At 42.3% G+C, this 139,000-nt stretch overlaps 5 protein-coding genes across 5 annotated transcripts in view; 1 reads left to right on the top strand and 4 right to left on the bottom strand.

Annotated features, from left to right (window-relative positions):
• LOC139220260 (ubiquitin carboxyl-terminal hydrolase 22) overlaps window positions 1–14,314 on the bottom strand; it is a 20,399-nt gene extending 6,085 nt beyond the window's left edge. Inside the window, exons 1-7 of the mRNA XM_070852332.1 lie at window positions 13,898–14,314; window positions 8,345–8,477; window positions 5,314–5,427; window positions 4,485–4,586; window positions 1,421–1,587; window positions 1,179–1,326; window positions 820–922 (exon numbers count right to left, since the gene is read on the bottom strand). Coding sequence (XP_070708433.1) covers window positions 820–922; window positions 1,179–1,326; window positions 1,421–1,587; window positions 4,485–4,586; window positions 5,314–5,427; window positions 8,345–8,477; window positions 13,898–14,017 — 887 coding nt within the window. The 5' untranslated portion in view covers window positions 14,018–14,314. The remainder of the gene's footprint in view (window positions 1–819; window positions 923–1,178; window positions 1,327–1,420; window positions 1,588–4,484; window positions 4,587–5,313; window positions 5,428–8,344; window positions 8,478–13,897) is intronic.
• Window positions 14,315–14,689: 375 nt separating this feature from the next.
• On the bottom strand, window positions 14,690–25,037 carry cops3 (COP9 signalosome subunit 3). Its single transcript, XM_070851527.1, has 12 exons — window positions 24,879–25,037; window positions 23,790–23,919; window positions 22,747–22,859; window positions 22,115–22,164; window positions 20,842–20,934; window positions 20,390–20,569; window positions 20,103–20,243; window positions 17,845–18,018; window positions 16,543–16,629; window positions 16,305–16,418; window positions 16,104–16,184; window positions 14,690–15,549 (listed from the first exon to the last, which is right to left on the bottom strand). Exons 1-12 carry the CDS (start codon window positions 24,931–24,933, stop codon window positions 15,496–15,498), a joined length of 1,272 nt encoding a protein of 423 aa, XP_070707628.1. The 5' UTR covers window positions 24,934–25,037; the 3' UTR covers window positions 14,690–15,495.
• Window positions 25,038–26,566: 1,529 nt separating this feature from the next.
• Window positions 26,567–31,532, top strand: LOC139219937 (5'(3')-deoxyribonucleotidase, mitochondrial-like). The gene is made up of 5 exons (XM_070851950.1): window positions 26,567–27,237; window positions 28,171–28,271; window positions 29,075–29,135; window positions 29,237–29,351; window positions 30,677–31,532. The coding sequence occupies exons 1-5, from the start codon at window positions 26,962–26,964 to the stop codon at window positions 30,808–30,810; spliced, it is 687 nt and encodes a 228-aa protein (XP_070708051.1). The 5' UTR covers window positions 26,567–26,961; the 3' UTR covers window positions 30,811–31,532.
• A 34,911-nt stretch (window positions 31,533–66,443) lies between these two features.
• rasd1 (RAS, dexamethasone-induced 1) lies at window positions 66,444–68,251 on the bottom strand. Its single transcript, XM_070851842.1, has 2 exons — window positions 67,737–68,251; window positions 66,444–67,509 (listed from the first exon to the last, which is right to left on the bottom strand). The coding sequence occupies exons 1-2, from the start codon at window positions 68,005–68,007 to the stop codon at window positions 66,980–66,982; spliced, it is 801 nt and encodes a 266-aa protein (XP_070707943.1). The 5' UTR covers window positions 68,008–68,251; the 3' UTR covers window positions 66,444–66,979.
• A 7,638-nt stretch (window positions 68,252–75,889) lies between these two features.
• Window positions 75,890–127,391, bottom strand: pemt (phosphatidylethanolamine N-methyltransferase). The gene is made up of 7 exons (XM_070851919.1): window positions 127,017–127,391; window positions 124,055–124,162; window positions 99,624–99,739; window positions 92,570–92,715; window positions 89,091–89,202; window positions 81,123–81,197; window positions 75,890–77,246 (listed from the first exon to the last, which is right to left on the bottom strand). The coding sequence occupies exons 1-7, from the start codon at window positions 127,113–127,115 to the stop codon at window positions 77,192–77,194; spliced, it is 711 nt and encodes a 236-aa protein (XP_070708020.1). The 5' UTR covers window positions 127,116–127,391; the 3' UTR covers window positions 75,890–77,191.
• Between the last annotated feature and the right edge of the window lie 11,609 nt (window positions 127,392–139,000).

Genomic DNA, 139,000 nt, shown 5'->3' with positions numbered 1-139,000 from the left:
TCAACAGCTCACAAGCCAATTTATATTTAAGAATGGCTTAATGCAACTAATGTGTTTGGAATCTGCCAGTGCGGCAAGGTCTTCAAGGAAGTCACCTCTCAAGAATGTTTCAACTTTATTTTCTTTTTGTTTCAACAAATAACAACGTTATTAAGCGAACTAGACTGTGCAGAGGTCATGATTTCGAGGAGAAAAGAAGCTTATGACTCAATAACTAATCAAGTTGTAAGATAGAGCTTTTTTGCAGTGCAAAATATGATAGTATCATCTCGTACTGTAGCTAAGAAGATCCTAAATAATATATTGTATCACATTAAAACATAATTCAGGGGGGCATTCTTCATAATGAGTAGTTTAAATACCGCAAATTCCCAAATGTCTGAAATGAAAAATGCAGCTCAGAGCATAAAGATCCAGCACTTTCTTTGACCACCAGGTGGAACTAGAGATCAACTTTACGGGCTGAATGTTTCCTGTTGCTGCAGTGTAGCAGTTCTGTGTGTGCCTGTGTGTGTGATTGATTGATGGTGCACTATGTGAATGATGAAGGAGAGGGGAGGCAGGAGGGGAGGGAGGGAGGAGGGTCACCTCAGGGCAGGGAATCAGAGAGTTCTGAGACAGTGAAGTGTGTCATGTTTGGGAGGCCGTTTGGTCAAGACAGCAGAAGTCAAACATACTGTAGCGTACTGGATCTGTACTGTTAAGACAGCAGCATAGCAGAGTTTTGTTCTGTTAGGCTTTACTCTCTTTATACAGCCTCTAGTGAGGCCTGAAAGAGGTTTTATGATGCCTTTTCCTTTGGAAGAACCTCACACTTACTGGCAGACTTGACAGGTGACGTCAGACTGCAGGCCCCCTGTGAAGATTTGGTCGATGATGCAGTTACAGTGGTTGGGGTTGTTGGCTTTCTTGCCGTTGTCGTCTGCGTGGATAGAAATGCGCACGCGCACACACACACACACACACACACACATACACACATACACACAGAGTCACCAAGAGCAACCCTCTCTGCTTCATAACTGCAGAGAGAGACACAGAGATCCAAGAGAGATCAGGCCCGTCTCTCCTCGTCTGTCAGTCAGTGCATCTCTCTCTCTTGGGTTTTTCTTTTTTTTTTTTTTTTGAGACATGTTTACATATTAATTTTATCCTGCCTGTATGCATGTGCGTCAAACCTTTGCAGTGTCTGTGCAGGACGTCCAGCGCTGCGATGAGGAACTCGTGGGCGTCCTGCTGCTCGTAGCCAGCCAGGTGACGGGCGTGGGTCCACACCAGGTGAAGTAGACGGAAGGGGATGTGTGGCGACCGGTGGCCTGAGTAGAACTGGAGAGGGAAGGTGGGTGTGCATGAGAGAGAAAATGTCCCCTGTTCGACACGTCTTCCTCGCCCCATCTGAACAAACGTCTTTAACAGTTACCTCCTGGAAGAGCTGCGACATCTCACACACCAAACACGAGTTGCTCTGCATCTCGCATTTGTGCCGGTCGGACAGGAAGAAGTCTCGCAGCAGCGGGGTGTGCGTCAGCGCCTGCACGATGCAGTTCATGAAACAGGTGTTGCCCAAATTTATCAGACCTCGCAGGCCTGGGTGTTAAACGGAGAGAAAAAAAGAAATTAAAAAGACATTAAGAAGCGGGCAACAGAAAAGAGACAAAGACAAAGAAATGGGTGGAGGGGAGAGGGGGGGAATAAAGAAAAAGGGAGGACTGAGAGAAAGAGCTGAAGAGAGGCAGATAATTTTTCTTGGCTGCTGCAGTGGGGCAGTAGTCAACACACACACACACACACAGTAACAACGTGATGTCCCTGAGGCAAAGTTGGACTGCATGCAGGGAAACCCATGTCGGATTACAGCAGACTAAACCACACACACAGACAGAGATGAAGGGAGGGGGAGGAGAGGGGCAGCAGGGGGCAGGGCGGAAGGACAGAAAGAGAAGGAGAGAGGACAGAGGAGGAGGGCGAGGGAGGAAGGACGGAGGTAGTGTTGTGTTGTCACATGTGAAGAGCCAGGCCTGTAATTTCCCTCACCTAAGACAGTGCCAGGGATGTTAATGATGCGAGAGCAGATCCCTGCAGGCTGCTACAAGGTGTTAAACGTATGCCAGCTCTCTTCACTCCCACACACTGCCAAACCCCAACGCTCACTCTAATATTCCCTGTTGCTTACTGTGTTCTGCAGTTTTTCTCTGAAGGCAAAAGACCAGCCCATTTATATTTGCCAGACCGACCAGTGATCAGAGGCATATTCAGTGGCAGGACTATTACTTCAGTTGAAGCAGGGCTGCAGCTAATGCTTCTTTGCTTTGCCAATTAATCCTTGATGCAATCTTATCATGTTTGTCAGAAAATAGTTCCCAGAGCCAAACATCTGTTTATGCCTGACCAACAGCCCAGAACCTAAAGATCCTTAACCCTTTATCGGGCAAGGGACCATATTTGGTAACTTTAGTGGGAGTTCAAAATGCCCGCCCCTTGCCTCACCATCAGCGACAATCAGGCTACATGACAGACCGGCAAGAAACCATATATGGTAACTTCATTGACCTTGATTTTCACCATAACATTTACATTTTTTGGAAAAATTCACAAAAGTAAAAAACAGTCTTGTAATGTCCACCAGTAATGGTCTAGGGTTGAAATTTTGAATTTCTAAGTATTTCAATGAGTGCCCTATAAAGGGTTAATGTGCAATGATATGAAAGCAGTGAAGACCAAAAAAGTATTCATGTTGAAGCTTAATAAATGGCACAAGTTATTTTTCACTCACCAAAACTGCCCTCAGCTAATTTTTTGTCAAGATGAACTGTTTCACAGGAGTTTGAAGGTGCACATTTTCCCAATAAGCCCAGTTTTGCTTGAGAAAATGCACCTTCTCAGTTCGTGGTGAAGTTTAGACTGTTTTCAACCAGGAATGGGCCATGATTTTCCAATATTTTAATATTCGTTAAATTGTAAAGAATCGAATAGTTTACATGACTATCAACTTGTTTTAAAAAGTATATTTTCCTCCATTTTAATGGAGCCGAGTCTGTGTGAAGATGATGGTTAACTTCCTGAATAATCATCGAATAGTTCACAGTGACTAAACAGTATTTTTGCTTGAAACGCACCTCCCTTTTTTCAACTAATCCTACAAGAGGCAAAGCAAGTCAAGCTTATTTGTATAGCACCTTTCAACAACAAAGCATTTCAAGGTGCTTTACATAGGACATGAACGGCAGTAAGAAAGAAGAGACTTGAATGGGAAAAATGAATTGGAAGATAGAAATAAGCTAAAAAAGAATACAAGAGGAAAACAAAGGAGAATTAAAAAGTCTGGTGCAGCTGCAGCACACTGACAGATATGACTAAGTAGTCTCAAATTTGATTTAATAATATTTACATTTCTCATTGACATTCCCATTTTAACTGTGCACACCTTAAATGAGAAATCTGAGAGATAATTATATACAGTATATATGGCATGCACTGTTATGTGACAATTAAGTAATGACTATCTTTGGAAAAGCAGAGATGAAGCAATATGTTTCAACAATATAGCAGATGTCTCTACTTCACTGCTCAAAACAAATTAAGGGAACACTTCATCATCACAGTATAACACCAAGTCAGTTAAACTCCAGGGATATTAATCTGTCCAGTTAGGAAGCATAAGTGATTGTGAATCAGTTTCATCTGTTTTGGTGCAAATGAACGTGACAACAGGTGCACTGGAGCAAGACGGTCCCCGAAAACGGAGTAGTCTGGCAGGCGGTGGCCACAGAGAGTTGCTCTCTCCTTATCCTTCCTGACCGACTCTTCTCTAGTTTTGCGTTTTGCTCGTGTCCTTGTCACTGCTGGTAGCATGAAGCTGTACCGGCAAGCCCATTCAGGTTGCACAGGTAGTCCAGCTCCTCCAGGATGGCACATCCATAAGTGCTGTCGCAACAAGGTTCGCTGAGTCTCCCAGCACAGTCTCAAGAGGATGGAGGAGATACCAGGAGACGGGCCGTTACACAAGGAGAGCTGGACAGGTGCCCGGCCTCATTTTTACTTTGCTTTTCGGCGGGATTTTGAATCCAGCCCTCAGTCGGTTGGTGATTCACATCATTTTGTTCTCAACAAATTACACAATGTACAATTGAGATTTTGATCTTGAATATTTAGTTTTCGTCGAGATCCGATGTGCGATTTAAGTGTTCCCTTCATTTTATTGAGCAGTGCAGATGACTTCTGCAGCTGAAATGCGACAAAACACAAATGCAGGCCACCATAGCTCAGCTGGAGTCCCTATCATGACTGTCACCCGGCAGACAGAGGAGCGAGGCAGTGCTGCCTGGAGTAGCCCTTTAATTGTGTAGATTTAAATTTTGCATGTTCGATGCTTCATCTTTCTGCATTTTTTTGTCTCTCTGTGTCCCTCCCTGGAGCTGAGAGATCTGTGCACATTGCCATCCAGCGTGTATCTGTGTGTGCATGACAGCCTAAGAGATACTGACCGATAGTACAATTGGAGGTGATTCTCCTCCTCTTGGGGTTGTGGCGGAGCAGCTCCAGCTCCCTCTTCGTGGGCTCCCATGTTGAGTACTTCTCTCCTATGCCTGGGAATCACACACACAAATTAGTACATCCTTCTCTCTTCTTTCTGACAAAACATTTAAATTTCACGTTCTGGGTGCAATTTGACTTTAGGCCAAGGGCTGTAGCACCTATGGGAGACATGACAGAGGGCTGCATGGGCCACGGGACCCAACACATATCTCGCCAGAGCAGGCTGTTTAAACTTTGATGCAGACAGGAGCAGGTGGATAAAAAATAAGATGCAGTATTTTCCTGGATGAAAAGTGTAAAACAATGTTCCTTTGTGTGCGAGTCAGCGATGGACACTGTCTTGAAATAACTGCTGGTTTATTAAGAATAAACACCACGTGAACCAATAAAGCAATTTTAAGAAAGTCCTCGACTGTAAATGAGATTGAACCTGAGCTCACCGGCGTTGCCATGGAGACACATACAAGGTATGGAGGCTCATAATGACCAAACAGGACAATCATTTAGCCAAATGATCAACAAAATCAAATGAAAGTGTTTTGTATAAATGCAGAGGGGAAAAAAGTAATTTCACACTAATTTCACAACAGGTATACATCTCTTTAATAATACCACTCGATAATATCTTTTCCCTGCGGGATGGTCTATCATGCAGGAGGGAATGGTCAGAATGGATGCAGGAGCAGGATTTAAAAAAAAACAAAAAAAAAACACAGTCCCACGCAGCGCTCAGAGACAGTAAAACTTTACGGCTATGTATGTGTCATGCTGTCAGACCTTGCATTTTCCAGGCTTTCCTCTGTTCCTCTTTGGCGATCTGTTCCATGTCTTTGTCGTAAATGTAGTCTTGGCACATAAAACAGTAAATTCCTCCATACAGCAGGTCAATAGCTGGAGAGACAGACAAGGACGAGACAGAGAGAGAGAGAGAGAGAGAGAGAGAGATAATGGGAAAAAAATGCGTGAGTAAGCGGTTTTATTTAAATGCAGTTTATCTGTTCGTCAGAGGGTGAAAAGGGTCGGTGCATCACTACAAGCTGCGTGAACTGATAACTGCTTCATCGCTCTTTTTCCATTCGGGCCACGTTGCCATGGTGCTGCGATGCCAGGTAGCGGGGCTTATCTGCTGACATATCAGCTATCTGTTAACACCATCCAGGGAAGACGCAGAGACACCCTGAGAGGTGGAGAGCAATGAGAAGTCAAAAGGTGAGGAGGAGGAGGAGGAAGGAGGGAGGCGCCAATCAAACCGTGCAATCTTTCACCGTCACACACTCACTTAAACGGTCAAACACAGACCAGAACCGTCACTCTCCTTTCTCCTCACCTGCTCTGCACCCTGCCGCTACCTGTTTGCTGTTGCCATGACAACCTGCCTGTCGGCTTCTCCTGCAGGTATGTAGGGGGAAAAAAGGAGGCCGATTGAGGAAGGTAAGGAGGGAGGGGAAGTGCTTCTCTCTGAAATGATAGGAGAGGAAAGAGGAAAAAAGGAAAGAGAGCAAGAAAGATGGGGCTGATGGTACAGGTGTAATTAGTTAAAAATCCTTTTGAAATATCGAAAGGGTCATCAGGTAACCATGGGAACAAGAGGAGGGCAAAAAAGAGGAAGATAGAGAGACATGGATGAGCCAAATACAAGGCTGCAAATGGCACTGACCAAATAGCTGCGAGTGAAAATGCATAAAGCGGTTAGATGAAAGAGATGGAACGGCAAAAAAGAAAGGAGGAGGAGAAGCAGGAAGGAGGAGGAGGAGCCGAGGTTTAACAGAGGCTAATTCCACAGGGTTTGTTAAAGACAACTTAATTACCTCCCCACCACTCTGCTGAGATCTGCCCCCCCCATCATCATCTTTTCTCTCCCTCTCTATCAGATTGTTTCTCACTGTTTTTTCTCCAGCATTTGATTCAGCAGCTAACCTCATTAAACTCACAATTACACTCTGTGGGAAATAAACACACTGGCACACACACACTCACCAGAGGGGGTCTTCCTGAGCTGAGCGATAACGCAGAGCAAAGGAAGCTTCATTAAAAGAAGTTGGCAGACTCTCAACATCTGCCAAACCCAGCCTTTGTCACGGACACCCTGAGTGTCTGTGCTGCAGCATCGCTCTCCTCCAAACGCCGCAGTGTAACATACTAGCTCTAAACAGCCTAATTCTATTGTAAGGAGAATATAAGGAGAACAAAAAAAGGAAAACCACTGGGTATAAAGCTGGTATCGCAGTTTTTATTCTGATGGGATTGCCTCGTGTTGAAGACAGTATGCTGTTGACGGTATCTTTTGAACGTTGCGGGTCCTCACCAAGCGACTGTGCACTAGATCTACAAGCAACTTCGATCTTAAAAACAGTTCCTGTGCGACAAAGCTGTGACCTGCGCTGTGCCATTTCATCTGCTGATACATCGACCCACTTGATTCATCGGTCCAGCTCCGCTTAGATGTTGCAGTGCATCAACTAGTTAGGTGGAGATGCTCACACACATGTCGCCATACGAAATTATGTTTCAACCGACACTTGCAAAATCATGACATAAAGAAGGATGACGAATTAAAACGGAATACAACTGAATAAATGAGTAAGGAACCATAACAACTGCTCACACAGGGAGTTCAGCGGTTGTTAATACGCAGCAGTTTTTCTCTACGATAACTCAGTGATTTTTGTGTTTTGGTTATTACAGGCCATGTGTCCCTGTGGGAGTAGCATGGGTGGGGAAAACAGCCAAGTGCTCATGGTGTTCAGCAAACACCCACGTCTTTGTTCAAATCTGGAGCCATCCAGATTGTGTCCATTTGATGCAAATATCTAACTCAGTGAAGAGAGATTCGACTTTCCCATTTGTCACTGTGTGAGCGCTCGCTAACAAGGTGTCCTCAATGCGAGCTGTGGTGAGAAGCGCGGCGTGGCTGCTGCAAAAAACCCAAAGCTTTCTCATTCATTTTCCACGGGAGAGTATTGCAACAAATCCATTGCAGTTTGTCACTGATCCCCGATGTGTAATGATTTACGTTACCTTCTCTGACCTGGAAAAATAATCCTGTCAGTACAAGGCAGAGGTAAATCTCATGTTTTTGTTCCACCCCGTGCGCGCACACACCTCTGAATGCTTTCATGGCTTTAGGGGGAAGCTGATTGTTGGAAAAAAAAAAGAAGGTGTACCCAATCAAGTAGATTTTTTTGGTTAATTCTTCAGTGCTTACTTTTAATCAGCCACTAAGACAGACAGGCACTTCATTAGCAAGTTGACTGATACAAATATTCCCTCTAATAGGCTACATGAGGCCAAGTACACAGGTGACATTCAAATCCCCCGTGAGGCCAAGCCTTTTAGACTGTTGCAATTATGTTGCACTGGGTTGCGTAACAGCTCTCACTGTTGCTCTCGATTACTTTGCTTGATTAATGTATCAAAAAACAAACAAACACAACTGTGTCACAGTCAGGTTAAAAAGTCCAACATATAACTAATTAATTATAGACACATAAACATGAACGCACGCTCTGATGTTTATGAACCATCAGCACTTTATGCAGTCACACCAGGCTGCATCTTCATTAGCCACTCAGCTGTATAATTAGCCATTTTAGCAGCCTTTGTTTTGAGAGAAGCAGCATTACTGATGGCACCATGTGAGGGTGTGTGTTTTCTGTGTCTCTTGTATGCAAAGGGGGGTAATTGCAGGTCTGGAAGCATGGTGTTGCACCATGTGGAGATTAGAACCCTACAAAACACACGTGCTCCAGCTGCACCTGCAGACACAGTGGATGCTTTGTGTATGAAAGTGTGTGTGTGTGCGCCATACCTAGGTTATGCCTTTTGCTCTTGGCATGTTCGTGGATGTGTTTTTTGGCGAAGCAGGCGAAGAAGACGCAGTAGAGGCAGGAGTGGAGTCTGTTCAGGTGGGCGCCGCACATGTGGCAGATACATGACTTGGCCTGAGACAGAGGGGGAGGGGGAGAGGAAACAGAGAGGGAGAGGCATAAACAGAGAGATGAGGGAAATAGTTAACACAACTGTTGTACCAACAGACACATATTTACAACATCAGCAGCTCTGGCACCATCAAGCAAGGAGGTACATGTACTTAAAAATGGACTACTGACACAAAGACCCAGCATTAAAACCTGGAAAATGTAGTTTTCATTTCACTGAGTCTTCACTGTCTTGATTCTACCTGTCTATCACCAAGAGACATTTAGCGACTAGCTGGTGAACATTTAGCAGCTACAGAGCCACATATTTGACCCAGCAGACCAAAACCAGAGACGAAAAAGGCACAAGGTTCATTTATTCATCATTCTACAACACAGGAAATTGTTTTTTTAAAGTAATCCAATGCAGCAGGTGGCCGCACAACCGCAGCAGGGAGACCTACAGCACAAGGGTGAGACAGCAGGTCTGTGTAAAACGTTGTGGTGGACACACATTTCTGACATTTCGAAATGTCAAATGTCCTTCTTGAACCTCTGTGTAGTGAAATACAACCGTGTTCTCAGGCCACACCTAACATGGCTCTATCATTTTTGACTTCAATTGCTATTTAAAGAATTAACCTATGAAGTGAAGTCCTACGAAGGTTTTCTTCATCCTCTTATGCGTGTGCATGTGTAAATGGGAGAACCTAAATTGCAGTGTGTGATTGTTAATGATTAATATATCCCTGCATATTCTGTTTGATAGTCATGTTGGAAGGATGAGGGAGGGGGGCATGACTGTGGATGGACGGCAGATAGCAACAGTTCAAAAGCATGCAGATGAGAAGCTGGCATGCCAATGAGCCGACATGAATATGAGAGGTGAGAAGAAAGGAGCAGCGCCTGGAAGAGGAGAGCAGTGAAAATGAGAAAAGACAGGAGGGAGAAAGAGGAAGATGGTAGAAGGTATGAGGGAAGGGAGATGAAGACAAAAGGGGAAGATGAGATTTGAAAGTTAGATGCTGATTTGATGCCACAGCAAAAGGTTGGTTTTCAATGTTAAATTTGATATTTGATAAATTGTATTCGATCAGCTAAAATTTTGCTTACACCTCCACAGAACATAAACACGGAGAGTGGAATAGTTCACACACAGAGGATGAAAATGGTGTCATTTCAAATAGTGTCACTCCGCCATGTTTTGAGGCGAATCCAAGTCCACTTGTACTGGCTGGCAAACTCAGGCCAACATAAAAACCCTTTATAGCATGACTGACACCCAAATAAATGACATCAAAGCCTCTGTGAAATAGTGCTACAAAGAGCATAGAGAACATTTTAAAAAAAAAAAAAAAAAAAAAAGAACTGAGCAAAGCCTTTCAGGGACTGCTGTTCTGCTACATTGCCTGGTGCCTGGGCCAACATGTTTTGCATATTGTAAGCTAATGCTGCATGAGAATAAACATCCAACATCCTGGCTTGAAAGTGAAAGGACAGTGCTACAGCCGCATCTGACGCATACCAGAGCCCACTGTGACATGTTATGTACGACAAACAATCCAATACCCGAAGATGGTAAATGATACAGAATAGAGAAGCGGGAAAAAACTATTCATCAATAACTATAATAGCTGCTAATGCATTTCCTGTCAATTAACACACCGATTAAACAACATTTCAGTTCTAATCTCAAAGATTTTAAAAAAAAAAAGTTACATAAACATGAATACTAAAATACATTTCACCTAAAGAAACAGTCCAAGATTTGGCTTATTTGCTTTCCTCTGAGAACTTGATCCCACTCATGTTCTGTTAAATATGAGGCAACAGGGGGCTTAGCTTACTATAGGGACTTGAAACAGGTGGAAGCAGCTAGCTTGGCCCAGTCCAAAGGTAACAGAATCCACCTACTGGCGCCTCTAAAGCTCACTACATAACACACTGCATCTTGTTTGGTTTGGGTAGGGATTAAACAAAGGATAAATACTGCAATCCATGCTAGCAGTTTCCCTGTCTCCAATCTTCGTGCTAAGCTAAGCTACTCAGCAAAAAAAAAAAAAAGTCACCTTGAAGATCCTCTGATCTTACCGTGTTTATACAAAACCAACCTCTGTTGCTAATATTTTAGTGGAATGAATATGGACATGGATCCAAACAGTGGTTGTTATTCCACTCACACACACCCTCCATGCATAAGTGCTTAGACAGCACATGAATTATGAAAGGGCATCAATATGCAACACTCTCTCCTCACTCATTCTTCCAGCTGTCAGCATTACAGTACGCATGTGGATTTTACTAGTCCCCGAGTGCACTGTATTCATGTAAGAGTTAGTGTATGCCCGTCCCATCTGTCAACACATCTTTACATCCTCCACTGTCACGCCAGGAGGACTCTGAGAGTACACACGGCGCAGTTATGTTGTTCTATGTTCTAACTGGGCGGCCACGCGCACACTGAGGCCTTGTGATCTTCCTAACGACCAGAGAACACCCCGAGCTCTGTCCATGTCATATTTCTACTAGCGCTGGCGTGTCGGTGACGAGCCATCTGCTGGCAGGATGTTATGTGAGAAGCGCAGGAGAGGGTAATGGGCTGGAAAGATCCTGGTTAGACGTGTAAGTGAGGACATTATCACACTGTGAGCCAAATGCAACAACATCTGTCTCGTCTGTTGACAGGGAGAGGCCTGCATCCACAGTAGATGTTGATATGGGTAAATTAAAAAAAGGGCCAATTCCATCAAAAACACTGTAAATCTCTAACAAAATAAATCCTTACTTATCCTGCGCGATAAGTTGGACGCAACACACATCATCAAAATAATACAACGCTAAATCAGGGTAATTAATATTAAAACCCTGCAAGCTTGCCTCCCTGCCATCATCTGAAGCATCAGATGGACAAGTGCTTTCACACCATAACAACACATCACAGGCGAACAGTGCTGTAATCTACACAGATATAGAGAGCTGGCTGTCTGTATTGGATAATTAAAAAAAGTACACCGGTTTTTCTGATAGTGATAAAAATATTTTTCAAAACCTGATAGCAACATGTCAGACAAACACTCTATTAGCATGAAAACATACAACACACAGTCCTGATGCCCAACATCTACTTTTTAAAGAAATTGTGACCAACATACAGAATTAGCTTTTACATTTTACAGTTGAAAAGTTAAGCGTTAAACTATTTAATGGTGACATTGTTTCTAAATGATCTGATACCTTCTTAGACATTTCTGTACTGCAATTTCTTGTAAAGTGTGGGCCAACATATACACCGACACCCATATATCTGCAATAGGCTTCTGTAATATTTGTAGTTCTGGTTCTTCTATTACATATTTGAATACTTTTATAGCTATTAAATCATAAGTCAGTACTTCCACAAGATCTTCAATGTATTTTCATGTCCTTGCACCTTTTTTTTTTCTTTATATAAACCTAGTGAGGTAAGCACAAGAATAAAGAATGATAAAGAGGGAAAAAACAAAAAAGAAATAAAAATAAACAAGCAGCTCTGATGCATGTCCACATACTTGAATTGTACAGGTACTTGGATGAAGTATAAAATTGCACTTTTTCAGATTTATGATGTGAGAATACACTTCAATTTCTTGTGTCTCGAACACTCCGACCAGCGATTCAAAATAACAGTGATAGTTCATGTACACGGAGGTTTTTCAGAATACCAAACAGATGATTGCAATACGTGAACAATGGTGATTAAATAAATTAAATTTGATGCGACCGCTGGTGGTGCCTGAGGGGCACTGAGCTAATGTGAATTCTCTTATTGGCCTTCTGTCTGTTTACCAGCAGCTTTACAAGCCGCTGGACCTCTTTCACAGTGATTGCATTTTGTGTTGCTGAACTGAGTGGAGGTAGCAGCAGTGGTGCAGGCTAACAATGTACAGCCTTAGCGGAAGGCTGCAGAGAAGTGTTGGTGCTAACTATCCCAGTCTGAAAAGGACTGACTCGTATGATTTAGCTGGTCTTTGGTGACATTTTTGGTGCACACATACACAAATGCGCAGCTCCTGTTGTCTGATTAAGTGTGATTATTTGTAAATAAGCCATGAAAATGGGTAATTATGAATCTACCTGCGGCATAATTTAATGTTATGGGAAATGTGACCACATTATCCTGCACCCCATTTTGGGAAAATGCGTTACGGTGGACTGATAAAACCAGATGTGATTACACTGTGGCCAACCAAAGAGTGGAGCACTTGAATTCTCAAGGTGGACCTTGAGATCGCTTAACATTCACTCTGCGTCAGAAGGTCAGTGAACTGACTGATGCAGACTGAATGTTGATCATCTGAGGCTGACACTCCAGGCAGCGGTTGGCACAGAGTGGACAGTGAGTGATGGAACAGTTGTCTGAAATGTATATGCAACTCAGCTGCAATCAATACAAATGTCACAAGTGACACAGGGAGGCAACACGCAGCAGGGCGGCGAGTGCTTGTCTGCTCTTTGGGGTATAGTGGAGGAAGGGGCAGAAAACCAGGAGGAGACCCTGCAAATATTTACACCATTTCTGTCGGCAAACATGACTCCCGGACTACCAGCTCCCTCTGATCCCAAGCAGATGACAGGGGACAAGGGGGTCGTCCCAGAGCACATCCAAGTGCAGGATGCCTGCTGCCAAGCACAAACACACTCATTGCAGATGCAAAAGCAAAAATATGCTAACATAGTGTGCGTGTGTTCTGTACCTAGATTATGGGAACCTTCACAATATGCATGACTCAGAGAGAGAGGTTTTCTTCTAGCATACATCGAGAAGCTGTACCCATGTGAAAGAGAGGCTGACAGATCCCTCACACACACACACACACACACACACATCCTTCTGCTTAACCAGTGCAGTGCTAAGACAGCAATGATGCATCTCTGCCATTTGGGCTGGGGTTTGAAAGATAATTAGTATAATTGGTTGTGGTGGGGTGATTCATGGCTGCCTCGTTCATTTTAAATCAATAAATGCCCCCCTAAGCGAGGATACACCACCGTGTGCTGCTGGCCTGCGGTGGCTGCTGGAGGGAAGTGGAGCCGCTGCAGGCGCAGCGCCAATGCAAACAGATGCACATCAGCTTTCTGATGTACTATGGGCTCTGTAGCTTTGATGTAAGCTAACGCTCGGCAGTGCGGGGGCTCGCGGGGTGATGTGCGGGTTGTTTGCTCCAGTTTTGCAGCCTGTCTAACGTTGAGACCGTCACTGAGGCTGGTTGGAGCCCGATGCCAAGGAGAAACTAGACTGGTGGAGCGCAGAGTAGTTTGGCTTTTATGGTGTCGGTGTATCGGATGTTTGTGTTGTTTTAGAAGGGCGGGGAGCTGTACGAGCACGCCACACAGCCCCCCCCCCACCACACACACACATACCCATACCGTGTGTCGTACACTCGTGCCCCTCTGTCACTTGTTACCTTGCGTTTTCTGGTCTCTGCCGAACCGCTCCACACGAAACACTGGTAAATAACCCTCAGGTTCTGCTTCCAGTTGTCCACTTTGAAGCCGTTGACATGAGGGCAGCCCGCGGGACTCATGGTAGACACAGCATCCGGCTTTGCTGTCCTCTGGGCGACGAAACCTGTTCAAATCCCTCAACGCAGACCCAGTCCAAACGGGCTGGCTGGCTAGCTCGCCAGGTTCGTTATCCACCGAGTGCAGCGCTCTGGCTAACTGGACATGTCCTGGTTGCAGTAACGGAGACACGCGCAGTAGCAAACATAAAGACAATTTTCCCAATATTTCTGTAAAGCACAAGAAATATTATTTGTCTTCAAAACAACAATAGCGCTGTATATGTAGTTCTTCACTTTCGCTAAATTACATGTTAGCAAGCTGGCTAAAGTTGGTTAGCACTGGAATTTCAACAGTAGCTTACACGGTGAGTGTCGTCAAGACCCACCTCATTCATAACGGCGGACCAATGAGGGCCGAGCGCTGCGCTTGATTGGCGTGTGCCAACTTACTTTTCCCGGTTAAGTCCCGCCTCTATGAAGCGAGCGCTGCGTCGTGATTGGTGCAAATTTCCTGCAAACCACATCCGCCTGCATAAGGACGTTGATTGGCTTAGGCATAAATCAGCTTCGCCGTGTCAAGCAAGAATGTTACAATGTGACAATCAAGAGTGGATGGAAATTCAAATCCGCTTCGCAGGACAGGTGGAACCTAAATGGATGAAAATCTTTTCACAAAGGCATGAAACCCAGCACTATATTCTTAAACAATTTATTATTAACAGATCCACAATCGCAAAGCTCAAGCTCCCAAATGACATGACAGTCTGGTTTCATCTTTTGACTTCACCTCTTGTAATAACAAGCTGTCAAAAAGGTTTTCTGTACAGTGCTCTAGCGACCTCTAGTGGATCCGACCTAAAAAAACCAAAAAGGAAAAGGGGGGAAAAAAAACAAAAAACAAAAAACAAAACAGTGCACCAGATTGTGAACGACTCCACCGTTGTGCCGATTTTGGTCAAGGGCATGTCCTGATACAGATCTGTACAGATTTGCTATTGATGATATCTACATTCTAACCAAAAAGAGTGAGAGGGAAACGATCATTGCAGTCTTTACAAATGTAGAATATATCAGATTTATTCCTCGTCAGCCATAGATGTTTTTACCTCACATGTAATGCCCTCTTTTAACGGCCATCATGCAGCAGAACCAAAACAAACAGTGAGATTATTCACACATATTTTTGGAACAAATAAGTCCAGTTTTTATTATTGTGGTTTCTGTTAATGTAGCAGTGGCGCTCCAACCTGAACATTGATAAATAAAACACTGACAAAATTGTAATCTTTTTTCCTTTTCTGTAAGGATCTTTTGTTATCCTTAAGACACTGTGAAGAAAGAATAACCAAATTTATCATCATTCCACACAATTAGATTTTCCTTGACCAATGTCCTTATGCAATAGAATGTTTGTTTGTTTTCCTCTTTTAAAAAAATCCAACTCATCCTGGGAAGAACGTGTTGGGTGGCTGCAGCGTTCTCTCCCCGTCCAAGGCCCCTCAGGAATAACTTGACGTTTTGCTACCAACATCGTCCTCCTGCGATCCCATACTCTGAGGGAATAAAAAAAACAAAAAAGAAAAGTGTCACATGTTGAGAATGTTACCCGTCAGATGAGTGGGTAAGAAAACAGGTTCCTGCTGCTCTTCAACAATGGCAGAATTTGTTTTGCTATCTCTTTGAACTAATCGAGGGCCTTTTTTTTTTCCCCCAGGAAGCAGGTTTAAGACTCAAGTTTCTGGATGGTTTGGCTGAGGAAACACAAAACTGGTCTTTTTACATTAGTCTGTGTTCCAGATTTTTGAGGGTAATCACTCCGATTCACTCAATAACTCTGCTTCTTGGAACAAAACCCTAAAAGACATAATTGACTTTTTCCAGTTTTGGATTGTGTATGTGCGCTTTGAATCAGTTGTTATTACACTTCTGTTATTCAATTCTTCTTCTTCGCACCAATAATACAATTATGTAAACACAAGGTACATACCATGACATTCACAAAGAAACAATCCCAAACAAAAGCCATCCGTGCAGATGTAAAAACATGTTGAAAATACACCGAACATTAGTAACATGTGTACATGTGATGCTGTTAAACATGGCTCACCTTCTGCACAAACTGGGGGTTTACTGTGATTTCTTGATCCATAGACTTTAGTTTCTCATCCAGCTCTATACATTTCAACATCTGAAAGGAGGATATTGATACAGCTTCAAATTAAAAAAAAACATACTATCCATAAATAACACTGCAACAAGAATATGTGCAAAGCAAGACAACACTGAACACAGAGCTGGACATCCTCACCTCTTGGTCAATTTTGTGGAGCATTGCTGGGTTGTTGTATTTTTCGGGGTTGTCGTGGAAGCAGACCATACCATCCTTTTGGTTAATGCTAGCGTAGATCTCACCATCTTCAATCTGCACAGACGCACAAGGAGGAGATGAAGACGTAACTTTTTCACCTTCTGATTTCTAACAAAAACGTTTGGTGGAAGGCGGACATGCTGGTTTTCGCGCTTTAGCCTTTTTTGGACCAACTCACCATGTGTAAGACGTATTTCTCTGCTTCCTGGGGGCCCGAAAGCTGCACTCGACTCGCCATGTCTTGCAAAGACAGCGTCAGGAAGGTCTGCAGGAGGCACATAAAATAGAAAGTGGCATTAAAAGAGGGTGGGGCGGCTGGGGATGACTATTCAGAGGGTGCTTCAACAAGGGAATATTTTAAGATAGAAAATCCTAATGTGGCAATATGTCAACTTAACAAGTGGACGAGTCATTGAACATCTCATTCAGAACAGCCAAATGGCTCACAATATTACACTAGCTAACTGCAGCAAAGCCTTTAAGAGCTAGAAAGAAAAAAAACGAATGAAGGAATATTACAATATGCTTTGTCACATGCCATCACACAGACATTAAAGCAATATGTTACCCAGCTCTAGCTGAAGACAGCAAGCTCTTGTTTTGCTCAGCTTTCCAAGCAGGAGTAACAGCTGGCTATCAGATGTCTACATGTGTCTCCACTCACCCATGTTTTTAGGATGTTTCCTGTCATTTTGATCACTGTCACTTCTAAGGACTAGGAATGTGCATTTCAAGCCAAAATACTATTCGATAGTCACTGTGGATCAATTGAAGATTCTTTGAATAATTCAGTCCCTCCCTCAGGCCAATTTTTTGCTTTTATTGCTCAAACATGTACTACTTGTGGCAGAATTACATGTTGGACATAAAAGGTTGGATTAAAGCAGATGTTGATTCATCTCTGCCCTGCCAAGAGGAGAGGAGAGGAGAGGAGAGGAGCTAAACCGGCCAGTACCTCTGGCTGCTTCTAGCTAATGTCCAATTGTGAAGATTGGCTGGATGAAATGGGACTTGGGCTGCCTAAGCAACGAAAAAAAATCGGAAACAGTTTGAGCCCACATCTACAGAGACCTGTCTTTACCTCAGCACCCCAGATCAATCTACTGCTCCCGATGGGCGTACTACCAGCTGACAGTAAAAACAAAGGAAAATATACTCTATACTACAAAACGATAGTCATATAAACTATTCAATTTTTTTTTATAATTCAACAGTTTAAGGAAAGCTAATGCTCTCACTTGGCCAAATAAACCAAACTGAATGAGTTTGTGCTTCAGAATTTGTGCAAGGTCCTTCCAAGGAACTGTCTTCAACTGATCTTCAGTCTTTACCCTGAGCCAAAACACCAGTTATACTGTACAGAACAATTCAAACCATAGCCTCCCACACGAAGAAGCGAGGACTGGAGGAATTTAACTTTTAATTTCCTGTGAAAACATCTGTGTCTCATTAATGTAGACAAGCGCGCAGGCTCACCCACCTTTGTTAGCCTCTGGATGTTCTTCTTGTAGAGGGAGGAGAGGCACTGTTTGACCAGGCCTGTGTTGTTGTCTCGTGTGAAGGTCTCGCTGTGTTTGTTGACCAGGCTGCGCAGCTCGGCCGGGTTGTTGGTGGTGTAAACCTGAGCTAACTCGTGGTATGCGTTGCTCAGGGGCTGAGGGAAGCAAGGAGTGAAAAAAAAAAAAAAGACAGTGAAAGGATAGAAAAGAGAAAGAACAGTTACTCAGTGGTGCAACAAATGGTCGACTGCATGAGTAGAGCTGGTGTTCACGCTGCGATTAACCCAATTAAAACACTGGAGCACCCTCATTTCCATCTGGGCTGAATAAAAATTGGCAAACATGGGGAAGCTCTGCGTGGAAACTTACAGCTAAAAAGACAAGGCAGTCGCACTAATCCTTGTGTACTTCCTCACAGATGGAGGTGGGGCTGCACAATGAAACTGAATATCAATCTCCATGATGATTCTGGCTTCCCACAATTAAAGGAGTGTGATCAACTGTGATATTGACCTTTAAAATGCATGCTGTGCAAACAGAAACTCTGCTGCATATCAAATCAAGTGCTTCTAACAGGCTGCCTGGGCAACTGAGATGTTTTAGCGTCACTTTTGGGGGGCTGCCATGCCACTGCATGCACACTTTACAGCACCAGTCCGTGCACAAAAATCCTAGATGCTCCAGCTGCAGTCTACAGTCTACAGCAGATGAGCAAAACCAAAATCGAATGTCTTGAGCAGAGGGCAAAGAGATGGATCATCATCCATTTGTTGGAATATTTGAGAGACTTGTGTCTGCAATGCAAAGCAACACAACATGGACGTGAAAGCAGTCTGCTGTCAATGTGATGTGAAACTGCAATAAAAATATTGTGTCCCTAAAACCAATGAATGACTGGGATGAATAATAATATTCAATATTATATTATATATATTATAATATATCATTGTGGCCATAATTGTGCAGCCCTAGGTGGGTGGTACAGCCTATTTGTGTATATTTACCTCATTAGCAGCGTTATGTATTATTGTACTGCTGCCTGCCGTTGCTAGCCCGTTATGCTTCGTCTTACATTGTTTAACTATATAAATAAAGAGGTAATCCTGAAAATGAGCGCTCGGTTTCAATGATTTTTACCCTCACAAATAAAGATTTCAGTATGAAAAACGACAGCGAGCTGCGACAGAGCAGCCATGTTCCTTACTACCTCAGATGACAGTTTATTAGGTACACCGAGCTAGAACTATTGCAGTCCTGGAATAGTTGTGTTAGTCCTGTTTTTAAAGAGGTGTTGACTCCACCTTATGATCATTTTGGGTCTGCGGTGCTGTTGAATTGCACTGCGTTAAACAGAGAGCGCTCCCTCACTGGTAAACAGGGTGGATAAAATAATCGGGGTCCACACGGGTCAAATTCAAGCACTTTTCAAACGCTAAAGGTACCTAAACAAAAAATGGCCAGACTCTTGAAGCCTTTATCATCACATCTACATTGTTACTTTAAATGCAATTGTGAAAAATAAAGTTTCCTTCATACGTGCAGCGATCGACGTATAGTGTCACTGTTTATCTTACCAGCTGCTCATTAATGTGTTTTAATCACAATTGTTAGATGGCTGCTAGATTCCAAAGGAAGGGATCAACAAAGGACTTATCTAGCTGTGAATGACGAGTGAATAAAGCTGCAGAATGAAAAGAACGGCCCCTTTATATTCCGGCGCCCATGTCAGTCAGTCTAGCTCTGGTACACTCCTGGCGTCTGGTGTGAGACGCCAGGAGACAACAAACGAGGATGATGACGTGATGGTTTCGTTTCAAATATTAAAGCATATTCAAATATTGAAACATTACATTATGTTTATAATCCAGCATCTTTCAAGGTGTATATTTGAATTCAAGCATGTTCCTGACCTTGAAAACCTAACGGTTGGAATTAGGTCTTTTCAAACTGACTTTGTACAAACCCCGAATAATATACGCCTGCCAATATAAATGCAATACAACATACTGCAGCCTTCCAAAATGAGCACACAGTTGAGCCAACGGGGAATGAGACGTTTCCTGTTTAAATGAGCAACACTTCTTGACAAGTTTCATCTGCTTATTCTAACAGAGCTATAATGAGCTCACATGCATCAGCTGAAAATCTGATGACTGATAATAAAATATCTGCATATGTAAATGTGACATCTGTACCAAAAGAATAAAGCCTGAATACTATTCGTTCCATCCATGCTTACCTTGATGAACCTCCCTACTATCTGTGAGGTGTATTTGGGCAGCGGCTGCACTTTGCCGTGGAGAATGAGTGACACCAGGATGTATTTCTTATAGGCTTCCAACATGATGTGGCTCACTGCCATGGCTGGAGTGGTTATTGCCTGGCAAGAAGAGAAATCGAGAAACACAAGGGACAGTCTGTTGGGCATTCGGAGCATACGTGAGCAAATTAATGGTCGTAAAGTTTGCTGCACCATTGCGCGTATGTGTGTCGGTGTGTTTATTTGAATGCTCGTGAAGAGCGTACCTGTTCATAAAAATACAGTGCTCTTTCGAAGTTTTTGAGGCCCGTGTAGATCATGCCACCGTAGTAGTAGTAACATAAAAAGTGCTTTGCGTCGTAGGCTCCATTCTCCTTACAGATGTCCATCATGTCCAGCTCCAAGAAGGGCAGGACGGGCTTGAAGCACTTTGCTAACAAGCACAGCTGCAAGGAGACAGATGTGCAGAGGGGATGACTAAGGCAGTTACACTAGGCTGAAGCACTGGAAAAAGAACTGTGCTGGGACTGAGACAGTGTTTGAATTATTTAACACACACATGGAATTTTATAGTATGCGTTTAGAGAGAGGACACTGAAAACTATTAAGATGCCTGGAATAGCTTGATTACAAATAGTACAGCTCCACAGATAACATTCAGCAGCAAAAATAAATGTTGAGTTACATCATGAGGCCATTCCTGCCACCTGAGACTCACCTGACACAGGTCTGCATGAACTGAGGTAAGTTGGTTTGTGTTCATCTGCATTTTGTCTATTGCCTGTTTTAGGACGACAACACCCCTCAATGGCTGTCAGAGAAAAAAAAAAAACAACAACAAATGAATAAATACTCTGAGTCATTCAGCTTTCCTGAGACATCTAAACACACCGAAAACTGTCTAGACTTGTGCTGCACTTTAAAATGCATTAAAATATTTAGATCATGAAGGAAAAGAAAAACATGCTACTCTTGAATGGTGAAACTCTATGAGCAAAAAAGGGAGGCCCATTTAGGCCCCGTGCTGTCGGACAGCGTTGAAAAATAAGATTAAAATGTACTCATTTCAGCATTGTGCAGGGGAAACTGCTTTTGCAGCAAGGTGAGTGCAAAATTAAACATGAGCCGCGTCAATGTCCTTTAGTACATTATACACACACACACATCATAAGAACTCTCAAAAGGACACTTCACAGAAACAAGAACATCAACTCAAAATAAAAAATGTATCCAACACACAGCACCAACGCTAACACTCATATTCAAGTTTTTTTTCGGTCGGCTCTAGTGGACAAAGTCCTATGATTCTACTGCTAAAGTGCAGAGGAGCAAACGCTTTGTCAAGTGCCGTCGAGAATTTGAAGGTGTGTGAGAGTGTATTTGTGCACGTCAACACGGGCTAATGTCAGCACAGAAATACTGCGCGTGAAATAGGGCTTATTGCAGAGATCGGCTTTATAGCTTTTGGAGCTGGCAGTCTGTCTACATCACTAACACAGCGCTCTGTCAATGAATACACACTGTTCACACTATGATCAACTGTGCACTCGGGGTTAGGGTTAAGGTCTGTGATGGAAGCCGGGGGTGTATGTAAAGAGAGGCAAAAGGCTAAATAGATTAAAAACAAATACACTCCAATCCCACTCTGCATTCTCAGCTGATGCTTGAACTGTTCAGTTTTCATTAGCAACCACAGAACTGTATTCCACCGCAAAGTCTGCAGCGAGTCATAAATTACAGCAAACAAGCATATAAAAATTATAGTAGCCACTGAAGAAAACACATTTCAATGTGTATGTTTTTCTCTCTATTCCGTATTTCATCCATTTTATACGGTCGTAAAAATAAAAAATAAAAAAACGCCTCCCACTTGATTATCAAAATTGCCAATACCTAGAATAGCTGCCAATTCATTTGGAGTTTGAAAGAAAAAAGAATAATAATTCTGAATTAAAGCTCTCTTATGACACTTAAATCAGAATCAGTCTTACCTGTTTCCGCTCTACGAGGGCGTTTGTCAACTGGTGGCAGAGACCAGCAACTGTGAGAGCAAACAGAAGGGAGAGGAAACCTGATGACTGACTCTTCTAATGCAGTGAAGTGTAAAGCACTGCTCACATGGGTGTTCAGGATACAGCTACATTAACTGCAGTTCGTGCGTCTCAAACATATTCCTGGACAAACGTATGCAAACACACAGTGCCATTTTCCCCTCGAAAGTTCAACTGCGCCAAATGACTTTGTGATAAATTAGAACACAAAAACATTTAGCAGATACCGCTGAACACTAAAATACCGGACCTTTACAGATGCTATAACATCGCTGCAGTGCAAAGTGTGTTTATTTTTGGTACTAAAAGAAATTTTAGAGCTTGTCAATGAACACTGGAGAGAGTCGGTATCTGACATATAACTACAACTGAATGAAGCATAAGGAAAGAATGGGCATAATTCAATATATAGATGAAGAAATGTGGCATAGTTTGGCTGACAACAGTACACGCTCTCAACCAAATAAGTAATAAAACAGTGGTCAGTATAGAAATCTGGTCTTGTTCAACTGAAAATCTATACAACATAAAAACAACAAGCGGGATACAAACACGCTTTCTAAACAACTTACAAGTGTCTGTTGCATATCTAATGTGCTCCCCATTGCAGGTACTGATGAAGAGCTGGACTTGGGAGAAGAGCGTCTCAAAGTCAGGGATGTTTGGCATGGAGAACTTCACAAATCTGGAGCGAGGGAGAAGGATGGTTAGCGAACACCCAGCAGCGAAACGAGGAGAGCTTGATACAGGCCATGACGCTTCCGTGGTGATGACAACACTTTGTCACGCGGGGATGAAAGTGAAAAAGCAAAACTGGATGGTTTAGTAGTTAGCTCATTTCCATATGCAGAGGAATGTGCAGTGCCTCCAGAAGAGACTGCACAGGCCAAATGACACCATGGAACGGTGCTCAGCTTGTCTTTTCAAGAGGTTTGTGCTGCTAAAGTGAACACATAGGATTTAATGTTTCAATAAAGAAATGCTTAATATTCAATGCATCATTGGCATATTGTAATTTACTAAATTATAAGAAGGAGCCACTCTCTTTGCTACAGTGTTAGTTCTTGCCTACATTATTAGTTGCACATGCAACAGGTAGCCTTTAGCTGCTTTTTGAGAAAGGCAGATTTGCTGTGCTGCATGCAACAGGCAGCCTGTAATAATAGAAAACATAATAACAGCAGACACCCTTTGGCAACCTTTACATACATGCAACATGCAACATTTTTATCAACCTGGCAACTCATATTTTTGACCTTAAAACCAAGCTGGTGCCACAGTTGTGTGCACTATTCTCTCCCTACAATCTATCTTTCTCCAAGGCTCCACTACTTCCACCCATCTACCCCATTCATCACAATAAGCACTATATGACCTTCAACAGACAACAATGACAGAATCTCCAGGCCCAGTCCAGAAAGGAATGGGAGCAGAAGCGAGGAGCACAATGAAGGCAGGGGTGTAAAGGAACGCAAGACTGGAGAGAAATGAACACAGAGGCAAAAACAAGAACAATGGCAGACTTCTCTTGAGAGCGAGGAAGAGTTCTTGACTGGTGCCAGCTACAGTGGAAGAGGTAAACCTGGAAAGAATTAAGACGAAGCGGGTTGCTTACAGCACGGCCAGCACGCCCAGGGAGTGCTCCTGGATGTCCAAGGCCCCCAGCACCGTGTCCAGGTGGGACAGATTTTTGGCCAGCAGCTCCCCACTCTTGTTGATCAACTCACACAGCTGAGTCATCTGGCCTGGGGGGGGGGGCAAGAAAACAAAAACAAACTAAACCACTTTGGACCTTCTCATATGCCCTTTAGCTCTTTGGAAAGACACATCTCATATCTAAAGAAGTTTACCTGACAATGCTTAGATGCAGATGAGATTTTAAAAACCACTGCTTTTAAATAGGTCTATTTTTTTGTAATTAAATAAGGTGGTAATACTGGGACTTAATGTCACCAAATTTCAACTATCAAAAGTGACACATCCTGTGCTGGTGTAACTGCACTGATTACCCAATCTAGAAATTCTACTATAAATTCCTCCACCATCACAGTAATTGTAAATGATGAGGTTAAATTAAAAAGATCCACAAAAAGAAAAAAGAGGGCAATACTTTTGCCCAGGTATGCTGAGGCTTTGTCTTCATTGTTTAAATTATAAAATGAATTATAAAATTGCAAATTTCTTGTCTACGCCTGCAAAGAAAATACTCTCTGCAAATGTAGAAAACAAACTGGCTTACAAAATCACGCATGATCATCATGCTGAGGCTGAATATTTCAGTGTAAATCGGCCGGTCAAGTGTCCTGTCAAGGCCTTGCAACAGAGGTAATGCAAGTGGGATTGACAGATGACTTTGAACCAATAATACTCGCTAATCCAGTTCGCCAGCCAATCATGTGGGGGCCAGGGCGGGACTACCGGTAGGCAATCCCCAGAAATTATTTTCTAGATCAAAAACAAAAAGTATGATTTTGACATTTTGTTTGATAAGCTACCCAGTTCGCGGCTATCCTTGGCGCCCCCGTGCTCTAACGTATCTTCTGGTGATACTTTACAGAACTCTCGCGGCCGGAGAAAGTCATTTTTAAGGTGTGTTTACATGATAAAGCAAAAAAAGGGCTGCCTAGCTATCGGCAAGGCATTGGATAGCATATGCTAGCTAAGTGGCTAATACTTCCCCCTCGAATGAGTTTAGCAACCCTACCTTGAGCGGAGAGCTGCCGCACATTGTTCACAAACTGCTCCAAGGCTGAAGCCATTATTTCCTGGGTCCAAAGTGGAGGTAATTTGCACTGTTTTTCATTCAAACGTCAGAAACAACTCCGTCCGGACTGATACAGGGGGCCACACAGCCGCCACTGAGGAGAAGCTATCGCGAGATCATAAGAACAGAACAGACTGCAGCGAGAGTTACGAACGACCATTGGATTCTTAAAGGGCCACAGGCACGATTTGCTAAAAAATACTTGTGACATTAATTGTCCGTAATAGTATATTTATTAGAAAAGTGCATCTTATTGTGTTTGCCTTATGTGTTAAGGGAATACAGCTGCCTTTTTCATACTGCAGTGCCAGTACTCACTTTAAGGAAAAATAAATACAGGAACTGACGTACACTTTACCGGATTTTCAACAAAGATGTTCTACAATGTAAGAGTTCCTCTCTAACTGACTTTAAAGCATCCATTGATTATCCACTGACCACAAAGTTTTTTTGTACCTAAAAAATACAACTGCATGAATTTCAGTTTTGCCATCCATACATCCATCCCTTCTCATTCATTCAGGGTTCAACTTAGGCCTTGAATAATAATTTTATAGGAAACTGATGGAAAAATCTAATATACTGAGACATTGATAGTCAAGTCAATTTTATCCATATAGCCCAATATAATAAATTAGATTACGCAGGGCTTTACGGTCTATACAGCATGCACAGCATGATATGTAATTTAAATGAAGTAGATACTAAGCATTAACAGTACACTTGTATTTATTACCATTTTTGGTTCGACAGTTACCAGTGTAATGCCTGTCACCAATGTTTTGTATGAATGTGTTTTATTTCCTTCGCTATAGAAGCTAATTTTACATTGGTGATGTACAATTTGATGTGAAAAATGGTACAATTTTACATTTAATTGGACATCATTTTCACAAACTAGAAGAAAAAAACAATGTGACCATTGAGCATTATCATTGACAATGCTGATATTTTTTATTTCATTGCCCCAAATGTGCCTCTGTTCCACAGGTGTTACTGTAATGTACTCTATTGGCTTGCTTTATCGATAGATTTGATTGAGAATGTTTCTCACAAGTAATAAGACAGTGAGCCGGAGCTTTCTCTTCTCTTGCTTTTGGATATTTTCTCCTTCTCGCCTGTCTGCCGGAAACTGAAGATATGCATGGTCCTTTTAGTCGAGATAAAAACAAATGTTCAATTACTGAAGATAAGCAAAACTTAAAAATAAATATGACAACTCAAACAAACAAAATGAAACATTTATTGTGGCGCATGATTAGAAACATTTTGTATAGCTGATGAATGTTTAATTGTTGCCTCTTGAGATCCAAAAAAACATAAAACAAAATATTCTAAAATTCTAAAAATACTAGTTGATAATTAAAGTTTGTTTTTTTCCTTTCTTTTCAAATGTGCGGTATTAGAAAGCTGCTCCCTGTGACTGTCCATGGTTCTCATACATTGACATCAATAGAGGAGTGAGCCCTCGGCGCACCATTAAACCATCTTTGATGCGGCCGGACTTGTAGTACAGTGTGTCCCCGCTGCTGAGCCCACAGTCCCATGGCGCTGCGGAGCCAGCTGTGCTCCACCGCAGCTAGTGTCAGTCCAGGTTGCACCAACAGCCTCAGTAACAGAAGTGGACGACGGTGTGAAAGGGGACGTGGCCAGCTGCCGCCCAGTTAATACACACCGACCACACAGCATGCAAACAGCTGCCAGAGCACCGCGGCCAAAGGCGCGTTACATCTGACCTGTCCGCTGGCCTGTCAGCTAAAGTTAGCTCGCCACCGTTAGCCCCACTGCAGCTGCGCAGCAGAGCGGCGCACAGTGACAAAGTTAAGCTAGCGGTGAAACTAAACTTGACGAAAAGACTAATAACGATACAACCGATGCTAAGTGCTAAAAGGGACACGGTTTAACTGCCAAACTTTCCTACTCCCATGCGGACTCCAGCCAGGGTTTACACTCGGCGCTTGGAGCGGGTTAACGGCGGCGACAGTTACCGGAACTGCAGCAGCCGCTCGGTCAACAGTCAACAATGCCGCTGCTGTCCGGTACAACCCGCCTACTCGGAAGAGGGAGAACTTTGCTCCGTGATCCGTTTAAGAGGATTTGCGCCAACATGTCGTCCTCCTCTCCCTCGGGCAAGAGACTGCGGGTTCTGGTTGACATGGACGGGGTCCTGGCGGACTTCGAGGGGGGGTTCTTGAAGAAGTACCGGGCCAGATACCCGGACGAGCCCTACATCAGCCTGGGCGACCGGAGGGGGTTCTGGGTGTCATCGCAGTACGGCCAGCTGAGGAGTGACCTGTGTGTAAGTGACATGCACTCATTCACGTGGACAGAAATAGTCACATCCACAGTCCCACACAGAGCCAGAGGCCACCGAGCTGCAACCGAAAGGACTGAATTAACACTAATATATCCTGTTTGCACTTTATATTAACCAACATGAAGTATTGCTGCTTCCCTCCTTAGATGTGAACATTATTGAATGGGCTTTACAGATCAGCAGTTTGCAGCCTTGTAATGCTTGTGATTCACTGAAATAAATAAATGATCACAGTCTACAATCCCATCCAGTACATAAACCACTTAAACCATACTGAACCATTGGACCAGAAGGGTCAGATCCATACAGTATGGCCTGGTGAAGGCACAGTGCATATGTTAGAATGGGACGTGCATGCATGTGGTTTAATCCTGATGCTGGTTAAAGATAGCCGAACACAGGATCTTCTTTTTACGCTAGGTTTTTTTATTTATTTTTAGAGACCCACTAATGTTATTCTCAGAGTCAAGTGTATGAATGCAATGTTAATATTTCAGAATATCAAACTAATTAATCAACAGCAGACTATTTTCTACTCTTATTTTAACAAATAATATGTGGGCCTAGCTGATGTTATGATCCAACACGTTCCTCCCATGTTTAGAATGATATTAAATCTTAAATATATCGAAAAGGTAAACTAGGTCAAAGATACAAGGTGTAATAGAAATAGACCACGAAGATGTGTTTTTTCATCATCATTAAAAACACAGAATATCAGCATTTTTTTTCTCCCCTTGGCCACCCGAGTGTCTAGCTTACCTTGAAAAAGCGGCCTTTTGGACTCTCCTCCTGTAGCACAGATGTACCGTCACATGGACACACACATGTACACACCTTATCAATGTACACTGATACTAAGCTCTGTGTGTGTGTGTGTGTGTGTGTGTGTGTGTGTGTGTGTTTTGACTCCAGGAAAAAGCCATCAGTATCTGGGAGTCCAAGGACTTCTTCATAGAACTGGATCCGCTGCCAGGAGGAGTGGAGGCAGTCAAGGAGATGGCCAAGATGGAAAAGTAGGTCTCAAAGATGAATCTCACCCGTCCATTATATAAACCGACACCTGTAATAGTGGAGAAACGGCGGCCGCTATGAGTGGTCATGTTAAAGAATGCTAAATGTTGGATATGAGCATAAACTGTTTAAAGAAGTTGACACAACTTCCTGGTCTGAAAAAATGAAGCCAATGCTGAAGCAACCTTAAACCTGCATTGTTTCTCGTGGCCAGTGGGGGGCGATAGAAGTTCAAATAGAGGTCAGACTGTATTGAAGTCAATGAGAAAATTAGCCCACTTCTCACTTGATCTACTACCTCAGTCAACAGTTTCTCAGCGAGTTTATGGTCTCAGTCGCTAATTTAAATCTTCACTAGAGCATGATGGTCATTCAGTAAATGATGGTCCCATTTAGAGGACTGTACTGCATGTGCTTTGGTGAAGGCATCCTGTACCTGGCATCTGCACAGGTAATGGCCATCATTCAGATACAGCCAGTGTCAATATGAAGGAGGCTTTTCCAGTAGCATTCTCAGAAGCACACGACACAGCAGAGCAGCGTCTAAAAATAGCCGCCATAGTTATGAAACTGTGTGTTTACTTTTCCTCTGGTGGAAATGAATGGGATCCCTCGGACGCCGGCGCCTGAGCGAGCCTGTTTTGTTATCGGGGAGATCAACCATATGGTGGGATCACTTCTGTTTTTCACCTCTGTGTTTTCCTACCAGAGGAGGTCTGTTCATGTCAGGTAGGAGCAGCTGGAATATCAAGATGCCTTTTAAATTTTTCCACTGTGGTCCTGTTGTTTCCCTCTCTGTCTGCAGCACAGATGTCTTTATTTGCACCAGCCCTATAAAGCATTACAAACACTGCCCGTATGAGAAGGTGAGCCCTCTGTTGATCAACATCTACTCTGCTCCCTTTGAGCGTTATTACTGCGCTTCCTTTTTTCTAATTTGATCTTGTGTGTGTGTGTGTTTGTCCAGTATGCCTGGGTGGAGAATCATTTAGGCCACGACTTTCTGGAGCAGGTCATCCTGACCAGCGACAAGACATTAATCACCGGAGACGTCCTCATTGACGACAAGCCTGACATTTTAGGTGAGGACTGTATGCACACTAACAAAAACGCCTGCTAATGAACATGAACACGGCCTTGAAAGTAACGCTCGGTTCCTGCTGGAGGTGGAACACACTAACAAATGTGTCCTTTACACTTGGCCCTCCAAACGCTTTACAGCTGAGTGGCAGAGTGGCCTTCTCAGGCTTGGGTAGCAATGGATTACACCTAACGGGGGTAATTTGATCAGATTACAATAAATAAGTACCTGTAGTCAGCCCAGGTTAACAGGCAACAAAAAAACTAGATTATAGGCACATTGTCAAGGATTTTTCATTCATTCATTCATTCAACCAGAATGAATGTGCACAAAAAAGTAAGTAAGTAAAGTAAAAAAACAACAAGTTGATAACAGTCACATTGTAGAGTGGTTTGAAATTGACCTCTTATGTTAAGTTTGAACGTGTGTTCTAAAATGTTGCGCAGCGAAAACACTAAAAGCAGTGTTCCTAAATGTAGTGCTTCTGTGAGGTACTTTGGGCATCAGCCAGCCACTTGAACAAGCAGAATGATGACTGCCGGACCAATTTAACGTCCTTGATTACATTTTTACCCTTTAAATATGGCAATTTTTAAATTCTGAAACTTTTTTTCGTGATGATCAGTGTTATTAACTCAGGAAAAGCGTTCCTACGCAAATGCTCCTCTGTTTGTGGCGGGGGAAAAAAAGTACTGCTCAAAATGAACAGTTCAAGCAGCAGCAATTCCCCAACCTTCTGCTCCTGGCAGTGTCGCCAACAGTCACACAAACTTCCACCGAAGAAACAGAACAGTGTGCAGAATGCACACACAGCAGCCATTTCATCTGAGTGACTGTAAATGCTGAAAAGACATTTTTTTGGGGCTGCATCTGTTTTGTAGAATAAGGTACATTATTTCAATGTAATCTGTATTGAGTAACTGACTATATGTTAAAGTAATGTGACCCAACCCAAACCCTGCTTCAGCATGTAGGAAAATCCAAAGGTCTGCAGTTGCTAAACTGTGATTGGACAATCACTGTGTCACAATGTTGCATGTTCTCTGATGTGAGGAAGTGCAGACATGCTGTTTGCGACTCATTAACTGACAAAAAACGAGTGACAAAACATACCCAATATGTAAAACTGTTTCTAAAAATAGCATTAAAATAAAATACAGAGTTCTGCACGTGCGGAGGGAGGATGGAAGGAAGACAAATCTGAAAGGAACATGACTGTATAATCTTATAGACGTAATTCTTTTCATACACCTTCGTCATAGCTTCATTCACACAGCCAAATGTGTGTGTGCTGTCACTCACTTAACGTTTGTGCCTCCCGATCAGGCGTGGAGCCCAAACCGACGTGGGAGCACATCCTGTTCACCGCCTGCCACAACAAGCATCTTTCCACCCCCCAGAGACGACTCCTGTCCTGGTCGGACGACTGGAGGGCGATCCTGGACGGCAAAAGGCAGTGAAAGCGCTCCCCTCATCACACGGGCAGGCGTCGGGGCTCGCCGAGTGAATGCCAGGATTCATTTCTGAAGAGACGGAAGGTAAAATGCTAAGAGGGGAACAATCAGCCACATTAATGTACAGGGTGGATGCTCTGCACAAAGCAGACACCCGTTGCTCTGTGCTGGGAGAGGACACTCACCTGTCGGACCACAAGGGGGCACTCTGAGACCGAGCGTGAAGTGGACTCTGCCGCCACACGTCCACCAATTGCACTTAGATCAACTGTGACAAGGAAACAGTTGCACATGAGGACAAAATGATTTCAAAATGGAGATGTGGTAAGTCTAAAAGTACTGTATGATTTTTGGGTTCTTGTTCAAAGTCAATTTTATTTTTTAAGCCATCGGAGCAGTTTACCTACAGTACCCCTCACGAACGGTTGGCAGTATTGTATTACAATAACGAACCATGATTCACTCACAAGAAAAACGGGGCACTCCACTACACACACACACACACACACGAGTTGTAAGCACTGGCTAGTATGTGCAATGCATAAACAGAAAAGTGAACTGGGCTCACACACACTGTCACTGTTATGTCAGGTCATTATTTTACGTTAGAGCATTGTGGGAGAGTACCACTGTCACACAAATGGAAATCTGTATAAAACTATGTGTCTCTAGAAGGTTTTTAAAGAGCTGACATGGTTATATTGGTGCTTTTTTTTTTTTTTTTTTTACTAGTTTTCTCTGTTTCACAACGATCGACGCACCAATGAGAAAAAAAAAATATATATATAAATATATTACACTCGTACATATGCATGTTGCCAAAACATCACTATGGTTGAATATATTAGAAAAACGGTCACTGACAAACGTGTAGGTACTTAATATGTTTAAATATTAGAAAGAAGAAAAGATGGATATTTAAAAAATGGACAATAGACGAATTTCGAGATGCAAGAATGAGCTGAAATGTACAAAAAGAGGGGTGACTTGTTCTGTTATACACTTGGTTTTTACGTGCTCTCCTTTTTACAAAACAGTTTTGGATACGTTTTATTCATTTCAGGTTCAACCTCTCACAATCTGCCTATTGTAAATACACAAAAATGACCTCAGCATGTCAGAAAGCAATTCACAGCTATATTTTCTCCTTTTTAGCACGTTTACAGAAGCACATTGCATCAGATTCAAACAGAGTTATTGGATTAAAAAGCCCTGCTGACGGGCAAGAATACCTCCACAACACAACACAATACAATATATGTGCGTTTATTTGAACATGTCATTTGGAAATACGTTTTGACTGAAGATTCTCTACCGTGAATCCACATTTTACGCTGTCGTTTGTCTCTGCCAGGATTTTCATCGTTTGTTTGAATCCGTTTTTGGCTGTTTCAGGCAGATCAGTTACAAATTTGCCTGCTGCTGCTGCTGATGTGCTTCTTGGGAACAAAATGGTGGATGCTGAACAAGTGTTAATGGTTAATGTGCTTTGGTGCTGAGTGTTGTTTTATTGTGCCTAGTCGAATGTACAAGTTCAAACATGCATATTTCTGTCCATGGGATGTTTCATTCCACCACTTAAAACTCACAATGAGAGGAATTATAGGAGGGCCCAGAACATTTTAATGACCCTCTTTTTGGTGCAATTAAAGGTGCATTTCATCTACTTTGGTTTGTTTTTCTGCTTTGTATCCATTCAAGTCACATGAACCTCACAGAATCCTTTCAACTAAAGTTGGGAAACTTGGCTTCCCTCCTGGTTTGACATTCTGACAGGGTAACTTTACGTGATGAACTTGGCTCTTTGTGCCTTTTGTTGTAATTTCCTCTCCGCTGATTATATCAGTAAAGAACACATGAAGAAACGGTGGAATATGAACAGCGGTCTAGACTGCAGATTGCCCTCAGTCCATTTTATTATACCAGGATAGACTTTGTGACGCATGGAAAACTGCTGGCTATCAAATGACAACATCTGCCTTCTTTTACCCATAAATCCTTGCAGTTTGGTATGGATTTGTGTCCTTCCTAATGAAACTCGCTGAAACTGTTTCTATCCAACTTCTACGAATTACAAACAATGCTGTTTTGCACAATGCTGTCTATTTAAAAAAACCTTTACATTTACTATGATATGGTATTCTGAAAAGCATATATGATAAAACGTTTTTGAAGGTTATTTTGTTCGATCTTTACCATCACCAGAAACAAAAAAGTTAAGTTAAACAACCTGATACATTTATCATACATTGTGTAAATACATAAACGGGGTGAAATATCAGGAAATGGGCTTTTCTGTTTGTAGATGAGGCAGCCCACATCAAAGAAATCATATCAGGCAATTTAAAAAGGCAATATCAAGATGCATTTGAAGTGCTGTGACATTCTATAAACTGTGGTTGGAGCTAACGGCTCACGAGATTCTGGATCACACACACTGCCTTCGGTGCCATTTTACCATTTCAATACATGCCTCAGAAGGTGTGTGCGTCTGTCTCACAACTCAACAGTTCAGTGGGGGACTCTGGTGTGTTGTGCTTGTGGCTAATGTAGCCTCGAGCAGAGATGAGTAGCGGGAAAACTTGCAGACAAACCGAGATCACAGGAAACCTAGACAGGCAAGACTAAGGTTGCTGTCAAGATGCATAAAAACATCTTTCAGTCAATATGGAGTACAATATTTCACATTCTGCTCTGTCGCTTTTTCTTTCTTTTGGTGTAAAACCCTCTACCTGCGTCCCGCTTGTGACCTGGTGCACTTTTCAGAGTCACGCCTTTTGCTCCCTTTCTAGACTTCCCACCACCACCGACTGCTCTAATAAGGTCAGCTTCTGTTGAAGAATTCATCGGAAGCGCCATCAGTTCCGTCCGAGCGCCCGCCTGGCAGCCATGATGCTGTTAAAATGTAGCTTACATGACGGCAAAAAAACCAGCCATCCGTTGCACAAACACTGCATGTGTGTCAGTTGTATGTCAGCTAGTTTTGTCAATGAATGTCTCGTGCTTGTGTTGCTGCAAATCATTTTTTTTTGCAGCAGCAGCCAGCGCATTAATGAGAGGAAATTAAACCAAGATGCAGAAATAATAGATTGAACACAGATTGCTGAAACTGCGTTAATTCAATACTATCTTTGTCTTGTTTTTGGCACCACTTAAAGATGCAAAAACATGAGTCCTTAGATGAACCGCAGCATAACTGGCAGACTCTACATGTCAGTGGTGCACAGCAGGTGGTGTTGCCGTGTGGTCGACTGCGTGCAATCATTCGTTTATGTAATCTTTGATCCGCCTGGCTCATCATTGGGTTTCCACTGGTCAGTTTATCCGCTTGTTTTCCTTAAATTACGCCCAGGTCCTCACCTCAACACGTACCTCGGGTCTGTTGTGCTGCCCAGCTGAGCCCCGTCTCTTGGGTGGCATTTTACAGTTATGTTTTTACATTGAACAAAACCTCGCCAGCATGTCCTCCATAATTTGTCTATGTAAGCCTTTGCAGGGTTGCGAGGGGCTGGAGCCAAACCCAGCATGCTCTAGCACCGGGCACACAGAGGCTCTGAATGGGTTCTGAACAGGTTAACCGTCCATGCCAGGACAAAGATGAATAAAGGTAGTTTATTTTCAGAATTTGTTTTTTTCCCAGCTTATAAACTTACCTGTTTGGCTCAGATATTGAGCAAATGAACAAAACTGTGTCGACTATCGGCCGACAGTCCTGCACTACATGAGGCGCAAGACATCACAGACCTGCACCATGATCTGTCCCTCACCGACTGTCACCACACTCTAAGTTTATTCGCCATAACCTAGATCTTTCCTGAACGTTAAACATACTATAGTCGCCATGTGCCGATATTGCTGAAAGTGAGAATTTTGAAAATGTTGGCACTGGACAGCGAGGAAAAAAAAACCCACAGGGAGTTCAGTTCCAAAAAACTGTGTGACTTGGACGGTACCCACTTGATATGATTCACATGTACTGCTGAAGCCTGATATTAATTTCAGATAATATTTGTAATATATTTTTGCACAGAATGAGTCTTTTAATGGCCAGTATGAACAGAAACATGCTCAGAGCTGTTTCAATGCACATATGGACATGAAACAGGGAATAATGTCCAAATGATCTTTGCATCAGTGCAGATATTGAGGTAGGAAACTTCATTCAGATGATTTGTATTGTGAGTGTGGGCACAGTGTTAACATAGTGGAGGTTTTTTAGAATGTAAGAGGGTGGAATTGTAGTGAGAGTCTTTATGGAGTGTAGTTGGCCCGTTAGATTTCATCATGCCAGAAATACAACTAAATGTAACCTCTCATATAACTTCACGGTCAATAACCATACAGGAGGCCTTCAAAAGCAACAAAAGTTTACTAAAATAGGAAGGACACCTGGGAAATCTGCCAGGATTGGATTTTCCTGAGGTCTTTTCCTTTTTATTTAACACTTTCCAAGAGGCACTGTAGATTTGAATGGTAGAGTAAAATAAAAAGCGTGCTCCTGTAATGACATTACTTCACTTCAGTCTGCAAAACAAATTGTGTCGTGAAAACAAAACTGAAATCTATATGTTTTCGTTATGGTTTTGTATTTGTATGTAAATTTAAAAAGTTGTCAGTCATCACCCAGACACCCACACAGTGACTCACTTCCACCCATAACACCAGCTCGGTAGAAAAACAATGGGCTGTCTCAGCAGTCAGACCCACAGACAGCCATATTTCTTCTGTAAGTGTCATGTTACCTGGGGGCAAAACAGTGTGTCGTGCCGTGGGATTCGAAAAGGGTGGTGTTTGGTTTTTCTGCATCAAACAGAAGGAAAAAAAATCCCCTCTATCATCATTCCCCTTCAACCCTCATTGCTTTCAGATTTACAGAAATACTGCCTGGCTCTGAACACCTGGACTTGAGTGTCCAGTTCTTTCAGGTAAATTGTATTTTCAAGCCAACATCAACATTTATAGACGTGCAGATATCCAACTTTCTTAAATTCCAAGGATACCTTTTAATTCTTCTTCTTCTTGCATTGACGTCTCCCAGATGAACCCCCCCATCCTCCTGTATCTTGGATATCATTCCCATTAAACTGCTCAAGGAGGGTTTTCCTACTGTCAGCCCTGTTATTTTGCAAATTATCTACAAGTCTCTGACCTCTGGTTCTTTTCCTGACAGTTTTAAGCATGCTATTATTCATCCACTGCTTAAAAAATTTAAAAAAACCCATTTGGAGCCCCGGTCCTTCAGCAATTACAGATCTATCTCTAAATTTACTTTTATCCAAGGTTCTAGAAAAGATCATTTCTTCACAATTAATCTCTTTTATGAGTGTTTTTAACGGTTTCCAGTCTGGTTTTGAACTGAAACGCATCAAATCTTTGGCTTCTTTTAAATTGCATCTTAAAACGTTAGGTTGGTGAATATGAGTAATTAACAGATATAGAGAGAACAATTTAAAACATCAAAGTAATACAATAACGCAAGCACACTAACCAACTGTAGCAACGATAGCTTAGACACTCCAATATTCTTCAAGGTAAAATGGCTGTTTTTGTCAATAAAGTTAGGTGTCTTTGAAGCAAGCAAGGGGAAAGAATAGCTTCAGTTCCAGTTGAAAGGGCTGTCTGCCAGCTATACACTAAAACTCATGTTGATTTTATTTCTTTTAGGTGGCTAAAATAGGTTTTTATGCTGCTCCCATCCACAGTAGTACACTGCTTAGCATCTGTGCTGGGACTCCTGCCTGCTGCTCCAAACGCTGGACATGCTGACTGCAATCCAGTAGCTAACACACTAACTATGGACCAGTGCCTCATACAACTCCACTTCAAATAATCCAAACTATCCTTAATGTCGAGAACAAAGTAAAGGCACAGTTGCTTATCAGGAGTTGCCCTAATCAAAGATCTGTGTACAGCCTTGTATGAACTGCACTACATTGCGGAAAGGTTTGTCCTTATTGGGCAAATGCGTCAGAGTCTTGAGGAAGTCCCAACAGAGCAGTTATACTGGGAATGAGCATATGTTTCCTCTTCAGATTAATACAGAGGCCTTATGGGAGTGCAGTTATATTGAACATACTAAGGAAATACCCTGCACAGCACAGTTTGTAGTGTTTGTGCAGTTGAGATATGATGTACATGATGTCCTCACCAGGACAGAGAGGGCTCGGAATCAGCGTAATGTTTCGATTAGACGTAAGGTTACGGTTAACCACACTCTGCTGATGTTAAAGGTTATTTATCAGGAGCTGACATGTTTCATGGAAGCTTCCGTGATTGTGTTCAGAGGAACATATATAGTACCAGTGTGTTTGTTTGTGCGTGTGCTAATGATTTATCACTATAGAAAGTACATTCCACGGAGTAGAACAGTACAAACACATGACCGGAAAAAACTGGACGTACAATTAAGTGCGACCAAGCACATAAAACGGAGAGAGCAGGTCAGGTGGAGCTTTTCCTGTTTGCTGAGTTGCTTTTGTTCCTTCCGTCACAGGCCCTCAACCACCACCCTCTATCTCTCACACCCTGTTATCCTCTCCGTCTGTCTGGATTGCTCTCCTTCTGTTTGTCTGATTGCTTTACGACAGAGAAGGGAGGATGCATGCTTGGGGTGGGCTGCGAAATCTGTTCAAGACAGGATCATCTGCACATCACAACAATATTGAAGAATTGGTTTTATATCCTGCTAAGTGCTTTTTTTAGTGGAGCTTGTGAATAGCAAAGTTCCCTCCTGATAGTTCATACTTACGTTCCAGTTAATTGCATGGAAAACCTTTATTTTACATTTGGAAACAATCAGGAAACGGTGTAATGTTCTTAATGATAACTAATTTTTCATTTTCGTTCTTGGCATCCCTGTTGCGGGTGATCATGGTGTAATTGTATTGATTGCAATTACATTATAATCAATGGAATTTGTGCTTTCAATAAAACATTGAAGCAAAATAAAGAAAAAATTGTATTTCAAATGATGCCTTTGATAGCACTGACTCCACTAACCAGGGTTTTTAGACTCGAGACTGAAAATGCATCCTCAAAAGTGGATAAAATGTCTGTGTAAAAGCTTTCACAGGCGCCAACATACAACAGTCTTTACACCTGATTCAAAATACCACATGCCCAAGGGTTTGAATGGAGTAGAGCGTGGCTGATAAATCTATTTATATTGCCTTATGTCACCAAGTGGCAGCAAAAAGTCGCAGGTTTAAATTCCTAAAACGAAACTCTGTAATTGTCTGAAAATGTCGATGTGGATGACAGTCCTCAAAGGTTTAATCACTAAAAGCGGCCTCTTTCACATTACACACAGTCATTTCATCAATCATTGATATGAATATATTGATCGGTGCAGCTTTAAGAAGGTTCCAAATGTAACTGTGGTTCCATGAATTCCGAATAACCAACAGAGGCGTTGCTTTAAAAGCTGAAATCCCACCAAGCAGCACATGTCAACAAAGTTACATGTGCTCCTTAGAATAATGCCAATGCATTATTAGAAACTGACACATTGGGCCTATTTGGATGTTATAATAAAAAAATTTGGTACCTTGGTTTTACTCTTGTAAAAAGTCCAGGTCAAAGGATATCTCCACAGATCCTGGTCCCTTCGTGGCTAATCAGGGGTTATTCCTACTGCAAATGCCCCCCAACATCATATGCGATGCAGTTGTTGGTATTTTGAGGTACAAATGGTTGCAGATTACAGATAGGGACCATGATACGCGCTCGCCCTCCCTGTGTTCTGTGTGTGTGTGTACATGACTCTGTGCAGACGTGCACGTGAGGCCTCTTGTGTTTCTGCACGAGAAATAGCCCATGCTGGTATGTAATATGTGAGTCAGGAGTTAGCATGTTTTTGCCAGTGTCAAAGTGAGTGATTCATCCACAGTCGGCATTCTGTCAATCTGTTGGTCTGGCTTATTGTCATCTGTCCGTCCGACTGTCCGTCTCTGTGTGTGTGCATCAGTCATCCGTCCATCCGTCTGCGTGGCTGAAGGAACAGGACGCTGCGTTTTGCTGAGCTGGTGTTATGGGTGGAAGTCAAACACTGCATGTAATTAGAGAAAAACACACATGCTGTACTGTAGTCGAGTGCAGGTGTGTAACACTGATAAGCTTATTTTATGGCATATAGTGCTGTAGCCCTTATGTCCCTCTCTCAGTCCAATATGTTTACTGTTGTGTTTATTGAATATACCTTTTAAAATTGTAGATGCTTAGCAGAAAATCTGAAACAGCTTCTCCTGTGCAGACGGCACAGACGAACAGCAGGAGCGAACAAAGCAGTAAAGCCAACCAAAATAATGAGCTGATAGACACTAAAACGCTCTGTTTGACTTGAGGTGAACACTCTGTTAGCTTGTCACTACAGACACATTTCACACACACACACAGTCATGTTGATATGAAAACACTGACGTAACCTAGTTTGTGCTTCCTTGAGCCTTTGCATCAAGGTTCAGCCGTCATACGAGGGAACCTCCATCAGGAATGAAATATCCCCATCGGTACACTGACAGCAGCCATTGTTCACCAGTCTGTAGCCCAGAATGCAAAGCTGGCCTCTCTCCTAGAATAACCTCTTTAGTTGCTTTTTTAAACCTTCTCCACTTGTTGCTCGAGTAACAAACTATGCCGATCTACTCCGCCGAGAAATGGCCCTGTACATAACAGTCTAAAGGAAATAGCACAATCACTCTTAGCCTGTCTTGTGCGGTGGTTATGTCTGCTCTATGAAAATGTTATTCACGCCGCAGACTTTCTTTTAAAACACATATATTCGCGAATAAAAGCTCAAGGCTTCCTGTGAACTGTCGGCAGCCTCTAAGTGAAGCAGAAGAGGCAGGTTGAAAGGAAGTGGGTCAGGCAAGGAGAAGATGTTCTTTCCTTGAATGCAGATAGATCTAACAACATGGAGTATTGGACTGTGGGTTTTTCACTTAACAGGCAAGGATGAAACAGGTTAACTAACAATATACAGAGCTTTTAAAGTGCGTTCACCCCATTGGAGGGTTTCGCGTTTTATTGAATCGAGGCGAGTAACCTTTATCAACAGAAAAAGATCATGACATGTCAAACTGAAACAAATTTCTACACATTGGTTCAATAAGAAAAAAAATATATATATAATATATATTATATATACATGCTGAAAGCCCTGTATTTCCCCTCCTTGTCTCTCTCACCCTTTGCCGGTTCATAAAGAAGACAAAGAGTTCACAATATTTCTGTGAAAAGCTGCTTTTAAGAAACCACGAAGGCACGTCAAGCTTGTCGTTTTCTTTTCGCACGGAGACAATGACATCGTCGTTAATCTCTCGGCGGAACAGGCTGTTAATTAAGTGCAGACTTTAATGCGAAGCACTTCATTCCAGGGGTTTTCTTTTCTTTTCTGAAGGGAGGAACACTGCCCACTGCCGCACAATTACTGCACATAATCACTTATTGCAAGTCCTGTTCTGCTGACGGCACCGGGTTCCTGGAATTATGATTCATTTCCAAGTAAGGCTGGATGATTTCTGCAGAGGAAAGGAACATGAAGAGTGCTGCAGAGATTAAATTGGAGGGAGAGATTCGGTCGAATATGGTGGAACAGAAGAAGTTAAACACAGGTCGGGGGTAATTTGGATTTACGCAGACTGATGGTTAAAAAGTAAAAAAAAAAACAAGCCGTCTGCATATCAGCGAGGGTTGATAGGCTGTCAGTAGCATCCCAGGTGATCATGATTAATTTCCTTTGTGTTCAGGAAGTAGCGCTGTTTGTTTATGCCTGCCTTCATACGCTGTGTGAGTGTGTGTGAGGTGGAAATGGAGAGGAAAAGCAGGTACATTTCCACAGTGGCGTACCAGACACTCACACCACTCCATCTATGTTCACAGAGGGAGCAGATATGGCTGTTGACGCGCTGATGGCTGCGGAGGTAACGTCCCTTTATAGAACTGCTTCATTTCCAGGCACAGGACTGAGGTGGAACATTTTCACATGAGATTGCTCACGTCACACAAACACACTGTTCATTTCCATTCCCTTCCTATTGTTAATTAGGTTTTGGAATCTGAAGGCCCTCTGTGGGGTGACAGCTTAACCTTATTAGATCTGACAGATAACCCCCAAACATGTGCACGCGCTTAGTGAGCACCGTCTCTGTGTGTTGCCTGATACAAAGACCGCGTTTTCCCATGAAACTCCCAACTTCCCCTCACAGCCACCCACCCAAGCCCATAGCGTCCCTCCATGTGTCTCTTTCAAATGCAAAAGAAAAGGTTTTAGCCTTCAAAAATAGAACACAAGCTTCCGCCTGGAGCAAAACAGCACTCAGCCTCGTGGTGATGACGGCAGGAAATGAGAGAATATCAGCATTAACTGCAACATAATAAACTCTACTGTAGGAGGAGCGAGGTGATGTTACCTGCTGCTTATGTGTCTGTTCGTCTAATGAATTTCAGTCCAATCTTCACAGTCTAGGCCAATGTGGGACACGTGACCCTACAACCTCAGGCCACAAAACCAGAGCTCCCCCACTGATCTCTCTGATTTCTCATCTGGACTGTGGAGAGGCCAGCTCTCCTCCCAGAGCTCTCTTAAAACTTCAGCTCTGGACCCATGAGGGTCTAAACTCTCTCACTTCGGCTTTGCACCCCGACATGCAAACCCCAACATTTATTGGTGCCCCAGAGTACTGAGCACAACACCTGCGGGGCAGGTAACATCCTGTGTACAAGGTTAAATCCCACAGGGTGCGTTCCGGCTGCAACACGGACCAGAAGCACTGCGGCATGTTTCAGAAGCTAAAGTTATGCATCAGGTCTATTTTTGACCAAAGTCGCAGCCACTTGAAGCAGCACAGAGCAGATGAGGCAGGCAGGAATCAGACAAACAAACAGCAAAGAGAATCTGGTCAGTTTTCATAAAACTTTCAATCCTATATTCCACCTCCACAGTAATATTATTTTATCATCAGTGGCACCAGGCCAGACGTCAGCCGGTCAGAGGGATTTTTAACACTGTGGAAAAGGCCCCAAAATCAAAGACGATGGGCTTGAAAGTCACAAAAAATCCTCCTACACCAAAAACATTTACAGCTGAGGGAAACTGCAGGTAATGTTCTGTGTCTGCAGACGACCCCTTCTATAATTCATGTGCACACTAGACACTTGATAATCCAAAGAATATTATATATTACATTATAACATGCTCAAATAGTGAGTCAGTGTGCTGCTATAAATACTTCACATTTCAGGGAATATGTCCTGATGATTGAGCTGTTGTGTGGTGGTATTCCCGTTTCTAGGCTGCACACTGTGTGACTCTACAGGCCGCTGTTGCTGTGCTGTAGTTGATGCATTTTCAGTATCAGTGTTTTGTTTCCATCATGAGTTCATTTCCCAATAGCTGGGTTTTCTAGGCAGTGACAAATAATGCAGCAATCCCGGAGGCGAAGGAGACTCCGACTACATCAGTGCGGGAGCCGTGGAAGCAGTTGATGACGCAAACGTCTGCATCCTTGCGCGCATACGTGTGTGAGGATAAAGAAAGTGGACTCTACGCCAGTGCGCTGCACAGACTGACTCATCAAGTTGCCTGCTAATGTGTGGTGAACGTACAGTTTGTGTTTGTGTGCACGAAAGCAAGCGAAGGAGGAAGAGCTGCCGCCACAAAATCCTGAATCATCTAGTACTGAAGTGAAAAAAAAAGTGCCAAAATTAGGGCAGGGAATGAATAAAAAAAAAAAAAACAGAGGAAATTACAAAAATATCTTTTTCCTATCTAGGAAGATGAGTCATGTTTGGTGTGAAAGTATGAAAGCGTCTCTTTCAAGCTGGTGCCAAAGGGATGGCTTTCACAGGGATGTCCTGTGGATATTATTAACCCTCAGGAGGGCTGCTGTGAGATCAAAATAGCTGCTCGTCCTATTTGCCGCCCCTGAAGGTTTGTGTTGCATCACTGGGATAGTTGCGCCTCATTATGGTCTGCTGCTCTGGTGGTCTAACATCCACTGTGGAATCGTTCAAAGGTTATTTTGTCGCCACCTTTAGCTGTAGTGTTACCTGCTGACCCATTTAACCCCACCCGCACCCCCAGGATCGCGGGTATATTTGGATGTGTTTATTGTGTGTGTGTGTGTGTGTGTGTGTGTGTGCACGAGGGAGAGAGTGATGAGCATCTGACTACATTTTCTGTGCCAGGAAACTTCACACATTGACGTCTTTGCTTAACAGATTGAGGCTGCTACACGGGGGAAGGCTCACAGTGTGATGCCGCACATTGATGCCAAGTTGTCACTCACAAAGGCAATGCGTGCGTGTGTGTGTGTATGTGTGTGTTGGTGCTCCACTCCTCAGAGTCAGTGTGTTAATCCTTACATGGCATTCCATCCATTCCCCTGGCGTTTTGTTTTTAGACAGACTGACGCTGCGTGTCGTCATCAAGCAAGTGATGGAACCTGGTGAAGCCACAACACACGCTGTGTGTGTGTGTGTGTGTGTGTGTGTGTGTGTGTGTATGGATTACATGCTAAATTAAAAAAAAACTGAAACCTGGATAACCCAGATTTCCTCACATTTAGAATGAACCAGCCTCTAAAAACCAACCAATAGTTGTTCCTAAGTTCTTAACATGGCGTTTCCGTTGAAAATATGAAATGTCATGGCCGATCCAAGGGAATTCTGACAGCATTATCATTGAATGATAATTTCCTGTCATGTTTCAGGAAAACGGATGGCGTTGGTCATTAGTTCAAGTGCCTAAAACATCCTTTATGATCCTGTTTATCTGACCCGTGGTGACCTTTGTGAATAATTCATCTTGTCTGTCGAATGGCGGAAGCACAGACATGTCAGCATCACAAAGCATGTGACTTTGACACAGAAGACCACTATTCAGGGAGGCTGGGAAATGCTTAGAAATGTTGTTTTTTCTGTTGTAGTTTTGGCCTTAAGGGTCATTTTAGAAGGTGCTGATCCTATTTTTTCATTTAGGTATGAAGACTTGTTTTCATTTCCAAAAGGAATAACAGTAAATTCTCTCAGCGCTGCCAACCCTCCCACCCAACTGCTGTCTTTGCAGGATATACGAAACACACAGAAGGTAGAGCACTACGGCAGGCTATCATCATCATTCTCACCTGCCCTTCCATCCACAGACCTCCTAAATCCTAGTGGGTGCACACGGTTGTCTAGGAACAAAGATGAGAGAGGCCATTAAGTGATTCATGAGGCTTGTGGGCTACAACCAATCACACGCTCTCACACACGCTAACATCTCTCAGATGTCGACCCACGCCTGAGCGCTGAGGTTAGGCGGGCCAGTCCACTGACTCCTACCTAATGACCGCGGAGTCGCTCGTATGCACACAAGTCTCTGATCAAAGAATTATTGTTAATGTTGGAACATACACAGCGAGCGTTTCATGTCCACAGAAATAGGCTAAAACCTCACCATGGTGCTGCTGTCTGGCTTATATATTGGCCATTAGAGCGGGGCCTTCCAGCAAAGTCATTATCCATAATTGGTTCTTTTTCTAACAAATAAAGCAATTGTTGGATTCACTCAAATTACAAATATACATATTTTCCACTAGTGCAGATGGGACTGGTTTTATTTGGTCAGATTTTCATCTGTCCCTCACATTTGTGCCTCTAACCAAGGTGCATAAGATTTTATTTGTGTTATTGGTGAATTGGACGTAATGACCCATTAAAGCTGCACCAGTGAACACTTCGAAGTGATTCAAATGGCTGTGTATTATGTGAAAAGGGTTGGACATAGCGACAAGCCAGCTCTACGGCCCGTCATAACGTCTTTTAGCTCATTGTTTTGGTTTTCCTGCTCACATTTTTCCAGTCTCTCCACTCTCATTAACCTCGTTTCAGGCAGTGCAAACACTTGCCTGTTAACCATACTCAAATGTTATGGTGCTGTCCAAATTTGACCTTAACCATGAACCTCTGCACCTGCAGCGCCCAATTTCCCACTGATGCAGCTGTGCGTTCCGGCCTTTAAACGCCGAGCTAAACACCCGATTCTCACAAAAAGCCACTCATTATCTAGTGCTGTACTTATCAAAATAAGCATTCCAAACTGCAGCATCAAAAAGCAGCATTAAACAGTAAAAATACAGTCACAAAAATAAAAACAGCTCATCAAGATTTATATAATAACACTTAAAAGACTGATAAACGGTGACCCAATACATTGTGAATGATCACCATCCATGTCGTAAATAGGAAATACTAAAATTAAGTCAAACATACTTGGAGTTTTTTTAAAATCCCATCCACAGTACATAAATAAGATGCATGGGATTTTACGCTTGACTGAATTAGCGCTTATCAAACATTATGTGGTCATTTCATTACGTCCCAACATTCTTGTGAACAGGTTCTTCATTGTTCATTGCTGAACCATCTGACGCATCATCAAAGCATTATTTGTCTCTCCAGCTGGTGGATGCAGTATGAGAATGATGCCGTGATGTCAGAGCGCCTGTGCTGCCGAGGAGGAAACTGTGGTGTCATTCAGTCTGACCTCTCAATTGGTCTTTTCAAACTTTTCAAGCAAGTGCTGTTAAAGTTATTTCAGACAGTTGTCGCGGAGAACTTGATCTTTGTGTCAGTGGCTTTCTGTGTGGCATTGTTTTATGATTAGCTTAGCTTAGCACGACGACTGAAAGCAAGGCAGTGACTGGAAAATTTTACCAGAAGCTACGCAGGAAGCTGTGGGAGAGGGGGGGGGGCAGACAAAAATACATTTTACTAGCGCAGGTCAATGACACCGACTGGAGTTCATATGAACAGAGAGTGAACACACGGCGATGTGCAGAGAACTATGCGTTTCCTGTCTGTCTGTCTCCATCTGTTTCTCTCCCTCTCTCATCTCTACATCTGTCTCATCTTTCTCCCTCGCTTCTTCATCCCTCTCATTCAATCTTCTCGATCTCCCTCTCGTCTTTCTCTTCATTTCCTGATCTCTTCCCTCTGTCGTTCCTGCCTCTCACTCTTCCCCATCTCCCCTCACATCTCTACCGTCTGCATTTTTACTACAATTATTACATGCATTACCGACATGATTCGAGTTAGAATTCATTGGTGTGTGTGAATGTTTTACCCAGTGCTGTACCTACATTTTAGGGTAGCCTCAGTCTGCAAAACTTATCATAGATTCTCTCCATATTGCTTGTCTGTTTCAGTGCACAAGGCCTAGAATGCAATGCAGTGAAAGGTCACGCATGGGAATTCTTTGGTCGGGTAAATGCTTGTCTCCAAGTTTATCTCCTGTCAGATGTTGGCATCAGACAACACTGTAAGCGGGATCATAAGAAGACCATGGGACACTGTTCTTTAAGCAGTATTGAGACTTCAATGTAAGCTGACATAAAGCCTTCTGGCACTTGCTGTACTGTTCTGTAGCTGTTCTGGACTTTAATATCTGCACATTTCATCATTTTCCCCTCTTGTACAGCTTTGGATGAGGAACCGCTTATCTGCTGTGTACTAAAAGATACTCATCTATGAAGAATTAAGCCTGGAGACTAATTACAGAGCCATACATCAGAGCCATAAAAGGTCACTTTGGCAACGCTGCTGCCTGCTCAGGGAGCGATGCTGCAAATTATGTCACACTACAGCTTATCAATGTGACAGTCTGTAGATAGAATAAACCTGAATAAGAAGCAGAAATATGGGAATCTGCAGAAAAGGCATTGATTTCTATGAAAATGCCATAGTTTTCCTGGAAAATGTGTCTATTGGTCATGACATTTAAGGGTTTATCGTCCATTTTGGTTCTTTTTTCTAGCCTTTTTCCTCACTAAAAAGTGAAAAGTATTTATAAAAAGTGGATCTGCTTGTTTTTGCACAATTAATACTTGTGTAGCTCTATAGAATCTCGCATATTCTTTAAAGATATGGTTTGGGCATTTATATGTTTTATTTGTAAGGACAGAGGAGAGAAATGCTTCCCCAGGGTGCCCACATGGGTGGCTGTGGATCAGTGGTAGAGTGGGTTGTCCCTCAATCATACGGTCGGGGGTTCGATCCCCAGTTCCTATGGGTCAACATGACAGTGTTCAGCAATAGCTAATGCCACGGTGGCTTCAGTCAGTTTTTTCCTCATTAATGGCAGCTTGCTTTGGGTGGAACTGTTGTAAGGCTTTGTCTTTTCAGTGTGTTTTTGGGTTGTCGTGTTTTTTTATATCAAAGTTTGGCATAGAAATCAGAGGCACACACACGGTGGATGAGGTGAGGAAGTGACTGAGGAACCTGAGCGGATTGTTGGGGTTCGTTTTTCTGCTTAAAAAAGATGTTTGGAGGAGAAGAAGAAAACTGGAAAACTACCGGAGGAAAACATCACGAAGACACGGAGTTGGCTTTGGTTAATGAGGTCAGTCTGAGGCTGAATGGCCGAACACAAACACATGGTGGTCAGAAGCTAGCTAATTAGCTAGCGTTAGCTAATTAGCTGAAGCTAGCTAATTAGCTACATTTTATGAATAATAATAATCATCATCCTTTATGGAAATTCAGGTGTTGCTACAGCCCAATGTACATCATTAAAGTACAAAATTAAAAAGCGCAATAGAAAAAGTAACACATGTTAAAAAGAGTGTCAATTTATGACAGTGACGTCATATATAATTAGCAGCAGGTGTGATAATATTGTAAATGTGAGTTGTGAGATGTCAGTTGATGATTTTTGTCTCAAACGGCACAGCAGAGCAGACACACCTGAGCTCCAGGTGACACCACAGGGAGCAACGTCACTGCTGCCTGATCTGCTCCTGAGGAACATCCCCTTACAAACAGGCCACATGCTAATGCTACATGCTAACACTAGCCAGCATGCTAGCCACTGATAAGCCACATGGTAAAACTCAGTGATTGACCCTGCAGTCCAGTCATTAGCAGCAAACTTTGATTTAATTAACGTTACACTAAGTCTGAGCTTTAACTCTCCTGCTCTTGTAGAGTGTCTGTGTGATCACCTGTGTCCTTTCTCCTTCTGAAGCAGCAGCAGCTGTTTAACAGGAAACAGCTGAGGATCCATGAGGAACTTCTGGGGGTTCTAGTGCAAACACAGAGAACATTAGAACCACCAGTGTAAAACTGTTGTGCCCTTATTTGCATATATATATATACACATTAGCATATATCAGCCTCAAACAGCAATAAAATGTAGCAGCTGTGCAGGTTAGCTAGCATTAGCTAATTAGCTAACAACTGACCACTGATTTGTTTGTGATTGTTGGGCCATTCAGCCTCAGACTGACCTCATTAACCAAAGAAGAAAGTAGAAGCAAAGCGTCAGACTGTTTGTAGCTGAAGGAGAAGATCCAACTGCTGTCAGGAGCCGCATGTTCAGCCTTTATTGTGATGGGCACACCATGCGGCCAATCACATGGGAGAACAGAGTAGGATCATACCATTATGTGAAAGTAGGAAGGGAGACACTCTGAAGACAGCTAGTAGTGGTACAGTCCAGGTACAGAGCCACAGAGAGACGGGAGCCGGATTTAAATTCAAGCGGGTCAGGAAAGAGTGAGCACTTGACTTTTAGTTCAAGAAATGAGCGAAAACCGTAAAAGAAGCAGCATCTGGCCTTTATTGATTTATTTCATTTGTTTGCTGTGGTTCTGTGTTCAGTTGTTCATTCAAAGGTTTTATTAAAATATTAAACAATAGTAACTGTGTATTTTTTTTGTAACGAAATTGTTCTCATTATTCCAGGAATCATTCCAGCCGTGTCATAAACACTGATTTATTGTATGTTGATGGCTATAAGAATAAATGCACAATGAAAACATACAAGAATTATGACAACTGAGATATTTGGTAGTATTATTTGACCTCTGCTCTCCAGAAACCTCACAAGGATCTTTGCTTCTTACATTGTACCTTTGAGACTGCTTTTACCATAAATATGGTAACATTTACCATTCATTACTATCACCTTTCCTTGTACACATTTCTTACATTGGCTACAATAAATATCCAGAAAATGTGGAGCGGACATATGGACCAGCATAAAGTCCTGCAGCCTGGTCAGATGGCAGTTGCACATGCACAGAGTCTCCTTGTCGTAACGGATGCCTGATCCAGCCCTTTTTGTGTTCATCATATGTGTGCATTACTGGCTCATTGTTCTTCCTCAGGGCCACCCACACATCACCTCCTTTGCAGTGGGCATGGTAAGTAAAATAGTAGATCCCTGGCACGCTACAGGTGAAAATGCCAGTTTGTGGATTGTAGTCCTGGTTGCCGTTGAGGCTTTCCTGGCCAAATTTCAAGTGGATCTGGTCAACTGGCTGGCTGGAGACATCATAAAACAAAGCATTTCCTGTCGCCACCAGGTGGCGCTATGACTGTGAATGAATATTGACATGTAGATGTCTTCAGGGAGGGACTCTTATCAAACATGTCAAGTTTGGTGCTGATTGGATCAATCTAGAGTCAAATTATTAACTTCCTGTTTCACGGCGAGACACTGAAGTTTGACAGCTCGCCACTGCACTGAATTATCTCGTGTCTGTTTGACACGACACAGTCTATTGCACTCATCGGTACCAAAGAACAGTATGTTCACACGTGGGCAAACATGAAAAAGTCCAGAGGGGTTGAAAAAATTCATAGATCAGCCTGATACAAACTATCCTGTTACTTCTTCTGTGTCCTTGCTACGACTCTGCTGCAGCGTCTTCCTGCCAAAATGCTGATATTTAAGGATCTGTCAGTCAGATGTAATGGAAATTTGCCTGCTGCAGAGTCAGGCCTGGCTTAGATGACCGTTTTTCTTGCAAAAACAAATGAATTATCAAAACATTTCACTGCACATTATACTGTGTATAACTGTGTATGTGACAAATAAAGAATCTTGAATCTTGAATCTTAATAGCATTAGAAAAATATGCCCTGAATTAACAGTAACATCTTAGCTAGTGACTACAGTATATAACAAGAGAGAACACAGTGCTTCCCTTCGTGATAAAGCGCACCATTGTTGAATTTAACACTCTCAGCTTTGACACAGCTTTATTCTGCAGTTTAACTAGCTAGTTACAGTCAGTCAGTTTGCTGACTTACTGACTCTCTTTCCACTTGCGCTGCTGTTACTCTGTCTTTTAGCATCTCAGACAATTTTCAAAGGTTTTATAAGAAAAGTGAAACAACTTGCTTTTGAAAATCTTGGAAAATAAATGGAAATTGCAATAAGGTACATCAACAACCGCACTCAGCAGCCAGCGTTTTGACCTTATTGAGTCTCCAGATTATTATATTCCAAATTATTTTACTTTTCAGTTCTGCTCTACTAATAGTATACTAACTAGCTCTTTACTCTGACAACTGACCTTGCTAACACTATCCTGCCTTTGCGTTTGCTATGGCTGAGTAATATTGGGCTACGGCTGTCAATACTAAATTTAGTAAATTTGGTTTGGCTTTTACGCCCCTAAAATAAGCTAGGCTGGTAACAGGATCAAGAAACACAGTGGCCATAACGTGAGCATATAGCATTAGTTTGTAGCTTAGATGGAGGACATGGTGGGGGAACAAATCAGAGGTCAGTGATGTGGGATTTAATCCTGGTGACACCAACTACGCAGCATCTCTTTGGCATTGACACATTGCCGATCTAATCTCTATCAGCTAACAATAATGCACTACACTATAGCGTTGGCTAATGTTTGCTGTACCCGGCATTACAAAGTTAGTTTGCAAATGTATTCTTCTATTGTACAAACATTGTTGACCTCTGAATTTCATTTTTAAACCACAGGGAAAGTTTTACGTCAGACACAAGAGTCCTTGATCCAGGCTGATGAGTTCAGCAGAGTGTCCCTGTTCAGAAAACACTGTGCTTGAGCAGTGACTGCTCTTCTGTTCCAATTAGTCTCCTTAAGAACCTGCAAATTAAAGCTTTCTACGCCAACCTTGCCCTCACAAAAGAGGCTGTACAATAACACCTGTCATGTTTGCTCTTGTTGCCGCCTCTGCGCCCACTTCCCTGCTGCCAAGCGCACAGAGAGAAATGCCAGCCATTCACGCTGCCGTATTTGATAAGGACATCCAAAGCTGCAAATGCAAGTGCACTGGTTTGTTCACTGTCTGCATTCGGATTGCCTTTTTCATCATTCCTGATGACAGGTGCTGTAGCCTGTGTGCCCAACTATGAAGCTGGGAGGGTAAAAGAAGCCTCATTACCTTTCATCTCTGGTTATGAGTTTACATAGTGGCTGTGAATACAAATACAGTGTGTGTGCTTAATGTGATGCGGGCTGTAGTATAATTGATTATTGCCATATGGTATACAGAACAAAAAAAGCTTTCAAAACGTGTGAGTGTGTGAGCAGTGCAGCTGTGGGAAGTCAAGCGCTGGGGAGGTCACGGGGGGAAGAGAGGGTGCAGGGTGGGAGCATTCTGTGCTGGGATGAGCTGGGCTTCACAGATAAAGACTGTGACCATTAATCAGCAATGTAACAACTCAGATGTAAGGATTCACTGTTTGCGTTTATATATTTCTCCTAAATTCACATCTTTAAAGGCTGTTTTTTTCTCAAAATGAGTGGAGTGAGCCATAAAAATCTCAACTTCAGTAGGACAACTTTTCTTCTCAAAAATGTAAAATGTCAGAACACTTATAATACAAAAAAAGAATTGCCTTGACACAAGCTGGGGAGGTTTCATGGTGATATCTGATAATAGGTGAACATTTCTTTATCCTATTCATCTGGAGTGTCTTGCCATGAATCTCGCCAAAAAATAAATAAATAAAGATTGAATGAAATAAAAATCTGGAGATGTAATTAAATATGCACACGGAGAGATCCTTCTTTGTTTTCCCAAAATAATCAGACTTACCTCTCGCCAGCAAAAAGGAAAAAGCACACAACCCGACCTCCCCCCTCATCATTTTCAGACCCTTACCAGGAACAAGAGGTCCCAATTAGATAAAAGTCCACCTACCAATAAATCTGCATTGTGCGAATACTCAGGTAAATGAAACTGAGAACAAATCCAGGCATTTAAACATTTCACCACTGCAGTATGAGGAGGTCCAATGATACTGCTGCCTTCTCTGGGCAGGTATGACATCATGAATGACCCCAGTGAATGCGATTCACATAAACCTACACACACACACACACACACACGGTATATCGCCTAAGCCTGCTTTGGCGTGTATTTTTGTGGAGCAGTGGCTGGATGCGGCGTCAGAACCAGGAGTGGTGGGATTGTGATGTGACGACTTTTCACCACATCTGTCAGTGCCTCTCCACAAAACTCTCACCCAAACACACTCGGTTCAGACAGCCCATCCCCCACAGGAACTGCATAGGAGTTTCTGTTGTATTTGCTGGCAACAGTGGCAGGTCACCACACGTGATGTCAAAGTCGTGTCAATAAAGGTACATATTCTAAGGCAGGCTTACTGAAAGACACTAATACAACAATCCCATTAACAAACACGTGCTCCAGAACTGGCAAATATAATTACCAGCCGGTAACGTTCTGTTCTAGCATAGTTATATTCAGGCGCTCTGTGGAGGTCAGTAGGAGGAGTAGTTGTCTGGAAAATACCCTTCAGAGTCCAAAATTCTCGCCTAATGCGAGTAAAAAAATCTATGAATAAAACAAGGCCAGCCGCCACGGGCAGGTTGCTGAAACTACTACACAGTGTTCCTGTTGCGCTAAGAAAACGTTCCATCATCAGTCATCTGATCCACTTCCTCAGTACATACGTAGTTTTGCTGCGCTTCATGTTTGTTCCAGATCGGCAGCTGTGGTGGAAGACCTCTGGTTTTCTAATTCTATTTCTCTTCTGCTGCGTCGAACACAAAACACGGCCTTTCAGTGACCGTAATGCTGCAGCCTGAGCTCATCCACACACTTTATGGCTGAATTAAGTAGCAATCTCAAACACCTTAGTTTTGTTCTCTTTGGAAGCTACTGTATGGCAATAAGCGGTAACTGAAGGTGTGTTTTTAGATCCACGCTGCTTGTGTTTTTTTCCTTGAATGTCAACTCAACACCCAACAAACCACAAAGCCACCACTGTGTTAACTCACTGTGATAATGACTTAACACACTTATTTCATTGAAAATTGTTGAGTTTGTTGAAAGTGTTAACTACTAATAACATGATAAACTTTTCTGTGGCTGTGGCAAATTGCAGGTACTTGTATTTTAATTAAATACATTTTCACACCAGTATTTTATTTCATTTGAATACTTTTAGAAAGTAAGTGTTTACAATTTGCAATACTTTTTGATGAATTTGTGCCCATCTCTGGCTTTATACTCTCTATGTCTGCAGTGCACACACTACACTGCAAGAATTAGAAGAGCCATACTGTAGTCTGTGTCACCATACGGCCCCAGATGGACGATTAAGTGACAAGGATAAACTAGAGAGATCATTTCTTCCTGAGATGTGACAAAGTCAGGAAAAAGGAGATTTTTGAATTGGCGTCCACCGTGACACTGGGGTTTTTTTTTTCTCCCCACAGTCAAATGACACGTACGAGGCGGCGTAAACATCGTTATTTACGGCATTATGAATAGAAGTTCACACCAAGACATTAACTGTGAAAAGAGGAATGAGGCATGACACTTTTGGCTTTTGTCACAGAAGGACGCAGAGAAAATCATGTGTTTTTCTCCTATGAACACGTGATGGTAACAGCTGCAGTTGTTACACATTTTAAAGCTCATATTACAGATGAAACCGGTAACTTTGTGCGTGCGGCCTCCCTCTGCAGTAGTGACTGAGACTCTGTTTTAACATCAGTAACTTTAAGCTGCTTGTTTGCACACATAAAGTGTCTTTATTATAGTTGAAAAACTGATAAGCCACAATATAAATAGTATGAGCAACACTAAATAAGCATTACACCACTGCGTCATGTTTCTTTCTTACCTTTTTTCTTTGCCTTCGTTTTAAACGTATCATTCTGAACGTGAACTGGTCGTGGACTCGACTCAAGTGGTCTTGCGTACAACCCTCCTTCCCTTAATATGAGTTAAAACACTTATAAAAGCAGAGGCAGGTAGTTTAATTATGTTTTTCATGAACGACCCATAATACACTTAGACACACTTCAGCAAGTGTTTAATTTAGTTCAGTTATAGTTTATTAATATTCAGATTATCTTACTCCAGTTAAGTTTATTATTTAAAATGTACCATGTATGCTGTTTATTTGTTATAAACTACACATATCTTGTTCTCTTGTTCTCTTTAATAAGCAAATGCTTGGAATATTTTTAAACCTTTAATAATGATATGGGCACAGGCCACTAAAGTCAAGTGCCAGTCGGCCTTTAATCATTCAGTCAAGTGAAATTATTTGTAATATGCCATCAAAAGCAATTTACTGATGTCATACTGCTCTTATGTTGTGTCTCTATTACACGGTAAATAGATGACATCAGTTTGGGCCGTAATCCACACAAACAATGCAGTTCATGACTCATGTGTAGGCACTATAACAGAGCACGGCCAGAATGAAGGGAGTTGCGTCAGGTGGTACAGGTCCATACTGTGTATAAAGGGGTTTTAAATAGTAAAAGGATATCTAATGTATGATCACTTTATGACACGTATGCGGTTTAAGAGCAGCAAGACTTGTTTCTGTTGACGTCAGTCTGTTTTGATCACAACATACCATGGTGGATGTCATTATGCAGGTAAGTAGAGCTGAATGGCACCGTGCTCTAAGGTAACCTGGTGATTTCAGCTTTCTGAAGTAACTCCATTTCTTAAATGTTGTGTAAACAAAAAAAAAACAAAAAAAAAAATCATGTGTCTTTGATTCTGGTAAGTGGCTGTGTCCAAAACAAATCCAAAGTCTCACTAAAGAGGAAACGCATGAGAGAAATATGTGAGCGGAAATAAGGTAGTTCCCAGGACCCAACAGTATGTTACACTGACTTAGTGAGAAAAAGCTGTGTGCTCTCACTGCAGAAACTGTCCTTCATCCGTGCTCTCGGTCCAAACGTGTGGACAAATGGACGGCGGTGCCTGCATTCATGGGGACAGCAGCCGGCAACTCCATGAAAGCTTTGCACTATGAACTGTATCGCCAAAACGACCAAATTCAGTTTTGCTCATATCACTGACACAGAAATAATAGTATCGAATGACGGACGCGTGACATTTCCACAAAATTTCTAATTAGCTGTCCTTTCCGTTCAAAGGACAAATATGATATCAGACCAGAGCAGGAGGGGTGATTACACAGTGGTTCAGAGAAAGCCACGATAAATGTTTACAATCTTCAGAATGCAGGACTGCAACCCCTGGCTGATCATTTTCCACTTGGATCACTGGAGAGGGACTCCTGTGAGAATACACAGACATGATTAGAGCAATCCGTTTTTTTTAGTAGGAAATTCTACTGTAGCTGAGGATGATGACTGGAAACTAACTTGTACACACAACAGTGGATGCTGGTGCCATGGGTGGAGGTGACTGTGCTCGATAAAATCATCTCCCACATGGCTCGTGTTTGACTAGTTAATAACAAGCCAACAGATGATGAAGCTATGTCAGGCCAACACAAACAGACCCAAAAGACTCACGTTGCCTGGCGTTGTGCCTGTAGCCACAAAACCTGGAACCAGACGGCTCCTCGAACACACGTGGCTCACATCTGTTTACAACAGCTCCTTCCAGCACTGATGTCTGTGTGGAGTTTTAGAAGGTAACTAAGGCTTAAAATGTTAGTTAGTGCAAATTGCAAAAAAAAAAAACATCCCGGTTAGGGCGCCCAAATATTTTGCTCCCGAGGGTGCCCGAAATGTGAATGTGTGCACACAAAACTGAAACACACAAGCCGACCATCAGCGCACAGCATGCCACAGCACAGTTTCAGTTGAAACCACCACAGACGAAAGCCAAATAAATACCAGAGAATGAGACTGAGACTGAGCAGGCAGCCTGTGGTGACATACAACAAACACACGCGCACACACACACACACACACACACACACACACACACACACACACACACACATATGCCTGCACACATGCTCACACAGTTGATCAAGACACACCTACAGCGACTGCAACCTACCACGGTTGTTGATTTGAACGACCACTTCTTGTTTATCGTTCATTCCCTAGAATCAATATTATGTATCACTGTACAAAAATACTAAGATGCGGGGAACCAATCAGAGGCTGTTGGATAACACTTGGTGGTGTTCAACCCTTTGAATCCTCTCATAATGCTGTATAATGCACTAGCAGCGCTGTGGAGCCATGTTTTTATGAATGGGCCCCTTTTTTTTATTTGTATCATACATGCAAAGATGAGAGATTTACAGTCCTGTCGTCTGTTTCACGCTGTTCCCCTTATTGACAGATGGTGCCTCAGGAGACGCTGCATTGTGTCTGAACAGGCAATGAGGAGGAAGAGCGCAAGCCAGCAAACATGAATGTTCAAAATACAAAATAAACTAAATGAAAAAATCTGGCTTTGTAGATTTTTCATGTGGAATGAATTACAATCAACACAGAAGAATGCACATCATGGATACAAGCATGAATTTGATCCTTTTGTTTCCACGGAAAGTGTCCAAGCCCCCGAACAGTGTGCTCACTTTACACTGGGATTAGTGTTTCATAACAGAAAGCAGCTCCGATGTCAAGAGTTTGATTTTGAGATCTACTTTTCTGTCTCGCTCATATTACACTTACAGGAATGAATTTTGCTTTCTTAAAAGAACTTAAGAACACCCCCGCCATTCCCCCTGCCAAGTTCTTGTCAAGTTTTACAGAGGAGCTCCAGAAAGCATCCCGACTGGAAGTATTGCACCTTACCTTGTGCGGTAGCCCCTGCTATCAGTGAATGGATGTGTGTGTGAATGCAGTGTAAAAGCACTTTGAATGGATGTACCGTTTACCATTCAGAAAAGGATGAGCAGGTGCCCACTACATCACTGGTACCCATCTGCAATAAACGAACCTTGGACACTTTCTGCAGCCCAACAGGTTTGTGTTGTTTTTCTAATCTGATATCAGTATACTTTTATTGAACAGAACCCAATTCTTCAGCCATAAAGATTTGGATGTTATTTTGGCATCATATCCTTGTCCGTGCATCCTGTTCAAGAGCTTTCCAAATAAGGGAGGAGATTTATTTCCCAGTTGTTTGTCACAGGTGATGCCACGTTGGGAGTGACGCATAGAGAATACATTGTGCTGAATTGTATTAGAATTCAAACTACTTTAAAACTTTTCTTTCCGCTAAAGAGAAATTAATAGAAAAGCATGTGGACGTAAAACATTGATTTCCCCTGAACGACAACACTTATTCCCTGCTGTTTTAGTTAGCGTGCTTCCGTTTCTGTTCAGCTCGCCTCACTCAAAAGGTCAGCATGCAGGAGAGCTCCTCATCTCTAGTGACGCAGAATCTCCAGCTCCACGCAGAGCAGTTAAGACCCTCACCACTGATATTTGTTTGCTCTGCACTCAGGAAAAGAGAGACGCTGACTAGACCGATGTGTGTCCGCGGTGCATGCAGGCAAGTCTCTAATGGCAAACACACAGGGACTTGCTTCTCAAGCAGAATAGTGCTGCGACTGAATGATTTGCACAGACGGATAAGTGTGAGACGTTGGCACATTTCGCTATTATCACACTTAATCCTCTGTTCTTTTCTTTTCTGTCACCCACACTCAGCTGTGTAGAAGCATATTTTGAGTTGAGTCACCAAGTGACACAACTTCATACAACTTCAGTACAGCTTACGTGTCCCTTCTCTGCTTTATCTTCTATGAGATGACAGCTGTTACTATAGGAGTTTACTTCACGACCCCAGCGTTTCACCTACCACCTTTTAACCCTGGAGAACCCACGGGGTCAAATTTGGCCGCTGTTAATTGCTGCTACCCAAAATGAACAAACATAAAAAAAATAGTCAAATTTAACTTCAAAAACCCAGAGTGCCACTTCTGACCCCTGCATAGAGACACTTAGTGGATGAATATTGAACTGACATGAGCCAGAGTGGTAGTGACAAGATGACTGACCACATGCTGTTTCATTGAGCTGGAAACCTACCCAAACAAAATCGTCTTCTCAGCAAACCAGTGGTTGGTAAAATTGTGTATTTTTTGTTAATCTATTTAGTATTAGCTTGCAGAATGCCTAGAAGTACGTTTTATATTCTTTTTGGATAAATTAGCAACTCTGAGCTAGTTCAAAAAACGATGGGCCAAAAATGACCCTCTGGGTGTATGGGTTAAAAAATGTCGGGTCAAAAATGACCCTTTGGTTCTTTGAGTGACTTTGTAGATGGAGAATGGTGACAGTCCTGTATTTGGCTAAAGCCTTGAAATAAATTCATTTGTATAATATATTTTACTAAGTTACCTCGGTAGTACAGGGCCAGAGACTAACACTTATAATAACTATAATAATATAATAACTTATTACTTATTTTATATATAAATAGATATAATAAGTAAATTGCCGTCGATGTGCTGTGTGCAAGGACCTCAAAACTGAAATGCACTGTGAAAAAGACCCATGGTGTTAGTTTTTTGGCCTTGTGTTCTTCTTTCCATTGGCCAAAGTGTGTTTGTACATTTGAAATCCAATTCTAACATGCAACAAATAAAGCAAAAAAAACATTGTTAAATGTAGCTGTGTGGTTAACTGATTATTTTCCTAAGTTTAAAATAGTTTGCATTGACAGTGTTTGTTATTGTGATTCTTTGAAATGATACACCTAAAGCCCAATGGGTCAAATTTGGCCCTAATCCTAAATTAGGGAATAAAGGGTTAAAATTGAAAAAGTGGATATGTTGGTGTTCAGTGAATTTATAGCAGTCATTTAATGCATAGTTCATAATTTTCCAAAGAAGAAAAGGGTTCTTGGGTTCTCCAGGGTTAAGACCAGGTTATTTCAGTGGCATCTGGTGAACTGCATCGGTTAAAAGATCGTGTGATTGGCAGTAGTTGCCCACAGATCACAGAGACAGCCTGATTGCACAGGTCAAATCATGAGGCAGAACATCCATGTAAATAAAGCAGCTCCAACACAAATGTAAAAAAAAATGAAAAGGGCTTTAAGCTAGTGAGGATCTTACAATACAACGCTGACTTATGTCCTGTGTCCTTTGCCCCGAGCAGGGGCAGCGGCAAGTGTAGGACTTTATATCACATATGACGTTGACCTCTCATTCAAGGAGAGCAGCTTTTCTACTTAATGTCAGTCAAGTGTGTGCTGCTCGCTGTCTGTAAAAATAGATATAACAAAGGAGCGGAGGCTGAGGAGGCAGATGCTGAGCGTGAAAGCCAAGAGGTTGAAGGAAGACAAAGATGCGACAGGTAGAGGGAAGAGTGCAGAGAGAGTGCAGAGAGAGAGAGAGAGAGACGTGGTGTCAGCGAGAGCGACAGTTAAGTGTTTCAGCTGCCCACACTCATTTCCCACATCTTTCCCAGTCGCTGAATGTCTGTACTGAATGGCGGATAACAGCTCACCAGGTAGAGTCAGTGGTGTATACCATACAAACAAGAATGTGTAGCACCAAAACAATGCGTAGTTAATATCTGCCTGTCTTTGCACAAGTCAACATTAGCACGTGGATTGTAGGATATCCTGTCTCTCCTTGTAAAACCATCCACCTGCACATATTTACTGAGGGAGGAACGAACTCAGAGTTACTGATTAACCACAAATTTAGTCACTGATACACTGGAACATTATAATTGTTTGGCAAACAAAGAGGGACAGAAATTTGAAATGTGCGAAGGCATGTGCTTCTGTATTATTTCATTGTAAGCTTCAGAGCTAGTGACACGTGTTACAGTGTCCTGGGCGTTCGCCACATAATTACATCAAATTACAAACCTTATTTTGCATTTTGAATTCATCTTGGCTCTGAAATTCAAATTTAAGGAGAACAATTTAGATGATGATGACACACGTGGTAAATGATGCAAACTGAACTGAAGGATGAATAATTATGGCCTTAACATGAACCTGTCGTATTGTCGAGTTATCAAGGGCGCGTGTGTTTTTGCATTAAGAAATAGAGACTTAAACAGCATGCAAGCTGCATGGTTTCAGAAATAGCAACGTCCATAGCAACCACCGTAGCGATGATAGAAAACGTCGCAGAATCTTTGTAGCACCTAACAAACGAAAGATTATGACGATTAAAGGCACAGTTCCTCCTATTAAAACGCATTTTAACGCTGAAGCTATGTCAAAATATTACATTTTCCACTGAGAATAAAAGGAATGTCCGTCATTAATAAGGCTAATAATAATGAATGCATATATGTATACATATGAATACAATTGATATATAGATACAGAGGTTTAGATAAAATAGAATTATTAGTTAGACCCCCCCCAAAAAATAGAGCTCGATTATTTTAAATTGTTCCAAATCAAGAGGTGGCTAAAAATGCTGCATCCTACAATCCCCATACTGCAACTCCACCGCTTCTGAGATGACACAGTCTGAAATTTCCCCTCGGGGATTAATAAAGTATTTTGATTGATTGATTGATTGAAATAATGATGCCATCATGGACTACATAGTACAACTGTTTTACAGGCCAAGTAAAACTGATTCTATTGTGCGCCTTTAATAACAAATCACTTCATTTACATTTCACTTTTATTGCTTCTACAAGCTGTATACAATAAAACCCACTGTGGAAAGCATTTTTGTGCGGCCCTGAAGAGAAAGCTGGTTTGTTACCATTGAGCAACGAGGCAAAGATGCTCTCAGCATAGCCCAAACTGAAAAACACACAGTCCAAGAGTTCATTTTTTGCATTGGGAATAACTACCTACCTATAGTTACATCACTCAAAAATGCTCCAGTCTATTCAAGTATAACTAAAGTTAACAAAGAGCTACGTTTATTTATTATCCATTCACACGAGCTGTTTTGATTTCATCACCGTCATTGTTTTGTCAAAGCGCCACTAACAAAGATGGAGGACGCTGTCTTGCTGCGCAGTAAAGCTCTAACATTGACCTGAAGAGCTGCAGAGCAGCAGAGAGCCACAGCACCACAGCAGGGCAATTAAGTCCTTCGAACCTTTGAGTCTTCGCCCACCCATGATACATCAAATCCTTCATCAGGCCTGGCTGCCTTACATTGCCACAAGACGCCTGTTATATTGTTTCTGTTTGAGTGATGTTGTGCGTCAGAGGGTCGCACACACACACACACACACACACACACACACACACGCACTCAAACTCACATCAGAGGGAGCTTTGATGAAAGCACCTTATGTCATCAGTAATTGAATCTTCACTCCTGTGCCTTGTCAGTGCCGATCTAAAGCCTTGGGAGGAGCAGATTATCCTCACACGCAAAGGCCCACAAATCATCTGTTTCTTATGAAAAGCTCCTCGTCACACAGGCCCCTTTTTTCTCAGCCCTGCTGTTCTGCTGCTGTTGATCCAAGAACAAACGAGCAGAGTGCAGGCTTTCTGCAGGGATAAGCACACGAACAAGTTCTGGGGGAAAAAAAAAAAAAAAAGTGGCTGCCTGATAACCACCAGAGTGAAAGAGATTCGGCATGGCACAGAACGGAGCCTGGTGTCAGAAGTGATGTTAATTCACGCTCATTAACAAGTTAAACACAACGGAAGCTGGCGACATGAAGCCACAAACTGACGGCCGACAAATAAAGCTGAGCTGGCCTCAACTTTCTGTCAACCGATCATGTTTTTTGTTTCACGACTGCCGTTCCCTGTTTTAATCAACCCCTCCCTTTTCATTTACAGTACAGTCAAAAGTTTGGACACAACTTCTCATTCAGTGGTCTATCTGTATTTTCATTCATTTCTACATCGTAGATCATATTGAAGACATCAAAACTGTGAGGGAACACGTGGAATGATACGATAAGATAAGATATTCCTTTATTAGTCCCACGACCGGGAAATTTAGGCCAGGCGGAGCTCCTGCTTCAGGACAGCTTCTTTGGTCTCCAGCAGTCTCAGCTCCAGAAAATCTCTAAGTGTGGTGTGCTTTAGACATCTCAGTTCAGTCCTTTTAGACTTGATTCAATTACCTATTGCTTCTCCAGCATATATAGGACATTAATGTAAGGCTACAGGCTGCATTTCCGTCGGTCTGTTCCATCAGAAGTGCTGCGTTTTGACTCTCGGTCTGCTCACATCAAAGCAGCCAAAGCTCCATCTCCACATCAGCAGCAGCAAACTGTTAAATTTAGCTGACAGTCTTTGCATGGAGTCTGGACTAAAACAGACTAAAAAGGCAGTAGTCATCTGGAAACACTGACAGGACAGCTGCAGACGCACCACAATTAGATTTGTGAGCAATTGTCGTGTGTGTGTGTGTGTGTGTGTGAGTACATGTGTTGGTGTGTGCTTTCGTACCATTCTGCATCTTCCTTTTCTTAAAGTTTGTCTCCGTGTGAGGGAGGGAACAGAAGATGGAGGGAAGAACAGCATCATTCAGACTCTGTTTTTGTGCTTCTGCTGTATGGCATTCATCCTAAATAAAAGGACGTGGATGAACAGAGGTCAAGAAATGGGCAAAAATATTAAGTAACACACTGATGTTAACGTTTAACTCCAGATGACTTCCTGTTGGCTCAGTTACGTCCTAACCAGAGGTACCAGGATCACGTGCTGCTGTTGCTGGAAGGCAACCTGTCAATCAGTGACCGTGTTTGGTGTACATGAATCGACACACATACACATATCCAGAACGGAGGCTCTTGTGCATCAAAGTGTAGATTAACCCTGGGTAGGTTGTAATCGGACCACAGACTGTATGCAAGAAGGAGACATGTGCCTGAAACCTGCATTCTTTCTAAAGGCCAGCAGGGGGCGTCTCCACTAGTGAATGAAAGTCTATGAGTAAAAAAAGCCCACTTCTCTCTCCATTTATTACCTTTGTAATACATTTCCCAATGAGCTTATGGTCTCTTTTCTTTGAAATCTTCTCCAATACAGCATGATGCTCATTTAGAGTAAAAAAAGTCACCTTTGCCTCCAAAACCAAAATGCCAAACTGACTGAACAGCAGTCCACAAACCACAGTGGACACTTCAGCTTCTTATAAACAGCCTAAGAACTGGACCTATGCGTAGATAAAGTTAGCACGCATTCAGTTCCTATGCTGTGATACTGAATGTTGGCATCCAACGTAAACTATGTGGTGGGCATCTTTTCAATTCCAATTCCTAGTAATTCCTAGAGTTCCCAGGATACTGTTAAATGGTCAGAAAGCTGGATCAGCCACAGTAGGCGGAACTAATAAGCTCACAAGTGAGTGTACAACATGTTTCTTTGTCACCATGTAATCAAGGCCTGTCCTATCAGTTAGGTCTCAGCATGTCTGAGTCTGTTGCAAAATAGGGTTAATATCACACGGATGACATGATCCAAGAGTTCGTTCCTCACAAAAAGGCCCATGTGGAGTCTAGTCTGCAGAGGAGCAGTTGCTGCATAAGATGGCTTCATAAGACTGAGGGCTCAAAGGTTACGCAACATCCTGGATTAGTTTTCATTTAATTACGGCTCAATGACGAATTAGGTCGTATAGATTTTCCAGTTGAGCAGCCTTTTATTAGAGGATTTGATTTGAGGACGGTGCCAAATAATACAAGAGAGTAAAGTTCCATCTCAAAGGCAAATGGTTGACGAATAGCTGCCGTGGTGCACGCCGAATCTCTGGACTGTTGTTCATTGCGCTGGTAAAGCTCTTTCACTCCTCTTTATAATTGGCCAAATGTGATGACAATCTACAATGTAATGTGAAATTTGTAGTTTCTTGCTATATAGTTAAAGCAAAAGAAATTCTGCCACAAAACCGAACAGCAGAGAACAACCTGTGACTTGACGAGGGTCAATGACAATAAGAGACTGAATCAAACTACAGGACGAATAATGAAAAAGGAAGGAAGTCCACTGGTTGCTTGTTGGAATGAGAGCACAGGTAGAGTAAAGTAATCACAAAATAACGGAGCGTTGCAGATTGCTGATGGCTCTCGGATATGACTCTCCTCAGATTGCCAGGCTGCCGTGAGGCACCTCGTCTCTGCTTCCATCGCTCCCAGAATAACTGCAGCAACACCCCTGTGCGCATGAGGCCATCTCAACTTCCTGATGGTCAGTTAGAAGAGCGCCTGGCATAAGCCGGATCCTTCGCTGTGTCGTCGGTCATCAATGTAGCAGCCGCATCTTTACTATCTCGTCTTGGTGCCTTTAATGATGCACATCGTTCTCATTCCATTAAATGGGAAGAAGGTCGGAATATTTCATGCTTTTGCAGTGAGTTTCTAAGAAGCAGATGTTGCTCGAGTTTGAGCGGTGAAAGTCAGCGTGTCCTTCACCTTCCTGGTGCACACACACACACACATACACACACACACTTCGCACAGGCCTTGTATGTGAAAATTTTTCCTCTATATATATCTATACAAGAGGCAGCAAGTGGAGTTTCCCCCAGACAGCATGCCTTTCTTAAGATTTAATACCAAAATCATCCTCAAGCTATTTCACAATCGTCTCCTATTCATTTTAATGCTTTTCAACTGTGAGAAGCTCCTGCAGTCCGTTATCCACTATACTGTGTCCACAAGTGAACAAACGACAAACTCAAAAATCTCTAAAAGTTATTTAACAAATTGTACATGCCGGCTTTTTTTAGTCAACGTGATTTGATCACTTTTTGCTCTGGAACACACATCATCCTCAAAACCTGAGTGGAACATGGTTCTGGGACACAAATGCACGCAGGCCCATTGGACCTGTGGGGGCAGTAGAGGCTGATGCAACTTGACTTGATGTAAAAACACACACACTTCATCACTGGATCCACAAACATACACCTCACACTGTTAACTCACACTACAGTGGCGGCCCATTGTGATTTCAGCAAGTAATAATAGGGGAGATAGAGTCTGTGTGGATGTCACCGTCTGACCTGCTGAAAACGGTGGATTGAACCAAAACTGTGGCGATGTCACAGGACTTCTGGTGTTTCCCTCTACTAATGACATCAGAGCATTTCCTGTAACGCACGCCTTATGTGGCTGAGAGTTCAGCGAGCCGTCCTTCACCTGCTCCAGACACACTTTCGACTGAAACGCGTTCAGAAACTGTTTGACGAGACAGCCCGAAGAAGAATTCCTGCGCCCAGACCAATCCTCATCCTCTCATTGTTCTGCCGCCAGACTGCTTGGTACACTCTGTGCTTATTTACGCCGGGACTGTGACCCTCCACTCCCACTCTGACGCTGGTGGGAAACGTTGATGCTTATGCCATATGGGATGCTGATGGTGATAATGAAAAATGTTCGTACGCTCTCTGACTGCTTCACAATGATCTGCCGAGTGGAGCCCGAACACTGTGATCTTATTAAACATATTCTTGAGTGTCAGGCCAAGAGCGCTGCTGCTGCTGTCCCTCAGATCAGAGCTCAGCACACAAGTTTCATAAGGAGGAAAACAAGTGTTGCTGTTTGGCTAATAAAGGTGATGATGCGTGTTCAGGAACACAATAATTATGCATTTTCTTAATGACTGCAGCAAGGAGTAGAGCACATAGTGTTGCTGATTAGGAGGGGGGGGCAGTGTTACAGTACACTGCTGTGTGTCCATGACTCCTTACACACTTTGTTCTGTGTGTGTGTGTGTGTGTGTGTGTGTGTGTGTGTGTGAACTGAGGGGATACAGTATACAGAATTCTATGCTGATAGTGAGGAGCCAGCACGTCACAGATAGAGATAGAGAGAGAAAGATAGAGAGAGAAAGTACTGGACACTGTGTTTCTGGCTCATCTAGGGGGGGGTTGAACTTCCAAAAGCAGTTGCAAATAATGTAGAATTAAAACCGTGATGAGAACAAACTGTGTGCTTTGTTTGGAGCTGCAGGGTGTAATAATTCCTCAGCGTCCTGTGTGGGTTTTTCTTTAGAACAGCCTGTTATTAAATGGACTCAAGGATAGAAATGATAATTTGGGTGCTGAAGGGGTATAATCGGCCCATTCAGCGTCGACTGGGCGATGAGATGTTACATGGAAACAGTAAAATGTTGCCTGCTTGAGGCCGCCTCCTCAGTCATTTTGAAGTCCACTTCACGCCTGTGAATTCATTATGGTTGTTTTACTAAATGTGGGGCAAACAGAGCTGATTTCTGTGTATTTCCCACTTTCTTTCCTGTTCTAACAACCATGAGAGTCCTGCTTTCTAAGAAGAATGTATTGCCAGTTCCTCCATGCTATATTTTCTTTATTTGATGAACATAATTTCTGTGCGTGGATGTTTTGTGAACTTAGCAGAATATAAAAGCCTTCAGACTGCGTCGTAGCTGCCGGATTTGCACATGTGCATCTGTTTTACAGCAATGAGTCAAATGTTTCTGGATGTTTGTTCCTGATATTTGACTGAAGACGTTTATAAGTTGATATGCTGAGGGATGTCTCATTATTTGGCCCATGATGCTTATTCTGCAGCATTAAACAGCGCAGGGGGCCTTACGGATTGAAACTTGGCAGCGGCCTCTATGTGTGTGACTGAGGTGAATAAGGGTTGTGTGTGAAAGGAGCATGGAGTGAATTCAGTTAGAGGAAATGAGCAACAAAGCAAAATAAGTCTTAGTTTTTGTTTTTTATTATATCTCAAGAACTTCTTTGCAAAAATTGACATTGACAATAAATATACAGAACATCCACAATAAAAAATATAGTTAGGATTGCAACGAAACATTCAAGTGTACTTAGCCGGTATAAAGTCTATGGTAAGATGTAAACATCATTCCCCCGCCCCCCCCCAGCACTGCACCCACCGACCCAAGAGTCTCTTTTCTCTGTAAAAATGCATGACGTCAACAAAACACATTTTACGCATCAATGCGCGAGTCTCACAAGGTATGAAGCCACGTCTCACACTGGGCTCTGATTGACAGAACAAGCTAACATTCTCACATGTCTCGTGGAGTGGGTTGGGGGGGGGGTTTATTTGGCGGTTTTAGCTGACGCGCGTGTCCAGTCAGTGTCCTTGGAGACGGCGCTGCGCCAAAGCGCGCGGCGGCGGCGGCCCGGCGTCTCCACATCGCCCGAGTCAGTTTGAGCGCAGCCGGCCGCACAGGTCGCCTCTCAAGCTGGCGCACCAGGCTCAGTCTCCTGTCAAAGATTTGTGTTGAGTGCGCGCCGCACGGTGCTTTAGCTGATCACACACCTCTCTTTGTCTTTGCCCTGGCCGCCTCCTATGGCCTTCTCCTTTATGTACATGAGGTCGCTGTGCACGCTGGGTCTCCGCGCGCACGGCGTGACCACACCGTACGCTTCCCCAATGTCCTTCATCTTCTTGTTTTTCAGAGACTTTCTGTGCAGCATGTCGCAGTACTGCACGGAGACCTTCCGGTGAAGGTCGGGGCTCATTTCGTGGGGCAGTTTGGCCAAAGTGAACAGAGTCTGAAACATCTTATCCACGTTCTCGTTGCGCTTGGCGGAGATCTCGAAGTACTCGCACTTCTCGTCTCCGGCCACCAGCTGCTCGATCTCCTCCTGCTGCACCTCCCGGTAAAACTCTCTGTCGCCCTTGTTCCCGCAGATGACCAGAGGCACGTCGATGTTCTCTTTGATCTTGTTCTTCAGGCACGACTTGGTCTCGAAGATCTGCCGCTTGAGCCGCTGCACCTCGTGGAAGGAGTCTCGGTTGTCTAGGCTGAAGACGAGGATGAAGACGTCACCTGGAGGGAGAAGAAGGGTGCGTTGGTTACTTTGGCTGTGTGAAGTGTTGGAAATGCAGCCTGAGTCTCTCCTAACTCTACAGTTTAACATGCAGCGGTGCATCCTGCAGCCGTGCGCTCAAGGCGCGCGGTGCGCACAGCCAACTCTTCCTTTAGTTAGTTAGACTCACTTTTGCACTGCTGATTTTCTAAAACTGAGAACAGAAAAAGCACATGTTGATAGGTACCTGTCAGTATGGATAGTCTCCTCATGGCGGGGAAAGGATGGTTCCCTGATGTATCCAGTATGTCTAGCTGGTAAACGTCTCCCTTGATGCTGTACAGTTTCCTGTGAAAGTCCTCGATGGTCGGCGTGTACTGCTCGTCGAACCTCCCGTTCAGGAACCGGGACACGATGGCGGTTTTCCCAACTTTGGTGGATCCCAGAATCACCATCCTGTAGCAGTTCTTTGCTGGGATGTCGAAATCGCTCTCAGAGGGCGACATTTTCTTAATCATGGTTATACCCGTGTGCGTGGACTGCTTGTCCCTGGATGTGTCTGTGCGCAAAAGGCAGCTGAGCAGCTTCTGTGGTTTTGCTTTGTGATGCTGTGGTTCGCTCTGCTCCGCGCTGCGTTTCTGTCTGACTCAGGGACAGGAGCCTCGTATTTAAGCGCTCGGCGGACCCCTCCTCCCCTCGACGTCACGGCCCAATGAGCACTCGGTGCCCCTGAACGCAGCGCAGCGCAGCGCGGACCAAACTTCTGCTGGTGAGTCAGCCGGTCATTTCTAACGAAGGCGCGATGGGAAACATTGGCAGACAGACCCTCCTCCAAAATACTGTATGATCTCTCACAGTATCAAGGCGGTGGGACAGGACAGGGCGTGACAGCAGATAATAATAATGATGATGATGATGATAACTTCCAGGGAACATCACCAAGTTAATAACTCATCGTTCTTCCGGCGTTTAACCGGTTTGATACACTTTGTTTTGAAAGTCAGGGTGACCCTTGGATGTTTTCTCAAATTATCAAACCTCGGCAGCGGATGTGAAATATGGACTCTGAATCATCACGTGGCGTTTAAAGTGTTGGTGAATCTCACAAGAAGCAGCACCGAACCTTCAATTCAATTTATAACCATCCAAATAATAATAATAATAATAAAAAGCCCAAATGTGCTACAGTAAGCAACAGTTGTTTATCCACTGCTATTGTATGCAAAGTCACAATCATTTAGTCACATTCATTTATTTATTCTCTCATATCCTGAGTCTCAGCTGCAGCTACCTGCTCATGTCAGCAGACTGAAGGGCCTCCAGTTGCTTTTTTCAATAGGCAGAGGTTTGAGAGGCTGCAGTCACCAGACTGACCAAAAGGGGGCGCTCAGGGTACGTTTTACCCAGCGTGAGTGGCACGACTCACATTGGACTGTGTGTGTGTGTGTGTGTGTGTGTGTGTGTGTGTGTGTGTGTGTGTGTGTGTGTGTGTGTGTGTAAGCACTCCCCCTGTCTTTGTTTGATGGACTGCTGTTTTGTCACAGCTGGCAAATGCAAAAGAGGCTTGAAACTGTCAATTACGGTCATTTGGTCATTCATCTGTAATGACCAGCAGTCGTTAAAAGGGAAAAACGTGTGTATGGACGTGGGAACAAAGCAGCAGCTTTTTCCACTTGTGTTTCAGTGGAGCTTCTTCGTAGAATTGAATGGCGCATCTGTAAAGTGAAGGAGGGGGGGGGGTTCATGGGATGAACTGGAGGTTTAGAGCAAGTGATTCCAAAACAAGTGTTTTGCATCATGTTTGCTGAACTCTTACAGAGTTAACTGGAGTTTTTAAAAACAAATTATGTCGGTTCATTTTGCTTTCTTGTTCTGCAGCGGTTTAATGGCACCTGATTGGAGAATCAGTGTCACCAGCTGCTTATGCAGATGAGTCACCTGGGTGAATGTGCATGTAAGACTAGTTGGTGGAAAGGTGCAAACATGTTCAGTGTCTTGTGCCAATTGTCTGAGACAGAAACCTGGCTGCTGACATCTGACAGCCATCAGTTCTATATGTATATATGAGAGCCGGTATGATATCAGCAATGGCATTCACCAATCCACAGCAAACCCCATTTCTTTGTTAATGTCATAAGAATTCATCGTGTCCTGCATCAGTTATATTCACTCAGTCGTAGTGGTCCAAATGCAGCTGACTGAAGCACAGCTGATGCAGTTCCACGTTTCAATGATCATATTGGAGGTATGTAGGCCTCAACACGAACACGAAGCCCAGCAAATAATGTAGTAGTTCAGAACAGACAGGTAACAAATCAACAGGTTTACAGAGAGTCGAGGCCAGGAAGCAAAGGCGTGCGGCACGTGGCAACTTCAACAATCAGGCAGGAAAAGAGCGTCAATGAGCCGGTTAAGTATCTGCAGGGCTGATGAGGGAAAGTGGAAACAGGTGAGAGAGCGTACGGGGCAGGTCAGGTATCTGTGGTGCTGATGAGAGAGGGAGGAGAAGTGGGGACAGGAGGGGCAGCCAAGAGATGGGGAAAGAAATGAAATGAAATGAAATGATTAGATTCTACATCAAGCAGAAGACCTGAGTTGAGGTATTGAAGTGACTGCAGAGGAGAAACTGTTGCATTGATGAATTAACTGCAACAGCAATTGAAACAAGCTGTGGAAACAAGGGAATTTCGTTGTGAGGTAACATGGACTGTACTGTGTAAATAAGTTATAAGCATTAAACAGATGTCTTAACCGCAGTATGCATTTATCCCTGCAAAGATCCCAAACTGAGCTTCAAACAGCTTAAAAACTGTCCTGAAAGCAGCTATTTGCGGTTCCATCTGTGAGTAACTGAGCGGCAGGGATCGCTAAACAGACCGAGCTGCAGCTAGACAACGCTTTCCTCTCCCCTTCCCACCAGGCAGCATCCTCCTGGTAAGTGTGACTGGCCCCCCGAGCCATGAAACTCTGGGATAATCAGTGCGCGTATTGTCAGTGTCAGTGCTGCATCAGGTTAACAAGCTGCGAGTGTGCGTCACACACTCAGTAGAAAACACAGCTCTGACCGCTCAAAGCATCTGGTAACTTTTCTCTTGAGGCGTCCTGCTCAGATAAACAAGTTTGCTGGTTGTTGAAGAAAAACAGCCACACTGACCCTCTGTTTCCCATGACCTGGTCACCTGTGTGAATGTGTTTATCAGTCATGACACAGCAAGTTTGTGTGTGTCTTGGGGCATTGGCAGAGCAAAAGGGATAATGTGCCCCTGTGTGTGTGTGTGTGTGTGCGTGTGTTATCCAGTGTAACCCCACAATAGGGAGACAGAGAAAAGGCGAAATATCTGAGGTGAAGACGAAAAACCACTGATGTCTTGACTGGAGGACCATTCCTCACGGCTGTCAGTCAGCCCTCCCTGCCTCCGTCCTTCCATCTCAGCCGCACCAGAGGCAAAACAAACTATCAAAGCAGGGCTTTATCCTCCTTGTGTGTGCATCAGTAATGAGGAAGAGATGGCGTGTGAAAACAGCTGTCATGTTTGGCACTGCGGTGCAGCAGTGGAACGGGAAACGCAGAGGAGAGTGGAAAATGGTTCCGATACAGAGCAACTATGAAATTCTCCCTGGCAGCTCTTAAAAGACTGAGAGCAGGCATGGGACTGTAGTGGCATCAGGCAGCACCGGCACCAGCCTCAGTTTACTAAAAACGCTTCATATCCACACGCAAATGCATCTGCAGGGTTCACTGAAATGCATCAAAGGTGACGGTTGTCCACCTCCACTGGTGGCCGTGTTCATTTCACCACATGAAAAAGATGATGATGAAAAAGAGCCACATTTCATAGCAATCCATCCACTCGTTGTTTGGATACGTCACTCTGGACTAAAGCGGGGGTCTGGCCGACCAACAGCTGCATCCCCAGAGCTCAAGGGAAGTGTAGCGGGACAAGCATGATTATCATAAGCGGGACGGACATGTGTTAATGTTGACAAAAGATTTTAAAACTGCACGCTAATGTCACGATGATGACAGAAAGACGGCCTCAGAGTTTTTCCCCTTCTCACTGTTATCCAGTGTGGGCAGTGCACCCAAATGCTGCCTCACTCAGAATGTTTGACAGCCGCCAATGGGGATAAAAACACTGTTTACAGAGAGAAATGTACAGACTGTTGCTTCAGCATCTGTCCTACAGTGATACAGCAGATTACTTTACTAATTCTTGCACGTAATCTGCTGAAAACAAAGAGCGACTTAGTCAGTGATTCACTCAGTATAATGTAGCATTTCTACTCTGTCTGCTGCATTCCAAGGTCACAGTTGGTGGCAAAGGGGGATCATCTTTTGCTATTGGAGCCCCTAAACTGAGGAAGTCTCTGCCTCTCACTGAATTAAGACTTGCTGACTTGCTTCAATCTCTTCTGATCAACAATTCTCTTTGAAGAAGCATGGGAGATAGATATTGGAGAGGGTATACTTGAAGAAGACTGGGAAGTGGCATGCATAAAGGCACAGCAAAATACAATTAATACAAGTTTAAAATTGCTCCAATATAAATGGCTAATGCAAACTTATATCACCCCAGTAAAATTGAATAGAATCTGTCCTAATATCCCAGATATTTGTTGTAAGTGTTCAGAGGAAAAAGGAACATTGTTCCATTGTGTTTGGGAACGCTCAAAAATACAATCATTTTGGCAGAATGTGATGCAGACCATTTCTCAGTGGGTAACAATGTTCCCCTGCAAGCCAAACTCTGTATCCTGGGTATATACCCTGAAAATGTAGTTGTCAATTCCAAACATTCAGTATTTGATGTATGATTGATTTGGGGCTTTTACAGGCTAGAAGACAATTGCCCTCTGTAAAGTTATGGTTGAAGGAGGTTGCAACATATCTTGCGTTGGAAAGACTTACATATATTGTTAGAGGAAAAAGAAAACAGTTTAGTGAAGTATGGAAACCTTTTTTGGAATTTCTGGAGGATGAGAATGTCGTTATAACTTGAGGTCTTCAAGTTACCACTGCTGCTGCTTTTTCAGTTGTTTGTTTTTATTTACTTCCGTTACTACTGTTTATTTGTATTATTGTATTATTCTTTTTATCTTTATCTTTAGAATTGTTGTATAGTACACTTATACATTATAACTAGTGCTGTGGTTATTGGTTTTTTGTATGTTCTTATTTGTAAAACTCAAAATATTATTAAAAAAAAAAACAAAACTCTCTTTGCGACAGCTTTTGGTAAGGTTTTCATTAACACTGTTTCTATCTTATTTACTCTTATCTGTATTTTTATAAATAAAAATGTAATCAAATGTCCTTAGCGTTACTCTTGTTTTAACCTCCTTGTCTGGTTTCATTTAGTTTGTAATGTTAAGAAAAGTGCAGTATAAATCAAGTTTATCATTAGTACAATTACTACTATTGTTTGACAGTTACATGAGGGCTCCGGCACAGCACAAAACTCAAAAGTTTTTCAAAGAAACACCTGGTGGCTGGAGCTATTCAGAGAGGACAGCTTCTTTTTTTCCAGGGATAGAAGGAACGAGATGAGCCAAGCCGCTCAGCATCCTTGAGAGTAGCTTCATAGCAGAGAGTGACACTAGACTTTCATCAGGCAGACATAGAAACTTAATAATAAAGGAATGAAAGAAATTCAAGGCAGTTTTTTCACAGTGACTCTGACCTACTTTTGACTATGAAAAACACGTATTCATACGTTTGCTGAGATACAACACAGGTGATATGCAGGATAATGCAGCTAGAACCATGGCGTCTTTCAAAGTGCATCTTCTACTATTATAACCAGGACGACAAAGGCTTGAACATGAGAGGCATGAGGGACAGATGTGTTCGGTTAGTTGATCATAAATGTAAACCTGAAATCACCTCACGGGACTGATCTCAGGGTTCTGAGTGAGTGAAGCTTTGTTTGGGGCTCACAAATCAGAATATGATAACAGTTTATCTACAGTACTTAAGAGTGGTTCAGTGGATTTACAAAGACATACCACTCTTATCTTAGCTTACCGTAAATACCATAGATTGTATAAAAGAAGCCAGTGGAGTCGCCCCCTGCTGGCATGAAGAAAGAATGCAGGTTTAAGGCACTTCGGCTACATCCACTTCTTCTCAACAATCTGCGATAAATAACGGAAACATTAGTATTTCTTCAGTATTTCTCTGCAGCACAGAGGATCACCGGGTCTGATCTACCTGCCGTTAGCCAACTTCAGGACAATTCAGGCCTGCACCACTAGACTGAAAAACTGCTTCTTCCCCACAGGTGTCAAACTGCTGAACGTACTATAGGTCACACCCAGCCTCACCCACACCCCTATTCTCAAGTGCAGCACTACAGTGAAATCTGTTCATCTCCATATACCTGTCTATTTGCACTAATACCAGCAACCCTTGAAATGTGAATATTCGCAGCCAATTGTTGTCTATTTTTATTTATTTATTTGTATTTTGATTTCTTAAAAGATTGTTATAATTCTCCCTGATTGTATAATTCTTCCTTTTGATATTGATATTTATTTTCATATATATTTTAATTTTTAGACTTGATGTCTGGGTGTACCAACGGAATTTCGTTGTAATGCTGTTAACAGTTGCACAATGACAATAAAACCTCTTATGTCTTATGTCTTCTCTCTTTAGATGCATCATTTCCCATAAACTCCCGACTATTGTGGGTTTTATTGTGGCATTTTTAGACAGCAGAGATTAAGGCAGACGAGAGAAACGGTCACTGAGTGATCACACTGAGTTAGAGAAGCTACTGGAACAGAGGCTAGGCCCAGCATCACAGCATCACAGCATCACCTCCCCTGAAAACTGCTAAAAAAACCTCTTTTTTCATATTTCTGTTTGTGTATGATGAACAAATGGGAAAATTTTTGTGGAGCTGGTAGGTGGATCTGTCAAACTTTGGAGCTAGCCTAGTCAAGCTAGCAGTTTCCACCCATTTTCAGTCTTTATGCTAAGCTACGCTAATCACCTGCTGGACCTAGAGCCACACTCGACACACACACACACTACAGTGGCATTAATCTTCCCACCTAATAATTAGCGTATCACCAAAATGTTAAACTGATCCTTTAATGCAGCAAAATCAAAAATATAACCACTCGTGACACCTACCATCCCCAGTGACATGAGATTTATCGGTTGCTCATACAAATGCTGTGGTCCAGCATGCATGCGTGTAGAGGAGCGCTGCAGGCTGCCGGCGCTGCTCGTGTCTAGACGCCAAGTCTGACGCTACGCATCAGAAAGGAAAGAGGATCAACAGTTACACCAAAGCGAAAAGTGTACATTCACTGTCTTCAAATGTGGGGAACTCACAGTCTGTAAAACTTCCTGTATGCTTGTGATGTCACGTCACCTAAGAGTGAAACTCCTCTGCTGGTATTCTGCACTCTGCTGAGAATGTCTTCATAAGATTTGTCCTGCTAGTGTTTGGGAAATGACCTCATTCTGTCACTGCGGTCTGCCTTGAAAATAACAGTATAAACAGAAAGTTCCACTGTATTTATCTCTCATTTCATCAAGCTCCTCTCTCACGGTACGGTCACATTAGCCTCTTGTTAGACAGAAGAGGTCTGGCCGTGTGACATTACACGAAACAAGGTGATGACACACTGCGGGAATAATGACTTCTCCATTGCCACACACGGTGTACAGCCTGGGACTCAAAGTTCATTCTTGACCTTGGAAAAAGTTCAGTAGTTGACAAAAAGCTGGTCGAAAGCACCGGAAAAAGATAACAAATGGACCTTGTGGTGAGATGATTGTGTCAACACTGAATCCCTGTTTCTATTGGCCAGCATTTTTATCCTGATGAACTGGTAACAGTGTACATGTTCCTGGTACGTAAGAAATGTCAAGTGCTGAAATGGCACTTAGTTTAGAAGCGACAGTTCCATTACTCCTTCAGAGAGCACTGACACGTCGGTTTTTCAACTGTTAAATGTGTTTCTGTAACAAAAAGAAGCAACATATACAGTAAAGGACAACTTTACTAAGACAAGCTAGCCAGCTGGCTTACCTACATTACCTGACTGCACGCTAAAACATACATATGAAGTTCAGTAATGAAATGCATTATTAAATTCATATCATGAAATTGCCCAAAGAGCTGAAATTGAATTAAAAAAAATAGTCCAGTTTTCTTTGGATTATGACTTTAAGACCACGGACGGCTTTGCATTAGTGCTGCGGTCGTAAGGAGAACGTTCTGATTAGCACTTTCCTTATTTTCCCCCCACATCTGCCTGTGAGAGGCAGATATGCAAAACTGCTGCCCTAAGTGCATCCATTACTACCCTTGAGACACAAAGAGAGGCCGGTGCTGTGAACTGTGACGCACTCTTTTATCACATTAAAAGTATCCCATCGACACAGAGTACATCAGCAGTCAATGTGCATGTTTGGTCTGGAATGGTTTGCATAGGTACATTACCAAGCAGTTATTGGTACAGCTCCTTTGACAGAAGGATCCATGTTTCATATAACACTAAAAATGGTGCATAACATTACAGAACAGCATATCCGGAGTTACCACAGCAATGGCAGTTCTGAAGCCTAGTTTATATTTGGTTTGGTTTTGGACAATAAAAACACAAACTGTCATTTGTCTGTGAACAGAATTGCAGAATGTAACCTTCAGCTCTTGTTCATTTTACGTACTTTTGAAGGACACATTGAAAATTTCACTCACACCAGGACGACGTTACAGTTACAACCATCAAAATCCAGCGTGGTGTTTTCATTAAATGTAGTCACCATGTAATTGAGGGCTGGCAGCGATGAGCTAGTAGAAAAACACTCACACTGGGAAAATATGTTTGCTGTTTTCCTGCGCTTTCACTCTTTGCTTACTAAATGTCTTACTAATGTCTTGAAGTGGAGCCATTCGCACCGTTTCATGTCGAGAATAACGCTGGGCCTGTATGTCAAAATGCAACTTGTGCTGACGAAGTAATGCATTTGCACAGGAGCAGAAATAACACAAGGAATATGAAATGTACCATTAATGTGATGGGATTTCTTCACAGTTTGACTTTTCAAACACAGGGGTGATGTTGAACAGGAATCTTGGCTCAGTGACTGGTGCATCTAAATGGAACAAAGCCATTGTTAGTGGTATTAGGTGCAGCTGTGCTACACAGGTCCTACATCAGAGCGAGGCCATTTTTCCTCCAAACCTAGTACAGCTTTAAAGGAATAACTTGACATCTTGGAAATGGCATTTTTGCAGAGAGTGAGATGAGATGAGAAGACCGGTGCCGCTCTCATGTCTGTGCGTTCAGTATGGAGCTCTGTAAACCTAGCTTAGCTCTGTGCAGCCACTGGTGTAGTTTCTTGTCAACTCCATGGTGGCTGCATGCTAAGCTAAGCTAATCACCTCCTGGCTGTCACTCCATACTTAACTCACAGACCCGAGAGTGGTGTCCCTCTCATCGTCATATCCATGTGCTCCAAAGTGGCATTAGAAAAATGGCTCCATGTAGCTTCCACATTCACTGGAAGAGCACAAAACAAAATGGAACGCTCCCTGTTGCGGTGTTGAACGCAGCCTTTGAACCCAAAAGCTGTTGGGCTGTTGATAAGTCTGTCTGTTGTTCAGTCTGTCTGTCCTTGTGACAGGATGGGGAGTCCTCAGCCAAACCTGGAGCGGGAAGCGTCTGTGTGGGAGGTGATTATTCATGCTTGCGGCGCTGACTCCTCTCCTGATAGATCTGTTCAGTGAATGGTCTGCAAATACAGCAGAACAAACATATAATGGGACAATAAATCTGAGACTAGAACGCCGTACCACTCCGTGCCAGGACCTCATGTGCGTTGAACCGCGAGGGAGTTCCAGTGTGTGTGTGTGTGTGTGTGTGTGGTTGATAAGAAGACGACTTGTGTCTCCACATGTGCCGCCACTCTGTTACACACACGTTTGCACAAGGGAACCCCAAATCAAACTAACATTTGGAAAATTTGGATTTGGATTTGGAAAATAACAGACCTACCTGGTGAGACAAAACAATTTGAAAGGAGCCCTTAAAGCCGCCAGAGACGAGAACTTAAGGGCCACATGTCTTTGACACTAGTTTACACCAAATATCTGAATCACTAGACAAAAAGTCTGCAGGAGATTGAAGAACACAGGCTAAGCTTTTGTTATTTTTCATGGGTATAGTTCTGCGAAGCCTGTAGTATCCTGATGTGAGTGTGTTCTATCTTTTCAATCCCTTCTCTTGTGAAACACAGGATGTTTGAAGCCGGGACGTTTTGAGTAGTTATTTTCTCTGCATTTGACTGTTTGCTCTCTAACTGTCAGTCCAGCTAATAGTAGCGATCCTACTAAAATGATTTGATCGGAAAAAAACATGAACTGCCTATCTAGCCAGCCCATTTATCGGCACGGTAAATGTCATTATTCTCACCAGAGAGATTCACCTGGCTGCTCACACATCTATCGTTCTTCCTACCACATCCACCAGCGTCAAGGCATCAGGTAGTAAAGCCCGCCTCCTGCTTGGTTTGATTGGCTGCTAAGTGTCACACCGATGAGTGGTGCGACTTTGCGCCTTGTGCCAAAAAGTTGAGGATATTTGAACTTTTATGTGCATCTGAAACCCATTAAAAATGCACAGCCAGAGAGGCGTGCACACCAGATGTGCCGTACCATTTTATAGGGAAAAAGTAATTCTGCTAATGACATGTTTCTAGTGACACAGCTCCGTCTGATTGGCCCCACACAGTGTTTGCAGATTATTTTTTATTGATAACAAGACACAGACTAATAGTGAAGTTGAATTAAGTTAAATGTTTTGGCTGTGACGAGATCAGTTCTCGCAGGCGCACTAGCGGAAATTAGAGCAGGAGGAACGACCCTGTGCGCAGCCTATAAGTTTCTTCCAGGGATTCAATAAAACATGGGAAGGGATTCAAAATAATTATTTGGTGTCAGCGTTCACATCGGGGACTCAGCGGCACTGAACTCACTGGACACCTATTTTCATTCACAGTGTGGTTCGTGCATCCCACTGGTGCCGTTCCCCTTTCCAGTCACAGTGTGAGGTAATATCCAACCGGAAGGTATATTCACAGTGTTTAGCTAAATTAGATCATTCAGAATCCATGCCCGAAGCAATAGATGAAAATAGCATATGTCTCTTTTCCCATTCACAGCACGTGGTAAAATCTGGCACCTGCCTTTCCTTCAATTCACAGGTTGTGGGCTAAACGACTCAATTGTGAATCTGTGTTACCGGAAATTGCCGCAGCGACATGTACACCTGCGGTCTCATTCACAGTGGTGGTTAATGTGTGACATTTTCAGACAAGCATACTTCCGACACTGCCGAGGCCAACCTTGCTTTTCCTTTTCAAGGCTAACATGGCTTTTCATTTCCTCACTAGGCTTTTGAGGCCATTCAAAAAGACTCAGCTAGACAAAGGTGGCTACGCTGAGTGGCTTATGTAGCGGCAGAGATATGGGTGAGAAGATGTGAATAAAACAACTGAAATAAGGGCTCGTCAGATATAATATGGTGATAAGTACTTCTATTAGTAGACACTGATTTTTCACTTCTACTTGTGTGTTTATGGTGACTGTGTGTGTCTTTGCTAAAATATTATGTGTGTGAGAAATGTAGGTCAGTGGGTTGTGCCCTAATCGATCAGCCATTTTCCATAATTTGTTATCCAGGTGCACCTTTTGCTTGAGTTCTTACCATGGGGTCTTCAGTGTGGTAAGTGGTGGCAAAACATGATGTGTTTAGGTACCGTCCGTGCATCTGTGCGCCAAAGTGCCATGCTGTTATGTGAAATATGCTTGATGAGTAAGTGCACGTTTCAGCTGCTTCCATGCCGGGCTCTGCCTCACTTGTGACTGGCTTATGCAGCAAGCAGCATGTTTGTGTATTTCTATGTCCATATGGGTGTGTGTGTTTCTGTAAGCATGTGTCTGTATGGACAGGTGTCCAGAAGTAGGTCACTCATAACTGTCTTCTTTTTTTTTCTTTTTGTAATCGTCATGGACGAGCAGGAGGAGGACGCGAGGGCTGACCAACGAGGCTTTTAATGTGCGAAAAAAAAGGAAAGAGAGATCTGTCCTCCTCTTGTAATCATCCTTTTATGTCCATCTCAACTTTTTACTTTTCACAGAACTAGTGAATGTGTTCTGTGAAACTATTGTCTCAGTCTTAGCCCATCCATTTGTTTGTGTTTTTGAATAGTTCATTGCCAGCTTGCTGTTATTGCCAACTGATAATAGTTGTAAGTAAATGATAGAGTGCACAGGTTTTTCTCGTTCTGGCATTTTTGGCATTTATCAAACACTGTCAAGTGCATTGCCACTACCATCTGGGCTGGACTGAGGCACGTTCTGACTTGCGTGTAATCCAGGAAAACCAAGATGGATTAAATTATTGATTTGTAATATGGCGAATGGGGCATATAAGTGTATCAAATCAGATTTGGGTTTTAAGACATTTGAAAAGACAAGTACAGTAAAACGCAGGACACTGTATATTGAGCCACATACCCAAGACCTGCAGCAGTGAAATGGAGCCCTGACCCAATTAGAACCAAATTATATAATTTGGACCTCCTCCAACTTGTGCCTTGAGTTGAGTACAAGGAACCTAGAGTCCCCATGAGGAACTCTAGTTTGTGGGGATGTGTGGAGATAAAAGAGAGAGCCCTTTATATAGTGTAAAGGTGTGTTTCCACCAACTGCAAAGCAAATTTTTCCCACCAACGAATTCCATATAAAGTCAATGCAAAGACGTGAATATCCACGAAAAAGATGCGAAATCACAGCAGGCGACACAAATGATACAAGCGATGTGGCGCACGTGATGCAAATCAGGTGAATTTGCGTGTCACGCAAGTTGAAAATATTCAACTTGAAAGAAAAACTCGCCTGGCAGAGAGCTCCAGTTTCCCGCAGAGATGGCTTAAGTGAATGTATCCTGTAGGGGAATCTTGGGGCTGACATCCAGTCAGTGAATCAAACATAGAACATCTGTCTGCGGGCACCTGGAGCTCTGTGATACCACTCGCCACGCTACAGAAACAAAGAGAGCTGGAGAAAAGCCAGTGAGAAAGTTGGACTACCTGTTAAATTCTGAAAATGTATGTCCGATACTTGATTCTAGTGTTGGGTTGTACTTTTCTATAAAGTAAGTTAGCATAACCACTAGCCTCAGTTCGCACAAGCATTAGCTCCGGCTTTCTCGTCATTGTGTTTACTCGCGCTAGTAATGCAAATAAACAAAAATGACCTGGCGATCAAACTCGAGTGAGTAACACAAGGCGAATATTCGCTTTGCATGTGGTGGAAACAACTTCAGACAACCTATAAAATCTGGAGTTGCACAGGGAAGGATTTTAGTTCACTTGTCACTTGAATTGCATGTTAATGATTTGGCGCCGCATTGTGCAGAAAATCTAAATGATCTAAACTGACAGATGATAACTACCTTAATATAATGTCATATGCATCCATTGTAGCTTGAGTAAGTAGATTTCACTGTGTCCTCAGTGCATACTGTGGTGCATTACCACCGGCACACAAGTGATTAATCAAATGCACTCTATTGACAACAAGGAATGAGTCAAAAAAAGACTTACCCCTCAAATCTAATAGCCACCTTGTAAGCCACAGCTACTATGGCAGTCAGGATGAGACCAATAGGACTGGCACCACTGAAGACAGAGGGGAGAGAAAAAAAGGTTGAGACAGATCGATTTAGTTATATTTAGTATGTACAACACAGCATGTATTCGATGTCAATTGCTTCTCAGTGGAGTCCCCAATTCAAGCCAGTCACGCTGTCTCGAACAGATGTGATTATCTAAAAGAAATACATAAAGAGAGCAACAGAGCAAAGACAGCATGACTTCAGATTGAATTAAAAATCAGTATCTTTGTGTCCATCCAAAAAACTTTCCAGAAAAGAAGAGATAAAATGTCGATTAGATCAACAGCTGCAAAAAATTAGGTCCCTGAATGCCAGAAAAGAACAAAAAGAAGAGAGTAAACAAAATAGGAAAAAACTAACCATCTTTTAAGAAAACAAATAATTTTAACAAAATAAAACAAATACATAAAAAGACAGTTAACAGAACTTAAAAATATTCACCCTTTAGTTGATCTTTGTGAAGAAAAACAAATAAATTACAGTGGCCTACATACTGTATGCCTGATCAGAGAGTGGCACAGTGACATACTTATTTCATCAAGGAAAAAAAAACCATAATGCAGGCACACTTTCATGCTGAAGCACACACAGACAATACACACACACACACATAATGCAGACAAAGAACCTGTGAGTGCCGGACCAAAACAACTCTCACGTGGAGTAAAACGTATTATTATCTGAATGTTCAACATGCTCAGCATGTTATTCTGGACTGCCAGTTGCGTAGCCTTAAATGATTTAATCTCTCACCACAGTACATATTGAATCTTACTACTGCCTTGTCAACCAAAAAACACAATCACATCAATCAGAAACTCTGTAGTAAACTACTGTAGAGCCAACTAAACTTGGCTAGATGATCAGGTTTATAAAACCGTCCACCCTGACCTACTTAAACAGACAGTAATGGAGGCACAAGGATACAGAGAAAACAAGTCCACTTAAATTAGGTGCTTTTCTTAGAATTTTTTTGAGGCCAATTAGAAAGAGGCAAGTTCATATTGTCCAAGGTTTTTAAGGTTCCAATATCTTTCCATGGTTTGATAACAACAACAACATTTAAATACCATCTTGTATGGTAAATTTCTAATTTATACTTTAGGTTTTAAGGACATTGTGTTTTGGAACAGCAGACATCCAGACATTAGCATGAAATCTCAAAGCACTGTTGCAGAAAAAAAAAAAAGTCTGCATAAAATGTTTAGCCGGTGCAGTGTTTACCTTGTTCATGGCCTTAGTTTAGTGTGTTTGCATGGTAACTTTTGCTAATGACACTAAACACAAAGTTAAACTGGGGCTGATGGGAATGTCATTGGTTTTGCAGGTGTTTCATCCAGAACTGGACAAACTGAGATTTTGTCCTGATAACAGTGCTATAAGAAAAGGTTAGCGAGCATCAAAGTTATTACACTTCATCCTGTCATCAGTGAAAACACTGACCTGCTAGTGGTGTTACATTAAAAGTCAGCATATCATCAATGTCATTAGGATTATCCTGTGGGGAGCATGAATGTCTGTACAGAATTTCATGGCAAGAGACAGAGATAATTCAGTCTGGACCAAAGGGGTAAAACCACACTGCTAGTTGGAATGCATTGCCAATATTTCACTTTCCTCCCCGGAGACCCATAAACCAGGTCAAATCATGTGAAGGAAGGTTTGGCACAACCTGCGGTTTCTGAAAATGACTTCTATTTATTCTTTTAACTGCTTTTGACCTTTTTGAACATCACAGAAACCATAGAAATGGGACTGCAGCAGGGGCTCACACTGGGAGTTTCCTGTCCAGAGACTTAAAATTGGAGGTCAGTGAAGTAACTTCAGCTGGAGAAAGAACTTCTAGCTCTTTGATTCTGACACCACATCTGGCATTTACTATATGTGCTTGTGACCCGTAAAAGATTTTGTCAGGAACGTTGTATCTTTATATTTATTTAGTTTTATTTATTTAATGTCCCCTATCTTACTGTGCTACAAAGTCGCCATTCCAGAGTGTAATTGGTCACTTAAGGGACGCTCCCTCCTACTTAGCTGTCTCTGTAACATTTGGTTCTTTTATTCAGTACACAGGGTTTCAAACCCCTTTTGGTCCATAATGTGTTGTATGTTGATGGCAGGAAGATGACAACAAAATTGTCAAGTCATTGAGCAGCTCTCTCAGACTTCAGGTGTCTGTGTCAGTTCAGTAAAAACTAATTCCTGGCTTTCGATCTAAAATTTGACAAAAAAACAAGCGCTTCACTGACACCCACTGGACCCGTCTGACATGTTGCTGAGCGCCATTCACTGTAGGTTATAAACTGCGTAAGCACCTCACACAACCCCACAAACTAACCCTGCTTTTGTTAATAGGAAACATGTGTTTGCTGTACATCTGACAGGATTTGGTAAGATTTGTTTTAGTCTTGTTTCATTGCTCCAATAGTGATACTGTTTTCTATTCTGTGCATTGGTGTAGCTGGCACTTGTCTGTAAGCCTCAATTTGCATGCTGTTATCTAAATATGTATGGAAATCTGCTATGCAGATCTATGTATCTGTCTATGCACATGGATATACACCATCTGTGCGTTTCCACATGTGCTATCTGGATAAATCAGGATGCAGACACTTACATGCTGGCAGCGTGGAACACTAAGTCCTGAGACAAGGACATTGAGCAGATGGAGAAAAAAAAATCAATATTATTTTTCTCACTGAATATTAATATGTGCTTAAGACAGGGTAACAGTATGTGCCGATGACCCCAGGCCAAACGTTTGCCCTTCTTCATGAAGTATCAATGTAAGTGGACAAAATGTACCTTTAGTACCTTGAAATCAGCGTGTAGTCCCCCCATCACACTTATACATTCCTGACACCTCCAACATAAACCCACACATTTTGTCTTATTGACAAGCCACAGAAAGGTCACGGAAGCCTTGGGTGCAATTAACTGTGACGTGTGCACTTCTTAGTAAGACACATATGATACTTGACTTGCCCTTAAGAAAAAGCAGTCCAATTACTAGAAAACTGTGTTGGATTGGCTTTCAAGGAGTGGGAGAAGGAGAGCTGTCAAACTCACCTCAGTGTCTGACCTAGTTTTGAGAATGGAGAAAAAATAGAGAAGTAAGTCTAACCTAGAACCCATCTGTGTAGGAATTGCCAGCATGATGGAAAACTGCCAAGGATATATCATTATTTCATGATTCTAGTACAAAGCGTACTGAAGTACAGTTTCAAGGTGCTTGTTCTTTACCTGAGCGTACGAGCAGTTTTACATCTTCCAAACAAATGCAACAAAATGAAACAAAATAAAAAAGGTAGGTAAAATAGACTATTTTAAGTTATGAATGACACGGAGAAAAAAAAGAAGAAAGGAAAAGGAGAAGAAAAGCTATATATCTCCCATGGTATCACCTCTAATGTGCAATTAACAGGTTATTAATTAGTCCTCTATCATAGGAAATTCCTTTAAGAAAAGAAAAGAAAAGGGAAATAATAGGTAATAATAAGGTACTATGTTGTCTGTTTCCTGGAGTAAAGGGGATTTCTCATTAACATTTCATTTTTAACAGTACAGCGGATAATTAATCATAAAATGCTGTTTGTTCCAATTTTCTGATGTTATTCTTTCAAATATGTAACAATATGTGGTAATAGTATTTGGGACAACGATAACTCCTTTTAAAAGCATACAAACATTGTGATGGAAAACAACTCCATTTCGTAATTGGAAAATATAGTAATTGGGAGAAACCTCTACAGCTGAAAAGTTGAATCAGTTCTATTATTGTAATAACCACATTTAAAGGTTGAACTTGCATGGTAGCATTCATAAGGCCCATTTGTTTCAATACATAGTGTTCAAACACTATTTGTAAATTTGTAGACAAAAGCATAATGCTGGACATTAATTGCATCATTAGATATGTTTTTTTTAGGTATACTGACGTGACTCTAGGGATGATACCAGTCCATCTATTGGTTGGCCCACCACTTTGGTCTGGACGGAAATAGCTCCAAGACTCTTGGATGGATTGCCATGCAGCTTTCTACGGCCAGTTATAGTCCATAAGTATCCATGTTGGCTCTCCTCTGACTTTTCTATAGTGACAACAGCTTTTCATTCAGGTCGAGTGAAATTATTGTCTGTCTGTCTACCTATGTACCTGCCTATCTGCGTGCATGCTGTAAGTGCACCCATTACGCATTACCGCAGTCTTCCAGAAGGTTAAGCTAGCGAGATAGTCGTGCCATAAGAACGGCAGAGAAAGTGTAGCCAAAATTTGAGTCTTGGTGATTGTTGTTTGGTGTGCTAACTGGACATCCATGGAGCTAACCTGTTAGCACAAAGCACACCCTCTGAGCTATATGAGCAGTACCTATGAGCTAAAGGTCACATTACATCTGTTTTGCTTGTGTTTATATGATTGTGGCATTTAACAGAGACGTTTATTCGCAGATCTTAAAAACTAAGCGCGGTCGTCAGTCGGTGGTAGTGTAACACAGAATGAATGAAATTCTTTACATGTCTATTGTGGACTCATTCTCCAGCAGTAGTCAGGCAGTGTGTGTTCATATGTTTTGGGGGAGTGGCTCTGGAGGACAGTCTGAAGGTTGGGAGTGAAATATTTGCAGTTGGACGTAGTTACTCTTGCTAGGTTTCTCCAATGTTACAGATCCTGCCTTTAAGTATGTGAGAACTCCAATGTGCACAAAAAGGCAAATAACAGCAAAAGTATATATGCACATATAAACAACAGTTATAGAAAATGTAATGCAGTAGATAAAAAGCAATTATAGTAACTTATCAAAAGTGCAGGGAAGAACGTTTACAGCAGCTGGGAACAAAAACAATTTGACAGGCTTGGCAGAAATGTAACGTGCAGATTTGTCAGACTTTGTAGTCAAAAGGTCATTTTATTTTGAATAAATTCTACAATGCACCACAAGCGAAGCCAGAGGTCTCCTGTTGTTATTACCAATTCTTGTTACTCTGAAACAAAACACAAAAGCAAAATCATACCTCTACCACAGGAACCGTGGATCACGGACCACGGTGTAGCAAATACAGCCATGAATATATGCTTTGTCCATGAGGCTATGTCTTGAGATACATTTTACTGTCATATGACAGTATGAAGGTACCAAACATAACGCTCTATCCCACAAGCACAACACATGATAACGGTCCCCAATGTAGCTGAAGGGCATGAGCACTCACCACACCATTTATCACTCTGGTAATAGTATTGTGATGTGACAAACAAACTACCCCACTGTGGAATGAACTGTAGGGTGTTTCTATTCTATTTAGGGTCAGCATTCTGAAAAACATGGGTCAAATTCAGTCCACTGCCTTTGAATTCTGTAATTGTTTCTTTATAAAGTCAGATAGAGTCCAATAATAGTATGGTGTCTAACTTTTATTGGGTCTTCCACCATCTCAGAATGGTGGAGATCACTTTCTTTGGTTGAGGCATACCACTGTCTACTATATACATCTACCATTCCTTATGTTCACACTGAAGCATGCTCAAACAATAAATCTTCCCTCCATTACATGGCTGTATTAATCTCAACATCATGGCCCGAGCTACAGATGAATGAAAATTGTTTATCACAAATGACCCCCTCCACTCAATATAATAATTTCCACTGTTATTTTAAGGTAAACTATAATTATTAAATATTGTAATGTTAAATATGTTTTCTACGCACAAAACATATGTGGATTTTTCCTCTTAGTATCCTGAGCAGCTCATCATAAAATTAAGTTATATTTGTCTGTTAAGGTATTGAGAGCACATATGATATGCACCCAACAAAGCAATAGTCCTCTCTGGAGTGGTGCTCCATGCAACAATGATCATATGAATCATATGAAGCTAAAAAAAGAATAGTACAATTGTGCAGCAATTTTAGCATTATTTATGTAGCAACATGAGTCCAGCTCGTGTTCATGTATTAGTGCATCTGCTAACGTGCGCCAGCTCATCTCCTGAGCAGGTCACACAGAGAGGACTATAAGTGGCCTAATGTGTCGGAGAGGGGCTTGTGGGAGTGCGAGGGGCTTGTGTGTGGACAGTGTAGCTGTTCAAAGTGTGTTCTTCGTGCATCTTTGGTGATTTGCCAGAGGTCCTTGCTGATCACTAAAGCAGGGCAATGTTTTGACGAGCAAATACTTTCATAGTTTGCATCCCGTGTATGCAAGCAAATGTATATGATGCACATTTTAAAAACTTCCAAAAAAGTTTGAATTTATTCGTCACCTGAACACCTGCAACAGACAAAACAATCTCAACTCAAGCTCAACTCAGTGTGCGCTCGGTTGTCGTGGAACTGTAAATGTAAATTATGTTGAGCATTGGCAAACTTGCAAACAGTGGCTTATTTACACGTCCAGCAGGCATGGAGTCATGTTTGTGGTCACCTGGAAAAGTCCACCATTCGGACTAATTTTAGCTCAGTTTTCGGTCCCCACCAACCGCTGAGGGAAATATCTTTAGTAGCCAAGGGCTTTACTGTCTTCCACAGCTAGCTGCTGACCTTGTCTGCTTGCTGTTTGGTGCCGGCAGGCCACCTACAGTGGGTTTAACAGAACTGTTTTGATTTATTTCAATTTTGCCTGCTGTGGCCTAAAACAACGCTGTGGAAAACGAGAACAATGAGCTGAAAGATGCTACAGTACAAAGCTTCACAGAGCAGAGGGCAGCTGCAAAGTCGGGTGGCAACTAAGACCAATCCCTTTCACATCCAAGCAGTCATGTGATCCATTGTTGTATTAAACATACTGATTATAGCTGCTTTAAGTCAGCATGCACGATGACATCCTAAACAGAACTTATGCAAATGTTTCTCTAGCTTGGAAATGCATTCAAAAATGTCATTAAGGCTTTAAGGATGCACATAATTGATAATTGATCTGAAATCATTAGTTTCATTAGTCATTCATTTGATCATTAAGAGTGAATGGACATTATTCAGTCAGTGGACACAGTGAAAAGAGACATTAGCACATTTGTGTGTTCACGTGTGAGGGGTCAAATCACTGGGCTTTTTCCAGAGCTTTTATTTGTCTTATTGTGGATCCTGAGGAAAACAACAACATCAACAGGGACAAGGGAGTGAAGACTGAAGACTGCAGGGCAAGTTGAGGCAGAGGCTTTCAAACGTTATAGAGGGGGAGAAAAATGGAGGTAACTGGAGGGACACAGGTGAGAGAGAGAGACGCACACAGAGAAGAGGAGGTGTTGGTGAAGTCAGGCGATCGTTGGTTCGCAGAAGATGGACTGAAAGTGAATTAAATACAAAGCAGAGAGAAATGGGGCAAAATGAGTCACAACAAAAAAGGACTATAAAGGCGGTGAAATCAGGAATGGAATCCACGTAAGTCTGTGTGAGAAAGAATGGGGGGCTGGTGGCTTTTATTGGAGGCTGGCTCGTCAACCCCTGAACGCTCGCCTAGCAACTATATGCGCCTGGCTTCGAGAAATGTGGTCACTGTTGTCATAGAGACGAGGCGCACGTAAAAGTTTTTACCTCCTCACCTTTCAAGGGAGAAGTGATTTGCAAATTGTAGAAAACAACATTTTCAGTTTGCAGCTTATTATCTATTCCTCGTCTGCATGCCCTTCATATAGTATACCATCTGACGTACATGGGCACTTTGGCAACACAGGCTGTGGATTATTCTCTTTAACTTTATCTCATTCATGTGATAACTCCTCAGTTAATGTTTAATGATGAATCTTGTCAAAATAACTTGTTTCAATTATGTGTTACAGCCAATCTCCTCTGCAGGAACATTAAATTCAATTTACACTCTTGCTGACCACGGATATATTCGTGATTGTGACCTCTCCTCCCTTTCTAGTCACACACACACACACACATTTACACACACTTACATGAGTGCCAGGCCGAGGTAGTTGACAGTGCTGCCCCAGTACATCGGGTTCTCTATGATGTTGAAGGGAAAGCCCGTCACCTTCTCGTTCATCAGGATGCCAAAGTAATCACCTGGAAAACCAAAACAGACACAAACATTCGGTTGGTTAATACAGGCGAGGTGAGAGAAATTTGGTTCTATCAGACACAGACATTGCAATTCATGACTAAAATCTGCCCGTTTCTGCTTTTCTAGTTCAGCGAACGCAGGAGGCTGGAGCCTATCCCAGCATGCACTTGGCAGTTAGCAGGCAACATTTCTGCAGGTGTAATCATTGCAAATGTGTCTCCACATAGCAGTTTAGCAAAAAGTGCAGGTGGACATGCATTCAGCGCCAAACCTGGTGGACAGTTTCACACTGTTGCCATGGTTTCCACAGTGATATCTTGTCAAACTCTGGCCAGACCGATTTTGGTCAGCTTGTCAGGCGTTCCTCATAAACATTCAGACTGAGGGTGCACTGCCAGGGAACATGACTTTGGCACCACACAGCCTTGTTAATGAGACACTGTCTGGCTGCCCCACCGCCACCTGACTGTTACTGATGTCAACAATATGACCGCATGGATATGACCTCATGTGAAAACTCTGGAGTGAAAGTTTGGCCATGGTACTGACACTTCCAAGAAATGTGCTAGAAAATATCTAATTTGTCTCTCTTTTTGTGTAAGGAAATATAAATAATGATGATATTGTGCATATTTTTCCATGTTTCAGGAAGTGGGAAAACTTTTTAGGCTTATGTACAGTATGGGCGTTTAAAGAGAACTTCCTATGAAAGCTGCTCAGTGACCCATGCAGCCAAAAAGGCAAAAAAAAAAACCTACATGAAACCTATTGCGCGCACTCTATGGGACCCAAAGAGTTAGCTGAGAATTTATCATATCATCATTATTCCACCTCCATTATTTAAAGGAGGAGGGTCTAGAGAGCAGATCACAGATCACAGAGTAACGTACAGAGCGCTCAGACACTAAGCAACGGCTAAAGGTCGTCTCCTTTGCTGGCTACGTTTCGCGATAATAACAAAACAAACACCAAGGACATATATACTGATGTCCTAGCAAAAATGTATTTCAACTTCAGCACAAGTTATTTTTAACATTATTCTTTGCTACTGGAGGCTTGTGGTAAACAAGAGTTGGATATTAAACAAGTGTGTGAGGTTACTTGTGCAGTGGGGGTCTTTAGCCCATAAAACATTGGGGGCAGCTGAGCAACTACAGGACAATGCTCACTGTAACCAGAGCACTTACCGTAGTTGCTATGGAATAAGTTCCGCAGGTGTTATGTTCACACATGAACATTCACACACACACACACACACACACACACACACACACACACACACACAATCTTTCAGTAGGTAAACTGACCTGTTGAATTACATATGTGATGCTGCTGGCCCTGTTTTCTCTCAAAGAAAGGCTGTTAACACCCAAGTTATATAATAATTGTCATTTTGTATGCCCATTTAAAAACCACAAGTAGGGCAGGATAAAAAAGAGATTATATAAACAAATGTGTTTGGTTTTGAATAGACCACCAGCTGCATTTGCCTTTGGAACAATATGCTAACCTCATTTTTGACCTCCAAAGTGGCTGCAGGTAACCCATTCAGACCTGACAGCCAAGCTTTTTATGCTCCTGCGTCACCGTTGTTTCACTGCTGTTATGAAAATGGGCAACCTGGATTTGCTGGAGAGTAGTGATAGCACCGTGGTAGCCTTGAGGTTAGAGAAGTGTCCAGCTGTGTTCAGGAGATCAGAGTTTGGATCCCGGGCCAGCCGGCCAATACGTTAACAATCTGTACGTAATGTGATTGTGTTTGGGTCTTTGTTTCTGCCCCCGTGCCATCAATTTGAATCATCAGGTCACAGTGACTCAGGGGGCTTAATATAGATCAAATCAGACACATCAAATTACAGCACACACCCACAGGCTATATCCTCTAGTATGTGTGTGTGTGTATGTTTGTGGGCGCCCACAGTAGGGGGAACTGAAAAGAAACAATAATCATCCCCACCTCCAGGCCCATATTTACACCATTATCCAGAGTTACTTGACATTAGTTCAAAAGTCACCATGTTGGAAACAGCTGCTGAGAAGGAAGCTGCAGTTTGTCAGAAGAACACGATGAATGATTTCTTCCCACAACAGAGGTCGATTTCTTTAATCCAATCACGGATACTGACTGGAGCTGTTGGCATGATTTTACTGCTGTTTTACTGCAGCACTGAGAGGAGTTCAATGTGTGTACTCTATTTAAACATACTTGGAGTGGATATCAAGATGGGATGCAGGTATTAAAAAAATATTCTAATACCTACAACATATAGGTTTTAGGTCACATACTGACACATACTGACACTTGCTGCAAATGTACTTAAGATTTGATAGTTACTTTTTCTAGGTATCATCTTTACAATTCAGGCACCAACACAGTTACCCCACAGTTTTCTGCACTGTTACCTGCCTCCGTGTCTATGTTCGCATGTCCCTGGGAAACTTGTCTATTGGCTGGTATTGGCTCGGCCTCGTCTCTGGTGCTTCTGTTAGGTACACTACTGCCCACAAAGACAAACTCTGCTCACGTTTCTGCTTAATAAACTTTAAAATCGCTGCTCCGAATGGTCAGTGAATGAAACATGCCAGCATAGTCCTTAATGATTTGTTTGCTCGATCTGTATACAAAGTCGACTCCTCTTCACACACACACACACACACACACAATCTCCTGCTAACTCCTGTCACTGCCTGCTGCTCCTGCTGCCTCCCCTCTGTCGTCACAGTTGTGCGTTAGTGGAGACAGAGTGAGGGCATTTCGTTACAGTGATGGATAAGATGGTGCAGGAGCCGAGACACAAATTCTGGGTCTTGGACATGACTCACTGAAAATGACTGACCTAGAAATTAAATACCAGAGATTGGCAAGTGGTCAAAATGGCGTTGGTCATCACACACTCGTGTGTTTGAGTCAATGGCTGCGGCACAACAAACTAAACATACATGTTTGTCTCAGAGGCAAATGCGAAGATATTTGCATGTGCTATATTAGAGGACAGGAACGTGTTTGTGTGTGTGCATCGAAATGAACACGGCTGTATAAATTGACACAAATGTGTCTGTGTTCACGTGTCTGTCCACTTAGAACAACACACGTGGGTGCATGTATTTTCCCCTGTACTGTAAGTAATCAGGACAAGTGCAACTAACTATTATTTATCCGTTAATCTGCCGTTTATTTTCTTGATTAATTAATTAGTTGTGAACAATGTTGATCAGCATGTTTTAAAGCCCAAGATGATGTCCTCAAATGTGAGTTTGAGTGTTTGATTTGTGAAAAACAGAAATCTCTCTCCCTCTCATGTAAAACACGTGCAACATCAGTAGACTTCCCTTTTTAACCTTTTATTTGACCCTGTGTTTGATACCCACCTAGGAAGGTTCCAGTGAATCCCAGAGCCAGGAAGCTGCTGACCACCAGCACAGTGCCAAGCACCATGAGAGCTGCACCAGCGTAGAAAACATCTGTCCTGTCCATCACCTCCCACCGGGCTTGGGCCTTCATCGCCACAGTCATACTGCAGAAAAAAAAACAAAAAACTGCATAAAAAGTGCCACGTCTTAGCAATGCCCAAAAAGGACTCTTTTTGGTTGTTGTCGGCTCAGACTATGATTTTCTTTTGCCAAAAATTACTTTTACTATTGTGCAGGTTGTATGGAGAATATGTGAAGATGAATTTGTACCACAGTTACCACTGTATTTCACTTTGCTGTTTTTAACTTTGCACGTGTCGACATTGTCCCTAAATCAAATTAGAGCTTTGTAGGTGGGATTAAAGTGCGGGGACACCATCTTCCAGTGCAAGATGTAGAAAAACAGTGGCAGCAAGAGAGGATGAAGTCAATGCAGATCTACAGGTTGTCATAAGTTGATTGAGGTGATACACAAGTAACAACTCCGGCTGACATGAAAAACATTACATTGCTACCTTGCCCCTTTAAATAAATAGTCCCGTCACTACAAACTTGCTGTGTTCCATAGAAGTGTTCACCAGTGTTTACGAAGTGAAAATTAAATGGGAATAGACACCTTCCATCATTGAACATGAGCTGGTAGTGAAGCAGTTTTAGAGATTAAAAGTCAGTTCATTTTAAATCACCAGTGATGAACAATCATCAGTGCAGACGCAACATCTCTCCAAGTTTCATCAGGCATGAAGGACACCACTGCAGTTCTTCCCACAATGATATCTCACAATCAGTTGATCCCAAAACTGATATGATGAGATCTCATCGTTACGTCACTGCATGGAAACTCATTCAGTACCAGTCCAGATCCAGAGGAGTAATCAATGAAGACTTATTATTCACAAACTGCTATCATTAGTCATACTAGACAGCGGTCGTATTTTAATTTCGTTCTCAAGGTACCAAAAGAGTCCAACTTTGTTTTGTCTTGCACACTGCGTCATCTCAGTGTGTGTCACCACTCACTGAGATTGCACTCACTCGAAACAAACACGCAGTAAGACTTGATGCATTAAACTAACCTTGTAGCCAGTTGAAAACCAGTCGTTTCTTCTCTTATACAACTCTCCCACAATCTCCACTACTGCATGAACTGTGTGTGTCTGAGTGTAGAGAGCAAGAGACTTCTAAGTGGGATTGCTTTGACTTTCCCTGACGTCACAGCGTTTTCGTTGTCAATCCACGACGTGATCCCACGGTGAGTTTCTGAAAGGGTTAGTGTCTGCTTTGGTTTTAATGCAGTCTGTATATAAAAGATAAAGGTACCCGCAGAGTCCTGACACAAAGAATAAAATTGTACTAAATTGATTTACACTGTGGAGCATTTGCTGAGTGGAAGGATATTGCAAAAGCTTTTAAAGACTATCCTAACACACTGAAAGGCCGGTAAGTCACAGCAAAATGCGAAAATCAGTGCATCGTACTTGCATAACAGTAATAATTCTGCTTTTTCTTTCCCACAATGCATGATCCACATTGATGCCTTAGCTGCCAAGTCAATCTACAATTCTACTGTGTGTTACGAACCACAACATACTTTAAAATAAGTACATCACATCCAGGTCTGTTCAGATCCAAGATAAGTGTCACCAATTCAGTATCTGACCAAATGTTAGCCATGGTCACCGTCTCCCCTTCTGTTCCTGAGTGATGACGTTACCAGAAGTAGTTTTTGAAGAACATTAGGGTGTCAGAGTGAGGCTGACTTTTGTCCTTTTGGACATAAAATGTCATCATTCATCATTTTATTCTTTTAGATATTTGTGCAAAATTTTGTCATAATTACCTCTTGAAGTGAGGTCACATTGACCTTTGACCACCAAAATCCAATCAGTTCATCCTTGAGTCTGAGTGGATATTTGTGCCAAATTAAAAAAAACTCCCTGAACGCATTCCTGAGATAAATCTGCAGCTCTTCATAGGCATCCTCTCCTTTGACCAAATTCAGATTTTCTGGCCGTAATAAATGACAAGTTGGCGGTCGGATGTAATCTCACAGCCAGGTTTCTAAATGTTCTTTCGTATTCATGCTTTTTGTAGTCTTGCCTCTGATTGGCAAACATTGTGCAATTAACTCTCCAAAATAAAAAATGTTGCATCTAGGCGTACAGGGAATGCATACAGCAAAAATAGTCACTGGAAACAGTCATCAAAGAATCAAGGAAGTTGTGAATTAAACCTTTGATTGAACAAACTACAGCAGTTGAGAGACACTGTTCAAATTGTGTTAGATGTTTTGAAAAAGATATTCTGTTGGATAATAACTCACGTCAGCAAAATGCAACGTGTTCCGTCTGCAAAGTGCAGCTTTCAGACGAATAATATGGTAATTGCTTATTTACGGCGGTCCCCTTCATTATTTTTGCAGCATTGAATTACAATGGAACATACACACATAGACTGGTGCAAATACAGTTTTGTGTGTGTGTGTGTGTGGGTGGGTGCATTAACACATCTGAGGGCTGACGTCTGAATGCGGTATACCTCCTATAGACTCCCAAATCAAAACTAGGTTTGGGGTTATTAAGAGAAAACTGGGTTACGGGGTCTGTGTGGGAGTCTTATGGCGCTTTTGCTTTGTCAAAGGAAGCAGAAAGTGTGATGTGATGCATCGCCGTGTTCCGTCACGTCAGACACAAAGGGCGACCGCTGGGCTGTCTGTTAAGTAAGGTGGCCTAGCGAGGCATACTGCTGGGATTTGGATTGGAAAAGAGATGGGAAAGAGAGTCTGGGGGGCAGAGATGTTAGTAGGGGGTTAGTGGGTGTGAGGACTAACCGCTGAATGTGCTGTTACAAGTCACTGCTGATGTAGCCCACTCTGAAGGACATGAAAGAAAACGTTCTTTCCTGAACCGTTGATTAATGCACGCTTGCCATTTTACTTCTGCACTGCTTTAATCCAAAATATAAGTAGTTCAAGCCATCCTATTGTTACTGAACTTTCTGAAAAATAAAAGTAAAGTCTGATTACAGAGAAAGACGGCAGGATGAGGAGGAGGAGGGACTTTAGGAGGGTCAGGGAGAGAACGTTCAGTGAGGGAGTCAGACAAAGAACTTTTCACAATGATTTCACGGCTTCAAAAAGCAGGAAGTGCAAAAAGCAAGGCTGTCGATTTCACATAACCACACTTAACCTTGGGCTTATTGCTGCAATGCCCAGCATAGAGTAGCACAGAACTCTCTCCATCTCATTTGCGTGGTCTTTATATCAAATATTAGGCATGCAGTTCTACGGACCCACTTCCCATCTGCATATACTTGGTGCAACCTGTAGGATACTAATGTTATGTGCGGGACAGAAAACTCAATGTATAGATGGCGATGGCTGCTCCATGCTCCCACTAATAGCCAACTCTTGTGCATCTGTCTACAGCACACCCCTGAAAAAAGGATAATTCCTTAATTCCTATAATTTTAACGAGATTATTTTTTCAGCCAATGTCCACCAACTCTTGGGCCTCACGACGAGGCCTTCTCCAGAGCCCTGAACACTAATCTTGTGTACATATGACCATGGATGGATGGGGAACATTTTCATATTTAATACTTGTAGATATGTGAATTCCAATCTTCCCATCTCATCAGACTTGCTGTTAATAGTAAGACAACAGTTAATTAAAGAATGAAATCATTAAAGCCCTTGCAGCTTTCCCTAAAGGTTAATTACTAAGCATAATCAGTGGAGAGCATCACTGCTGTGTACTAAGCAGTTAAAAGTTAAAGACGCTCAGTATCATCTGGCAAGTGTGGAGCTCTAAAAATATGTGCCTGTTAGTCACCTCATCAACACACCAGTGAATCAGTCTAAATAAGTCAATTAGGCAGACAAATTAGCAGCATGAAAATGAAGCTGTACGGTAAAAACCCAGAGGAAAACGTTACTGCTCACAAGCTTCGACAGTCTGTGTCTTTTGGAGATCCCTTAATTCTGACCTGTTTTCCCTTGTAGAATTCAGATTGTAATATTGTCTAACTAGTATCAAGAAGAAGTCTATCTATGTCTAATAAATGACTTGGGATTAATAATTCAAGAAACACTGGAGACAACCTGCGGAGGTATAAATGAAACGTGAAGGGGAAGCTATCTTAATGCACACTATTAGAAACCTAAAAGAAATATGAATAAAACATGTAAACCAGCATTAGTCAAAGAATTGGGTTGTTCTCGGGCTCAATGATGAGCCACCAATTAGCATCACGCATCGTTACACACCTCCCAGAGAGAGGACATTGTTTTTAATTTGTCTGTATTATGCAATGAGTGGAAAAACATTCATGTCTTCAGTGTTTTCCGATGATATTTAGCTAAATTTAGATGTAAAATACGTCATATTTCATTGCAACGGTTTGCTTGCTGTACGCATCACCATGTGGAGAAGCAATTGTTAGTCTGTGCTTTGATCACCATAATATAGTCATTTGGTCCAGTGGGACAGTGAGATGCTACATTTGGCTCCCTTTCAAATTAAAACGTTTTCAGAAATAGATAGGCTTGAACACTTAATATTAACCAATGCATTTTTTTATCCCAAGGGAATGCTTAAACTGGATCCCTAGGCAATGTGTGATAATGTAGGTACTGTAATGCACACACCACCATCTGTTCTTTCCTCTCCATCATATTAAGCGAAGCCGCAGCAGCACTTGTCTGATTTTATTTTAATCAGCGGCTAATCAAACTGCTACTGGGCAGCAGAGTGGACGAAAGAGTAGGGAGATCAATAATGTTTCACACTCCCAGCATCCACCCTGCTGGAATGGCACTGAGCAAAATACTAGAGGCAATTAGTCTCACTAATTTTATTTTTTAACAGTGTGACAGTCTAATAACCTTCCCATCAACAGCAGATCATCATTACACAGCACACATAACAAAAGTGTGTCAATCAGCTGTGTGTGTATTATGCATCTGCCTGTATGACGCTGCTGTCCGTTTGGAAATGATTGTGGTTATTACAGTGCATGTAATGCGTGCTTGATGACACAGGCAGCACACTCTTTCAGGCAATTTTTTTTTTTTTTTACCTGCTATTAAGCTGTCTTCAGTCTTGCATCATGTGGATTTAATAGCACAGATGTGAGTACCTGTGAGCTGTCAGTGTCAAACGCCTCAAAGAAAATAATGAATAAATACAGTTGCTTCGCACTCTGGAAATGCTGTTTGGAGAGAAGTCAAATGAAAAGGTCTCCGTAGAATGTTGGAAGGTAATGATCAAGTCTTTTAGTCAGTACTTTTATTACTGTACATTTTTGTAAAAGGTCTTCAACACTATCAAGTATAAAGTTAAAGTTGTATGAAGTTATGACCTACTTGCAGTATGTACATCAGTCTATATACATATGAAAAAGACTATAGAGAAGCACAAGTACATTTTACTGCTCTACTGTGCTTTTTACTTTTTACTTTACGTGAGCATACAGAGGAGGGGTGCAGTATTTTAACTGAGAAATAGCTTAATTTGATGGGATCCTTATGTGGTTTTTAATTTCTGATTCTGTTTAATTGATTTTGTTTTACTTTGATTACTGTTAGGCTTCTAAAAAATAAAAAAAATTGCAGCCCCTGTCTACAATCTAAAATAATAATCATGATGTTGTATTGTTCTGATGACATTTTGCCAAAACTGACCAGAGATGTGAGCTAACCTATGAGCTAGCATCACATTAGCATAGTTGTTAAAGGTAGACTGTTGAAGACTGTTCAACACACACTACTGTCAGCTATTTCACTATTCTATTCTCTATTTCACACATTATCTTTGTAGTTCTTTACTCTTTCATTATACAAAAAATAACAGTTATTTGACAATCATATGATCTACCAAGTTGAATGTTTTACATGTGACGTGCTGACAACAAGCAGTTCGATCGGTGAAATGTAAACATATTAGGAACAAAACTCAGAACAAAGCCGCAATTATGCTCAATGGAACTCTACCGCCGATGTGAAAGCTTGCATCGACTGGATATAGGTCCCAAAAGTATTATGTGTGAATTCATCGCATGGAAAAATGTGTCCGGCGCGTGAAGGCCTTCAGGCCTTCAGGCTATGTCCGCTGACTCATCTTCCAGAGAGTCTCTCAGGAGAATGTAGGCTAGAGCCCGCAGGTGGATCCTCGGGTGGAAGTGGGGCTTTTGAAATGCTATTTTTACAAGCAAAAAAAATAAATCTGGATCCTACATTTCCCAGAGTGCAATCACTGGGATCTTTTTCTCAGACCCTGTTTCTTATTGCATGTGCTTCTAAACCAGTGAACAAGCAGAATGACGAATAAAAAACATCCCACATTTTAAAAGCAATGATGAAAACTACAAATGTGCCAAATGCTGTACAGGTTATTTCAAAGAGTTACTTTCATTTCATTCTGGCCATTTTTCACTTCATTCACATCCTCTGTTCCTCGCACGGCGGAGTAAATGAATGGTTACGAAGACGCTCTTTTTTTAGTTTCTCATGTTGCTCTGCGTGTTGATAAACATTCTCCACGAAGCACGAGAGAAAACTGGCAAGACAATTTATCACTTTGAAGCAGCTTGTTCCAAAAGTGCTGTTGCCCGGCAACAGACATCCTTAGAGGGAGGAAAAAAAAAAAAAAAATCTCCTGCACTGGCATACTGTATGTGTGTGGTATTGCTGAGGGTGCTTTGTCACCATTTTGATCCATAGTGGGAGGTGTGGGTGCATGTATGGGCACTGTATGATGGCAGGCGTGGGGGTGACACTGGCACATATAGGACCGTGGGCACAGTTACGGATGGAGGAAGTAGGAAAAGAGCAGCAGATAGAGAGAAGAGGGTGCAGAGGTGGAATAAAGAAGGAGAAGTGGAAGACGAAGGGCAACTGTGAGGGTGAAAGGAAACCAAACAGAAAGATCTATCATAATGTTAGTTAATCAAAACTAAGCCAATGTAATAGGAAGTGAAGTTGAGTTGAGCAGAGTGGGGAGAAAAGTGTCACCTGTGGCTGCGGTACACGTTGAGCATAATGATGACGAAGCCCAGGCAGTAACAGGCCAGGTAGGGGCTGCCGAAGAGTCTGGAGAGTCTCCTTGTACGATACTCCCATCTCGCCACCTGACGGAGAGGCAGAGAGCAGAGGTCATGAGGTGATGCCGCTATCCAAATCGCGGTTGGTTAGCCTCATTAATATGCCGAGGATAACAGTCCAGAAAACAGTCAATGGAAGAAAATTCCATTGACAAAACGTTTGTGGGTGAGTTGAAAAAGGCTGCTCAGTGGCTTGTGGCTAAGTTTTTCAACGGTGATTTAGTGACTTCAGGGACAAATCTACATTTGCTGATTTATTTTGGCCACTTTGGCAAACCTGAGAGAAATCTCTCTCTCTCTCTTTAAGTGCTAAACACTCTGTTGGGTGTAAAACTAAAACAAGGAGCTGAAGGATGCAGGTATGTGATTCAGGGATCCATTTCTGTTTCTTTCCTCTTATTTATAAATGTCAGAAACAATAACTTCCAACATTTCATGAAATCTCAACACTAATCGCTTTAACATTATGAAGGCACTCTGTCACTGTAGCCTGTGATCAACCTCCATCAGGAGCAGTGAGTATTTAATGTGGTGCTTGGTGAATTGATGTATTCATATATATCTGGCATTGCTCTTTCATCAGCGCTAGAACAGACACCATGAGATGGTTCCTTGCTTAAATATCTTCCTGTCTGACCCCAAACTAGACAACTCAGAATCCATTCAGGAGACTGACTGAGAGTCTTGTGGTTGCAAATACTGGCTGAAAAGGTCATTGTGTGAATTTTCTGAGCTTCAGCAGGTCTTAAGGCTCAAGGGTCCAGTAATGCTTTCCCTCAGAGCACTTGATTGCGCGGCGTCTGCACAATTCTTGGCTTGGTGATGTTTCACATGTTTGTTTTGAGCGTATTTCTTGATGGATTTGCCATGTTCAAGGCTTCATGAGATCAGTTTCCCACATTTGCTTTTAAAATCTGATCTTTAAGTGCCGCATCAAGTGATTGGATTTGTGTATTTGTACAATGCAATCACTTGAATCACACGTGCCATTGAGTGGAATCCACATTCTTTTCTTTTCAGCGCCCTCACAGGATTCAAGTATCAAAATATTTTCACCATGGATTTGAAGCCCACCTTAAAAAAAGTGTCGGTCTAAGAGGTCTAAATACAAGCTGGACAAAGTTAAATGGCCAGATGCAAATGAGCAGTGAGAACAGTCAGAACTGCTTTGGGCTGTATTCCTTGATTTTTGTCTTTAAAAACTGGAGGTTGCAATGGAAGGAGGCTGAGATCAAAATAAAATTAAATTTAAAGGTCTATGACCAAAACAAAACAAAACAGGCCAATGACAAAAAATGGGTTTTCATACAGTTGTGCGTTGCGTCACATTATATATATATTATTATATATATAACAGGAGGAGGTCCAGATGGAAACAAAGCTGAAAACTACTAACAACAAACAAACTTTTTAAAATGGTCCTTAGCTTACCTTGGCTATTCTGTCAGGACGTCTTAAAGGGGGCAAATAAGTCATAATGGACCTTTTTTTATGGCTTTTCATAAATGTGTCCCTGGTGTGTTTAGAGACACTCAAACTGTGAGAAAAGACCATCCTCTCCCTTTTTCTCCTGCCCCATTGTTTAGTAAATGTGTGTGCAAACGCTCTCGTTAGATTTGGCCCCTTTTGTACAGTTTTCGGGAGGGGTCATTAAAGAGGCAGGAGGTACAAAAAGAGGGTGAATAGAGCAGTATGCACAGTGTGAGAAAAATAATGTGTTTTTTGAACATTACAGCATATAAAACATTCTAGTGAGACCCCCGAATAAAGGTACAAACCTGAAAATGAGCATATGTCTCCTTTGATTCCGAGCTTAGGGTGAAAAACAAAAGCAATGCTACCTGCACAGCGCAGGTCACTAAATGATCCTCACTAAATGTCTGAACATTGAAGCTTAAACTATCTACGCCTCTGTGTTTTTAGCCAAGAGTCTATTCGTTTACATTTTAACTAATCTGCATCATGGTAAGTGGTGCTGCTTTGGCTACTAGCATTTCCATTCTCACTCACAACCATCACCTGGATTACTAGTCGTAACAGTAAATTGAAAGTCTGAAAGGGATTACTTTGAGTCAAGGCCATGAATTTATAAGCAGTGACTTTTCTCTGATGGACATTAGAGATCCTAGTGTAAAGAGTGACCTCTGCTGTGTGACATATGTGATACATTGTGTTAATTGGGTGAAAGGAAAGAAAAATGCCAACAAACTTTGGCTGCTGCTCACTGTGAATCTGTTTGTATTGTTTCTATTGGTTTATGTCGCTAAGACAGCTGATGCATCAGCGCTAACCAGGCAGCTGTACTCTCTTGCTGGAGCTCCTATTCGATGTCTGTTAAAAGTTTTCAGCTCTCCAACTTTCACCATGCATATCCCACAGGGACTGACAGCAACGATCTTATCTAAGTAGTCACACTTGCATTTCCAAGATGTCCTTCTCACTTAAAATAAGAAACTATTCAACTCCTGTCAGTTATGCAAGACAAAAAGCATTGGACCTGTCTGTCCATATGGTGAACCTGTCAGTGTGGCACTACTGACAAAAGGAGCTGTTGCTGGACTGACTGGCAAACTCCAATCTATTGACAGACTGTGTGGGCTGAGGAAGTGCATAGATGGCTGTAAAACACAGCACAAAAAAGGACACAAATGTTGCCATGGCAACAGCTTTCCTATGTTCATGAGAGGACAGGTAGAAAAGGAGAAGGAACATGAATTAAGGTGAGAAGAAATTAACCCAGACCGTGAGAAACTTTGTTGGGGGGGTTTGTGACTGCAGAACTACACCTACTCAAATGGCATTCTTACTGTTTATTGGCTCCATTTGAATATTCAGTATAACTGACCAAAGACCTACACATTTAGAGCTAGAGAGAGACAGAAATATAATAAAATCGTAAGTCTTAATAAGATGCGATGACAGGTAATAGTATGATTAAACACAAGCCCACACAACTGATCGAAACATGAGCTGACTTTGTTGTCAACAGACTAATACTGTACCAAACTGGAGCACCTGCAAAGGTAGGCACTTTGAAGTATAGAAAAATATAATAGAAACTCAAAAGTCCATGTTTTCCAAGCAAATTTGCATTCCAGAAACTGGCCAAGCTAATTTGAGTGGTTTTCTTTTTCTTGGAAGTCGCATCTGGACTTCTTGCCAAGACACAGCACAAGGAAGTATCCCTAGGCTGTTGTTCAGTCTATGAATACATCCAGCTGTTCCTTGAAATAGGAAATATGCTAAAAAAAAAACATGATAATTTTTTAAGATATTAGCTAACTCAGGCTGCTGAAGTCTGGTACAAGTGTTGGGCTTTACCAGAAAATGGTGAGGACTACATGTTTCTGTCTTTTGAACAAAGGGCTCCCTCTCTGAACTCAGATTCCCAGAGTCCTTAAGTTTTCACGCATAGGTGCTAAACGCACCCCTGGACCCAGCTTTACAGCCACCATTGGCCAATGTGGGACACATGACCCTACAACCTCAGGTCACAAAACCAGAGCTCCCCCTCTGATCTCTCTCTATCTGATCTCTCATCTGGACTGTGGAGAGCCTAGCTCTTCTCCCAGAGCTCTCTCACACCCCTGAGAGCCTCTGCCTCTGGATCCCCGAGGTTCCAGCTCTGTTTCACCTTGGGTTCTGCTGGAGACCAGTTCAGTTCATCTCACCCCCTGGACCCCTGTGAGTCCATTTACAGGCCTGCAGCCTACTCCTCCAGCCCCTTTTCATGGCAGCGACATGAAGCCCTGCCTGAACCAAGCTTAGCAGCACCAGCAGGTATGACCCAAAGTCTGCCAGCTGATCTTCAGAGCAACAGGAGCACACCAGCAAGTTTGCACCGAGCTGCTAACTATCAAGGAACAAAGGCAACAAGAGTCCTCCAGCCTGCACCCAGGACAACAACGACAAAGAACCACAACCTTCCTCTAGCCTGACCTACCAACAGGCTGAGAAAGCAGCACACTGAAGGACCTTCTTCTTCCCTTTTAAGGACTGGTAACAAACTCTAACTGGGCATATATAGCACAGTATAACTATATACATAGCCAAGCAATGGTTTAACCTTGTTAATGTATTGGTTTTGATTTGCTTTAATGATCACTGAGTTTGATTATTGTGATGTGTTGTAGTTTACTGTGCAGCCATAAAGTTAAGTTGAGGTTAGTTGCTCACACAGGTACAGGGTCTGGCATGCAACTAACCATCCTTTCCTAACTCGGCACCTTTATACTACACACTCACACAGAAAGTGTTACAAATACGCCTCAGCCGAGAGACATTCTTTTGCCTAGTCACATGTACACACCCCTCACACACACACACACACACACACACACACACACACACACACACACACACACACACACACACACACTCTCCCTATTGTTTGTTAGCTATTCACAATCACACTTAGTTAGGTTGTTTATGATGATGATCTTGTTATGTTTTAATAAATGCTTTAATAGACGTGCTCTCTTCTTTAATATTGTTCAAGAGTGAATACTGCCAACCTCAAGAACTCAGAAATCCCTCAACTAGCTGTCAATGTGGTAATTTTGGTGGTAGTTATTAAGTTAATTATCAATCATAATACCAAATTGATAGTTTAGTACTTCATGAGACTGAATCACCTAAACTGGCTGTCTTTTTCCTCGTTTACCGAGGTGGTGCCCCAATCGAGGTGGACTTTAACCTAACTCCCTTTAATTTATATAATTATGAATTATCTTAGATAGTTGTTAATTATCTCTAAAAGCCAAATTGCCACATACAAGGTACCATTAGCACAACATAATTGAGGCAAGGTAACAAACCCCAACACAAGCTTTGGCTCAACGTTGTGGCCTTTATGAACAAGAGGAATAATTACAGTGACCAATAACATCAATCAGGTCACACTGGCGTGGCGCTGACGTGGAGACCCTGCAGTTTGTTGCGAGTTTGAGAGCTGTTAATGGGTGGTGTTAACAATGTAACAGCATAGTATTTTAATTGCTTAAATTACTTAAATTGCTTTATAAAATGCCCGCCCTTTCCATGTGTCAATGACAGCATAGCAACACGTGAATACATAATGTCAAAAAGAGTTTCATCTTAGTTACCATCCAGGTATGTTCAATAAAACTGGCTCAGGCTCCAACTGAAGATAAAACCAGTTAGAAAGAGATGAGTGTGTGTTCACCACTGACAGATGAAGAAATTGCTTGCAATATAAAATATATAACTGTATGCCAAGCAGAATATTGTGACTGATGACAAATACACTTCCTGACAAACAGTTGGCTCCAGCGTAGCTCCACGTGAAGGTGGACTCTGAAGAGGAGTATTCTGTAGTTGCACATCATTGTGTTTCCCGCCCCCAAGAACCAGCATAAAATAATGAGGATGACTAGAGAACTGGGGGAGTGATTACAGCATAACTGACCAGTCAAAGCACAATGTACTGACTATTATGCAATGAAAAGGTCATCAGAAAATGAGTGTGATGCATTCTCTGCTTGGGTGAACAGTAGAGGACATGAAAACGCAACGGGGTGGCATACAAATGCACTGACAAACACGTCTACTGCATGCAGACAAGCACGCTAAACAGATGTGGGAATATTTGATTCACTGTGTGCATGCAGCTGTCCCTGAATAAATAAGGCTGAGGTAGTTAAGCTAAATTGTTTGACACTGAGCAGGCTGCTGTTAAAAAAGACATGCATTGCACTTTATGTTTTCAGTGGAACGTGCCTCTTCCCTTCATTGCATCCCATCACTTACATGAGGTTTATGATTAGATACAAATATAGTTAATTTGAAACCCCAAAACACACAGATTCACCCGGTGGGAAACACGCAAAGCACCCTCCTCCATCCCCACAAGCAGGCGATTCATGCCAGCACGCTCTAGTCAGAAGCAGCGATTGGACTGAAAGCTCCTCCACAATCATCCAACATGATTTTACAACCCTTCAGTGGGTGATGGAGTACACTAAAAATACTCCTGTGTTCTGCAGACAGACTACTGATGCAGTTATCAAATCCTCAATCAAGCCATGGAAATAACAGAGGGCACGGATAAGGAGTGTACAGAGAGTGGCGCCAGTTTGGCAGAACAGCTCTCTGAAACAAATTCTATCAAGGCTTAGGTAACAGGCTCCTCCTGCGTCCCCTGTCAGCCCACTTAAATCTGAGATACAGCCAGTTTGAATGTGCTTGAGCTCAGAACATTAGGAAGGCATCAGGAGATGGGCTTCTGACGTCTCATGTTCCTCAATGGGAGAGCAGCAAAAACGGGGATACAGCATCCCCCAACTCATCCTCATCCAGTCCACACGCCAAGAATACACACATTAATTACAGAACTGAAAGCACGCCTCATGTAATGCTACAGTAATCGCATCCAAAAAGACAGCCTCCAGCTTTTACTGTGTTTCTGTCGTCTTGAATAACAGCTGGTGGTTGATCCATTACATCAATGTACAGCTGTGTTTAATGGACGACAAGCTGCACAAGGGCACAAATGCGCACACACGCACAGCCACGTGCATTAATGCGAGAATGTGTGCTGTCCTGGAATAACGAAGAGAAAGAGAACAAGAACATAGACGGATCACATGCGCGCCGGCTACACCCTGATTAAATCATCAATTCAGAAAACACTGATTGAATATTTAAATATCTGGGGATTTACGGACGTTTTGTCAACTTGCAGTGCAGCAAATACTGGGAGGACAAGATCTTTCAATAAACTGGGGGCCAGGACATGTCTGTCTTTATGAGGTGGTAATTGTTGGCATCCAAACACAATGGTGATCATGGTAAACATTGTACCTGCTGAATAGCAGCATGTCACTGAGAGCAGGTCAGTTTGCTGATGCTAACATTTTTTTCCGTCATTGCAGGTGGTTGTTTATCAACCATGATGTCTGCACAGGTCCTTCTGAATTCGCCACTGAAGATATTGAGCTTGACTGAGTGAGAGCATGCGTGGCAGAGAGGGATGTGCATTGTGCAGCTCCTTCTGCTTTGATTGGTTGCTTTCATTCAGGAGCGGTGGTATAAGAAAAGGAGAAGCCAAAGGAACCTGATTTTTTCACAGATTAACTGTCTCGTGTACTGCTGTGAGGATATAGTGACACTAGTCAGTTTTTTTTTACTAATTATTGAACCATGATACTGTAAAGGATCCTTAGTTGCATTGCTCAGTGTCTCTCAGTAACTTACTCACTGAATGTCTTTACTATCTTTGTATGAACAGATGAAATGCTGAATCCAAAGTTTGATTTGATTTCACTGGAATTAATTCATTTTGCACTCCAATAAGTATCGTTTAATTCTGGGCTTGAAACGTCCCTCTGATGTTTGTTTTCATCTAATGAGTATATGACTTCTGTTATGGCTGCACCCATTCCACCTCCAGGCAGGGGCAGGAGGTCGACCATATGACCTCACCCTGATTATATCACCAATGATGAGTCAGCTGAAATACTCATAGGCTGTAAAAATTGCAAAATCCTGGTGTTGTTTGTTGGGGCATCAAAATGTCCAAATGAAAATACATAACAGGAAATGAGTGTTGGCCACTTTAAAGCTGAAAATGTCCAAGTCAGACTGTGACTTTCTTGTCACAAACAGTTATGTGACTACAAACATTGCTCTCTTGCATAGTTTTAATATTATGCCATTGTGGCCAATATTGCAAATCAATGAGAACGACAATTACATGGTAATATTATATTTTCGTAAGATTTCTGCACCAGATTAAGTACTTTGATAATCAATTTACCAATTGATACTATCTTACAGTGTGCGAAATACTTTATCCACATAACCAACCTACAGTACTAAACAGTCCAATAATCATCATTAACATATGATGATGAAAAAAATCCAACACTGATTTCAATTTATTTGCAATTGGGCTTTCTGGAAGTCTGTTAATTTGAAACATCTCTGCTGGAGGTGATACATTTTTATGAAGACAGTAAACGCCAGTGAAAAGTAAACATAGAAAAAGAGCTGAATTTGCCTTAACAGCAAATTAAAATGGAAGCAAGTCTGAAAACAAGAAGCCATTCAACTAAATATTCTTACAAAACTGGAGGAATTAGGACCTGATTCTTTCAGCAGTCAAGGTAAATAATTGAGGTCACTATTTGGTGTAATTGGATTAATGTTTTTTTTGTTGTTGCAACAAGCCAACAATTGGCTAGGGACACAACTTTGTTTTTGTTTCTTTTGATATGTCAAACAAAGAGGCAAGTTCCTAAAAAACCTCTTGACTGTCTTTGAGAACCTTTCTATAAAAAACTCTTGAATTCTTGGGGTTGAATTTGAGGCCGACAAAAAAAAAAAAAAAAGATAGCTGCCCTCACCAAGCAATAGATTTCTGAGTTATACCTAATCTGAAGAAAACAATAGCAATCTCGACATGGCTTCCAGTGCCCACCACTGTGAGTCACACACCAGCCTACACCATGTGGGTACGTCTGAGGTCAGATCACCCGAGTAATCAGTGTAATTGAGTCAAATGAATAAAAACATGAAAACAATGAACTGGATCTGTCTGAATATTTCTTACCTGACTGAGCCAAATACATATGTCCATTAATGACTGGATTAATGAGTGAGATCTCTTATCCTCAGTATCGCAGTCATTGGAGGTCAAATGTCATTGATTTTTGACCACAAGGCCTTAAGACAGACACAAACTTTATCTATTTTAACAAGTTCATATGACTACTGTGTTGTCAACGTAAACATGGAGCAGACGCAGCAACATCACAGGAGACTATTCAACAGCTTTAAATTCAATATTCACTGGTGTATTATTTCTGGTTTGATCCAGAAACTCCTGAGAGAAAGTCTCAGTTGATTCACAGTTGGATAAGCAGTACTACAACCCCCTTTAGAACATCAGAGACCACAAATTAAAAACTGTTTGATTGTGTGACTGCTTAGGCTTTTTGCCCCATTGAGTTGCTGCCATGTCCCAAGATCTCAATAAATACTTCAGTCACCACAATGTTATCATAGCTAGCAAAAACCAAATACTAATAAAACAACGTTTATGGTGAAAAGATTTAGGTACTGGCAACTGTCATGCTGAGAACTTGGAAAGACTTCTGTTGATTTTTTGAAAATGTGCTAAGATGTTATTTCCAAGCTAATCTCCATCTAAACACCTTCAACCAGAAAAGAAAGTCAAAGCAAAAAGTATTGAAAACATGTTGCAGAATCCTTGAAACCTGTCCATCCGTTCTTGTCTTTGGCATCGAGGCCTTGCTATCACGCTCTCTAAATTTCTCCTGACCTCTGCTGTCTAACATGGCTTCGACTACCAGCCGCTGCAGCAGCCAGCGTAGACAGCATGAGCTGATGAGTGCTTTGTTCCCATAGATGTAGGTCACTCTGCAGCACAGACCTGATGACTGAGACTTACTCCATATGCAGGGAGTAGATCAGATGACGTTTAATATGTTGTTTGCTCTATCGGCTTCATCACCACATACGGGCAGGTTGATAATGCATGCACCGTATGGCATCTATTTGTTCAACTAAGGCTGACCTCGGCTTTTGAGGGCACAGTGACAGGGGAGACCTTGTTTGTAAAAAATAAATAGAATAAAGGATCATCTGATTGCAGATGAAGCCATAGAAAAAAATATTTACACCCTTAGGTTCTAATAGAACCTTAAAGCCCAGGAGGTAAAGTTTATGAGATGGAATAAATAGTGAGCATTATTTTCTTGAACCCTGTGGCATGGTGCACCCTGCCCTGTGCGTCTGGGATGTGCTGAGCATTCTTACAGTGGGATCAGAAAGACTACATTATCGTACAGTATAGGTGAGCGTGTTGTGACAATCCCATTTCTCATCGCACCATGAAGAAGTGACAGAATGGCAATCCTTTGGGGAGTGTTCCAAAGGGTTGAAACTTGAAATTACTGTCTGGGATGTGTTTAAAAATTAATTCAGCATCTTAAATACAACCTGTTTCATATGCATAATGATTGTTAACAGTCTGAAGAAGACAAGAACTAGTTTCCTGCTTATTGCTTATTGATCCTCAAATACATTAGGATTTTAAATTTCACACCACAGTATAATCTAACTCAAAGTATCACAGCCACATGTTTACCTGTGTAGTAATTAAAAATGCGCTCAGGCCACTTTGGCCAGACTCATTCAAAAGACGTGCAGCCGTTGCCCCGGTTACTGTTGTTTAGGACATCTGGTTACAACTGGCAGGTACAGACAGTCCTGAGTGAGTGGTTAGTGGAGAGGGAACTTATAAATGATTTTTCATGGATGTGTGTGACACTGTATAAAACATGTCAACAAACCAGCTGATTTACACTATAGAGTCATTTCATCAGTTTTAGCTGATTACTTTGCAACACTCCAATGTTTGTGCAAAATTTAACCAGCAAATCTGCAATGCATAACTATAGCCTGACAGACTGCACAAAGAAGAGATACCAGCTGTCTTCAGATGGCTGTAAAGAGTGGCACTAGTGTAAAGGAAAGACCCTGACTACAGACTACTTACTGCTGGTAAGAATCACTCATTAATCTTTATCATGGCATCAATAATGACATTAATGCCATAATAGCACATTTTTGTCTGCTTGATCGCGACAGCTGGTTTAAAACTGCACAAAATAATACTTCCATGTCTTCTGCATGGATCATTGAGGATGCCTGGGATGTTATTTCTTAACTTTAAGCCTCTGTTTTCACACGATGCCAGTATGTTGCAATCATGTGCAAGAGCTCAGAGCTCAGCAATGGTCATTTATACCGGAAGACCAGTGTAATGATAGAGCAAATTTCAATAAATGGAATAAATTAACACAAGTCACAAGTCTGACTTCACAAAAATGTTGTCACTTGAGGCCTAAAGCTACAAGTGGTTCTTGAGAAGGATAGAAGTTCATTCCCACCCACACACGCACGCACGCACGCAGGCAGTGTCAAAACAATGACACGTTAATGCACAGCACTCCGCTGACACAGCCTTGCTGATAATCATCCTAAATATAACTTCCATTAAGTTTGTGTTCTAAGACAAAGACTTCATGCTCCCCTGTGCGCAACACTTGTGCGTCAGACCATAAAAATACTCTGACTGATTGTTGAATTTCACTCTGCCAGAAGCCATGGTAGCAAGTGAACATACATAAGTTTCATTACAAAGAAAATCAGTATACGGTGAAAATGTAAAGATGGTAAGAAATGTTTGTCTCAGGATGTCTTCTGGTACCCTCAATAGTCATTTATTGGGTCGGTAATTTATCTGGTGTTGGGTCATGGTGGCAGCAAATTAAGCAGGGCACTTCAGATGTCCTTCTTCTGAGCAATGTTTTCCAGCTCGTCCTGGGGGGATCCAGGTAAGATGAGGTATAAAGCCTCTCCTGTGTGTTCTGGGTCCCCCCAGGATCTACTCCCTGTACTCCAAGGGAAGGCGCACAGGAGGCATCCTATTAGCTGCCCGAACCACCTCAACCAACTTGCTTCAACCAGAAGGAGCAACAGCTATACTCTGAGCTCTGGATGTCTGAGCTCCTCCCCCAATCTCTAAAGCTGAGCCAGCCTGTGGAGAAAACTCATTTTGCCTGCTTGTATCCACTATTTTGTTCTTTTGGTCATACCATAAGTGACTGTCCGTCTCCCACTCCATTTTACCCTCTCTCATAAACAAAACTCAACTCCACACTTGGAGATGCTGACTTTTATCTCGAACACATCACACTCAGCTGCAAACCGGCCCACTGCACACAGTCTGAAGAAGCCAGTTTTTTGTACATTTCTATAAGATCGGCAACTTGAGCGGCTTCATAAGAAGACTGGACTTGCTGTTCACAAAGACATGTACAATAACCACATATCACACTACAAGGACTGCATTTCCCAAAACCAAATCCAACTACTACTCTGGCATAATCTGTTCCAACGAAGGTAACACCAAGACTCTATTCACACTGTTCAAGATCATCATCCAACCCCCGGATTCTTTTCCATCTCACCTACACTCAACTGCCTTCTGTAACTCCCTCATGTCATTATTTAATGAAAAAATCCACACAATCCACCAGCACCTTGGTACCTATCCCACTGCCAGTGACTCTTCTGAATGTCTCCCACCCATTCATTCCTTTTCCTCCTTCCTGCTCCCCACCACTTTGGAAATTTCAGACCTCATCCGCAAATCCAAGCCATCCACCTGTCAGCTGGACCCCCTCCCCACAGTTCTGGTTAAAGCCTGCCTCCCTTCACTGCTCCCCCTCATCTCTGCCATCATTCACTCTTCCTGCTGCAATCTCTCCAATTCTGAAAAAAACCTGTGCTGATCCTTCCAACCTCAATAACTTACGTCCTATTTCTAACCTACCTTTCATCTCCAAAATTCTTGAAAAAACAGTGGCCACTCAACTTCACTCCCATCTATGCCGTAACAGCCTTTATGAACAGTTCCAGTCTGGTTTTCGTCCCCTCCACAGCACAGAAACTGCACCAACGACCTCCTCATGGCAGCTGATTCTGGTTGACTCACAATCCTCATCCTCCTTGACTTGAGTGCGGCCTTTGACACCATCTGTCACACCACCCTCCTCAATAGACTTTCCTCCATCGGCATCACCCACACCCCATTAGACTGGTTTCAATCTTACCTCTCGGGTCGCACTCAGTTCATTCAGCTCAAGACCTTCACATCCCAGCCTTCCACTGTCACTTCAAGTGTGCCCCAGGGCTCTGTCCTGGGGCCCCTCCTTTTCATCATCTACCTCCTTCCCCTTGGCAATATTTTCTCGGAAATATAATATCAATTTTCACTGTTATGCGGATGACACCCAGCTCTACCTCTCCAGCAAACCCTCTTCCAACTTCCCACCCTCCTTAAGAGTCTGGGTGTCATCCTCGACAGTACTCTATCTTTTCAATCCCACATCAATAACATTACCCAGTCTGCATACTTCCATCTACGTAACATCAATCGCCTCTGCCCCTCCCTCAACCCCCACACCACTGCTATCCTTGTTCACAGCCTTGTCACTTCTCGCCTGGATTACTGTAACTCCCTCCTCTTTGGTCTCACTCACAAATCACTCCATAAGCTTCAACTGGTCCAGAATTCAGCTGCCCGTATCATCACCAGAACCCCCTCCATCCACCACATCACCCCCGTCCTGCAGCAGCTCCACTGGCTCCCGGTCAAGTACCGCATCAACTTCAAAATCCTTGTGACAACATTCAAAGCCATCCATATTCTTGCCCCTCCATACCTGTCGGACCTCATCCATGTTGCCACGCCCTCCCGTGCCCTCCGCTCTTCTTCCTCCATCCAACTGACTGTCCCCTCTGCCCGTCTCACCACCATGGGGAGCAGAGCTTTCAGCCGCTCTGCTCCCCGGCTCTGGAACTCACTACCACCCGATCTAAAAAATATTGACTGATTTTCCCTATTCAAATCTACACTCAAAACCCACCTGTTCCGGATTGCTTTCTCACTATGATTTTAATTGCACTGTCAACCTGTTTTTATATTGTGTAAACTTATTTAATATTGTGTGAATTTTCTATGTTTTATTGTTTTACTGTCTTCTTGTACGGCGACCTTGAGTACCAGAAAGGCGCCTCTAAATAAAATGTATTACTATTATTATTATATTTTTTGCACATTTGCATTGTATTTTGTATATTTGTATTTTTATTTCTTCTCAATTTTTATCTCCTTTTTCTTCGATTCTGATGTAGCTGTTGTGTAATGAGAATTTCCCCTTTGGGGGATAAATAAAGGTGCATCTTATCTTATCTTAAAAGGACCACATCATTCACGAAAAGTAGAGAGAGTTCTGAGGTTCCCAAACCGGACGTTCTGGTCACCTTGGCTGCGCCTTGTGGTCCTGTCAATCAATATCACAGAATCTGTGACAAGGGTCGGCCTTGGCGGTGTACAACATCTGCTAAGAACATGTTTGATTTGTACAGAGGAAACGGACACAGCCCTCACTTTGGTCACACTGGGACTGGATGGATTGTAGCAACGACCCTGAAAACCTCTGCTGTACACCCCTAAAGGATTCCACACGGGAGATGGTAATAAGCCTTCTCCCATTCCACAAAACACATATACACGTGATGGGCAAACTCCCATGACCCATCTAACAACCATGCTGGTCCTCTGTTTCATGACCGTGACAGAATCCGCGTTGCTCCTCCTGAATCTGAGGCTTGACAATCAGCCGAAGCCTCTTTTCCAGCACCCATGAGCTGTTCCACTATAAGCTAAAATAAGCTCTCCATCAGTACTTGATTACTACTTCAAGGATTTCATTGAACATTGTGGAGAGGTGACAAGCAATGACAAACCTGACACGAGTAACTCATCACACTGCCTTTCACACTTACTCTCACGTGTCTTTTCCTTGTGTTTCTCCCCTTTTCTCTGTACTGTAATCAATGTTTTTTTAACTATTCATTTTTACATCCTTGGCTTGACGTCATTTTCATTTCTGCTGCTCTGACTCCTGAGTGTCTTTTTTTTTTTTTACAAACTATTTATTTTTCCTAATTTTCTTCTCAGTTCTGACACCTTCATACATAAGCCACATAAGGATCCTCTGCCTCGTTTTCACAGTTTTGTCTCCTTTTCCGAGCATTTAGATAAGATAAATAATCAGATAACATGGTGCCGGTCACGTTGACATCACGTTGCACTTTCCTCTTCGCTTGCTTTTTATATTCTCTTTGGCTTTGGAGTTTTTTTTATCTTATCCTCCCTTTCCTCCCCCTCTAATTTCTTGAGGTACTCCTCATGAAATAAAAACCCCATCCCTTTCCCCTTTCTCTCTGCCTCACTCCATCAAGTCCCTGGTTCTGCCCATCTTAAAACTGATGACTCCTTCAAGATAACATAAGATGCACCTTTATTCATCCCCCAAGGAGGAAATTCCCATTTCACAACAGCTACATCAGAATCGAAGATAAGAAAAGGAGATTAAAAAACATTTTTTTAAATAAAAATAAAAATATACAAAATATAATGCAAATGTACAAAATTATGTTATCTGGTTGTTTAAGTATCTATTTTAATTATTTATCCAGTGGTGTAAGTATCCATTTTAACAATTTATACAGTGGTTTTTTCACCGCTGTAAAGCAGCTATAATCCATTTATCAAAAATAACAATGTAATGTACACAAATGACAATGTGACAGCAGCTTCTGGTAGTGATTAACCAATCCAGGAACAGTAGTGCAATAGTTACAAAATTTAATCTGTTGCAGTAAATCTTTTTACAACCCCTAAACCCAGAACCACAACTGTGATGCTGATTTGTATCAAGCTGCATTCTCTGCTCCAGGGAATTGCAGAGATTAAGGGGACCGTCAACACATTTTTGTATTCAGATTTTAAACATCTAAATGTTAAATGGGTGAAAATGAATTTTAACCATATTTTACCCATATTCGACAACCTACCCAGTTGTTGACTATACTCACATGATACCTGTGGTCAAGAGCGCTCCACAACAGTTGGTCTCATGTGTGAAGCCCCTAATGATGCTGAATTATAAGCCTTGAGACTTGATCCGAGGGTTCAAAGGTCAGTATATACTGAAATATCAGTCAGGCAAAGGAAATATGGACTGTGCTATGGACAAAGAACTGAAATGTAGGCATATGAAATAAATGAAGAAAATGAAAAGCAACATATGTATAAATAATTACATAATGTAAAAGTGGAGGTTGAATGCAGTGCACAGTCTAAAGTCCACTTTGATGGGATGCAGGGATGTGAAGTGTAAAAATCAGCTGGGTAACCTCATCTTCATCCCATTTATATGGCCATTGTACCAAATTTGATGCACACAACGTTCAAGTGAAAAAACCTCAGTCACATATTGTACTAAATACAAAATTAAATGAGCAATTTCATGTTTTACAATCATAGGCTATGAAAAGCCTTTTCTTAACAGAGGTAGGGGTGGTGTTTGGATTTGGGTTGTGGCCAAACAACAGCAAATCAAAATGGAATGAAGCTCACTGATGGCAGAGAGCCCAAAACAGGTCAAATGAGCCCACAGCATGGCGTACTTTAAAAAAAAAAAAAAAAAAAGATATATCTATTGAATAAACCAAATATCTAGTTCACCAGAATTAGCAATTAAAATTGCCAGTGACCGCCAGAGGACCCTGATACCACTGATGTGGACGGATGAAATAAAGACATAAAAAGGACACAACCTTGTGATTAAATGATGACTAATGTAGTGGTTATACTAAAAAAAAAAAAGAATATTAAATGAGAATTAACAATACAGCTTCTGTGCTCCCAGGTCCCACCTGACTTGAGCACAGATGCAATACAAGCACAACAGATCCAGTTGAAATACATTAGTATGAAAGTCGTGCTGAGTGACAGAAAATATGGAAAATCCATGTCCACAGACACAAATCTATAGATTACATTTTGTGAATCTTTCACAAACTTCTCCATTTTGCAATCCGTCTCTAAAAAAAAACTTTTCATTGGTTTCAAACTAGACCGTACTACGCATTTAATCAAGCAACTAGTGAAGGAGGGAAGCATTATTCTGAATGTCAGCAGAATATGGCTTGCACAGCAATAATCATAGTTACATAGTTAGTTCACACACTCTGTAATCCAAAGCCTGATGTCATGTCCATGTGATTGCAGCTGAGATGTCAGCCTAAAGATGTGAGATAAAACAAGAAAGAACAGGCTGACCACTTTCCTCTTAGCTCCTCAGTGTCAGGGTGACACCTATCTAACGTAGCCCCAGGTCCCATCTAATCTCTTTTCATGCGGAGCAGATTTGACTTAGTTAAGATATCTGCAGAGGCTTCGACTGGGGCCTGCGGGTGTCCACGGAGGGGAGAACATGGAATCTGAATAATCAACAGTGGAAATGTCAGCTTAAGTGGAAAAGACTTGCATGACCTGCAGTTTTCATCCTTACTACATCTGTTGCTATTACATCTACGATCAATGAGCACAGAAATACTGTACCTGCCTGTTGCTCTGGCAACTGACTCCCAAGGGTCTAAATGCAGAGAAACGCAAATTAGACGGAGTAAAACAACTTGTAAAATATCTGTGCAACTAACCTTTCATTTCTGCCTGAGTGGTTTTAGTTTACTCTCAATCAAAAGTGAATGTCAGCAGAGTGCAGCAAGTGTGCAAAAGGAAAGCATCTAATGTGTCACTTTTCCATGACAACATATTTATGGCTTAAGAATATATTATGCATTCATGCTTATATTATATACTATACTATATTATGTATTCATGATGTCTTTTCAGATAAGAAAGGTTTACACATACTGGCTTCCAGCTTCAAACTGATAAAAGGTTAAAAGGTACCCTTGTCAGGTGTTTTGTAAACAAGCAAAACTCCCAGAACCCAATGTGTATATCCTTGAAGATAAAAAAATATGCTTCGAGTGCATTTCCTTCCTCAGAAAGCATCTGAAAAGGTGAGTTTTTTGAGACCTGCACTGTTTACGTTCACGTTTGCTGGTACATTGCTACTTTACTGCCACCTGTACATCAGCAACCATCGGCAGAAATGTGTATTGTGTCCAAAGACTGTATAAAGAAGTGGACATAGCTTCTGGGTCTGTAAAGTGAAGCCAGTGTGGAAGTGCCTTAAACCTGCATTCTTTCAAATGGCCAGTCTGGAAGTCTATGGAAAAACTAGCCTTATTCTGACTTGATTTAATACCTCAGTAAACATTTTCCTAATGAGTTTCTGGTCTCTTCTTCTATACAGTATGATGTTCATGTAGTAAATGATGGTCCCATTCAGAGGAAAATAAACAATAACGCAGGGTATGCTTCAGGGCGGGACTCCGTTATGTCTAACCAATTAGAGGAGGTCCTCGTGGCACAACTGTCACATCTGCTTCCAAAAAACCAAGATAGTGACGCCTTTGAAACCCACATGGCGATACCTGTGAAGGCTTCAAAACAGCGGCCCACAAACCAATGGGTGATGTCACAGTGACAACATCCACTTTGTTGATACAGCCTATGACTGTGCCAGCCCATGCTTCCTCAAGCATGGGATACTAACAAAACCCAATAGCAAAAACATTCCCCCACAGGGATACTAATGGTCAACAATTCCACAGGGTTCCTTTGAATTGGAGAAGCATCAGAAATGTAGTTAAGTGGATGAACTCACTGTGTCCTCATTGTAGTTTTAACTTTCACTGTCTCTAATATGGACCACAGTTTATGAGGTTGGGTTGAATTATTCAGTATTAGTTTACTATTTCTCTGAAGTGGAAATGAACAGAGTGTATAATTTTCCATAACCTTTCACAGCTGCGTCACGAGTTCAGCAATTACACGAAATCCTCTGCGCACAGAAAGAGGCCTATGTAACCAGCAGGTATTTCATGTTGGTAGCGACAATTAATCATTGAGATTGAAGATGAAAAGCACACTGGTTACAGAAGCGAAATGAAAACATGATAATAAACTCAGAACTCAAATTCATCACAAGGTTTTCATGCAGTAAAACCAAACTGAATGGCATGCAGCCATCTTTAATATTGTGCCTGTGCTCTCAGTAAACTGAGATTCCCGAAACTTCCAACATCGTAACGCAACGATTTATCGATCTAAAAGAGTTTAAACACCAGACTAAATGAAGTTCACCTGAAGCTATTTTTATTTTTAGCTGTTTTTTACAGCATTCACAGCTCAGTCATACTTCTGTTTGGCTGCTGATTGGTCAACTCCACTCACTGACCACAGTCAGTCTGGGCAGCCACAGCACCATGTGAACACATTCACTGAGAAATATGGGCAGACGAGTCACTAAAGGCGAGATAAAAGTCGCCAGATCTAAGGAAAAAGGTGCAACGTTGTCAGCAGTGATGGCGCCTCCTTGATGCTCCTGTAGGTTTTGTTGCACCTCGAGCACCTTGTTGCACCTTGCACTTAGAGCAGCACAGATTACACCTTTATCATTCGTATTGGCACATCGAGTGCAGTGACCCTCGCTTGATTGGAATGCCTGTTTGGGTGTGCAGAGCCTTTAACAGTGTGTTCAGACTGAACAGAAAGCTAATTTTAGTTGCTGAGAAATTGGAGTCAGTGGGTGCAAATGGACCCAAATTTGATCTAGGCGGGGAAAATAGAGTTAGAGATGTGTTTGTGCCAGCTGAAAATGGTTCAAACTGAGCAAAACATTCTCACCAACATCCCATGGCTTTATGTCTCCATTTCTTGAATGTTCAGACAAAAGGAGGGAGAGGAGGAAAATGCTCTGCGATCAGAATACCCAGCTGCTACCCAGTCCTGGTGATAAGTTGTCATTGTTTGGTGACTAGCTTGGGGTCAGGGTTGGGGTTAAAGGTTCCTTATTGTGCAAAATGCACGTTTTAAATGTCTTTTCAACATAAATATGCATCCCTGGTGTTTCAAGAAGCTGCCAAACTCTGAGAAAAGACCATTCTCTCAGTTTCTCCATCCTCTGGTAAATGTGTGTAAAAACGCTCCGGTTATGATGTCATAAACCTGTTCCCGTGGGACCTCCAAACACAAGTATGAACTTTAAAATGAACAGACGTATCAGAGGATGTATGCTAGGACACAGGTACAGCCATAAACGTGTTCAGATTAGTAAATGGAAAAGCTTGAACAAATTTGGTTTTAATTACATTCTGTGAGGCAAACAGGCCAATCATCAAAGGCAGAGAGAGGCAAAAGAATAAGAAAAATAAGAAAAGAAAAGACCTGAGATGAAGGCCTTGTCACACAGAGAAAAAGAGAGAATAACCATGGCGTGATTCAATAACCCTCCCTGGGAGAGAACCATTGATAGCGAGAGCAGCAGGACAGCCTCAATGGAGAAAAACAGCAAGGGGCAGAGAGAAGGGAGAAAAACAGAGGAGATGAAGAGCCTGAGAAGAGGTGAGGTGCACATGGAAGATGGCAGGACAACTTTGAAACATGTATGAGCACACATTAACTCATTTTAAACCTGGGTGTTTGTGCTGAAGGAGTGCATGTGACAGCTTTTTCTGTCCCACTCCAGCCCAGCTCATGTGGCTGTGCATGTGAGGGGTGAGAACTCTTTTTGGCACCCGGGAAGTGATGCCTTTTACGTAGTGCTCGCCATGGATGTGTGCAGAGAACTGGATACGGTGCTGGAGGCGCATCCGCTCATTCCTAAGAAAGCTGCTCAATGGCGCGTGAAGCAAAAAAAAAGCTCGACTTCGCCGGTGTAAAAGTACCATGATCTTCCGCACTGTTGGGCCCGTAGAGCATGGCGTAATGACGACTCGAGCCTGCTGAGCTGGTTAGCTCTTCTAGACTTTCCTAGTGTTATCGGACCAAAAGGATCAAAAATCTGATGATGAAACAAGTCACTTCGCAGGAGTTGCGACTCTCAAAAAAATGTATCCGCTGATTAACAGGCGCCTCTTTCACATTCAAGTCTATGGAAAATAGTCTTCTTGGGTCCAATAGCATCCGGTTGCCATTGTTGTAATTACACGGTTTGGCCACCATGTTAAATTGGCTTCAACGCCTGGCATAGCATAGAATAGAATAGAATAGAACAGAAAGCATAGAATCCACTTGTAGCATTTGTATTTCTATTATTTTGCACTATTCTGCACTCAAAATCTTCAAGAATAACTTAAGGAAAATACCAGAGCTTCTTATTAAAACACTACAAACAATCACATTCCCTGGTTTCATTTTCTGCAGTTGGTGTTTCCAGTTTGTATTTATTGTATTTCTTTTAGTAACAGTGGTCTTGTTCTGCCTTTGTTCCTACCCTTGTGTATTTTCCTGCAATTTCCTGTATATGGTAGTCGTCGTTTCACCAGCCTGTCTGATTTTTCTGTAATTCAAACTCTTGGAAGATCTGCCTTTAGTCTGTGTTTGGGTCCTTTTCCTGTGCTTCCAGCCAACAAGAGTGACTACTACCGGTAGAAGTTGTAGCTAAAATGGCAAAAATAGTAATTTAATGGCATAGAAATACAGTTGTTTTTCTATATATACTCTGCCACACCAAGAGATGTCTCTACAAGACTCCACAGCAAAAAGCAAAAGACACAAAACTGAATTCAACCCATTTTGAGTTCAAATCCAAATGACTAAACGAATGAGACAATTGAAAGACTGTAAGGTAAATAGTCAAACTTTAATAATCAGTGACCATAATAACGCTTTAAAAGTCTGTGGGCAAAGTAGATGGACTGTTCGAGATGAATACAAATAAATATAATAGGACGTATAGAAAAGAAGAAATGAGCTCGCCTCACAACAGTCCCAACCACAGCTGTGGGAGGAAATTACATCATGAGCACCTGATGACACCCTGCCAACAGTGCACAGGTGTAATTAGCATCAGCAGCACTCAGTGTGAGCTGAGTCTAATGACAGAGATCCATGTAACAAAGTGCACATGCACTTTCCGGAGGCCACATACACACTCTCACTCTCTCACACACACACACACACACACAGAGCTGTAGCCCACACAGTGCAGGTGATGCTGAGATCAAGAGAGTGTAGCTAGCTGAAAATTGGTGCTAACGCAGGCCGATTCCTAGCAGCAGGACTGCCCCTGTTCCACAAAAAAGGTCACCGTGTCAGAGCCTCTCTGTGGCACACTGACTTCCTGACAAAGCTGAGAACACATATTCAGCCTCTGTCTCTATATTCAGACTTTAGTAGTGATTGATCGAAGCCGAATCGTTAAAATAAAAGAAAGAATATACCACTTGACTCATCTGCCTCTTTAGCACTAGTGAAAAAAGAATTTTGTTTAACGAGAAAAGCCACATTTGGTATTTTCCTGAGGCGTGGCTTAAACCAGCCTCGCGCCTCTGTCTGTGTGCAGTTCAGTGTTTCATTCATGGACAGCAGCGCTCATGTCAGTGTGAAAAGATAGAAGGTTAAGCGATGGTAGTTGGGGGCTGGTACATCCTGATCTGTGCCCACACACACACACACACACACACACACACAAATACACACAGAGACAAAACACAGATTCAAAGAACAGGCCTTGCTGTGTCTCTATTCCAGCAGGAACACTGTGTTCAGTGCAAATGCAAAATATACCTCCATTATTAGAGCAGGTGAGTCCCATTCTCTGTTATGTGACAGTAAATATGGGGCATCTGCGTTTCAAGCATGGAGACACTTCACCTCAGGCGGGATGTGCAAGCCTCTCTGAGTGGACAAGCAAAGCAATAATGTGAAAAATAACTGATTATTTCACTTCAGGCCACGTCAGAACCGACTCTCAACAACCCGATGACAGGCTGTGGCAACCATCTCGTCACAGAGGGTGACTTCAAAGGAACATCAGTATTTTGACGTGGCATTGTTGTACTTGCTACTAAAATGTTCCTCCTGACGAATCTAAAAAAGTCCCTGTCATTCCATAGCAACTCATCTAATAGCAAAGACAGCAGCTTTTAATCAAACAGCAGTTAGTGAATTCCCACCACTTCAGTCTGACCCTGAGCTGCGTCTGATTCTCTGATGAGCATACGTTCTGTACAATCCGAGAACACAATGTGACCTAATGTAAATTGAGTGAGCTGCATTGCATAATTACTGGGTCAGACTGCTGGGTCGTTCTATTTTCAAGAATCTTCAGAACAGACTCCTGATGTCACAACATCCGCGACACAGAAGTATCAACCGCCTCTTCCTACGAGCGCATGACTAACAGGGCAGCGTGCACTTCAGCAGTCTGAGAGGATCATGGTGGGGAGGGCGTGCAGTCTGAAAAGATCAGGGAGCACCATACAGTAATCACTGATGTAGAAGGCCGCTTTCTCATTCAAAGAGCCATGAAGGCTTTAGTAATGTAAAGTTTAAAGCTGTACTGGCTGATATTTGCATACGACATGTTCTGAAATGTGCATGTGAAAGAATTACCACCTAACTCTGTAGTTCCCCTCAGCTACTACAGATCGTCTTTGCATTTTTTAGCTGACTGGTTCTGGTTTTCCACAATTTCGCTGTTTTGGTTCACTCTAACTAGCTTTATTCGGCATCATTTCCGGGCTCGGTTGCGGATGTTTTTGCTAGAAAGCTCTGACAAACAATCTGAACGCTCCCTGCTCAACATTAACCAGCAGGCAAAGTCAGCAGTTAGATGGTAAAAATAGTGGAACGCCCCGGTTCACAGTACAGGACTATAACCCTGATTTGCCATTTAGTTTCCGCATAGTGGAGATCGGCAATATAAAAATATGCGGTCATGTTGCCGTCGGGTCAGGGACAGCAGACTCCAGGCTAACATGTTAAATATTCAGCACTATCCGCAGCAATAGACCGGCACAGCAGATGCAGCACATGAAGTCAAATGAAAGAAGGCAACAAATGATGGGGACAAATGGACTGTACTGCTTTACTTTCATCAAAATGTAATCGCCATTAATGAACATGTTCCTTGGACCACATGTACAGGGATAAACGGACAAGTTAGCGCTCTAATGAGATATATTTCCTCTCCCTCTCCCTTCAGCAGAACCATCATGTGCAATAGAAGTGATCTGAAAGATTAGAGGTTGTTAGGATACAAAATTTGTTTTTAGTAGACTAATGAAACGCCACCCCCACCACTCCCACCCTGCAGGAATATAGCACAGTGGCTCAAACAGAAGAACTGAAAAGCTCTTTTATAGCCTGAGTAAGTTCCATCAGTCCGAATGTTGTTCACCGGAATAAACCCCATTACGGCCACTTAAGGCTCATCTCCTGGCAAAGGACACAAAAAAGGCTTTGGGCCATGTGCAGGGGACAGGAGCACCTCTCCTTTTACTTTAATGCTAATAATTGGCTTCTCTTCTGTAAGGAGACAGCTGCTGCATTATGAGCGTGTGTCCTGCTGGGCGGCGCAGGTGTCACGGTGGACTGAGTCAGACATCAAATGAGCCAGTCTGGAAATGAAACGCATGCACCTGCTGAAGCGCTGAGATTAACCTAAAAAGCAACGGGTAAATTATGGCACAGGCCAATTTGGCCAATGATCCTACAGCCTAGCAATTCTACACGAGAGAGTCGTTACATCACAGTGAGGAGGCTGCGTATACACTTCAAAACAATCTGATTATGCTGTATAGAGTTTGCTTGTAGTCAATCAAAATCTATTCAGGAGTGAATTGAAACTTTATCACTGGATATCCACATGTCTCTATTTCCCAATGGCCAAACCACAGTGAGCTTAACCCCTTAACGGTTTGGTTATATAACGGTTATACACGAGGCCAGACGAGATCATTTAGCAGCCGTTAGTTTATCTTCGGTCTGTTTAGTTGACCTACGGTACTTCTTACCACATTCCAGAAGAAAGGGTTGAAGATGATGGCGATCACAGCAATACAAAAGCTGGAGTCATGAAAGTTGAAGTGTTTGAGGAGTTCTTCAATCAGCGTCAAGTCCATCTGAAAGAAACAGCCAGGTGAAAGAGAAGATTGTGAGAGGAAGAAAAACACAAACACATAATGTCAGTGATGGATGGATGGTTATAAAAGTGTGGCCTATAATACCGTCTTCCATAGCTAGTGAGGAAATTGGTGTCAAATATCACCAACGGTTTGCACAAGAATGGAAACATTTCCATCCAAACTTCCATCCAAAATCGTTAAAAGAAAATGCAAATAAATGTATGTTTCCATCGGCTATTTGTTGAGGAGTTGAGTGCATTGAGATGCAACAGCACGATGTACTGCGAATCAAACCTCGAACCTCAAACGGTGGAGAGCCACACAGAAAACATGATGCAGCTTTGGCATCATTGTTTGTCTCGTTTACTCGTTCGAAAAAAGTGGATTTAGTCGCAGGATTGAGTCTGTTTCCATTTCGCTTTCATCAATACATCAACTTTTTAAAGTTTAAAAACACACTGCAAGACTTGAGTCTGTACTCAAACTTACTAATCTAGCGTGGAGATTGACTTTTTTTTATTTTACACTTGCTCCCATGTTACGTTATGTAGCTTGCAGATAGATTTTAGTTAAATGTTCAAGGGTCGAGAGCTTCAGCAGATACAGCCGCATTTTTTGTCATTGAGAGGTGTTTTTCTGGCATTTTTCTGGTTTTGGAATTGGTCCAGTAGATCACATCCGCTGGCAGCCGAGGATGGGGGATGGGGAGCGGCCTGCACAGAATATAACATAATCCTGTGGTGAAAGCTCACTATACCTACTTTTTCTGGTTAAACAAAAAGGATCTTCCAGGTCTGTGTCTGTGGGGATCCTTTCTGCAATGTAGTCAGACACTTTGAAGAGCAATCTGCAGTCTGTGGGATGACATTAAAGCCAATGTAGCTCGTTTGCCGCTTTCGAATCACAGTAAAGCACAGCGATTACTGTTGTTACTGTGACTGCACGCTAAAAGAAAATCTGATGACAGCCAACACAGGGGTGTTTAAAAGTGAAGCATGGCACAAGGCATAAAAAAGGAATTCTAATGACTAATATGAAGCGGAGCAGCATAGATTGATATCCCTTCTCTGTCACACACTGGGGCGCTCTGTGTGGTTTTCCAGCGTATGCCTTTTGACGCCAGAGAAGAGGAACAACAAAGTATTTCTTTTAGGTCAATGCCCTCATTTTTCTTTGGGTGTGTTAATATCACAGAGCTGGAGCCACAGGGGCAGCACAGCCACATGTATTTCATGTTATTTTAGAGTTTGAAAGGCCTTATCTCCACTTTCATAACAAGCTGCTGGGCTTCTTTTTGCTCCATTACATAAGACTGTGATCGAATCAAACAGAGCTCTGTGTGCTAATGTGTTATCATCAGGAAGAGCAAACAAACAGAGAGCTTAGAAGAAACAATACAATATGAATTAATACTTAAAGCCCTGTGAGCAGCCCGTAGAGGCTGTGAGGTTCATTGTCCACTGCAATAGAAAAGTGCCGAAAGCAACCAGCTAACACTTTTTTCCTGTTCTGACAGCATCCGTCCTGACGTTTATGTATGTATAGTTGCTCTGCTCGCCTAATGGTGGAAGGAATACGAGGGGGGGATCAAACAAAGCCTTTAGATTCCCCCTCCTGTGATCACGAATATCTATATTCAGTTTCATTGTAATCCGGCCAGTAGTTGTCAAGATGCATCTTGTTCTGTTCTAATGTTTTCTCACACTGATGTGAGAGGTGGTGGCAATTACCAAACAGAAAAGTATATTTAAAGGAGAACTCCATCAGTTTTACACATCAAAGTCTGTTCACGGGTCTTAACGAGTACTACAGCATATGGGCATGGATTTGTATGGTGATAATAAGCTCCCAGAGGGAGCTGTGAGAACTCTGATATCTGATAAGTTGCCTCAAATGATGTCACCTGAGGCAGCGTCACTTGGCGCTGGACTACACGTTTGAAAATGAAAACAATCTGGGGGTGAGAAGTTAGAAATAAGTGCTCCTCCCTACAAGAATAGCACAACCGAATCTCGGGCCAAACAGTCAGGGGTTGAGTTGCACTGTGGGTAATGTAGGCGCCAGGTATTTTACGAGTGAGAAGAATGCATAGGATAAAAGTGACAATATCTTGGGTCCATTGTGAGTTACAGGAGTGCAATGCTAAATCTGTGGAGCATTCCTTTAACTGTACTATATAAATCTCAGGGGATCTCAGATCTGTTCTTCTCCTCTGCGCCAAGAGATACAGGCTGACAGGCAACAGGACAGGACGACCCTGCTGCGTTTAATGAGTGCTCTGACTTTGAGAAAGGAGCCATTGAGTGAAACAGGGACATTTCCGTTGATATGTCTTAACTGCTGAAAGCTGGCAGAGTTTGCTGTCAATATTCTGTTTTATGATACTGTCCACAAACCCCATGATGTCACCTAACTTATAGTTTACATAAATTAGTGCAAATGTATATAAATATGTGAGCAAAATGGTTAGAAAAATATGTAGCACACAAGGAACGTTGCTTTCTTCTTAATCTGAGCTGTATGCTGGTTTCAGAACAAATGATACTTCAAACAAAATAAATGTTTAAAGAACTACATTTTAAAACATGATTTCGTAAGGAAAATTACGTGTATATTGTGCTTTCCTGCGTTGCATTGTATTGCTTGGAGTTTTTGTGCAGTGGGTTTTGCAGAAAGTCGTGCTTTTATTTTGAAAACCGCAGCTGTTTTCCGGCTGTCCGCTGCTCAGTAATGACGCAGACTGGCTCAGGCGGCCAAACCGGGACCGTCTCCGCTTGCCTGGCCATTTACACCGATTTACATCAATGTTAGACATGCAGAACAGCCTCGTTTTGAACAGGTGTCGTTTTACCTTCGAATAATCGACGTTATTGAGTCCCCCGCAGCAGTCCAGCAGCACCGGAGGTTTATCTCCAGCAGGATTATTGTTCCGAGCACTAATGTCGCTCATGCACGCCGAGTGAACGCTGGCTGACCTGCAGCTCTGCCCTTTGTGTGCGGGAGATAACGAAAATTGCACAACATTCAGCGCAAGGGTCGTATTTTTCGGTAAAAGAAGGGTGCAGTTGCTGTGGACGACCGCACATGTCCAGATAACCTGTAACCCTGCTCAAGGCATACTGGGAAATGTAGTTCACAGTGCACCTTTACCTGTTATAAGCAATTAATTGGTATCTCACACAGGTAGTCCCTATTGTTGCTCAGAAATTAGCTGATTTGTATTTTTTTTTTTTACTTGTGGACCTGCTGCTACACAGGATGAGCTGCGGGGTTTGTTTTCTTCCTGAATGACTTTTCTTCTTTGGAGTAAATGAACAGTGTAGCTCTGCAGTGACACCTGCTGGCTGAAAAGATCAAGGCTTTTTAAAGTTGGAGGAGAGAAGAGCCAGCATTGACACCTGTAGATACATCTTTTCAGTCATCACATTTATTGGCATAAAAATCAAACACAAGGGTCAGCCTGTGGTGAAATGTATGGGTAATGATGAAATCATGGGAACTTGTAGTATTTCTGAGTGATCAAAGTATAAATCAACTCATTTAATTAAACATATCTGTTTAGAATTATGGAAGAAGAAGTCAAATTAGACCAAATAAAAAAACATCTCCTCCCCACGCCTCTTCTACATCTCGTCTCATTGTTTTCCTTCTCTTTTTTTCTCCTCCCTCCTTATCTTTCTCCCCCTTTGCTTTTCTTCTCCCTCATTTTCTCATCTCTTTTCCCTTTTTTCCCTACTCATCTCTTTCCTCTTTTTTCTTCACTGTTTTTGTTATTTCCTTCACTTGTTTTCTCTCCTCTTTTTTTCTTTCCTTGTTTGTTTATCTGGCCTCATTACTCATACCTTTCACTGTATTTATTTCCCTCCTGCATGTCATAACCGATATCCGCCGTCTTCTCCTTCCCTCCTCATCTCTCTCCTCTGTTCTTCTAATTTCATGCCCCCCCTCAATTCTTGTTTCTTCTCATTTCCTTCCATTCTTTTTCTCCCCTTTCACTCCTCTTTACCTCTCCACTTCTCTCCTCCTCCACCCCCCCGCTGTTTGTTTGGAGTCTATCAGTTAAGTAGAAGATGCCCCATGTGGAGGGAGAAACGGACAGAGCACGTAAAACCCTGCAGCTCCCTGACCGGGTACACTGTTGGTTCATCTACAAGGTGTCGGAGCCGAGAGCTCTAACATGTAAAATAAAGCAGGCATGACATCCAGCCAGCAGGCGAAGATTATGCCCATAATTAAGACTCTCTCCTCTGTCATCCCTTGCTTCTTCCTCCTGCAGCTGTACCTTTTCTTCTTCCTCACTGTCTCTTGCTGCTTCAGCTGCTGCCACCAAAGAGAAAAGTCAGGCTTTATCCTGTGCTTAAATGCTTTTGTTGCAGTCATCAGTCCTGAAGATTGCGTACTCAGAGCAAACAGATATTGTGAAAATGTGATAAGATGGGAGGACAAAATTAGGGTTATATAACAGCAGTCAGACAACAACACTGCATTTAAAATATGTGTTTAATATACAGTAAAACCGCTTAAAGCAGCTACAATCAGTACTTTAATTGTAACAATGGATCGCATACTGCTTGATGTGAGAAAGAGCTAAACAGGGTGAACGCTCCACTTACAACAGGAAGGTCTAACAAGTTATTGCTAACTAGTTCTTGGCTGAGAGCAGTAACTTAATGTCCCTCCTGGCTGCCTGGCAACTAGTCCTTGGCTAGAGAGAGTCTGGCACATAACATAAAAACCACATCATGTCACTTTTACCTAGTTTTTGTACGGATGAAATGAATAGATATGATATGTTACTGACCTTCAGATAGGGCAGATTTTGTTACCTTTTGTTACCTGTTTTTAGTCTTTATGCTAAGCTAAGCTGACTAGCTGCTGGCTACAAATTTAGCGTACAGACATTAAAGATTTGTAATTCAACTCTCTGAATAGGCATATTTTTTAAAATGTTGAACTGTTCCTTTTTAAAGGTTCTCTGTTCAATATCTCAACATCTCAGTTCAAAACATATGTGCGCCTAACCCGTCCCCCGCCTTTGGTTTGCCTCTCTTGGATTTGTTCTACTGTGTTACCTCAGTAGCTTAGCTGAGTCTGTCGCTGGGCAGCAGCTCTGACTCGTCTTTCCGCTTGGTTTCACGGTGCTATAGGTTCGCTAGTCTAACAATTCACAGGCTCACACGCACTAACATTCACATGCGGCCATCCTGATGAACAAAACAAACCTCAAATTACAACACACACAGTAAATGTGACTTCAGTCTCTGCTCAGGGTGCAAGTCTTGCTCCACTGTATCTTTACACAGCAAATCGTTGTTTCATGCTATCTTTATGTTCTAAATCTCATATAGACAACGTTTAAGTAAAATAGTCACTGAAAAGGCAAAAAATCTTGTGCTCTGTACACGTTTGACTTCTTGTAAAGTTTTATATTTCCTGTGTTCCAGACAGGCACTTCCTGTCCTCTTATATCTACAGCATGTTCTCATTTTATTTGTTTAGGACTACAGGGATTCACTTCATCGAAGAATCTGCTTGGTGCCACTAACGTCATCTCTTCCTTCTGACTCGACATCCCTAAAGGATAAAATAACTGTTGTACTAAATTAAGATTCAATGTGTGAACGGAATATGCAGGACAAGCAGAAATAGGAGGAGACAGACAGACAGACAGATAGACACGCATGAGGCTGTATGCGACATGACAGTCGACAAAGGGAGTCATTGTTGGTTCACGCAGCAGGAGTAGCTGCTTGCATCACTCTGCCTGATAAATGAGCTCCTGGGACTCTTTACTCGATGCCTTTTTTTTTTTTTTTTTGCCATTTATAGAGGAGCTTATTCATCCTGAATTTCATTCTTCATTGCTGTTTATAAGTAGGGATGATGGAAAACGAAAAACCATCACTCACAATCTCTCTCTCTCTCTCTCTCTCACACACGCTATCAAGATGTGTGTTTTCATATTATTTCTTCTGAATACGAGCTGTTCACTCTTTCTGTGTTTCAGAAGAAAGAAATCGGCCTCAGGTGATCAACACAATCAAATGTTTTTGGTAAAAAAAGGAGATAGAATCAGCCCTTTATGTGTATAATTGTCCATGCAAGACCAAAAACAATAAAGTAAAGACATAGAAACCCAAATACACTCAAATGTTTTGGAAGACCTGTCAGGTACATGCTGTATCGGTTCAGTTTGCAGGACACACAAACACACCGTTTCCACAAATTCGGCAAACATTCACACGGCTCACTGTGTTTACTTTTCTGTGAATAGGACATACTGTTTGTGTTGTTTTTATTCACACACACACACACACACACACAGAGGGCCTTCACAGAGAGTAATTGCGTGCGCTACTTATGTGTTATTGAAAGAGAAAAACGGAGGACTAAACAAGCAGCGGGAAATAAAAGACAGACCAGCGGAAGAAGACGCGCACACCGTCTCTGCACTGAAAAATTCATGAAGTTGCAATGAGACTAGAAGGCTGTCAGCTTGTGGAGCGATGGCTGAATCTAACACACAAGGTTAACAACCCTATCACTCTAATCTTCTCGTACTCTCTCTCTGTTGCTGCAGCCACTGGAAACGCTTCTTTCCCCTCTGATGTGCATGAAACACACTTCTGTGGATTCATTGACTGCAGTCAGTAGGATGGAAACACAGTCGAGCTCCTGTCAAGGTGCTGCCGAGAGTAAACACCTGTTACTCAGTGCAACTTGAGTTTGTTTGAGGATTGTGCATCACAGATGGAGGTTAAAAATAATGGGTTAACTATGAGGGAGGAGGACCTTTATTTATACACTAGTGCACAAATCCTGTCACCACTTCAACAGGTTAATCATCAAACTGATTCATCTTGGAAATGTGCAGAGGAAAGACTTTGTTTTGGCCCCTCACACGACACCACGAAGCACATATCAAATCAAACGCCATTTTTGGCACTTTTTTTTATTTGGTTCACACTTCACTTTCCCACAGCTGTATCAGAGCTCTCTTACTGCTAATGCAAATTCAACATTTCCAACTGCTGCTGGCAAAAGTGTCAAGGAGGGTTGGCACTGACCACAATCATCAAACAAGCATCCTCTAAACAAGACAAATTCTAAATTTTAGTATGCTGCACACTTTCAGCTCCAAAAGCAAACTCCATGTACTGTGCACTGGAGGAAAATTGCTTGCATGCACCATGAACTCAGAAAAAAAAGCCTGACTGACTTCCATATTGGAAGGAGGTGAGTTTGTTTGGCTGCACTGCAAACAGATACACCAACTGTGCAGTAAACCCCCAGGCTTCAGGATTGGACGAGGGATGTCACAGATGTGTCGCACACATTTTCTTCCATATTTATTCAGTTCATGCTCTAATTAGACTTTGGACTGAGAATCAAATGAAATATTACAAAATAATTCTGTTCCTATGAGGTCCTCATAGTGTAGAAAAACACAATAACACACAAACCCACACATTACATAAACGCACAGCCTGAAGGCCATATACACACATTCAACACACACACAAGCACACACACACACACACACACACACACACAGGTAAACACAGTCTATCAAAATAGAAGCATGGCAACATCATTTCCTCCAGCTTCCTCTCCTGTTCACAGTCGGGCGCTTTCAAAGAAGACGAGACCCAGTGTGAGAAAAAACAACCAGCGGAAGGCTCTACGTTTGCTTTCCCACAATCCTCCTGTCCCTAGTGAAAGCACTGAATCATCACAGACTGATAACAAATAAGCCTGATGTAATTCAGAAACACGACATGCTTTCCGCAGAATATCATGATTCGTTTTTTTCATGCTATGTTTTGCAGTACTGCAGGTCAACTTTGAGAACATTTCAAACATCCAAAACTTTCCTTTAAAAAACATCTTGACATAGTGAATGTTTTACTAGGTTTAATGTTGGAATAACTTCAGTTTAACTATCAAATATGTGAATCATCATGGGATAGTTATGAAGAGTGTACTCGAAACTGATTCATTTATCTGTTTTCAGGCTGGGTGCTATTTCTTTAAATCTGCATTAACCAATATTGTCACACTCATCTCATTAACCTCGCCTCCATCTGCTGTTTTCATGGGAAAAATCTCTAGTAAGAGCCAGATTTTTCCTTTAGTATTCAGTGTGAATTTCAGTCAATCTGTTGTATTGCAGACAGTCAAAGGGTTCATGAAACTTAAAGAGGCCCACAAAGCACAAAGCTACTGTACTGCCAGTACTAACAGCAAACAGAGATGGGCAGTATTTCAATAAAATGTATTCAAAACGCATATTCAATAAAATATGTACTTTGTAATTTGTAATTTGCTGGATAGAAATAAATGAGATGCAATTTGGAACAAAATATTTGAAGAGCTTGTATTTGCATATTTTGAATATTTAAAATACCTTGTTCAATATGTCATTTTATTGCCAAATAAGACCCCAGGTTAATTAACCCCAGGTTTAAACTGTGGAAATCTGTACAACGATTAGCCTAACCACAGCCTCTGGCTAACATGAAAGTGGATCACATGACATGTCTTGTTGGGTCCATCAACATGAGCACTGCCAACTACAGAACTTCATTTGTGTTCCTCCTGACCAGTAGCTCACGAAATGAAGCTGCTTGAGTTGGATGCAAATTTACTCTAAGATAAAGATATGAAATAAAAATAATGCATACTAAGCCAAGCTTACTGAAATATAGCAGGGAAAAAAAGGCATTCAAAAAGCATGTCAAATACACTGGTAGCATTAGCATACCAGCTAAGGAACAGTGGCATGTTGTGGTTAATCATCATATGGGACATTTTGATAGAGAGATATGTTGTTCTGTTGTTCACAGTTCCTCTAGTTTTAGGTTACTTTTTTTTTTTGTTTTACTCCTTTTCTGTGGCAGCAAACACAAAACACGGCCTTGCAGTGACTGTAATGCTGCAACCTGAGCACATCCAGACACTTTATAGCTGAATTAAGCAATTTGAAGTGGCTTGTATATCACCCTTCTATTCTTTCTGACCCCTCAAAGCATTTCAACACTACATTCAAATACCATGCCTACACTGATGGGAGGTTGCCAACCTTGCCATCAAGAGGACAATAATTACTCATACACATTCACACACTGAATTTGGGGTTCAGTGTCTTGCCCAAGGACACTGCGAATTGTGGACTGGAGGAGGTGATTGAACTGCCGATCTTCTAGTAGAATGTAGTTTTATAATGTAAAATGCAACTTTGTATTTTCAAATTACAGATGACTTGTATTTTAAGTAAATGCAGGATTAGGAACGAGGTGCCAGCAGTCAATGATGGTATCAAACAGCCAATAAAACAGGTTTTTCAAAACTTGTGACTCATCGCAATAACAATGTGTGCTGTTCAGCATAAAGATCAGCTGTGGACAGAAAGATACACAAATCCATGCACACACTATACCAAACACATGATGTTCACTTTCATTATTATATCTATTGTATGTCTGTGGATTGATATAAACTCATATGTTTAATAGTCAAATATTATGGCTTCTTCCTCTTTCACAGAATCTAGTTTCTGGTCTCTTTGGTTTTCTTGAGATTTCAGTCTAATATACAAAATAAAGTCACTCGTTGCACTGTAATCAGGTTTGACATGGAACATGAGATTATTTCTGCCCAGGAATAACGTTTCCTCTCTGCGCAGAAGGCAACTGTGGAGTAAAAATGAAATCAGTTCTCCCATCCATGAGCCATATTTAGCATCATATCTTATATATCCGGCCGTCAATGGTCCATTCATCCCAACCACTCATCAACCCATTCAATCATCTGTCTGTCCTCCCATCTGCAGTCAGTTATGAAAACTGACCTGAGCTGAGTTAAGTCTTATTTCTAGTTTCTTTTCCCCCGGGCCATTATGTCGGGCAGCCGATAAAGCAGCACAGGAAATAGGTAAGGATGGCAGATCTATCAAAAAGAAACAACAGGGATCGTCGTCTTGTTTATGTCTCGCTGCTATGACTGTCGTCAGCTGAACTGATTTAGCTGATGATGATGTGTAATCCTAAAACTCATTACCATTAGGTACTGTAAACCTTGTCCATCGATTTGTCACAAACAGCTGTCGTCAAACTAACCGTAACTTACGCGCAAAGCTTATTCACGCTAATTTACTTACGCAAATAAGCACTGATCCCAACATACTAGTCGGTGGAACTTACAGTAATATTTGCCAACATAATATGTGCCAAGAAGATGTACTGATAGTGTATATGTACTCTGAGAGGAAGGGCGTCATCAGGTTAAGCAAATCAAGCCCATGATGCGTAGTAACGGATGTTGTTGTTTTGGTACGTTGGGAGGATGCACATGCTGCCACGCTCGTCCTCTTTCCTGCTGGCACCTAAACAAACAGAGGAAGCTTCATTAGGTTTCAGGCTCTACCTGCTATGATGGAGTGAAGGCTCCGTGTGTTTCTTTAATTTGAATAGTGATGCATTTGCTTTAACTCTAACCTCTTGGAGTTAAAAGCGCAAATACGCAGCGACTCAGTGAATCACCGTGACAGGTGCATGGCAACGGTATTAACAGGACAACAAAACAGGCATCTGCATAAAAAGGACATTAGTAATAATAATAATTATTATTATCATAATTATTGGTGTGAATGCTGAAAGCATTTCTTCACCCGACTTCTAGCCCTCACAGCTCCATTAAAGCTGTAAAACGTTCATCATCTCTCCCTCTTTCAGCACATACCTCTACCTCCTTTGTGCCATTCACCATTTCATCACAGTCGTCTTTTAAAACAATAAAGTTTCTCCCTCCTTTTTCTCATATGTGTGTATGTGGCCGCGCTAGATCATCTGGTCATCGTTAGAGGTGGAGGAGCGGAAAAATCACTTGAAGCTTTTGTCTTTAACTCGCTGGTTTGGCCGAACCGTTTCACCCACAGTCACAGTTTATCACTCAAAATGTGGGTTAAGTCTTTGGACACGCAGTCATGTGACTCAGAACACACAAACGCACGCAGTGCATCCCACGAGCGATGAGCTAGCAAGCGCTCATTTCACCAGATAGAGAGCTTAGCTTACATCTACGTGTTCAGGAGAATCTCTTATTGTATATATTATTTTGGTTTAACCATTTTGGTTTAACAGGGAACAGAACATCAGTGCTTCTCTTCTCCAGCTGACTCAATCAGTGAGTTTGTTTATGTCATTGTGTTACTTCGATGCTTTTAATGGTTAGTTTGGATCCCAAATAACACACAACAACACAAACATGCTAACCAAATGAGGCAGCAGCAGAGCAGCAGCTTCCTGTGTTCTGTGTGGTAAAATCCCTGTTTTAGTGAATGTAGTCTGGTGTGTGTGCAGAGAGCGATATAACGGCTGCTTGTGGTTAAACCAAAAGGATCTTCCAGGTCTCTCTCTGTAGGGATCCTTTCCATAATGCTGTCGCACACTTAGAATAACACTCTGAGCCTGTCAGTGGATCAAACAAGCACTTTTAGTGGACCGACTGTGATCAGGTGCAGTTGGCAGTTGACTGAGTCAAACTGAACCAATTTTTAAAAAAAAAGTTCCACTTTAACGTCTGACTGAGCTGCAGTGAAACGAGGAAAGCTTCAGTGTGACTGTAGGATTAGTTGGTTCTGTCATGAGGAAACCAGCTGGAGGTTCCTGCAGGGAGACTCTGACCCATGTGACGACGTGACACCTCATCGTTTCACACCGTCACATACTAAGAGCAGAAGATGGGCCGCATCACATGACACATGCGTACATCCTGATCACATGACAGAGGTGACACAGAAAGAGTCACGTGGTTTATGGTCTCCTGTCTAAAGCATTTAAACACCACACAAGCTGATTTGTAACGCTGCAGTAGGAAATATTACATTATAATTCTGGTTGAAATAACCCATTTTGTCAATAAAATATTTATTTGAAGGTTTCCTTTAAAAAAATGTGTGTCTGAGTGCTGTTCGCTTTGTGTTTAGATTTTTTTGGGCCTGTAAATGCACCAGTGATAATATCTAATTATATGAAAACACACTTTGTCCATGACTTCTCAATTTAAAAGAAGAGCTGGAGCTGGAGGCAGGACGTGGTTAGCCTAGCTTAGCATAAAGACTGGAAGCAGAGGGAAACAGCTAGCCTGGATCTGTCCAGAGTTAAAAAATACACCTGTGAATACCTCTAAAACTCATAGATGAAAACACGTTGAGTGTGAACACAAACAGAAATGTAAAAATAACAGTGATTTCAGGGTGAGTTACGTGCTGGAGTGACTTCATCTCCCTCTTGGAGAGAAAGCTAAATAGCATATTTCTGAAAATGTTGAACTGTTTCTTCAAACTACAATTGGACAATTAAATTAAAATGTCATTTTATTATATGATACATATTCTAATATCATTTTTATATGCATCAGCTGATACTCAGTAAACAGTCTTTGATTGTATCCCAGTATGATATGAACAGTAAGACACCAGTCTGAACGATGCTCTACAGAGGAACAACTACACAGGAAATCAATATTTAAGTTCCAATTAAATGTTTTATTTCAAATTATTTCAGATTGTTTGTTATTGGATAACCGGAGCACCCGGAGAAAACCAAATTAAACACAGAGGAACAGATCAGATCCTGACCGACAGGAACCGGATTGCTCCCGTCTGTCAGGACATGAAACTGAACCTCCGTGCTGTGTGTGTGTGTGTGTGTGTGTGTGTGTGTGTGTGTGTGTGTGTGTGTGTGTGTGTATGTGTGTGTATGTGTGTGTGGTGTGTGTGTGTGTGTGTGGTGTGTGTGGTGTGTGTGTGTGTGTGTGTGTGTGTGTGTGTGGTGTGTGTGGTGTGTTTGGTGTGTGGTGTGTGTGTGTGTGGTGTGTGTGTGTGTGTGTGTGTCTTGTTTCACGCCTCCTTATTTTTCTGCTTCTTGCTCTTGTACTGGCGGCGGTGTTTCAGTGTTATAGCTTTCTTGAAGCGCCTCCACAAAGACGGCTGGCTGGTGACTTGGGCCTCCTCCAGTGGGGCGACCTCCTCGGTGGCTTGGGCCTCCCCCAGTGGGGCGACCTCCTTGGTTATTTGGGCCTCCTCCTTTGGGGCGACCTCCTTGGTGACTTGGGCCTCCTCCAGTGGTGCGACCTCTTCGGTGACTTGGGCCTCCTCCAGTGGGGCGACCTCCTTGGTGACTTGGGCCTCCTCCAGTGGGGCGACCTCCTTGGTGACTTGGGCCTCCTCGTTTGGGGCGACCTCTTCTGTGACTTGGGCCTCCTCCAGTGGGGCGACCTCTTCGGTGACTTGGGCCTCCTCCAGTGGGCCGACCTCCTTGGTGACTTGGGCCTCCTCCAGTGGGGCAACCTCCTTGGTGTTCTGTGGTGCATGGAGGTCAGTTGTGATCAAGTTGTTTTCCTTTGAAATGGGCTCACACACCAGGAGCATCATTTGCTTTTTGTAGGTATCAACTTGTTTCTGCAGTTCCTGATTGGCCTCCTGCTGCGTCTTTAGTTTGGAGACCAACTCTTCAAGAGAGTCTCTTTCGACTCTCAGCCTTTCTACCAGGCTCAGGTCTTTGGTGACTCTCTCACTAAACTCAAGCCTGAGTTCCCTCAGTTCATTTTTCAGGAGGTCAGCTCTCTGCCTTTCAGCCTGGACTTGATCTGTGAGATCTTTGATCAGGTCGTCTTTGTTGTTGTCTTTCGACCTGTCCAGGGGCTCGGCTGCGAGTTCTCTGGAGGAGAGACTCTTGATTTCCTGTGTGAGTCTCACCACCTCCTTGTCTAGATTGAACCTCAAGCTCTGCTGCTCCCTCAGTTTCCTCTCTGCTTCACCACGCAGGTACTTCTCATTGTAAGAAGCTTGCTGCGCACTAAATCTCCAACCTCTTTCATAGTGAAGGTCGGCTATGGCTCTCTGCAGACGCTGGTGCAGAGATGGCTTCCTCCCCCAGTTGTTTTGAGGTTGCTGGCCATCCCAGTAGTATTGAGATGACTGGCCATCCCAGTAGTATTGAGATGACTGGCCATCCCAGTGGTATTGAGATGACTGGCCATCCCAGTGGTATTGAGATGACTGGCCATCCCATTGGTATTGAGATGACTGGCCATCCCGGTGGTATTGAGATGACTGGTCATCCCGGTGGTATTGAGATGACTGGCCACCCCGGTGGTTTTGAGATCGCCCGCCACCCCGGTGGTTTTGAGGTGGCTGGCCATCCTCGTTGTTTTGAGGTGGCTGGCCATCCTCGTTGTTTTGAGGTGGCTGGCCATCCTCGTTGTTTTGAGGTTGCTGGCCATCCCCGTTGTTTTGAGGTGGCTGCTCCCTCTGGGTGTTTTCATGAGGCTCTCTTGCATCTATCAGAGCAGGAGAGACCTCATTAGACTCCCAATCCATATTTTCGACGGTGCTGCTGCCATCATCAGGTAGTGTAGCTAGTAACTCCTGTTTTTCGTCCTCCAACTCCATGATCTCTCCCCAGGTGAGACCCGCAGGCAGCATTGCCTCGACTGGACTGCTGTTGGCTTTCATTGATCTTCTTAATGGAACCAATCGCAGTTGTAACGTGTTTTCAATGGTTGTTGAAGTGTTCTTCGAACGGTGGTGTGTCTCAGATGTGTGGTGAACGTGTATCTCTCTCTCTCTCTCTCTCTCTCTCTATCTCCCTCGACTCAGTTTGGGTTTCGTCTCTATTTACCTCGACTCAACATTCCAAAAGTGGCTTTGATCTTGAGGTCATCAATGACACCCTCAGCCAACATTCTGATTACTTACAAACTTGTTTTTGTTTGAAAAATTGTTTTTCCAGTATTGTTCATCACATAGAAATATCTCAAGACAGTTAGATA

This window comes from Pempheris klunzingeri, chromosome 20 (assembly GCF_042242105.1).
Source record: "Pempheris klunzingeri isolate RE-2024b chromosome 20, fPemKlu1.hap1, whole genome shotgun sequence".
In the NCBI taxonomy this organism is placed as follows: domain Eukaryota; kingdom Metazoa; phylum Chordata; class Actinopteri; order Acropomatiformes; family Pempheridae; genus Pempheris; species Pempheris klunzingeri.
This window is presented reverse-complemented; position numbering and strand designations above follow the sequence as displayed.

Coding starts and splice junctions, on each gene's coding strand:
- LOC139219937 (XM_070851950.1), top strand. CDS start 26,962: ATGCCGCTGCTGTCCGGTACAACCCGCCTACTCGGAAGAGGGAGAACT. Junction 28,272..29,074: donor GAGATGGCCAAGATGGAAAA/GTAGGTCTCAAA, acceptor CTCTGTCTGCAG/CACAGATGTCTTTATTTGCA. Junction 29,136..29,236: donor AACACTGCCCGTATGAGAAG/GTGAGCCCTCTG, acceptor GTGTTTGTCCAG/TATGCCTGGGTGGAGAATCA.
- cops3 (XM_070851527.1), bottom strand. CDS start 24,933: ATGGCTTCAGCCTTGGAGCAGTTTGTGAACAATGTGCGGCAGCTCTCC. Junction 16,630..17,844: donor ACATCCAGAGGCTAACAAAG/GTGGGTGAGCCT, acceptor TGCCTCCTGCAG/ACCTTCCTGACGCTGTCTTT. Junction 16,419..16,542: donor AGAAATACGTCTTACACATG/GTGAGTTGGTCC, acceptor GCGTCTGTGCAG/ATTGAAGATGGTGAGATCTA.
- pemt (XM_070851919.1), bottom strand. CDS start 127,115: ATGAGCGACATTAGTGCTCGGAACAATAATCCTGCTGGAGATAAACCT. Junction 99,740..124,054: donor ACCCTTTCTTCTGGAATGTG/GTAAGAAGTACC, acceptor CCTCTCCGTCAG/GTGGCGAGATGGGAGTATCG. Junction 89,203..92,569: donor ATTCACTGGAACCTTCCTAG/GTGGGTATCAAA, acceptor TTGGTTTTCCAG/GTGATTACTTTGGCATCCTG.
- rasd1 (XM_070851842.1), bottom strand. CDS start 68,007: ATGATTAAGAAAATGTCGCCCTCTGAGAGCGATTTCGACATCCCAGCA. Junction 67,510..67,736: donor GAGACTATCCATACTGACAG/GTACCTATCAAC, acceptor TTCTCCCTCCAG/GTGACGTCTTCATCCTCGTC.